At 34.6% G+C, this 144,179-nt stretch overlaps 3 protein-coding genes and 2 long non-coding RNA genes across 5 annotated transcripts; 1 reads left to right on the top strand and 4 right to left on the bottom strand.

Annotated features, from left to right (window-relative positions):
• Positions 1–11,114: 11,114 nt before the first annotated feature.
• On the bottom strand, positions 11,115–35,239 carry LOC131166158 (uncharacterized). The gene is made up of 3 exons (XM_058124472.1): positions 34,884–35,239; positions 33,555–33,651; positions 11,115–11,787 (listed from the first exon to the last, which is right to left on the bottom strand). The coding sequence occupies exons 1-3, from the start codon at positions 34,965–34,967 to the stop codon at positions 11,447–11,449; spliced, it is 522 nt and encodes a 173-aa protein (XP_057980455.1). The 5' UTR covers positions 34,968–35,239; the 3' UTR covers positions 11,115–11,446.
• A 12,082-nt stretch (positions 35,240–47,321) lies between these two features.
• Positions 47,322–50,107, bottom strand: LOC131166157 (uncharacterized). Its single transcript, XR_009139745.1, has 3 exons — positions 49,921–50,107; positions 49,187–49,818; positions 47,322–47,386 (listed from the first exon to the last, which is right to left on the bottom strand). It is a non-coding gene; the product is annotated as an uncharacterized LOC131166157 (long non-coding RNA).
• A 14,592-nt stretch (positions 50,108–64,699) lies between these two features.
• Positions 64,700–80,797, bottom strand: LOC131165232 (uncharacterized). The gene is made up of 3 exons (XM_058122818.1): positions 80,498–80,797; positions 65,985–66,081; positions 64,700–65,285 (listed from the first exon to the last, which is right to left on the bottom strand). Exons 1-3 carry the CDS (start codon positions 80,576–80,578, stop codon positions 64,915–64,917), a joined length of 549 nt encoding a protein of 182 aa, XP_057978801.1. The 5' UTR covers positions 80,579–80,797; the 3' UTR covers positions 64,700–64,914.
• A 4,666-nt stretch (positions 80,798–85,463) lies between these two features.
• On the bottom strand, positions 85,464–108,182 carry LOC131166050 (uncharacterized). Its single transcript, XR_009139722.1, has 3 exons — positions 107,421–108,182; positions 105,338–105,429; positions 85,464–86,006 (listed from the first exon to the last, which is right to left on the bottom strand). It is a non-coding gene; the product is annotated as an uncharacterized LOC131166050 (long non-coding RNA).
• A 9,152-nt stretch (positions 108,183–117,334) lies between these two features.
• On the top strand, positions 117,335–118,744 carry LOC131166193 (type III polyketide synthase A-like). Its single transcript, XM_058124529.1, has 2 exons — positions 117,335–117,542; positions 117,777–118,744. Exons 1-2 carry the CDS (start codon positions 117,335–117,337, stop codon positions 118,742–118,744), a joined length of 1,176 nt encoding a protein of 391 aa, XP_057980512.1.
• Positions 118,745–144,179: the final 25,435 nt, after the last annotated feature.

Genomic DNA, 144,179 nt, shown 5'->3' with positions numbered 1-144,179 from the left:
TAGTCATCATGTCTGATGCATTGTTGTCAGTATGGATCTTCTTTATACTTAATAGCTTTGACTCCAACACTTCACAAATCCAGTGGTATCGAACATCAATATGTTTCGACTTTGAATGAAAACTTGGATTCTTACTGAAATGAATAACGCTTTGACTATCACAGTAGAGAACATACTTCTCTTACTTGAGGCCCAGTTCCTCCAGGAACTTCTTCATCCATAGAAGCTCTTTGCTTGCTTCAGTAATGGTGATGTACTTTGCCTTAGTAGTGGACAATGCAACACATTTTTGTAACTTTAATTGTCATGACACTGCTCCCCCTGAAATTGTCATCAGGTATCTCAAAGTAGACTTCCTGGAATCAACATCACCGGCCATATCTGCATGTGTATAACCTTCCAACATAGGTTTTTCATGACCAAAATATAAACATAAATGAGAAGTTCCTTTGAGATACCTGAGAATCCACTTGACTGCTTCCCAATGTTCTTTGCCAAGATTAGAAAGGAATAAACTGACTTTTCCAATTGCATGAGCAATATCAGGTCTTGTGCATGCCATGGTGTACATCAAGCCACCCACGAATAAAGAGTAAGGCACTTTCTTAATTTCTTCTTTGTCATTTTCACTTGTAGGATATTTCTTGGAAGCAAGCTTGAAGTGTCCTACAAGTGGACAACTGATTGGTTTTACTTTCCTCATGTTAAATCTTTCTAACACCTTCTCAATATACCTTTCTTGAGATAACCACAACTTTTTTATTTTTTTTATCTCAAAAAATTTTCATTCCAAGAATCTGTTTTGTTGGTTCCAAATCCTTCATTGTAAAGGGTTTGCTTAGTTTTTTCTTCAACTTTCCTATCTTCTTAGTATCATAACTAACAATAAGCATATCATCCACATAAAACATGAGAATAATAAAATCATTACTAGAAAATCTCTTAATAGAAACACAATTGTCAGATGTGAACTTGTTATACCCGTGTTCCATCATGAAGGAATCAAACTTCTTGTACCATTGTCTTGGTGCCTGCTTGAGGCCATACAAACTCTTTCTTAGTTTGCAAACCAACTGTTCTTTTCCTTTGACCTCGAATCCTTCAGGTTGTTTCACGTAGATTTCTTCTTTCAAATCACCATGGAGAAATGCAATTTTTACATCAAGTTGCTCAATCTCCAACTTCAGGCTAGCAGCCAATTCGAAAACAACTCGAATAGATGACATCTTCACCACGGGTGAGAAAATCTCTTCAAAGTTAATGCCTTTTCTTTGACCAAAGCCTTTCACAATTAGTCGCGCATTGTACTTTGGTTATGAGTTTCCTTCTTCATTTTTTCAATTTAAACACCCATTTATTATTGAGTGCTCGCATTCCCTTTGGTAATTCTACCAAATCATAAGTGTGGTTTTCATGCAAGGATTTCATCTCTTCTTGCATGGCCTTCAACCGCTCATTATTGTGCTGATGATACATGACATCCTCATAGCATTTTGGTTCTCCCCCGTCAATTAGCAAAATATACTCATCCGGTGAGTATTTGCTAGAAGGTTGATGCTCCCTGGTGGATCATCTTATTTGGGGTTCTACTGCTAGAGGGCCTTCAGCTATTGGTTCATCATTCTCATCAACTTCCTTTTTGTCGTCATGCTCTTCTTGTGGCTATGGCGGTTAATCTGGAATCAATTTGATTGGATTCTTGAGGACATGCTTTGGATTATAGGCCTTCTCACAATTGTCAATAGTTTGATCTTCGAAGAACACCACATCTCTGCTCCGGATGACTTTCTTGTTCTTTGGATACCATAATATGTGGCCGAACTCATCAATACCATAACCGACGAAGACACACTCTTTTGTCTTTACATCAAGTTTGGTCCTTTAATCCCAAGGAATATGGATAAAAGCTTTACAACCAAACACCTTTAAGTGTTTATATGATACATCTTTCCCAATTTAGATCCTTTCAGGAATGTCACCTCCTAAAAAAGCTGAAGGAGAAAGGTTGATGAGGTTAATTGCTGTTATTAACGCCTCACCCCAGAAGGATTTTGGCAGCGTTGAATGAGAGAGCATGCAGATAATCTTGTTGCAGATGTTTCTGTTCATTCTTTCTGCAACGCTGCCGTGTTAAGGAGTATTGAGAACTGACTTCTCAAGCCTGATACCATGGACTTTACAATGCTCTTCAAATGGCCCAATGTATTCACCACCATTGTCTAAACAAACACATTTGAGATTTCTTCCACTTTGTCTTTCAACATTGGCCTGAAACTTCTTGAACATATCTACCACATGGTCTTTACTTTTCAAAGGATAAGCCCACACTTTTCTAGAGTGGTTATCAATGAATGTTACAAAATATAATGATCCACCAACACTTTTATCATTTATAAAACACATATAAGTATGAACCAGATCTAGAATATGCTTTCTCCTAAATCGGGGTTTTTTTTTCGAAATACAACTCTATGTTGTTTACCAGTTAAACAATGAGTACAATTCTTTAAAGAATTACCTAAGAAATTTGGAAGGAGCTTTTTTCCTACAAGAATCTGGAGTCCCTTCTCGCTTATGTGGCCAAGTCTGTTGTGTCATAGCTTAGTGGTGACTTTATATTCTGTAGCATTCACATCTCCTAGATAGAGTTGCTTAGCTTGAGTGTAGCATAAGCTAGCATCTTTCTTTCCTTTGGCCATCACCAAATTCCCTTTCTTGAGCTTCCAGACTCCATTACCAAAATAGCTTTCATAACCCAGGTCATTAAGTTGACCTATGGAGATCAGGTTAAGACTAATGTTTGGACATCTGAACATCCTTCAGTAGTAGTGTAGTGATTTCAAAAAAATAAAAAAAAATAAATAATAATTTTAATTAATTAATTAATTAATTATTAATAATTAATTAAATAATATAATATAATATTATATTATATATATATATATATATATATATGTTCCTTTAGGAAGTATCTTGAAGGAAATTTCATTTCCTTTCCATAGAGAACCCCCCTAGCGCAGCCCTCTCTCTCTCTCTCCTCAACCTTTTTCTCTTTTAAATTTCTTCGGCGATATGTGCGTCGATTGAAGAACATAAAATATCCCTGGGTTTTATTTCCAGTCACCAAAGTTTTAACTGGGGTGATTTCGTCGTTATGAAGTCGTAGGCACCACTCTTGGAATAAGGAAAGGGGAATAAATTATGTCAATTTATTTCGAAAATATTCCTCATTAAATTGTAGTATCTGGTTTCAAGAATAGTATACATGATTTTCTAAGTATTTAGGCTTATGAGAATGGTAATTTTGAATTATTATACGTATGTTTTGGGGAATAAATTTTAATTAAATTAAACTGCAGGGTTTTGATTAAATCAAGATTTTTGGAAATATATTCTAATTAAGTTAAACTCCATGGATTTGATCAAATCATATTTTTTTGGGAATATTTTGGAGTTAAATTAAATTGCGGGGATTTGATCATATTCAGGTTTTTAATATCTATTGGGGATTAAATTTAAAAATGGGGAATTGAACACACTTGCGTTATAATTAAATTTACCAATTATATATTTTAAAAATTCTACAGGAAATTGGTCAAATCATAATTATTGAATAAATCATGTGGTATGAAATTTAATTATATTTTATTGCATAATTGGATCTGAGTATTTTTGGGGTATTATCATGGAAATATGATTTGGACTATTTGATGGAAATACTGGAAATGTGGTCGAGTTTGCGAAATGAGATATGACGGCTGAGAGCCGGGTTTGATATGATGGCTGAGTGCCAAGTTTGATATGACAGTTATACTAAATTACGAAAATGAGAATTTTATTACAGTTTTATTACTTAAATCATATTATATGATTTAAGAAACTTGATGACCAATTATGATGAGAGCACGGTACCGTAGCTAGTGATTGAGATAGTGCAACTACACTATTTTGGATAACAGTGTTGGTATTAACAAGTCAATTTGGCCACGGAAGGGTTGTGTACCCCCCTAGAGTCTAGACTAGGTTGTGTAGAGACTCGAATAGTTATAGTATTTAAATAATAAAGAAGGAAAAAAGGAAATTTTAAAGGGGGTCACACGCGTTCGTTGACGAAGCGGCTTATTGGGATCGACGACAGGGACACGTGTCTCATCGACGAGAAACTGTCGAGAGGGCTATTTTGCAGGGCCTGAAGTTCGTCGACGATGAATAAGCATTTGTTGACGAACACTCTACTTGACCTCATCGACGAAAGAAGGTGTATAAATAGTTATAACTCGATTTTTCAAAGAGAAAATAGCATGCAAATCTCTTTTCTCCCTCTCACTTCGGTCTCCACACCTTCTCTCTAGGATTTTAGGCTGGTTCTTCGTTGGTTCGACGATCCGAAGCTGCCACGTCACTCCTGGGAAGATTCTCTTCACATCTGATGAAGTGATTTGTAGGTCAGGCTAACTTGGGACCATCCCAAAATTTGGGTAAGTTGATTATTTTAATATTTATTAAGGTATTTGATGTTTTTGGGTTGAGGAAGGTATTAAATGGGTTTATACTGAAGTTTTGTTGGGGCAAATGCAAATTTCAGGGTGTTGAGGTCGGGAACACCTTCTCTCCACCTTCTCTTTAAGATTCTGGCTCGTTTTTCCCCAGTTCGATGATCAGAAGTTACCACGATGATCTCGAGGAGATTCTCTACAACTTAACTGGAGCAGAATTTTGATTTGAGAAGTTTAGGCACCTTCCTAAAATCAGAGTAAGTAGGTTATTGTAGGGTTTTTATAGTTATCAGACTTTCCTAAACCCAAATTTTGTATAAGATGGAAATATACTGGTGTTTGAGTTGATTAAACTAGGGTGTTGTGATTTCAGGGTTTGGATTTCCAAACACTTTCAGGCATGGGTTGAGGATCCCAACGAGTGTTCCCTCAGGAACTCAGGTAATGTTGATAAATAATTAGTATTTTAGAATTTTATGGATAAAGAGATATGTGAGTTTGGGGAAGGCGAGTATAGTGGTCATTTTGAGTGAAGTTGATTGATTTGGGGAAAAATATAATTTTAGGGATTTGAACTCCGAACGCTGTGGGGGTGTAGATTTAGAATTTAGTAGGCTTCACAGGAGTCAGGTAAAGGAAATATGTTATGGCAGTTAAATTAGAAATTTTATCAGTAAAGCATAGTATTTGATTATGAGTTACAAAGTATGATTTTTGATACAGAATTATGACATACAGATTGCACAGTACCATGAAATCCAGATTACAGGATCATGGAATACAGTATTTTATAGAACTATGATTATACAAAGTTTTATAGAACCATGATTATACAGAGTTTTACAGAACCATGATATTCAAAGCATAGAACCATGACATACGAAATTACAGATGATATAGATATACAGTTATTATAGCGTCATGGTTAATGCAGTTGATACAGAATCATGGTAAAACAGAGATATTATATGGAAATAGTATTATATAGTATCAAACCCTGATGGAACAGAGCAGTTTACAGAGCATGGTACCATAGCTATACAATATAGATAGTGCAACCATACGTCTCAAATAGAGTATGGTGTTGAATGCCAATTGTGCCACAAGTAGAGTAGAGGGCTCTCTGGCGTCTAGACCAAGTCGAGCAGGCTATTCATGCTACAGATATATACATAAATATAGTTAGGCTAGCACTGGTAGGCAAACTAGTGTTTAGTCCCACCTACAGGCCGCACAACCCTGTAAAGAGGGGTTAAATCATGACATACAACCATCCAGGGAAGTTTTCAGAATTATATACATATACAGTGTACACAGAAAATAGAGATTATATATTATAGATAGAAGTATGTTTAAATAGTTAACTCAGAATTACTGTATTTTAAATGACATAGATATGTGTTATAGTACAAATACTTTTACATGATATCTCATTCATAGTTTTAATAAAAGATTATGTTTTGCGTATAAACTTGTATGCCACACACTCGTATAACATGTTTCTACTTATTGAGAGGTGTCTCACCCTGATATTATAAACATTTTAAGTAACCCAGAGAGACGTGCAGGGCCGACTTAGAGATAGAGGAGATGGTTGAGTCGACATAGTTCTGGGGTAAGTTTTGGACTAAGTTGTAGATCCCTCAGCATTTTGGGATTTTTAGGAAATGTGTACTTATATGTATATGATGGATCTGTAGTGCTCTGGTATTGTGTATTTTGGGTTATGGTTTGGATGTTTATGTTTTTCTGCTGCATAGGTATTACACACGGAATGCATAGTTTACCACGACATCCGCTTTGGGCCGTGATGATGATATGTATATGTATATAAGGTATTAGAGTTTTGAAATATAGCTGGACAGTGTAAGTATATATATATATGGTACGAATTTTGGGTCGTTACAGCTGCAGAATCAATTGTCCATGTTGTGTCTTGGCAAGTGAGGTTAACGCGTCCTTCCTCACATACCACGTAAGTTTCACCTTCATTAGAAGTCACAACTACACTACTTTTGTCCTCCTCTTTCTTATCTTTGCTGGTTTGTTTTGCCTTCCATTTCCAACGGTCCTTCATTATATGTCCAGGCTTATTATAATAAAAACAGGTGAAGTTACCTCTTGATTTTGATCTGCCTCTACACTTGCCCATGTTCTTCTTGTCACCTTAAGAATATCTACTTCTGCCCCTCTTAGTGACCGTCGCTGGTCCTTGAGAGTGAGTGGGCAAGTCTTACTCAGCTCTTCTCTTGCCTTCTCTAGTGATGCTATCCTTCCCCATACTCAAGGTTACCTTTCCATCTGGTGTAAAATTACTGAGAGCTACTACCAATGTCTCCCAGGTATCTGGCAATGAACTCAACATGATCAATGCTTGTATTTCATCTGCAATAGTCTCTGGCAATGAACTCAGCAGGATCAATGCTTGTATTTCATCTGCAATAGTCAACTTCATGCTTGTCAGATTAGTAATAATTTCATTGAATTTATTCAAGTGATATGAGACATTTTGTCCATGACATAATTTTAAATTCACAAGCCTTGTTATCATGAAGGTTTTGTTTTAGACATTCTTTGGCTCAGACATCTCTCCCAGATGTTGCCAAAGTTTGTATGCATCCGTTTCTTTGGCTGTGTCACGGATTGCCCTTGACTCAACCCACTTTCTTATAACACTGACAACTTTTCTATTGAACTTATTCCAATCAGACTCATATTTTCCACTTGGTATGGTCCCTTTGCATTCAATAGGATTGAACAGATCTTTACAGTACAACAGATCTTCCATCATTATCTTCCAGATGGAATAATTTGTTTCTGTAAGTCTAATCATATAGCTGCTATCAAGGCTTCTACTTTACTCTATGATACTGTACGTGGACAACTGCAGTGAACAATGTTGTTACAGATCTAGCCATAAAGGCAGTATTAATACACATCAACAAAACTTGCCATCTAGGCGGCATTAATACATAGCAATAAAACCTGCCATTAAGGCGGTACTAATACACATAAATAAAACTTGTCATTAAGGCAGTAAACCAGTAACTCTGATACCAATTGTTGGGATATAAATTTCTCCCAAGATCAAATAACACATACACAAATAATACACAAAATTTACGTGGTTCAACCAATTTAGGCTACGTTCACGGAAGAGGAGTAACTTCACTATATATATATATATATATATATATGGTTATACAATGAAGGAGGAGGAAGATTACAACACACTCAACTCACTCATCCTAATGCACACTCACAGTACACACACACTTATTGTGTCTTCACTCACTCTTAAACTTTATTTGTGTGTATATCAATTTTACAACAGACTTTTATGTGTATATATTCACCATCGGAGTGCCAAAAACATGAAGGAGTACTCCCTTTTATAGGCGGAGAGGAGTAGATACCGCAGCAAGTCTCCTGCAATTATCAACGCTTCCTCCTTGGAGTGTGCGCCACAACACAACAACCAAAGCCTTTGCGAGTTTTTACCCGTTTTATCCCTCCTTTTTTTAAATATATTAAATAATACCTTTTCTGAGAAAATATTTCTCGGCATAACCCTGACATAATCTCGCTACTTGAAGTAGCGAGATTTGTTACGTGTCATTTTCATAAAAAAAAAATTATTTAATATATTTAAAAAAAAAATGATAAATCGGGAAATAAATTATTCTGTGGAATAATTTATTTCCCAATTTATTACCCAAAAGAATTTTTTTTTAAAATATATATTTTTATATTAAATATAAAGATAAATATATATATTTTTGAACAAATCTCAAAATTTTAATATATATATATTTTTATATTTTTCACTAAATCTCAAAAATACTATCTTTTGTTTAAAATTTTAAATTAAAGCGATTCACATATTATTTTGATACCACAATTTAATTTTTAAAAGTTGCTAGCAAATGATCCTAGTTTAAAAGTCTTGTTGATAATTAGGCATAATTATATTTAATAAATAATAAATTAACAAAACGTAAAAAGAATTATTTAGAGTTTGAAATGGTTTTTATTTACCATCCCGCGACAAATCCCCAAAACCGTCACCGGTTTTCTCTCTTCTCCAGAAAATCGTAACCGATTTTTCTCCTTTCTCAGCCAAAAATCTATTTTTTCCAATTTCTTTTATTTATTATATTTTCTGGGTATTTACACCCAATTTTATACCTTTTTTATATGTATATTCAAAAATATTTTTTTAAAAAAGCTAAATTTTATAGCTTTTTAAAATTTTAAATATTAGAAAATAAAAAATATCTTCCACAACTAAACGAGTCTTTAACGTTTTTTTTTCTCATCTCTTATAATAAAGATAATCCATCTTTACTTTGAATAATAAATGTATACATAATTATCATATCTTAATATTCTCTCATTTATTTTTATTAATTGAACAAAACAATTAGTGGAAACACCTAAGTAGTCTTGGAAAGTGTATCCCACATAATTAGAATTTACAAATAAATACATTAATTACACAAATCTTTGACTTAAGAATATTTAACCCCAAAAAAGCCAACACACTTTTTTTTTTTTTGTCTCTTAAAAGAATCAACTTTTTACTTTAATTTTTTCTATTCATCGATCATAAAAAATCAGTTAATAATTAAAATAAAAAATTATATTTGGGAATTTGAATTCGAGAGTCTAATTTAAATTTGGGTAAAATTATAAAAAAAATATTTATTTTTTGTACAAATACATAAAAATCATATTCATAATTTAAATTTCAAACTCTAAATATATATTAATATTTTTAAACATTTTTTAAAAATAAATAATATTTTTGAATGTTATAATTTCTGTCCTTTTAACAAACTGTCAGTGCATATATATAGATATGTTGTGTCAATATATATATATATATATATATATATATATATTAATTTTAGGTACAATTAAAATTGATAATTTAAAATAAAGTTCAAATTTTCAATTTATTATACAATAAATTTTTTAATATATTTTTTTTAAAAATGATAAATTGGGAAATAAATTATTCTGCGTATTAAATTATTTCCCGATTTATTACGCAGAATAATTTATTTTCCGATTTATTATTTTTAAAAAATATATATTAAATAAATTTTTTTTGGAAATCACACGTGGCAAATCTCGCTACTTCAAATAGCGAAATTTTCTTAAATCTCGCTATTTCAAGTAGCAAGATTACGTCAGGGTTATTTCGGAAAATATTTTTACAAAAAAGGTATTATTTAAAATATTTTAAAAAAAGAGGGATAAAACGGGAAAAAACTCAAAGTCTTTGCCTTTTGTTTTTTTTTTTTAATTTACTATTTCAGTGGCTGCATCATGTGCAGCCTCACTTTTATTATATGAGCCGGACCCCAACAAATGTCACCATCCCATAATGCTAATGGTTTTAAAATTTAAATTTAAGGTTGAAACCTAAAATTTGAACTTTCAAAAATATAATTTAAATCCTATGAAACTGTTTAATAGAATTGAATTATAAATTGGATCATACTTATAGTTGATGTAAGATTTTTTCTAGAATCATGGTTTGGATGAAATTTTCATAATTTTATAAGTGAGTTATCGGTTCTTTATGTATGATTGGGAACTTACCAACCACACCCTTATAAGTTTTTCTCTAATAAAAAATGCTCTCATCATACGTGTTGGCTGAAGGCACGACTCATACAGACGTGAAATTAGTCCGACGCGAGAGCTCAGAAAATACGACGTATCAAAGAAAAAAAAAAAAAAAGCTCTCACCAATTGGTCTCCAATATTTCTGTAGTTATTGTATAGGCTGGCCGATTCCGTGAAGCTATTTTGAAAAAATTCATTTTAAATTCAGACCCATACAAACTTTTTGGATTTCTCGGGAATATCAATTCAAAGGTTTAAGTTTAGAATTGTGTTAATTTAAATAAATTTATTAAATTATATTAAATTAATAAATTTGGTTTAGATTCACATACTTAGCATGATTGAATTTCAATCTTAAGGTTGCATGTGGAAACATCAATCGTGCTTTGAATTTAAATTTACAAAAATTAGTCTCTTCAGTTCAACAGGCTTCCCACTTCCTATCTTCTTTGTCATTTCTTTTCCCAAGGTATAGAGGATCCCATAGGCTTAGGAAGTTAATCTTCAGAAATATGTCTCTGCATACATCTTCATATTGCATTTCACTTTGTTCCCTGGTCTCCTAGCCACATCGCTATCTCACTGTGTGAGTTGCAGTCTGATGTAGGGATTGGTGAATTAAATTTTTCCACAATAGAGAGCATGAATTTTGAATCGATGAATTTAAATAGTCCGTATTTCTTAACATGACCTTTAATTTCCTGTGTAAAGAAGTTTACTTGGACTCGTAACTTTACCACATGACATAACTCTCCAAGATTGCCAAATTAAGTAATTATAAAAGAATATACTTCATCCTTGGAGGCTTGGGGTCTATTTTTCAGAGAACAATGGCCATCATTTCTTAGGCTTGCAGTCCCACTCCACAGAGTTATCATGTTTTTATTTTAAGTTTCCAACAAATGATGCAATGATAATGCAAATTTTGACCTTAGGGACTTCAGAGAAACCTAATTCAAAACATTCAAACAAAGCTAAAAGGAGAGTTCAAAAGAAAAAGTCTATAAGCTAAAAGGAGAGTTAAAACATTCAACCCAACAAAAACATAATGTTTGGGAGGGGGCAGAAGAAAAAGTCTATAAGCGAGCAGTCTTCAGAAAATTGAAAAGTGCACGCACACAGGATCACAGATATGGGCATCCTCTCTGTTTATACACGGAGATGGCCCTCAGATGACAAAGTGTCCCAAAGTTTAGAGCATCTTTAAAAGAGATGGTTCAATTTCCTTATTTGGTGTCCTTACCAGAGAGTTTTGCACATAAGACAAACTCTACAAAGCAGGAGTAAGGACTCTCCTTCAGATGAGGTTCTCCTTATTCTTTAGAAGATCCTCGTCCATCCACAGACATAGCTTGGGGCTCCCCAGGTTCACCATCCACAACTTGATTGGCTTCATTGGCTTTTCGCAAGTTAACTGCCTCTTGCACAAGTGCTTGGAAAGTTACAACACCCTCAATCCACGAAAAGCAATGCAAGGGATTTGGGGATGGATTGGGGGACTTGGATCTCCTTGTGTAACATATCGTCCCCTCCCTCACCCTTCTCACCTCCAGCTCATCATCACTATCAGTAGCTGAAGCTTTTTCCTCAGAAACCCTTCTATTTGAGCTTTCTGGCAAATCTTGGCTGCATTGGCCGCTGCTTTTCTCACCCACTGCACACAACAAACAGCATATAAGAAGCAAACGGGCATAATATTATGAATGAGGCTATTTTATTACCCTAATGAATCAGCTTAAAAAATTACTGATTTAACCATTGCAGTGCCAATGTATAGAGAGATTTTCATCAACGTGATAGTCTTCAACCATGAACCTCAACTAGTTGAGTTTTCAGTGTTTAAGAGGTGTCTCATCAAGTATTCCGGACAGTCATTACAGTAGAATGTGCAGCCCCGAAAGGAATGCATGGGTGTGTGTCACACATATAAAACATTGTATGAAGAAATGAAGCTACGAAGTGAACTAATGGCAAATTAAAAACTTGAAAGAAAATCAATGGATAAAAGGAAAAGCTTCAAACGTGCACACACATGCCCAACACTTTTTATTCAAAGGTATTTATTGATAAAGTGTTGAGTAGGTTTGTTATTCATTGACCAAATTTCAACTAATTTAGATGTGCATTAAACAAAACAATAGGATCCATGAGAAAATACAAAAGATGGAAAAAATAAAAACCCACACATATTCTCATATTACACTTACCTCAGGACTTGCATTGGTTGCAAAGATGGAATTTATTTACATTAGCTATTCAATTACTTAAGAGCAAACTTAACTGGACCCAAACCAAGGATAATCAATGTATATAATCTTTAGAAAAACATTGAAAGAATACCACTTCATCTAAAAGCTTAAGCTATTAAGTTGTAGGCCAACAATGTATATCAAGCTTTAAGCCTTTAAACACTCCCTTGCATAGTTGCATGTGCACCACAGTAGCACGTGGAGAGATCAAAAAACGATAAGTAACTCCATTACATGGAATATAATAACACCAACAATAAACACAGGCAACAAGACTAGAACCCAGGACCTCCTAGCAACTTGGCTCTAATACCATGCTAGAATGCCAATTACCTAAAAGCTTAAGCTATTAGATTGTGGGCCAACAGTATATATCAAGCTTTAACAATCACATTAGTAATTTCTCTCAAAACTTAATTTTCTCCAATTCCAGTTCCTAGAGTCACATCCCCAAAGTTGAAAGAAAAAATAAATTGCCCCAGGATTTCCTCCAATATTATGCATCCTCTAATTTGAAATGAATCCAAAAAATTTACTTCTGGGCTGCTAATGGACACGCACACACAAATCCATGACTTGAGAAACTTGGGTCAGTAAGATATAATAATATATTTTTTAGTACGCACTTTTTAAGGGAGTGGGGTTTTGCATTTTTCTAAAATATAAAATTCAAAAAACCAAATAAAAAGAGGCCAACCTCCTCCATGTGCCTCTAATTTACATCCAATCCATCAATGCAACACTCAACTATTATATTGGAGAAGTCCTAAATTAAATGTTAGAAACACCTCAGATTATTGGGATACCTTTAATACATTGGATAATCAATAAAGTATTATTTTCAAATCCCAACTTACCAATGCCTTTCTTCTTGGCAAGTCATTTCTGAAACTTTATGTTGGCATTTTAAAAACTGAAAATATTATTGACCCTCATATTGGAAAGTCAACAAAACAGGCCCATCTCATCATCCCAAGGATGGAATCTGCAGCAGTTGGTTTATGTATTCTAAGTCGACCATTAAAATTGAGCTAAGTACTTCAAGAGGAGGTTTCTATTTGATAATTTACTTTCTTTTCTTATGCAATCATTATGCAGATTACATGGAAGTTGGAACCAATTCCTCTCTCGAGTAAACTCAAAACTTCAAATAGCTTTATTCATGAAACTATATGCATGGTCTTAAATTTCCACGAAATTGTCAAAATTTTTGTCGAAATTTACGATTTCCGTCACCCTCAAAATTGAAATGGCAGTCGATTTCCGTCTTGCATAATTTCAATCGAAATCCCAACAAATCATCCGAAATTTATTGAAACCTCGAAATTTTAGCAAAACTTGTCGAAATTTTAACTATACAATGAAATTTTGTCGAAATTTAAATGGGAGATTTAGGAGTGAAGTGAAATTTCTCTTTTAATTTATTTTATTGAAACAAAAGATTATTACAAGTGCTTTTGAAATTATATGAAAAAATAAACTTACAGTAATATTTTATTTAACCATTCATGTCTAAATTATCAATATTTGTATAATGAATAATATTTAAATGATTTACGAATTTCATTTGCATTAACTGAATATGTTTAATGTACATTATCTTACAAATATGTTTGATACACATACTATTTTACAACTTTTCCACCTCATACAAAACATAGTAGAATTTAATTTGTAATATATTAGTCTTAAAACTTATATTATTATGTTTGTTAACCATTTCTATAGTTTTACAAATAACTCCATGCTTTACTACTAGTTTCCGTTATCTTTTCAAATCGAAATCGAAACTTTCATACTTTTGGGGCTTCAAAATTTGAGTCGAAATTGAAATTTAAGACCTTGACTGTATGGGTAAAAATGAGTATTTCTAAAAATTGCGTTAATCTTTTGACATCCAATCTGCCACAATGCATGAAGATATTTTCCAGCATACCCGTATTGCTCTTTTATACAAATTCTTTTGAATATGGTAAAATATAGTTAATAAAAATTTGTGTTTTGAGCAAATGCTAAAGCCATACCAAGCTCATCCAGTGCCTGCTTGATAGATGGTCATTGTTATATTTGTGTGTGACTCTTATACTTAGTGGAATCACAAATAAGGAAGGAAAACATGCGAGATAAGTCTTCTTATGTTGGTAGCAGAAGACTCATCGATGAGTGTTTTGTGCTCCTCGACAAGTAGATACCGAGAGCTTGAAACTCTCACAGTTAAAGACTCGTCAACGAGAGGATAGACTCGTCGACGAGTGGGCTTCTTTGTCTCGTCGATGAATCCCTTGTTCTCGTCGACGAGTTCACTTGGGCTGCGAGAAGAAATTCAAATTTTGAATTTGAACGTTGGGGTGGTTGGGGTAATTGGAGGGAAACTTCCGAAGGAAGTCTACTTATCCCTATCTGATGGTTTTGTGAGATATGAGAGAGATCTTTGTGAAGTGTATTGTGTATTCTCAAATTTCTTAGTGAATTTTTTGTGCCGATTGCTTCCGTGGATGTAGGCTTTGCCGAACCACGTACATCTTTTGTGGATATAGACTTTCCATCGTGTTCATTCAAATCTGCTCCTATGAATATTTTCTCAATCTCTAATATGCCTTGTATAATGCTATTCATATCTTCCCAAACTAGTCTTTGAAGGTTTTTAGCTAAGCTTACTTGAGGAGCATAATCACTAATGATTTTTATTATCTCTTGGCCTAAGACCATCTTGATTTTTATAATTCTATCTCCTACTCTTTACATTTACAACTCTATCTTTTAAGTTTTTGTCTACGATAATTCCTACTCCATTCTCATGTTTTTCTTTTCCCGTGTACCAAAGTTTAATCCTGATTTATCAATTTCTCTAGCTTTCTCCCTCACCCACTTAGTTTCTTGAAGGCAGATTATGTTAATTTTTCTTCTAATCATTGTGTCAACAATTTCCATGCTTTTACTTGTAAGTGTCCCTATATTCCAAGTTGCATAAAAATATGAAGTTGCACATAAATATTTTATGAAACTTTAGAAACTATTACTAGAAATAACAAGATGAGATTTAGGACTAAAATATAATCAATAGGACTGGTATGTGGAGTACTTGATGCAATAACTATAATATGATAATCATATTAAACATATTCATTTAATATAAATGAAATAAAAAATAAGACAAATACATTAATTTATTATTATTCAAAAGTATGACAACTAATCATATCCTTCTCGACTTTAGTTCAAAAAAAAAAAAAAATCAATAGAGAAATTTCAATTTCAACGAAATTTCATTCTATAGTTACAACCTCGAATAATTTGCCGAATTTTTTTTATAATACCTCAAACTCTCCTAATTCGTTCACTGTTGGGTTGAGAGACAACAATGGGTTCTTGTGAGCAACAACTAAACCCTTTTGCAAGCACAATAATGGGGGCCGGTGACGATGCCTGCACTAACAACCTTGGCCTCCCTTTCTTGGAATATGACTCCTAAACGCATTTCAGGCCTCTCCTCCTTAATGCGATCAATGCTCGCCCCACTCCGACCAAAGTCACTACCCCTCTCCGATCAAGCTCTCAAGCTATCTTTTTAGAAGTGGTCATAGAGAATTTCAGTTTCTTGATAAACAAACAAAAAAAAAAAAAATCACCATTGAGGAAAAGTGAGGGATCCTTGTCATCACCGAGAAAGCAATGCATGGCCTCTTGGTCCTCTTCTCCATTCCATTTTAGAATAGGAGAGATTATGGCTTTCGAGGGAGATTAGGACTTTCTTGAACCCAAAAAAGCAAGCCCATGGGTGAAAACTCTTAGTTCTCCAAACAAATTTATCATGATCCACCAAAGAGCAAGCACTTGTGGTTGTTTCATATATTTGAAGAAGATCCCAGCAAGTGGAGTGATTCAAATGGTGTGCGTACTAGATGGAAAGGAGGCTACAGGGTGTATGAAGTTTTGGGAGGTAGTTACAGGAGAACAACAAGCTCAGAAAATTTCAAACTCAAATTGGATTTTAAGATGTTAACATTTGTTATGCAAATGAGCAATAGGAACAACTTGCAAAGAAACCTATACCTTCAATATTCTCAAGATTTCAAGCCCCGTTTTTCTAGAAAGGGAAGAATTCTACATGAGGAAGATCTCCATGCTGGCAATGGATATACTAAGGAAGTGGGCCACAAGAAAGCCTGCAGCTTTAGGCCCAAAGTTGATTCATATAAGAGAGGGGTCTTTTGTCAGCCCCAGTCTAAGGAAGATTTGGTTGTAAATAGAAGTGAAGGAGGACCAAATGGGCTTGGGGGAAATCATTCCATTGTCCAGGAAAGTCAAGACTCAAGACAAAACATTACAAAGGCTATGCTTCCTTCCTCATGGGCAGGGCATTCCAGGGTACAAGTTCTCTCGAAGGACATGGGCAAAAAAAAAAAAAAAAGGAAACAAGACAGATAAACTAGGTGCTGTAAATGAAAAAGAAAACCAGCATCCAGCCTTGTGAAGGCTTACAGAGGTGTACTAGGAGATTAAAAACAAAGATGGGAGGGGAAAAGTTTGATTTGGGGAACAAAGGAAAGCAGATAGTGGAAGCTAGTGGCAGTGATTATGAGATCATGAATCCTGATGAAGATGAATTTGCTTCTCCTTCCTCTTATGGTTTTGAAAATGACTTGTTGATTTAGCATTGCAAAATACAAGGAGTTACTGATGACCCATCCCCATAAATTTCTCTAAGTGAAACCCATGAAAAGGAAGGGGAGAGATTGAAAAATGGGGCTCCTAGCCAAGACAATTAGAAAAAAAAAGTCGAGAAGGGTACACATGGTTAAGATGAAGCTTTTTGTCTTTGGGAGAACCTAGTCAAAACATCTCTCCCCACAATACCTCCTATTTCTGTACCAGATAGCCAATTTGCAACATTGAGACTGAACTTCTTGGGACTTCAATGACCAGTGCAGCTAACCCAATAGGAATTCTCCCCATCCCTAAACATTCTTTTTCTACATCTAATACACTATTCTACCAAAAGGGGTAATCTAAAAAGAGAGACTTTCAAATAGTGGACCTTCTAGGAGATGAGAGGGACAATTGTGATGCCCAAAACCTATTTGATGAATTAGGTCTTAGTCTTGTAAACCACAAAGGGCAAGTGGTTAGGATTAGTGGTGGGGAGAGGAGGGAGAAAAAAAGTCTCCAAAGTTGAATATAGAGTTGGGTAGGCTTGCCTCCTTAGTCAACTATTATAGAGGAGAAAGAAAAATGGGGGTGATAGAAGTTATTAGTGAGGATTCTTTCCTGTAATGTCTAAGGTTTAGGAAGTAGTAGGAAACAGAGGGTTGTGAAAGAGTTAATTAGTAGGGTTACTCCAAATGTTTTACTCAACCAAGAGTCTAAAGCTGTGTTTGTAGATGCCTTCTTGGTGAGAAAAAATTGGGATTCTAGCCTTAGAAATTGGGTGTTCTTTCCCTTTTCAAGTGCTTTAGGTGGGCATATTATTGTTTGGGATATTAAGGTGGCATCGTTTAAGGATTGTGTGGCTGGTAATTTCTCTCTCTCTTTGTCACTAGAGGTTAAAGGTTTTGGGGTCAATGTTTTACTTCAGTTTATGGTCCCACGCTATTTCATTTGTGGATTCTTTTTTTGAGGAGCTTGCTAGTCTTTTTTGGCCTTTGCAATCTGCATTAAGTGGTGGCAAGGATTTCAATACCATTTTGTTTACTAAGGAAAGGTTGGAGGTTCGAGGGTGACTAGTAGTATGAGAATTTTGATTCCATTATTTGGGAGGGTGAGATTAAGGATTTATCGCTAAACGATGGCCACTTTACCTAGGTAGCATCAGGAGATATAATTGCCTCCTCCTATTGACCCTTTTTTGTTCACCAATGAATGGAAGGATACCTTCTTGAATGTTGCCTAGGGGTTTCTCATTAGACTAGTTTCAAATCACTACCCAATCCTTTGTTTGGGCCCTACCCCTTTTCGCTTTGAAAATATGTGGTTGACTCACTCTTCTTTTAGGGAGTGCATCGAGTCTTGGTGGAAACAAACCAATGTTTAGGGGTGCCCGAGCTTAGATTATGAGAAAGTTGAAGGATGTGAAAATAGATTGAAACTTTGGGATAAAGAAGTTTCCAGTAATTTGAGAGAAAAAAAATTAATTCTAAATGAGATTGAATGTTTGGATAGGATTGAGGAGTGTATCTTGGCTAGCAATAGGATAGGGTTAGGAGCAGCCAACTTAGTAATGATTTATAGATTATCCTTTTTAGGAAGAGATAAGTTGGAAATAGAAATCTAGGATGAAATGGTTGAAAAAAAAGGGTTGTAATTCTAAACTATTTCATAAAGTGGCCAATCAAAGGAGGAAGAATTGATTGAGGAGTTGGAAACAAACGAAGGAAATATGGTGCGGGATTCAACTCAAATTGGGGAAAAGATAATGGAGTTTGATAGAGGTTGTATACTAAGGGATGCAAAAAAAGATTGATGATTGAAGGTTTAAACTGGAGTCCCACTAAGGAAAACCTTGCTTTGGCTGGAAAGGCCTTTTGACATTGTGGAGATCGGAGGGGGGGGGGGGGGAATTTTTATATGGACAAGTGTAAGGCTCCAAGCCCCAATGAGTTTACCATGGCTTTTTTCTAGGATAGTTGGGAGGTGATTAAGAAAGATTTAATGGATTTCTTCTGAGAGTTTCACTAACCAAGATGGTGAGGAAGAATGTGAGTGCTACGTTTATAGCTCTAGCCCCGTTGGTTTTACCATGGCTTTTTTCTAGGATAGTTGGGAGGCGATTTAGAAAGATTTAATGGATTTCTTCTGAGAGTTTCACATAACAATATGGTGAGGAAGAAATGTGACTATGTGAGTGCTACATTTATAGCTCTTGTTCCTAATAAGGAGCATTCAAAGAAAGTACGAGATATCTGGCCAATAAGCTTGGTAACTAGCCTCTATAAAATTCTCACCAAGGTTTTTTCTAAGAGGCTTTGGGAGGTGTTGGGGAGAATAATTACACTATGATAGTTTTCCTTTATTAAGGATAGATAGGTTTTAGTTGTTGCACTTGTGGCAAATTAGGTGGTGGAGGATGTGAGGAGAAAGGGAGGGAAGGGTGTTTTACTATTAGACTTTGAAAAAGCCTATGATATGATTAGTTGGAGTTTCTTGGATAATGTGTTAGCCTTAAAGGATTTCGATTGAATTTGTAGGAAATGGATAAAAGGGTGCCTATCCATAGTGACAATGTAAAGTAAATAGTCAGCCACGGGAGTGGTTTCAAGCCTCATGGGGTTTGAGGCAAAGGGATCCTCTTTCCTTGTTTCTCTTCACCTTTTTGTCGGTGTGCTGAGTAGGATGATCAATCATGCCCAAGGTCTTAATGTCATTTGGGGTCTTAAAATAGGCAAGGAGGATATCATGGTGTCCCATCTCCAATTTGCTGATGACACCCTCCTTTTTCTTGAAGATAGTAGGAATCAACTCAGGTTTGACAACGTTAGATGGTTAGGCTTAAATTAGTGCAATTTTGGAGTGGCCTCTGACTTATTTAGGTCTTCCCATTGTTAGAAATCCTAGCTATAATTCGTTTGGACCCAGTGATCGAGAGAGTGGGGAATAAATTTTTTTTTTTTTTTGTGGTGGGGGGGGGGGGGGGGTGGGTTGGTGGAATGGAAGAGGGCTTACTTGTCATTAGGAGGTCAGATTACCCTCATAAATGCTGCTCTTTCTAATATATCTACATATTTTATTTCCCTTTCCAAAATTCTAGTTGGGGGCAAAGACCTTGGAGAGGATTATGAGGGATTTTTTATGATCAATAGTTGGGGAGGATAAGAGAGATCGTCTAGTTAGCTAGGATATGCTTCGAAGACCTAAGTTTGAAGGGATTTTGGGCCTTGAGAACTTGTAGTCTAAAAACATTTCGCTAGTTGGAAAAATGTCTTTGGAGTTTTCCCTAGGACGTCGACTTCCTTCAGCAGATGCTAATTAGAAGTAAACATGGTCTGCATTGAAATAGGTGGAATACTAGAGGAAGTGGTTGTACTTCTCATGCAAGTCCTTGGAAATTCATTTCTCAAATAGCTCATTTATTCTACCCTCTTACTCATTTTCAAGTTGATAAAGGAAACGACATTCATTTTTGGGAAGATATGGCCATATGGGTGAGGTTGCATTGCACTCTTTAGTCCCCCATCTTTATATTGTTACACAACTCTCCGATTATTGATTTCTACAATTTGGAAGGGGGCTCTCCCTCTTGGGATTTTCACTTTTTTTAGGAACCTCAATGAGAGAGAGATTGATGATTTAACTATTTTATTGAGAATGCTGGAATATTTTTCTCCCATGGTGAGAGATAACTCAATGATTTGGGTGTGGAATTCTTTGGCTCTTTTGCACTAAATCTTTTTTTTTTTTCTCTCAGCTTTGGTTTATGTTGTTTTCAGTATTTGGTAAGGCTGTGATCTTTTGAAGGGCAGTTGAAGCTTTCTTAAAAGTACATTACAGAGGATTTAAGAGAAGTAACGAAGCGAGGATCCTTTAGAGATGTGCAATCTTTTCTCTCTTTAGGACTCTTTGGGCAGAAAGGATACAAGGATTTTAAATGGCAAACCAAATCCTCCTCGCTTCCTTTGGGAAAGAGTGGTTTTCCTTGCATCCTTTTGGACCCATTCTTTTGGGTTTTTTCAGGGTTTACTTTTGTCAGATCTTCAGAGGTACTTGAGGGGAATCATTATTGTAATCCTTTTGGCTTTTTTTTTTTTCAATTCTTTTTTATTTCTTTAGGAGGATCCCTTATTCTCCATCTTGATGTAAATTCCCCTCTTACTTGTTAATGAATTTCTTTTTCTATGAAAAGAATTACTGAAATTTCAGGATTTCAATAAATTTCGGGTGATTCAAGGAAATTTCAATGGAAATTTAGTAAACAGAAATTTACTACAATTTTTATTTCGAGGGTGGTGGAAAGTGAAATTCCCGACAATTTCATGGAAATTCAAGACCATGATCGAAAGCCTTTTCACAATCCAGCTTAAACACAGTCCCTTCTCTTTCCTCCTGCAAAAATCCACCACAACCTCATTAGTTAGCATCCACAATCTGCCTACACCCAGAAAACATCATTGAGCCCAAGAAATAGTATCACCTATAGCAAAACTCAGCATACCTGCAACAACCTTATCAATAATCTTATACACTATTAACTAGACTAATAAGCCAAAAGTCAGAAACCTTGATAGACCAACTCTTCTTAATCAACATAATAATGAAAGTAGACTCAATACTTTTGCCCACATCCCCATTAAAGTAGCACTCATTAGATATCTTCACTAAATTCACTCTAACCACAGCCCAACAATCTTGAAAGAAAGCCACATTAAACCATGTGAACTTGGATCTTGTCCCTCTCCATCCCAAACACAACTGCCCGCACTTCACTCTCCTCAAAATGCCTCTCCAACAAAGTCACCTGGTCTCTAGAAAAAGGATTCCACCACCAAACCCTCAACCATAGGTCTGACACATCCTCCTAAGTGAAAAGATCTGCAAAAAAATTAATCTTCCTACTAATTACAACCTATCTAAACAACCAGCCTGCCCTCTCCCTGATCCAGTGACAAAAGAGAACAAAGCTTTATCCAAAGGACAATCCTTCAAAATTCTGCATACTCAAAGTAAACCTAGTTAACCAACCTCCCCCTTTTTTCTCTTCATGAAATCTAACAACACTAAATCACCCCTTAATATCCACACAGAATAACTGAAGCCATAACTGCAAATAATTCATTGCAAAAGATAATACCTAATAGTGAGCCTGGTAGGACCATAGAGGCATAGACCAACATATATTGCTACTGACACTCTCTAACTTCCCAGAAAAAACTGACAATGAAGAAAAACCTACAAGATTGTCAGTCTATTGAGTATACTGCATATTTGACAGCAAGGTAGCCAACACTGGAGATGGGTTTGCAGTAATAAGGTTGATGAAAGAGGCCCTTGAATTAGGGAAAGAATGCAAAATGGGTTCCAAAAGTAATAAATGACTTGGGCAAGGGAGTCCCACCTGCCGAAAAGAACTCAACTCCATCAAGTTGAGAAAAAGTACCAAGGATTTCATCGCCTTGAATAGAATCATCTCGCTTCATAAGAAAGGAACCGGCAGTATGCTTCAATTTGGTGAGTGGAAGAGCTTGAGATGGCATAAATTTATACTTTGTCTTGTTGATCGAGATGGAAGAAGAATTTTCATATCCATCATGCTTAGCCCTCCTATCAAAAAAACATAGATGACCCAAAAGGATACGAAAAATCTTGAGAGCAAGGATATCACATTGCACTATCTCCACAATTGACCAATATTGAAGGTAAGCAAGCAACAATCATGGACCTTCAAGTTGGCATTGCTCAGCCAAGCAATTTTATATGGATTGACATGAGATTTGACTTCCAAATTCAATTTCTTCACTTCTTCTTCAAAAACTACATTTGTACAACTACTGAGATCAATAACTAACATATAAAGCTCCTTTTGACAAATCACCTGAGTCTAAAAAATGTTATTCCACCTCCACTCTTCTTTTTCTTCAACCTTGTGAGAAGAGAGCATATGTCGAAGCACTAAACAGATTTTCACGTTGCCGTCATCATCTAAGTCACTTGGGATTTATGTTTCAGCTTCAACTACTTGGATGCCATCATCATCATCTTCTTCTTTTTATGCAACAGTGATGACTTACTCAGGACATTGTGCAGCTCAAATGCCCAAAACCTTGACATTTGAAGCACTTGATTGATGGTTGGACCTTAGAAGTTGTTCTGCAATGATCAAAAGTCTTCTAAGGGTTATCAATAACTCCTTTATTTAATTGCTCAACTGTCTTATCTTGAACAACTTCACTTGTACTCTTCTCAAACTGAAGAATTGATGTAACTTTAGGAAGATTATGCTGCATATCGTCCTTGATCTAAGTGGCAACATGTACTGCATCCCCAATTGTAATGAGATGATATACAACTAGCTTGGAGGCAATAGCTGGCTTCAACCTTTTCTGTACAAAGCAATCATCACATCCTCTTCCATTCTATGTCAACCCTGGTCCCATTGGTTGTCCCGTTAATCCTATCGTTCTTTTGACAATATTTCAGAAATATTAATTATCCTGCTAAGTAATTAGAAAATGTGCAATTTGTAAGAATAATTACATGTGATAAATGATAGAACCTACTAATGTGCTCTATCACTGATAACCTACAGGCTGCTAATAATTGGGAGGTATAAATTGTTCTTGCATGGTTTGCTTCATCTCATCCCCTGTTGTAATCTCACCATATCTCCTCATTCTAAAGATATCCTAATGTTTAATACACCAAATTCAATCAGTCCCTTCAATTTTGATTCAGCCAAATAGAACTTTTTCTAGCCTCATTCATGTCATACCATCTGAGATAGTACTCCAAAGAATACATTCAATCATCAAATTCATCTAGAGAACCATCACCATTTAAAATCTGAAACTTCTAATTTAATTCCCTTACTCAAATGATCATTTTGGCCTTCATGCAATTCCAAAGTATGAGGGACACAAGCTATGCCACTTTCCTTTTTGGTATGAAATCAATGGGCCTTTTACCTAAGGATGCAACTTTGGTTGTTAGCCTATTCAAAGCATTGGCAATAGTCTCCAAGGCATTCTCCATGATTGTACCGTGACATATAATAATTCCACTTCTGTAGACAACTCAACTTTAGTCACCATGTTCCAATTATTGTTAGATTACCACCATACCTAAAAGCTTAAGCTGTTAGGTTGTGGGCCAACAGTGTCTATCAAGTTATTCAAGCTTTAATGAAAGCTTAAGCTGTTAGATTATGGGCCAACAGTGTCTATCAAGCTTTAATGGTCCCCTACACATGCAGCCCAGCAGCATGTGGAGAGATAAACAAACGATAAATACCATTCATAGGAAATACAATTATTTTCTAAACACCGCACAATAAATGTGGGCAACAAGACAGGGAACCCAAGACCTCCTAGCAACCAGCTTTGGTACCATGTTAGATTACCACTTTACCTAAAAATTTAAGCTATTAAGTTGGGCCAACAAAGTCTTAAATTTTGGTTTCAACACAAATTTCGAAGGTCCAAAAGTATGAAAATTTAAGCAGAAATTTAGATTTCAATGTCAATCTCAATTTTTGTTTTGAAGAAACAATGGAAATTAGTAGTAAAGCATGGATTCTTTCATGGAACTTTGGAAATGGTTAATAGACATAAGAAAAAAAGTTTTAGGACTAATATGTAATAAAATACATCTATTTTGTGTATGAAGTGCAATAGTTGTAATAATATGTATACTAAACATGTTGGATTTGAAGGTTTTTTGAGAAGAAGAATAACCATTCTTATAAAATTTCAAGAGACACGATTACAAGATAAATAGTAGAGGAAGACCACCAAATCCCAAATCAGAAGGCCACAAAATCAGCAAATCAAATCACCACAAAATCAGCAGATCTCTATCCTAGAAAACAAGAAACAGAAACTACTAGAATTTGAAATAGTAATTTCAGATTTTATTTGCAAAAAATAGAATTTCCTAATTTATTCCCTAGAAATCTAACACCCCCTCTCAAGTTGGAGCATAGATATCTATCATGCGCAACTTGCTTACAAAGAGCTCAAAACTAGGTATGAAAAGTCTTTTGGTGAAGCTATTTGTTGAGTAGTAGGAACAAAAGGCATGCGATCAGCTCCACTATCAATCTTCTCTTTTATGAAGTGTCTGTCAATATCTACATGCTTTGTGCGATCATGTAGTACTAGATTTTGAGCAATACTTATGGCAGATTTGTTGTCACAATACAACTTCATTGGCATGTTCACCGGCATCCAATCTCTTCAAGAATTCTCTTCAGCCATAGCATCTCACAAACTCGGTAAGCCGTAGCCCTATATTCTGCCTCAGCACTGCTCCTTGCAACCACATTCTGTTTCTTGCTTCTCCATGTGACCATATTTCCCCAGACATAAGTACAGTATCCGAACGTGGGTCTCCTGTCAATAACTGAGCCTGCCCAATCTGCATCAGTGTATGCCTCTAGGTTCTGTTGTGATCTTCTAAAAGAGTAAACCCTTGCCTAGTGTACTTTTCAAGTATCTGAGAATCTGATAAACTGCTTCAAGATGTTTCTCGTAGGATGAATGCATAAACTGGCTTACCAAACTCACAACAAAAGCAATAACGGGCCGTGTATGTGATAAGTAAATTAACTTTCCCACCAACTTTTGATACTGAGTTGTATTCACTGGATCACCTTCCTTGTCATCTCCAAGTTTCTATTCAGGTTCTATTGGAGTGTTTGCTGGGCTACAACCGCTAATTCGAGTCCGTAAGGAGGTTAAGGACATACTTCCATTGGGAGACAACAATCCCCTTCTTCGACCGAGCAACCATTCCAAGGAAATACCTCAGAGATCCTAAGTCCTTGATCTCAAATGTTGATGAGAGGGAAATCTTCAATCGGCTCATCTCAAGTACGTCATCTCTAGTGAGAATTATATTGTCTACATACACAATCAGTATTGCTATCTTCCCATCCTGTGAATGTCTTATAAACATCGTATGATCACCTTGCCCTTGAGTATACCCCTGACTTTCAACAAACTGAGTGAATTTCTCAAACTAGGTACTTGGTGACTGTTTTAACCCATATAACGACTTCTTCAATTTACACACCTTTGTGCCAAACTTTTCACCAAATCCTGGAGGTGCATCCATGTACACTTCTTCCTCCAGGTCTCCATTGAGAAATGCATTTTTTACGTCCAACTGTTGCAGAGGCCATTCACGATTAGCTGCAGCCTGCAAGTGACAAAAAAACTCTTACAGAGTTTAGCTTTGCGACTGGGGCGAATGTCTCCATTTGCACCCTACAGTTGTCTTTCCTCTTGGTAGATCAACTAACTCCCACGTGCCATTTTTTCCAAGAGCTTTCATCTCATCGAAGATAGCCTCCTACCACTCATGAACTTTCAAAGCATCCTGCACAGTATTAGGAATCTCCACACAAGACAATTGTGAGGTAAAAGCACGAAAAAAAAGTGAGAAATTTTCATATGACACATAATTGGACAATGGATGTTGGGTGCAAGACCTCACACTCTTCCGGACAGCAATAGGAAGTTTAGAATCATCGAACTTAGGATTGGAACCAGACTTGGGTTTAGAACTAGAGGGCTCAGAACTCGAAGATGAAATGGACTAAACATGAGGTAAAGGCTCGGTGAGGACATTACCTAGAGGGTTTATGAATTTTGGACAATGTAATGGATTGGAAGACCCTTTCTTTCGAGTTGTCCTCTGTTGGGAGTAAACAATGTCAAATGGTACCAACGTTGTGGTGTTTTTTTCTGTTTCTCCCTTGTTAGTCATTATAAGATCATGAACATCATGAGATGGCACTGTAGGAAGACTTGCCCTTTCAGTATCTAAAAAACTCGACTCCCTCTCTCCTAGTATAATAAAGCTTGGGTTTTCAGGTTGAATAATCAAAGTTGGAGAAGGATCATTTTGCAAGTCTTCAATTTGGAAAAATTCATGAAACATAGTCGAATCTTTGTTTTGGTTCCCCCCTGAAGATGAGGTGTAAAATAGGGATGTAATTCAAAGAATGTAACATCCATGGTAACAAACATTTTTTCTGGAAATGGGTTCAAAACATTTATATCCCTTTTAAGTGGGAGCATAACCAATAAACACACATTTTGTGGCTCGGGATTCAATTTTTCCTCGATTATGACTATGAATATGAACAAAAGCAGTACAACCAAATATCTTTAGTGGTAAAGAAGAAAGCTGATTTGTTGGATGAAACTTATGAGAAACATAAAAAGGTGTTTCAAAGCTTAAAACCTTATTAGGCGTTCTATTTATGAGGTATGTAAGCAGTAAGAACGGCTTCACCCTAAAGATATTTAGGTACCTGATTGGTAAAAAGCAATGCCCGAGCTACTTCCAATAAGTGTTTGTTTTTTCTTTCAGTCAAACCATTTTGTTGCAGAGTGTCGACACAAAAGCTTTGATGAACATTTCCTTTTTCAAGAAAAAATTGGCCCAAAATGTTTTTGAAATATTCTCGACCATTATCACTCTGCAATATTTGAATATTTTTTTGAAATTATGTTTGTACCATGTTGTAAAAATTTTTGAAAATTGTTTCCACTTCAAATTTTTCCTTCATCAAATAAACCCAACTTAATCTCGTGTGATCATCAATAAAGGTCACAAACCATTTTTTGCCTTAATACATAGATGTCCTACATGGGCGCCAGATATCACTATGAATCACAGTAAATGGTGTAGTTGGATTGTAGGGTTGGGTGGAAAAGGATGCACGATGATGTCTAGCAAACTGACAAACTTCACATTGAAAAGAAGATGGACTTTTATTCCGAAATAAATTGGGAAACAAGTATTTTAAATATTGAAAACTAGGATGGCCTAACCTATAATGACATAACATGATATCATTATCTTTGAAAACAAAAACAAAATTTAAGCAAGTACTTTGACATCGTCTACTCAAGTTAGGTCCATCGTCAAAATAATAGAGTCCATCTTTTTCCTTAGCATTGCCAATCATCCTCCCTGTGGTCAATTCCTAAAACTCACAATAAGAAGAGTAGAAATTAGATTGACATTGATGATCAGAGGTAATTTTACTGATGGACAACAAGTTGCAAGCCAAATTGAGAACGTGGAGCACATCATTGAGATGTAACAACGAAGTGAGTTTGATAGTTCCTATCTCGGCAATTACCGAGAGTGAACCATCTACAATTTTGACCTTTTTATTGCCTGCACACGGACTATAGGATGAGAACAATTTGGAGCAACCAGTCATATGATCAGTTGTGCCAGAATCAATTATCCAAGAATGAACAGAGTTAGGAATAACACATAAAAACGTAAAAGCAAGAGTTACCCTTCTGTACCAAAAACAAGACGGAGTTAAGGACAGTTTTGGATATTGAAACAATTTGAACAGGTACTCTAATTGCTCCTTGGTAAAAGGGACTACATCCGAGTTGGTAGAAGGCTCCTGAGTCTCTTTAGCATTGGCTTGGTATGCATGGCTGTAACGTTTGGATTTTGCCTTCTAATTTGCTGGTTTACCATGAAGCTTCCAACACGTCTCCTTCGTATGCCACGGTTTTTTGCAATGCTCGCACCACAGTTTCTTATGCCCATCGTTGTCAGAGTCAACACCTCTTGACACAAGAGCAGAGCTCTCAGGTTCCAAGTTGAAACCATGTTAGGTGTTGCACAGCGTGATTTTTCTCTTTGACTCCTCATGTCTAACTTAAAAAAAAAACTTCCCGAATAGAGGGCAATGGCTTCCTGCTGAGAATGTGGCCTCGTACCTCATCCAAACTCTGATTAAGGCCATCTAAAAACATGTAAACCCTATCACTTTCCTCTCTTCTTGTGGCGAGCGTGATCGTTCGATTTCTCCCAAATATCATCGTTGCACTGATCAAGTTCCTGCCATAAAGTTACCAATTCGTTGTAATAAGTAGTAAGATCGCGATCATTCTGCTTGGATCTCCAGAGTCGAGTTTTCAACTCAGATATTTGAGAAGAATTCTTCAAGTCTGAATAAAGATCTCGAATGGCCTCCTAGAAGTCTTTAGCAGTGGGAAGAAATAGGTGAGGTTTTCCAATGGTAGGTTCCATGGAATTGATGAGCCAAGCAATAATAAGAGAATTTTCGGACTGCCATTTTTTTAGATTAGGGTCACTAGCAATAGGTTTCGATATTTCGCCAGTCAAATGCCCTATTTTGCCTCTGCCATCGATTGCCAATTTTACGTACTGAGCCCACTCAAGCTAGTTGTGCCCATTGAGTTTCATAACTGTGAGATAAAGGGCTGAATTCTGAGAATAGTAATCGGAAGATACAGGCTTGGGAGGAATAGTGGGATTGGGCGGAATGGTTTCAGAAGTATTGGAAGAGTTGGTAGGATTTCTTTGGGTGCCGGTCATCGCTGACTAATACGACATCATCAGAAGAAAGAACAAAATAGAAAAAGAGCACGAGCCTCTGATACCATGAAGGTTTTTTGAGAAGAAGAATAAACAATCTTATTAAATTTCAAGAGACATGATTACAAGATAAATAGTAGAGGAAGACCACCAAATCAAGAAGGCCACAAAATCAGCAAAAAATCAGCAAATCAAATCATCATATCTCTATCCTAGAAAACAACAAACAGAAGTCAGAAACTACTAGAATTTGAAATAGTAATTTCAGATTTTATTTGCAAAAAATAGAATTTCCTAATTTATTCCCTAGAAATCCGACAAGATTAATATGAATAAAATTCATAAATCAATTAAATATTATTTGTATATAAATAAAGATAATTTAGACATGAATGTTTAAATAAAATGTTGTTGCTAATATCTAAGTTTATTTTTTCATGCAACTTCAAAAGACCTTGTAATGGTCCCTTGTTTCAATATAGTAAAAACAAAGATAAATTAAGAGAAATTTCACGTTGCATTGAAATCTTACACTTGAGTTCCAAGAAAATTTCATTCTATGATTAAAATTTTGAGACATTGCACTAAAATTTTGAGATTTTGATAAATTTCGAATGATTTGTTGAAATTTTGACGAAAATTTGGTAGGACGGAAATCAGTTGCCATTTCAATTTCAAGGGTGATGGAAAGCAGAAATTTCAACAATTTCGTAGAAATTTAAGACCATGGTGGTCAACAATGTACAGCAAGCTTTAACATATACCACTAGGGACCCTTAAACAATTTGCTAATAATCCTCAATCTATTCATGCAAACCACAAACTTCACTCTCAATTTTTTAAGAACAATTTCCAAGTGAAACAAATATCATAAACAACATATAAATGGAAGCAATTTGGTCTGATTTTGATGTTAGCAGCAATGCGAAATCCTTTAAAATGTGTACCAAACTCAAGTAATCAACCTTTCCACCAAATAGCTTCACAAAATTGCAGGGTTTTGTAGGAAAATGCAGAATACATTGGCTGGAAGCAATTCTTTTTTTGTGTGGAAGTTGCAGAACAAGGGGAGGAAAGTTTTGCACACAAGTCGCCGGTGCATGGGGCATTTGAGCCACCGATGGCGAGTCTCCATCGATGAAACTCCAGGCAAACGTGGATCAGAGGTTGGTGATTGCAATGGCAGTGGAGGTGTGATAAAAAAAGCACAAGAAGTTAGGGATTTAAGAGTGGCTTGACGGCTGGAAATTTTTGGACAGCATGTGGGGCCACATGGCTGCTCAGGAAGTGATGAAATTTTGGAGGAGTGCCTTTCAGAAGAGTCTGTTTTTTATGGTATGGGCGGTGTTGTAATATGATGGCTGGAGCAGTTTGAATTTGAGGACCATGAATAATTTTTTATAAAGTTGCAGAACACTGCAAGTACACTGGTTTTCAGTTTCTTCAGGATGGTGGCAGATGGAAAATAAAAGACTGGAGTGAACAGAAAAAAGAGGAAGAAGATTGAGTGAGAGGGTAAGAGAATTAAGGGAGAGAAATAGAGAATTACGAGAAGAAGAAGAAGAAGAAGAAAGATTAGAGAAGAGTAGATGCTGCAGCAGAGTAGGACAGAAACGAGAAGAGAACAGAACAGAGATCTGAAACAGAAAAAGATCAGAAGGAGAAGGGAAGAAGGAAAGGGAAGAAAGAGGGAGAAGGAAGAACAAAGAAATAAAAAGAAAGGAGTAGGAAGAGAAATCAGATGACCAGAACTAGGGAGAGAGAGAGAGAGATGGGGGGGGGGGGGGGAGAGTAAAGAAGAGAAGAAGAGGAGAAGAATAAGAGTGATGGAGGAATATGGGGGTATTGAATATGGAAGAATGGTGTAATCGTGGTTGGGCTCTGATACAAAATGATGTAGAACAATATCCAGGATCTGCCGCCAAGGGAAAAATTAGAAGAAATTGAAGAGAGGAAGTAAGGGGAAGAAGAAGAAGAAGAATACAGAAGATGAGAGGGGTAAGAGATACACTTGGGGCACACATACTCTGAAATCAGACTCAACAAATAACCAACTCCTACATAGCTCTCACGCACTATTTATAAGAAAGCCAATAACACAGGAAATTATGCACATAAGCTTACAACTACATGAAATTACAAACAAGCCCCTAAAAGTACACAAACATTACAAACAAGCCCCCAAAATACATAATCCTGCTACAAGCAAACTAAACACATAATAAACAACTAATTAACTATGCACATTTGGGTTTTAGGACCCAAAAATCCATTGATCATATTCTTTGACATGGGCCTCCAAATTGGGTCAAAATGATCCATCCAAATCCCCACTTCTCATCCTACATCAGTCACATTGCAAAAAATATTTTCAATTTGTTTACTTTGCTGATTCAAGTAAGGGTGGAAATTACACAACCTAAGGCAAAAATGTAACTGGGATTGAGAAATACAGAAAACAGGAGTACAGCGCACAATAAGACATACAATTTATAGTAGAACGCAGATCTGAAGCAAGACCACCAAGTCTGATGAAGAACAATGAGAAGAGAACACCTCAAACTCAAGAGAGTAATCAGGAAGATATCCCAGAAATAAATATAGAAACATACCATGCTTCTTCAAAAAAATTTTATTATGCAATATGTAATTATCACCATTTTTTCCAAACCTTGTGCATTCAAGGCATTGGATGAGTAACAATGAAAAAGCTGTCTACATTCAGAACCAAAGAGGCCAGGATTCATAAAAGAATTGCTCATTAACGTGTAAACAATGACAAGTCTTGCTTAATAAACCAACTAAAAGCATGGTTTAGAGAATTAGTGTCGTTATATTGATGCACGATTGCACGTGGATATGACTAGGAATTGGAAAAGTACAATAATAGAAAACAACTGCATCGAAAAAAATCAATAAACCATGAAAACCTTTAAATAACATAAAACATGCGCTCATTTGTAATATAAATTCAACATTAATTTACAGTTCAGAAAAACAGTACATAACATTTAGATATGAAATATGAAATCCCCCACATGCCAGCTAGTAAAAAAAATACAAAACAAGATTCCTCTTTTTTTGGTATCGAACAAGGAGAATAGTATTAAAAGAGAAATGATGCAAACGACTAGAGAATACGAAATTCTCCATCAAAGAACAAAAGAGCAAAAATTAAAAAATTAATACAGAACAGAAAACCAATCCACTGAACATCCTCAAAGACAGGCCCTTAAAACAACCAGCAACAACAGCCCATACTGAAGCCAAATATTTAATCTTATGATTCTTGTCCCAAACTAAATACCATGAAGTCTTCTTCCCCTCGAATAAATGAGTGTTCTTTTCCATCCAAACACCCCACAACACAGCATACAGTCACATATCCAAAGTACTGGTTTAACTTTGCTCCTTCTGAACCCTGAAAAAGAGATAGCCAGCATATCCTCCACTGACACAGGACAAACCAGATTTACCCACTAAAACAAGAATCTTCTTACCCAATGACAGTCATTATCCTCATTAGCAACACCGTTGGTCTCAGCCATCCTCATTTTCACCAATTTTCTCACCCCACCCTCAACCTCATCCTAATTGCACCCACTTTATCCAAAAGATATGTTCTACCTCTTCTCCATCAATATATTCAAGTTATCAACACAAAGTCAAAGACAGTTTTTCATTTCATTTTTTTATCTAAATCTCATACAATATAGAATTCAGATATCAGTTTCATGCTAAGAATCACCCAAGTTGCCACCTTAGTGAAGTAGGATAAACAAAAACTGAGAACTGTGCCATCCAAAATTGTGCTAATCAAAACATAAAACTACTTCTGAATATACCCAAAGCTACAATGAGACTATACTTGCAAAGCAACCAACATAATGAAAGACTGGAAACTAAGGGTTGCAAACACTAATGCATATTAAACCATAAGCAGGACACTTAAATACCAAGCATTTCAAGAATTTCCCTTTTCCTTTAAATGTATTAGAAATATTATATTGTGACTTAATTTCCAAAATTGACCACAGACAACCATGGTGAAAATTCCTTAAAAAGAGCTAAAAGCTTATATTTGGCGAAATAAATTGTCTGATAAAGGAACAATTAAAAAAGAATAAAAAATAAAAAAACTTACTGATGGGAAATGGGATTCTCATCCTTTCACTTTCCACAAAATCTAGAAGTTCTTTCTTTCGATAAATTATCCTTCCAGTCCTCACATTTTTGTAATACTACAACCAACAAACAATAGAAAAAGTAGTCATTGCAAATAGATGGAAATGTTATAGCAATAAAGTTCCATGATTCCAATAATTTTCCAGTTTCAATACATTATTTTTAGTTGGTAGAATATTTTCCCCACTTATCTTTGTCTAGTATAATAATATGTTGTGTTATATTACAATAAGTAAAACGAACTATAATTAATGATGTCAATGATATAAAAAACATGAAAATAATAGAAGGAAAGGAACTTTAAAGAACAAAATAGTATGACTAATAGGCAACATAGTTGTAAAACAAAGATTTATCATTCAACTGCTCAACAGCTGTCAAATTTATTGGGAAAAAAAAAAAGGATAAGTCATAACTCCAGGATTTTAAAAATCATATGCCCAAAAAGCTGACATGAATCTATGCCACATTACCAGAGGAAGGAACATTGAACAATCAATTTTTAAGTTCTAAGACAAAAATGGAAAGCAAATTTCAGCATTTTACATGTGGGCATTCTGTATGTGTCTTCGTGTGTGTGTGTTTGAGAGAGAGAGAGAGAGAGAGAGAGAGGGTAGAACTCTGGTTGAGAGTTCAGATGGTCCACAACTCAATAAAACATTAACAAATTCCTGAAAACAGAAAGTTGGACTGAAGAGAACTGGTAACACTTAATATTTCCAAAAGCATGCCATATTGTAAGTTGTAACATGGCCATGCCAAAATTTCACCCATATGGTATTAATTAATTAAATAAAATGTGAAGGTGAAATTCTTTATGCAAACAACCTTATTAATCTCAAGTTACCAACTGACACCACAATGCAGCAAATAACAAAATAAGGGCAGGCATTCAAACATGAAGCCTTTATAAACAATAAGATTTTATTCATTCATCTAACATGGAAAATCACCTCACATAACTAACATTTCCAACCAAAGCTTTGGAAAATAAAATCTAGTTTGATTTCTTACACATGTTACAAGAAATTGCGGCAAACATGAATTCACGAGAAAAAGAAAAAACTGCACCAATGTAAGCAGAAACGCATCAATTACTCTGCCACAAACAACTGATATTGATAGCAGCACTTTGCATTAACACAATTAAACACAAAGCCAATATCCTATGACTTCATTTGCAACGAAAAAATGAAAATGCTGAATTTTAGTTAATTTAACAATATAATGAATACCAGAAAACACATAAATCTCCAGATATTGTGGGAAAGACATCAGATTATATTACCTTGAACCTAGAACCATCCCTATGGACCTTATACTTCGAAATCCAGCCAGCAGGAAGTGAATCTGATGACTTTTCACCAGCCATTTTTCAGAAAATGATGTTTTCCTCTGAAAAAAGACCACTGAGACTCTCTCCCGAAGGAATGCCGTAGCCCTAGGTCTACGATAATAACGAGGGATTAAATAAGGAATGCCAAAGACAGAAAAGATGCCTCCAAAACCAAGTGTCAAATTTTCCTTATTTTCCAAAGATACCCCAAAACGTGTCCGAAACAAAGAATTGATTCCTTTTCTATCTTTCTTCTTCACTACTTCTCAATGGACTCTTGTGCAAAAATGAGATAAAAGGGGGAAATAAGTAGAGGCCCAAAATAAAAGACGGATAACATTTTAGAGAAGTAATGTTTGGGGGTGAGAACATATTCTTTGGCAGTGTAAAAGTAAATGCCTGAAACAATATTGACCTTTTATACCATGTATATGGTAAAATTTATTTTTGCGGGGAAATAAGTAGAGGCCCAAAATAAAAAATGGATAACATTTTAGAGAAGTAATGTTTGGGGGTGAGTACATATTCTTTGGCAGCGTAAAAGTAAATGCCTGAAACAATATTGACCTTTTATACTATGTATATGGTAAAATTTATTTTTACTTACCTATTTTAGAAATCACAACAAAATTGAGTTCAATAACTACTACATTACTATGGTAATTAATTCAAACAAACATGGTGAATTAACTTTGTCATGCCAAGCTTCTTTAAAACTTACTTCCTTGAGCAAGGTTCTAATCATGGTCTTAAATTTCCACGAAATTGTCGAAATTTTAGTCAAATTTCCGGTTTCTATGACCCTCAAAATCGAAATGGCAATCAATTTTCGTCTTGCATAATTTCCATTGAAATCTCAATGAATCATCCAAAATTGATCGAAATTTCAAAATTTTTGCGAAACACATAAAAGCTTCAATTAAATCAAATGACCAGAAAATGATATTTCAGGCACAACCATTTGTAAAAACAAACAAACAAACTATTAGCCTTAATTATAGGGGTAATTGTGGGGATTTGATTAGCATTAATTATAGGAGTGATTGTGGTGATTGATTAGATTGTACAGTGATTCTTTATTTCTTTGTATAGCCTCCTTATGTATAAATAACCCTTCTACAGTGATAATATACATCCAATTTTCTCCCATTCTTCTTGATATAACATGGTATTAGAGCCCTAGTATTTTTTTTCCCTTGCCTTGTCTCGCCACCGCACCTAAGGCTTGGGCACATCGAATTGTGAATTCCGATATGCTTGCTCCAATTGTACCTAGCCTCCTATTTATCGTTCTTCTATACAACTTGCCACCATGGAAAAAGCAGAGTTTTCTCAAACTATTCACACCATTCTTAATGGATCTAACTATAATCTCTAGGCTCAAAGCATGCGTAGTTTTCTCATTGGACGGAAACTTTGGAAAATCACTACCGATGAATTTGGTACACCAATACGAAAGGAAGGAGAGTCGAAGGATAACTTTTGTGAACGAATTGATGATTGGGAGAGTAAGAATCATCAAGTCATTACTTAGCTTCGGAACACTTCAGTCCCATCAATTCATATTCAATTTGAACATATTAATACAAGCAAGGCGATTTGGGATTTTCTTGTTCATCGATATACTACAACTGGTCTTGCTCATCAATATCAACTTTGGACTCTTCTGCACAATTTGAAGCAAGAATCCGGACAATCAATCAATGAATTCTTGGCACAGGTTCAGCCTCTTTGGAATCAGCTTGCTCAATCCTAGATAACTACTGAGCAAATGCATCTCATTCAATTTCTCATGGCCTTGCATCCTGAAAATGAACCAATTCGTGCTTCCTTGCTGCATCGGCATCCTCTTCCTACTTTGGATAGTGCCATATCTGAGATCATTTTTTAGGAAACCCGTTTTGGCATAACAAAGTCTCCTAGCTCTGGTGTTGTTTTGGCCACTGCTCCTCAACCTCAGTACAGTGGTCAATCTCCTATCGCATCCAGTCAAAAGTTTTGTAGGAACTGCTCTAAAAAGGCCATGTGCTTTCTAAATGTCGTACCATCGAATGTCGATATTGCCATTGTCTTGGTCATATTGTTGACAATTGTCCTACTCAACCTCCTAATCCTAAGGGAGATCAACCTCGACCACGGAATAACTTCAAGTCTTCAGCTTCATCTATTGCTGCTGCTGCTGAATCTTCAGAATCCTCAAACTCCCAGTCCTCTTTTTCTCTAAAAGATTTAGAAAGTGTCCTCAAACAGAATACGTTATCTAACAATTTTTCTACTTTGGCTACCGTCTCAAGTACATCTTGGTTCTTTGATTCTGCTTGTTGTAAGCACATGACCTTTGATTCCACTTTACTATCCTCCCCAATCTCTCCCACCTCTGCACCTATCATTCACACAACCAATGGTTCTTATATGACAATTACTCATATTGGTCATGTTTCCTCTTCCACACTTGCATTGCCTAATACATATTATGTGTCTGACCTAACCTTGAATCTTATTTCTGTTGGTCAAATTTGTGAACTTGGTCTCAAAATAATATTTTCTATTAATGGTTGTCATGTGCAGGATCTGTAGACGGGATAGATTCTTGGGACCGGCCATAAAGTTGGACGGTTGTTTGAGCTCAACTATCTTCATGTTCCAATTTCCCAATCTCTTCCATTTGCTTCATCTACAATTTCTTCTGAGTCTCTTTTTCATATTTGGCATCTTTGGTTAGGTCATGTGTTAACTAATAAACTTCGTTTTCTTGTTTCTTCTAGGTTATTAGGCTTAGTGAAAATTGAATCTTTGCATTGTTCCCATTGTAACTTAGCTAAACAATCAGCTTTGTCATTTAATAAAAAGTGATTCTATTTCTGCTAGTCCTTTTGATTTGGTGCATTTTGATATTTGGGGCCCGTCTCCTACTCCTACAATGGGAGGTTCTCGCTAATTGTTTTGTTCGTTGATGAATGTTCTCGATTTACCTCGATATATCTCCTGAAAAATATATATGAGTTGCCCCAAGTTTATATTACTTTTGCCACTATGATTCACACTCAATTTTCCCGACCCATTAAAGTCTTGCATATGGATAATGCCATGGAATATAAGGACTCTTCTTTTCTCAATTTTCTTCAAAAACAAGGCATTATTGTCCAACATTCTTGCCTGGGCATGCCTCAACAAAATGGACATGCAGAATGTAAACACAAGCATATTCTTGATTCTGTTAAGGCAATGCTTTTATCTGCATCTTGTCCTGAAAGTTTCTGTGCTGAAGCAGCTCTTACCGTTGTTTTTACCATAAACCATGTTCCTTCCTCCGTTCTTCACAATGAGTTACCATTTGAAAAATTGTATGGTTATCCACCAGATTATAAAACCTTGAAAGTGTTTGATTGTGTTTGCTTTGTTCTATTGCAACCTCATGAGTATATTGTATACCAAACTTGAACCCCGAGCACGTTTTGTTGCTTCCTTGGTTATGGTATTGAACATATGGGTTATCGTTGTTGGGATCCAATTTCGAATCAACTTCGAATATCTCGACATGTTATTTTTTGGGAGCATACAATATTTCTTCTCTCTCAAATTTCAGGATTGTGCCTCATCTTCTTCTCCATTCTTTACTAATTCGTCCATTGACTTGTTTCATGATAATTCTCCTACAAACTCTATTGTTGAGCTCAACACTTTTGTCCCATCTTCTACGACCTCATCCTCAGAATCTGCACCATCTGCTGAACCTGTAACCACTCAATCCGATTTTTCTTCCTCTTCATCTGTTCACCCTCACCTTCGTCGTTATGACAAAGTAAGTCATTTGCTTGTTAAATTTCGTGACTATCATTGTTATTCTACCAGTGCATCTCTAAATGAACATTGTTCTTACAAGGAAGCCAACTCTAATCCTATGTGGCAGCAAGCAATGACAGATGAAATTCAGGCCTTGGAAAAGACACATACTTGGGACTTGGTTGATCTTCCTCTTGGTAAAACTTCAGTGGGTTGTAATTGGGTCTACAAAATTAAGACTCGCTCAGATGGTTCTATTGAGCGTTACAAGGCTCGATTAGTTGCCAAAGGTTTCACACAAGAGTATGGGATTGATTACAAAGAGACCTTTGCAATTGTGGCTCGAATTACATCTATTAGAAGTCTCTTAGCTATTGCTAATGTTAAAAAATGGAAATTATATCAGATGGATGTAAAAAATGCCTTCCTTAATGGTTATCTTTAGGAAGAGGTTTATATATATGACCACCACCAGGCTATGCTCATGCTTCCCCAAAAGTTTGTTGTCTTCGTCGAGCCCTTTATGGTCTAAAACAAGCGCCTCGTGCTTGGTTTTAAAGTTTAGTTTGACCATTGATCAGTTTGGGTTCTCCTCCAGTTCTTATGACTCTGCTCTCTTTATTCGTAAAACTAACAGCGGCATGGTTCTTCTTTTATTATATGTCGATGACATGATTATTACAGGTGATGATATTGAAGACATATCTAGTCTTAAACGATATTTGCACCAACATTTTGAAATGAAGGATTTGAGAGTTTTGACATACTTTCTTGGGCTAGAAGTATCTTTGTCCTCTGATGGATTTTATCTTTCTCAGTCTAAATATGCTCCTGACCTTATTTCCCGTGCCAATTTGATTGATAACAAGACAATGTCTACTCCTCTTAAGCAAAATATTTAGTTCACTCCAATGGATGGAACGCCACTTGAAGATCCTACTATATATCGACAATTGGTTGGTAGTCTAGTATACCTCACTCTCACACACCCTGATATTTCATACGTTGTTCATTTGGTAAGCCAGTTTATGGCTACTCCCCGTACTACCCATTATGATGCTGTTCTTTGAATTATTCGCTATATTAAGAGTACTTTGTTCCATGGACTTCACTTTTCTTCTACTTCATCACTTGATCTTATGGGGTGTTCTAATGCTGATTAGGCTAGAGATCCTATTGATCATCAATCCCCTACTGGTTACTGTTTCTTCCTTGGTACCTCTCTAATTTCTTGGCGAAGTAAGAAACAAACGGTTGTCACTCAGTCTAGTACAAAAGCTGAGTATCGAGCTCTTGCGGATGCCACTTCTGAGCTTTTACGGCTTCAATGGTTATTCTAAGATATGGGTCTTGTTCACAATTCTGCCTCCCCTCTGTGATAATATGAGTGCCATTCAGATTGCTCACAATGATGTTATCCATGAGCGAACAAAACATACTGAGATTGACTGCCATTTTGTTCGTCAACATCTTGTTTGTGGTCTTTTGAAGCTTATCTCTATTTGTTCTATTGATCAGACAGCTGACATTTTGCCAAGTCTCACCTTGCTGGACGTTTTCATGACCTGCTATCCAAACTCAAGTTGGTTTCCTCATGACCATCTTGAGCTTGAGGGGGGATGTTAGTCTTAATTATAGGAGTAATTGTGGGGATTCGATTAGCCTTAATTATAGGAGTGATTGTGGGGATTTGATTAGATTGTGCAGTGATTCTTTCCTTCTATGTATAGCCTCCCTATGTATAAATACTCCTTCTACAATGATAATATACATCCAATTTTCTCCCATTCTTCTTGATCTAACACAAACAAAAGCAGAAAACACAGCTGCTGAAACAACTAGGCACATGAAGGGGAACGAATACAAACTTCATGCCACAATCAAAGAGATATGTGCATAACCCTCTCACCCAACGTTGTCAAAAAAATTATAAAACACTATCCCAGTGTGCTAGCCAACTCCACCTAGAGGGGCTTAAGAATATGGATGAGTCATTTCCATGGAAACTCAATTGCCGAAAGAACAAAGACACAAAGTACAACACAGAATATTATTGCTCACTCAAAGAAACTAAAATAGACTGTCTTTCTACTATTTTTCTTTGGTCTTTTTTTTTTTTTTTCCCCCAGTTCTATACCCACTGCAAGTGAGATGTGATGCAGTTGACATGGGGAATTAATTTCTTTTCTTTAAGGTATTTTCGTCAGGATTGTACATCTTAGATGTAAGGATACTTCAATTTAGGAAAACAGAATTTTAGTTTATCTAGGTTTCTAAAAGTAATTTTCTCATTTTCCAAGCATTGTAAGCCTATGCAAAGCCTCCCATGTACTAGTTTTATTTTGAGTTTAATTTCAATTATCCGACACAGATGTCAATGTCATTTGACAGGGTACGCAATTTTAACTAGAATCACCATGGCTGTTAGTGGTTGACAGGGTAATAAGCAATTCTTTACCTAAACTTGTAGGGTTCACAATTGATAGAAATCAGCCACTAAAAATCAGCAAAAGAAACAAAAAGAAGACAAAATAATCAACTACAAACACCAATTTGGTGGCAAGGTGGGGAAGGAGGCTTTTGTCTGGGAGTTAACTGAGTTTAGCAGTGTACATTTTGTAACACTGTTCACGAGTACTGTGCAGTTTTTCTTTTGATAGAAAAAGTTTAGTAATAGAAGAAAGAGAAAAGAAGTGGAGGATAAGTGATCCTCGTAAATACAAAAACTGTCAGATTACCAATTTATCTATAAGCTTAAGCTATTGGGTTGTGAACCAACAATGTATATCAAGCTTTAACACTCTCCCACACGTGCAGCTTGAAAGCATGCGGAGAGATACACAGACGATAGGTAATACCCATCACAGGGAATACAATAAATTTTTAAACACCACCACATAATAAACATGGGCTACAAAGGTAGAACCTAGGACCTCCTAGTAACCAGCTCTGATACCATGTTAGATTACCACTTTAGCCAAAGCTTAAGCTATTAGCTTGTGAGCCAACAATGTATATCAAGCTTTAACACTCTTCCACATGCATAGCCTGAAAGCATGTGGAGAGATACACAGATGATAGATAATACCCATCACAGGGAATACAATAATTTTTAAACACCAGCACATAATAAACACGGGCTATGAAGCTAGAACTCAGGACCTCCTAGTAACAACTCTGATACCCTGTTAGATTACCACTTTACCTGAAAGCCCCTTTCCAATTCCGCTGAAAATCTAATAATGAAATTCATTAAAAAACTCAAAGAATGAACCGAAAAAAAAAAAAAAAGCCAAAAGAATAACTCCATCCAATAGAACATGTAAGGGTTTGTTTTGTCCTTAAAAATCCTAGCATTCCTTTCAATCCACACGGTCCAAAACAGAGCAAAAACTGCCCATCTCTACAGGAACAGTCCTTCTTACTTCTCCCAAAACCCACGTACTGCACCAACAAAAAAATCATCAACAGCCCATGACATACTGGCATCCCCAAAGTCTCCTAAAAAACCAAGAATAGATAAGCCCAAAGCCTCTTGGTCACTTGACAATGAAGAAACAAGTGGTCACTAATCTCATTCCCCTTCAAACATATAATACAAATATTGAGATTGAAAGCCTCGTAAGGCCTCCTCACCTACAAAAAATCATTGGGGAATTAAGTCTATTAAGAGCCACAGTATCACATAAAAAAGGCCTGATTTTAAGACCCTTAGCCTTCCAAATAAAATGGCTCAAGAGAAACAGTATTTTTAACAAACGGGAGAGAGGATTCTATGGAAAAAGAACTAGAAGAATCCCCAAACCAAATCCTCAAATCACTCCCATTCAAGGAACAAAGGATTCCAACTCAATAAAATGGTCATCATCAACCTCTCTCTTATTGAGATCTCAAAAAAAAAATTGAAAATCCCAAAGAGAGAAAAAAACACCCCCCCACGGCTCGCAAAAGAATATAAAGCATTCATCGATGCAATATGCATGGGAGAGAGTCTGGAAGCATGAAGGAATAAAGAATCCAATGGAACCTCACCCGGCCAAACATCCTCCCATAACCAAATAAGATTCTGATTCTCAACTCATAGACAGGTAAGAGGAAAAAGAAGTGAGTAGCATCAGAAATAAACTTCCAAGGGCTTGCATGAGAAACATTGCCATATCTTCTAGTATCCTAATCACTCCGATGTAACCCATACTTTCTTTTACTCTTACTTTTTTCTTGAATTTTATTTTATCTAATTCATTTTGCATAGTGAAGATTAATTTATTTTAACAGCTGACATCCATTATTGTTAAGGACTAAAATTCTGATTTCAACTGAAATTTTGAGGGCCTCAATTTATGGAAATTTATCTAGAAATTTCAATTTCAATAGAGATTTTGATATTGATTTAAGGAAACACTGAAACTTATAAGTTAAGGAAATTATGAATGAAATTTTGGATTTTGGAAATTACTAAAAGAGATGATGATGAACAATTTAGAAACAAAATGAAAAATAATAAAATCTTCTCCTTCTTCAGTTTTTCTTTTAAATTTTCGAACTTTTGGCCTATTGTATGAAATTTTTGCCAAAATTCTAGAATTTTGCCTGAATTTTTAGAAATTCCCAAAATTTTGCAGAACTGAAATTGAAACCTGGTCCACTTTTGAACCCTCCCAAAAATCTGAAATTTCAGAAAAAATTTAGAGATTTGAGAGCATGATTATTTTTAGTGTTAAGCTACGTCAAGACACATAATCCCTGTACTGATTTTCTTTGGAGAATTAATGAAAAGTTGTCTATATTTCTTGCAAAACCTTAAACCCTAGAAAATGAGAGACTTTCCTCTCCTAGAAGTGATTATAATCTTGACATCTACAGCTCTTTCAAGCTGAAAGAACTCCGTATCCGAGGGTCCCATTACCACAGGAACCCGGCACTTGCTTCTTTACCCACTTTTAAGGCCTCCATCCCTTTGGTCCCCGCCCCTGAACCTATTAGTGTGATGTAATGGTTTTTTTTTTTTTTTTTTTCCTTTTTTTACAAAGAGAATCATCAGAAAAGAGAGATTATAAAATAAGGGGAATAAAAGATCCTCCTATAAAATAGCAAATAGATAATAACCAAGGAAAGGTTTTAAAATAAAAAATCAAAATAACATGCATGCCTATCCCAATCCATCATTCTTCCCTATTTGTCCTGTGTCAACAAATTTTAACTTAAATCACCTTGCACCACTATTTCCACAATCTCGACTTCACAAAACCATCACTACTTGTTTCTCCACTTGATTCATCACTCACAAGCTCAAAGCCACAAAACTCAAAAATAAAATAAAATAAAATAAAATAAAAATAAATATAAAAATAAATATAAAAAATAAAAAGGAAGAAGAAGAAGAAGAAGAAACACTTGTCTAGCCCAAATCTCACAAAACCTAACAAACCCCACATTGATGCGGCCCTAGTTACTACAGTACAGTTCACATGTTTGTTGAGAGTCTTCCTTCCAAATATATACAGCAAACAAAGCCTCATCCTTAGCCTTCCAAACCAAATCCAAGTTCAGCCCCAAAATTCCTTCAAATTTCCAAATCGAAGTGATAGAGAGCATTGTCGCCACAGCTTCCATCATCAACTAAGCCCTTGCCATCATTTGCAAGGCTAACCAGATCAAAGACCTTTGTCTTTCATTGTCAATTAACAAAGCCTTGCTCATGTCAACTTTATTCATGGACCCTTTTCATCACTTGAAAAATGAAAGGCTTTGAATGGAAGACCTTTTTCACCCTCCAATGTCACCAACATGCTTCAAGATCCCATACTTAGTAACAATAAAGAATGTGCCAAACCATCAGCAGGGGTACAAATTGTTCCAGTTATGAAATTTTGCAGCCTTCCAAATAGGCACTGGCCCATCCATGTGCGTCCCATGAAGTTACAAAGGATGTACCTGTGAACTAACCTCCTGAAGCAAAATAAGCAGTAGCTCACTCTCATCTCATTGGTTGTGGGCCCTTATCATCTTTTGTGAGACATGTCCAAACTGAGCACCAATCATCAACCTTCTTCCTCAACAATAGCAATAGGCTAAGCATAGGTTGATACCAAAACCCTATTTCATTTCCTACAAGGAAAAAATATACAGTAGAGTCTAAATGGAACAAAGAAGGAAAGTTTAAAAACCTGGATCAAACCAGTTCAATCTACTGGACCAAACCAGTCCGATTGAAATGGACAATGGGGATAAAGGACTAGTTTAATCTTGTAAATCACAAAGTAGCTCTAATGTACACAAAACCTGAGCAGACAATCAGTCCCACAATTGTCTGAGCTAGCTTCTCTCAACTCTCAGGCTGATACTTCTCAAAATATAATTGTGTCAAGTTTGATCAGAAGTTTGACGCTCAAGTCCAAGATTTCCACCCTCTTAAGGCAATTAATCCAAAAAGAAAACACAAGGGACATGTGAACACTGATGTTCCTTTTAACAACCCAAATATTGTTTGTATGCATAACAATGACCTACATCAGAGCAAATCACAAGCTTGCCAGCTTATGAAATCAGGGATCATTTTTCCAGAGTTCAAATGAGAGTGAGATCAGAGAGATGTTACTCTGATGAAAGCTTGAAGCATGCCAGATTATGAAGACTTGGCATGGGAGATAGGATCCAAAGATATTATTTAATTGGTTCAATCAAATCAAAAATATCTTTACCTATAAAAAAAAAAATTTCTAGCAAAAGAAGAGATTTCATTAATAAGAGAAGAGTTTACAAAGAGGAGAATTAAGACATCTTCCATCAAAGTTCTGGAAAAAGTCAGAAAAAAAGGAACTAAAAAAACAAATAGGGACTATAAAATATCAAAGCAAAAGATTCCTCCATTCTTCCTGAACTTCAGAAAAGCTAGCACCCTTAAAGCATCCAAAGCCAATGCACCATAAAGAGGCGAGTATTAAATCTTCTCCAAAACCAGTTGCCAATTCAATTTTTTTCCCTAAAAAAATATTGGAGGGTAAGAAAAGGTTTGAAATGGCAGGTATCTGTCTCAAAGGCCTCATATGTACCAAGTAACATAGTCTTGTACTCTTGTTCATCAGCATTAACTTCGAAGAAAAATTCATCTCTGATCAATTATGAATGAAATTATGTATTTCAAGTTGTGTGTACTGGCTCAACATAATGGAGATGTTGACACATAGACACTTAAGTTTCACAAATTGATTGCTCGTCTGTGTCAACATAGACGTATTATGTTGACACACAGCATAGAACAACAACATATTATACAGTACATTGGGAGACTTTGTTGTGGATTATGTATTGAGCTGTAATCCTACAACTTTACCCAATTCATCAATTTGCGGCATTCAGTAGGACTCCTTAAAAAAAATGCCAAATGTAGGAAGGACGTTGTAAGAAAATGTCAATTCCACATGAACTACCTTCTGCCCCACCAAGCCACCTGATTTAAAGCAGGCTGAACTCCTTTCTGTTAACTGCTACAATTATGGGCAAAAAAGATACTCTTCTAACAGTTGCCCTACAAAGATTTATATCATCATAGTAGACTACTATCCAAGTCAAAGAATAGTGAGGGCCCTACTGATGATTGAGTTGTGAATACACTTGAATATTCCAAGATGAAGATGAATAGGGTAATGCTAGCTAGCATGAGTGTCCGCTTTAACTTAAGGTCAAATTATTTTTTGAACCTGAGGAGATTGATGCAATGGGAACAGGAAATTAGTTTTATTTTTCATTTTTCATTTAAGGTATTTTCTTGGGATCATATCTTTTAAATCTTGGATATTCCTACTTAGGAAAGTAGTATTTTAGTTTATTTAGGTTTCTAAGAGTTGTTTTCTTATTTTCCAAGCACTGTAATCCTATAAAAGGCCTTCTACATACTATTTTTATTTAGAGTTGAATTACAATTATCTTGTCTCGGACATTGGTCCCTCGTCAAGATGCCTCATAGGACTTAGCACCCTAACAACAGGCACCTAAGGAGACTCAATGCCTGCAGTGCTCCAGGGACTTGGGAACCAACAATGAGTGTGGCCATTGAAGGAAGACTAGATGGAAAGATTTTTTTTTTTGAGGCTGATGAATCCATAAGAAATATGTACCATACTGGAAATAACAATGGTTGGATTTTACATGCAAATAGCTCAGCTCTATTTGTTTCCTTTAACTGAACAAACAACACTAATCTTACATAACTATCGTGTGGTGTTTGGGCAAATGACTGTACGCAATTGAGTGCCAGACCCTAAAAGAAGGTTTATGGCATCTGAAAGCTACAAAGAGAAGGTACAATAAATTCCGAGAACTTTCAATTAATGAAACACACCACCTCATTTGTTCATTAAAGAGAGGCAACCAGAAGATAGTAATGAAATTTTTACCATTTGTGGAAGAAAAGCCTTCTCATTAAAGTAAAAGGGAAAAGTAGCAGTACATTATTCAACATAGTAGCCTGTCAATATCTCTAGGAAAAATCTCATCAATATTGGATGCTAAAATAAAGAGTTAACCTAAGCATGTAGGTTTACTGCTATATCAAAAAATCAACAAGAAGTACTTTTGCAGCTCAAACCATTTAGAGTTATGGACTACCTCATCGCACTTTATGTAAGACCATGGTTGTTTGCATTCCTCCTGCAATTCGATTTTCTTCCCTCCTTAGTACGTGAACATGGATGCACCAAGCAAGGCAAAAGAACTTAGTTGAGATATTGGAAATGACCCATTCCATTTTTTTAAAAATGTGAGAGATGGGAAATAGATTAGCAACATTTCTGTATATAAAAGTGTGAGTTTCCGTTTCTTTTCTTCCCTTTTTGATCCTTAACCCTTTGTCAGAACCTAATAGCAATTTTATTTATTTGGTGCTTCATTTCATTTTTTTTTTTTTAATCCTTAGCATATGTGAGAACCCACCAACAGATTGCATATGTTGTATATTCATTTGCCCTTCAAAAGTTCTTTGCCTCAAGGATATTATATCACATTCCTTGAAATATGTCAGCAGAGTTGATAAGACATGTGCACATATTTACGGCAAATATTAAATATAGGGTTTAAAAGTATTCCAAAATAAACTAGAAATAAAAAGATTCAAGCACACACATGACATGTGCTCTCCACGATTAGTTAACAATAACAGGGATGTACTAATTTTTACTAGACTAAAGTTCTCATCCATTTGCTGGTGTCTTTTCCAGCATGTGTTTTCCAACTATACCCATCTCATGTTATGCTCGTGTTTCAATTAAAAAAAAATGGCATCATATTGGTTTCTTGATTAATATGAATTCTGATTTTCAGTAACTACTTAAAAGGCACAACACAATTAAAATGCACTTTTTCATTATTAAAATTATGATAAGATTATATATGCACATTATAAGCTACTGCCTACTGTAAACATTTACAATAGGATGCTTAATTCCTGTAATTTGTCACTACTTACACTCTCTTCAGTTTTTCATATGCCATTCCTATTTCTGATAGAAGTCCCTTACAGTATGCAGAAATAGAAACGCAAGAATTTAAAAGCACACTTTTGCAGAAAAGAAAGACTATTTCATGGATTCTTTTACAGGCCACCTGTGCATATTTAAGGGTTACTCATGGAAAAATATATTAATAAATAAATAATGAAAAAACCATATGAAGAGTCGTTTATAGTCCTTCTAATATCCTCTACTTTTTTCTTCACTGTCCACGGTTTAACCTCTAGGTAGCCATCTGAAAAAATCCACAATTTCCACTACAAGCAGACGGCTAAAAGAAATTTAAATAATTCTCAATGAACAAAAGTAAAACTATAAGAAATCAAAAATCACCAACATGGCAACAAGTGATTTGAAAGACTTGCCACTAGTACATAGGCTATGAGGTGAAAAAAAGGAGAAGAGTTGCATGAAATCTTTCCCCCTTCCTTTTTTCTCCTTATCTAGAATTCCCTTCTTTTTCTAACATTTTACTTAGCCTCGGATGTCTCACTAGAAGAATCCAAAATGATAGGGTCTGTTGAACAAAAGAACCTCTCCCAGCCAAAAATAAGGGTGTATTCCTCCTCTCCCAGTCATGAATAAGGGTGTTTTCCTTGTAAGCCATACTACACTACTGCTGGTGTGATGCTTCTTCCTCAATAGCAAGCTGCACCTCTTCCTAACAAGATTGAACTAGTGTATAGGAGCAGGGTGTGAGCGTGTGGAGAGTGGGTTGGGTGTAATAATGCCCAGCATATTCTGCATACATGCTTAAGGGGTATGTTATGTGTGTGTGTGTGAGTTGAGTGTACGTGGGGTTTTCTTTTGTGTGTGTTAGCATGCACAATATCCATGCGCAGGTGCAAGTGGTGAATTCCAGTGAATTGGTGTTTGTATTGCTGGACGCAATCTTCTTTTTTTCTTTTTTCTTTTTTTGTGAAGCATGTTTTTAAAGTGCGGTTCTACAAAAGAAATGTTCCTTACTTGGGAACAACTTTTATCTGACTTCCATATTTGAGTCACTGGAATAGTAATGAATTGAACAGGGATGATCCTTTTACTCCTGCAAATACAGAAAATGGGATAGAAGTCCTTGATTTCAAAACAGGAAAAAAAAAAATGCAAAGAAATGAACAGAAGCTTCAGCCTCCTAAATTTTCTTTTACCATTGCCACTTCAATTTCTATGTGCTTCTTCATGGGACTTTAATGCAAATAAAGCATATGGGTGCATTAAAAACATAAAATAAGAAAGAATAAGATTTCAAACAGTTGAACAAGAAATATTAACTCATAGTTGTTGAAAATAGTTTTATGAATCAATAACTTAGAAAAATATCTTCTCCAACAAAAAAGAATCAGCAACAAACAGTTTAGTAAGCTTCGCTAGCCAAAAGTCCATAACCCACAAAATAAAAATAAATCATGCAAGGCTGGTCTAACTTGATTGGAGTAAATTATTACTTGCCTCAATGATCCCATCACAGAAAACCAACGACCCTCCTCCTTTCAACGGTTATTTCCAAACCCAGTTCGCCGCTTCTTCCATCAAGACTCTGAGGACTAATCATCAAATGCATTTTTGTTCCCACTTCCCATAAACAGACTTCAACACAACTGCAATTTTACCCAGTTCATAATCGAGAGAGAGAGAGAGAGAGAGAGAGAGACTTAAGAGGACCAAAAAAGTCACCAATAAATTGAAAATCAGGTGTATACCTTATATACACAATCAAGTACTTTTCCGCTCTGTGTTCCACCATGGTAGCAGAGAGAGCGACAGAAAAAAAGCAGGAGACGTGAGGCTAATTCCAATTTCCAAACGCAAAATTCTTCCTATTTTACCACTGCAATGGCACTGCTAGCGGTGGGGTGGCAAACGGTTTGGGTTAGCTCGGTAGCGAGTGAGACTAATTTGGACAATCCATTTATAAATGGGTTTCAATCGTCAAAGAGTATTAATTAAAACTTTAAAAAACCTACCTAATTTTTTTATTTAGTATTTTAATATAAAATAAATTCAAAAAACTAACACCTACTTTGACTATTTATATATTTTTTAACATTTAAATAAATATAAATTAAAATTTAAAAATATTACTTCGAATATGGGGATAGCTTGTGGTTTAGTTATGGATCATATTTACTCATTGACATTTATGCATATCCAGTCAAATTTACTTCACAATTCAAAACTATGATCCACAGCTAAAAAAGGCTAAGTTACTTAAAGAAAGATGCCTTCTTTGTTTATCCAGCAAAAGAGGTCTTCTTTGCATGAGGTTGGGATATATAAATGAGAAAAGGCTAACATTACTTAACTAAAGAGGCCTCCGATCTTTGCAAACAAAGTACTATTAAGATGGAATTATGTGAACATTGTATATTTGGAAAGCCAAAAAGAGTCACTTTCAATACTAGCATCCACTATATATAACCAAAGGTATATACTTTGAAGTTTGAGTTATATACATTCTAACTTCTGGGACCGTCCTGCATTCTTTCGAAAGGTTGAACTTGATATATGCTAACCTTCATCGATGATCAATCAAGAAAGACTTGGATGTTCTTTTTTAAGCATAAGAACGAAATGTTCAGATATATCAAGTAGTGGAAAGCAATCATCAATAAACAAACTAAAAATAAGGTCAAGTTACTCAAAATTAATGATGGATTGGAACTTTGGCTGCTTGACTTTGAAGAATTTTATAAAAAATGAAGACATTTGTTAGGCATAAGACGGTCAAAAATACATCACAACAGAAATGGGGTAGCTGAGGGCATAAACAGAATCCTTTTGAAGAGAGCTCATTGTATGAATAGAAATAAATTATTTCTACTGCTTTCTACATAATAAATCATTCTCTACACTCAACTTGAAAGCTCAAGACACCAAAAAAAAAAATGGGTATGGTCTAGGAGATCTATTGATTGTTCTAACTTGAAAAAAAAAAAAAATTAGTGTTCTTCCTATATATATATACTTATGCTAGTAAAGGTTAATTAGAGCCAAGAGTCAAGAAATGTATTTTTCTTGGTTATGCAATTGGGGTGAAGGGTTACAAACTTTGGTCTCCTAATTTCAAGTCAGCCAAGTTTATTATCAGTAGAAATGTTATTTTTGATAAGATGGTGATGCTTAAGTGAAAGAGTCACTACAAAAAACAAGCCCTTTAGTGACAGTTTTAAACTATCAATAATACTTATTAGAGATGGTTTAGTGACAATTTCGGATTGATAACTAAAACGGCGATGACAACTAATTTTTTTATAACTGTCACTAAAAATGGTGTATTAGTGACAGTTTCATTCCCTCACTAAAAGCTTAAGCCCATCACTAAAACTGGTATATTTTCTCGATTGAAAATCATCACTAAAAGTCATAGTATTAGTGACGAATTTACAAAACCGTCACTAATAGTCACAATCTCCACTTTTAATGACAATTATATATAGAGTTGTCACTAAAAGTTAAAATAAATAATTTTTTTTAAATCACCCATTAATCCCTGTCAAAACTTGTAATTAAAATTCAGGACACACAATATTGAATTAGAATTAATTAATGAAAAATTCATAAATTTTTGACAAAACTTCACACACACACACACACACACACACACACACACACACACACACACACATATATATATATATATATATATATATATATATATATACGTAACAAATTGTTCATAAACATCATATATACATGACATGTTCAAATAACAAATAAAAAAGTTGCATGCGACTATAGTGCTCGGTATCATCCTCATCTTCTCCTAACAGGCCACATACCGTACCATGTAATAATTATACAAAAAATTAGTATACATTTTTTGAATATGTACATACTATAAGTAAAAATGATTTGATAGCAATAATTATCGGAAATTGTTAAACAAAAAATGATACAATTTTAAATAGTTAAGTTTGATCAGTCAATATTAACCCTGTTGGCCTAATAAGGCTTACGAATATTATTTTGATGATAACAAATCAAGGGAAATTAACATGTGTTTAGTTAAAGTGATGATGTTTCAGGAATCAAGCATATGAGTTCAAAATCAAGTGATCACAAGTTGACTTGAAAGTTTACATTTCAAAGACAAGTGGTCAAAATGAAAGCTTAAATGATCAATGATAGACAAATTTGATGCAAGCTTAAAGAGTATTGAAGCTCAAGGTTAAAATGGACTCAAAGAAAGACAAACATGAAGACTTTGCACTTAGAATGTTTTTAAGTCTTAAGAAAGTCTTATGTAAGTACTTCATTTAAATGTCAATATGGATACATTGAAGCTCATTGGGATTCATTATTGACTTAGAGACCAAATTTTGAAAACCTTGAAAAATGTCTTCAAAAGACTCAAAGTAATTTGGCAAGTAAAAACTTACAAAAGTTTTTGGAAACTAAATTAAAAGCATGATTTTTTGCCTATCCAGGCGACTGACCCATTCTGGTCAAGCGACTAACATTTATGCTGAATTAATTTGATAAGATAGAACAGGTCTAGTCGACTGACCCCTATGAGTCCAGGTAACTGACTCCACTCTGACTTTGATATTTCACTAAAATTCAAAGTTCAGGCGATTGACCCTGATAAGTCCAGTCGATTGAACTTCGTAATGGATATTTTTAAACAGCAGAGAAAAGTTTCCAAATTAGGTTTCTTGGACCCCAATCTTTGTAAAAACGTGAGAAACACTCAAAGAAACTTGAGGAACATGAAATAGAACCTTTGAAACTCTATAAATACATGGAAAATAAAAAGATTTTATACAACTACATACAATCAAGAATTACATTCAACAATCAAGTCTTATTGCCAATACTCTTCAAAAGATTCCTTCCTCGCACTCTTTGCTGAGATTTTACTAAGTCTTGCTGATCTATTCTCACCGATCTTTGCGCACATATACTGAGTTTTTCAATCAAAGAAAGAAGATCCCGGTGATAAATTTTCTGAGCTTCAATTCAATTCTTTATTGATATTTTAAATTGAAGTCTATTGGTTGTGCTTTAACCTGTATTAATCAGCTTTATTTTGAAAGTGATCTTTGTACACAAGAATTGTTCTTATTTTCATTTTTTTGACGGTTCAGGATTATTGAATTACTAAGTGTGTGGTATCACTTGGAGAGGAGGGCTCCATCCTACTTGAAGGAGTGTGTAAATGGTTTGCTCCGCCTAGTTAAAGGAGTGGTATAGTGAAATCCTTGGGTGGTGTACCTAAGGCGAAAACGTAGGTGGGTATAGCCGAACCTCATAAAAATCTTGGTGTCTCTCTCTTCCCTATTCTCTTTTAAATTTCAACACATATAAACTACGTGGATGCTTATTTAAATTTCTGGAAATTATTTTGTGATTGGGAATTGCGGAAACCTTGAATAAAGGGGAGTACGTTGACTGAATCTTGTGAAAACCTTCTAAGGGAGTACGGTCATTATACAAATCATTCATCAGCTACAACTCAATATCAAAAGATTGAATCTTGGAAGCTCGCTGGAATTGTTATAGTATTTCATATTGTGAAGCTTATCTTGATTGATTGAATTGACTTATTGAGTTTTGGTTTAATTTTCTGAAAGAAGCATTGAGAAACTTGCAAAGCATTCAAATTGATACACTCATCTTGTAACAACCTGCTTAATTTACTACATAATCAACTATATTAAATACCTTCATACCATTAACTTATAACATAACAAAGTCAACCCAAACCCGTGGGTAACGGGGATACACCTGTCATACACAGCAGACACCTAAGCAGCAGTAAATATATATTTCATTCATCCAACCATAGAATACAATACCCAAGTTACTTACATTCCACCATATTACTGTATATATATATATATACAATCCTAAAAAACACCAAAAGATAAAACTAGGATCTTACATCAAAAACCAACTGACCCTAGTTCAAAACTCACCCTTCTAGAAGGGTAGAACAACTGCCTCAACAGCGCGGAGCTCGGTCCGCCTGTCTATATGGGCTTCCTGAAATGGTTTAAGTTAGGGTGAGACACCTCTCAGTAAGGGAAATAAACTAAATACAGTTGTATGACAGCATGAATATTTGCGTGCTATAATAAATATACAATACATATTACATCCCTGAAAACACTAATAATATCATAGCTAAATAAACATACATTTCATAGTTATACTGAATCATACTGTATCTCAATGTTCATAAAATCATCTTCTATAAATAGTAGTAGTGAAATTTACCTAGGATGAATAGCTAGCTAATGTCATGTATTACCCCCCATGACAGGTTGTGCAGCCCGAAGGCAGGACCCGACAATGGCTAGTCGACCACTACCGAGTCAAAAATGTCTGTAAGTACGATGGACTCGCCACACCCTGGTCCGGACTGCTAGGTGGACATCCACAACTCTACACTGAAAGTCACATCGACTATCTATCTCCCACCCTCTCTACTGGCAAGGGTAGTTAGCACAAGTCTGAACTGAATTGAACTATATAGTTACGGTATCATGCTTCTAAAACTGATCTAAACTATCATCCGCGTTCTAATAACATATAGTACATGATAATATATTGTTTTAACATAAATAGATTGATAGCATTTTCTTAATTTTGTCATAACATAAAGAATCATGACCTTGCGCCGGATACATACATAACTACGGCCTTGCACCGAATAACATACATAACTGCACCCTTGCGCCGGCTATCAATCATGGCCTTGCACCGAACATATCATAAATACTGAACTGAGCATATGTACTGTTTATTATATATTCTGAACATAATTTCCTGTATTAATCATGTTATTCCAGAAAATAATTGTAAACATTTTTTTTCTATAAATCTGACTTAACATAATACAATATACATGAAATAATATTCATGCCACACAAACTGAAAAAAATCATGAATTCTGTTATGAAATTAAATTTTCTGAAATTTTACACTAAAAGCATATTTTTGTGTAATAGCAATATTTTCCCAAATATACTCATACATCATACATGCTTTCTGAAAATTAATCTGCTATTAAATAATAATAATTTTTCATGAAAACTTATTGTTTTTAATTTACTCCTTTGCCTGACTACTGGAAAGCTCCTAAAACTACTAGTCCTACACCCGCAGGGTTCCCCGTTCAACACCTTGAAAACAACATTGTCCCAAACAAAACTTCAGTATTTTTTCGAATGCTACCTTTTCTACAATTGCAGGAAAGCCAAATACTCAACATAAAGCCTTACCCTGAACTTGAGATGGAGTCCAAATTAGCCCCACCAACGATCTACTCTAACATACTTGAAGAGAACTTCTGCGGGAGTAGCATGGCGGCTTCGGATCGTCGATCCGGTGAAGAACGGACCCAAAATCTTAGAGAGAAGGAAGGGAAACTAAAGAGGAGAGAGAGAGAGAGAAGTTGTTCGCATGATTTCTATAGTAAAATCCGAGTTCGGGCTATTTATACAAATGCGCTCGTCGACGAGACACGTCACCTCATCGACGAAGCCACGAAGGAAGTTCGTCGACGAGCGCTTATTCCTTGTCGACGAAATTTAGAACTGAAAATAGCCCCTCGGTAACTACTCATCGACGAGACGCGTGTCCCTGTCGACGATCCCATCAAGTGAGTTCGTCGACGAGACCCATGTCTAATTCCAATTACAATTTCCTTTTCTCTCATCCTCATATTATTTAATTAATATAATTCACTAGGTCTCTACACATCCATAAAGAATTAAAATCAAATTGATGCTTGGATGAATTTGTGATTGAAAGTCAAACCATACATGTGCGAAGAGTTGAGAAAGAATTAATAAAAGAGTTCAAAGAAAGTTTTAAATCCCAATTCATCCCCCCCCCCCCTCTTGGAAGTACACCTTATTTTTCAATTGGTATCAGAGCAAGGTTGTAACGCCCCGAACCCACCAAGTGGGGCCCGAAGGTTACGTGTTTCATTCACCTGTTTCTGATACCATACACCACAATCATGCAGCGAAAATAAATATACAACCTCAATTTAAATACTAGAGTCTATTTATAAACCCTGTAAAACAATTGCATCCATCTGTTTATATTACATCCTAGTATTTAAAAATATAACTATACATAAACAGTTCTTACATTCTTCCCAAAATTTACCAAAATTACTACCCTGCCCGGAGCTCTAAGCTCAATCACCTGATGGACTTGAAAATATAATCATTTGCTAGGGTAAGACATATCTCAATAAGGAAGAATAAATCATAACAGTGTGTGGCAAAGGGTTTAAATAAATAGAAAATATATATTCATTTGCAATTCACTTTCAATAGTAGCCGAGAAAACGCATCATTAATAACAACACTAACATTTGATATCATACACACATACATAATTATTTTTTAGTGATAATTTTCGATAATAGGGAAGATTACCCGTCCATATAAGTAGCTTTCGTCTACTCTAATACTAATATCAAGGCATTCTCCTTACTTAGTAAGCCCTTGGGTTATGTATCCTGGAAAAGTCTCCGAAAATAAGGAAGATTACCCACTCATATAAGTAACTTCCTTCTGCTTTGGTACCAACTAAAAATTATTAGGGCACTCGCCTTCCTCGGCAAGCCCTCCGATGGAGAACTTTACTTTGCCATAAATACTTCTGTAATTAAATCTACATGCATCCAATGCTAATGTAGAGACCCGAAGAATTATAGTAATTAAATAATAAAAGAAAAGAGAGGAAAAGAATTTTAAAAAGGGGTTCAGCAGGGTCTCGTCGACGAGTGTAGAAGTGCTCATCGACGAGCAGGGCTCTCGGGCTCGTCAATGGGGACGCTCGTTAACGGGGACGGGTGTCTCGTCGATGAGAAATTACCGAGAGGACTGTTTCCAGAGCCTGAAACTTGTCGACGAGGAGAAGGTGTCCGTCAACGAACTCCCTTCATTGACTCATCAAAGAGGAGATGTGTCTCGTCGACGAGGCCATGTGGTCAGCCATTTATATATAGCCAAAAATTCACTTTTCAGCACATAATTTAATCCAAATTCTCTTTCGCTCTCTAAAATTCGGTGCTCCCTCCTTCTCTCTAGGTTTTCGGCTCCAATTCTCCCTAGTTTGACGATCAGAAGTTACCACGGTAATCTTGGGGAGATTTTGATTTGAGCAGTTTGGGAACCATCCCAAAACCAGGGTAAGAAGATTATTTGGGTATTTTCAATATTACCAGGTTTATTTGAGCTTAGATTTTTTATTATATGAGAATATATTAGAGTATTGTGAAGTAAAATTAGGGTATTATATTTTCAGGGATAGGACATTTTGGGACCCTGCAGGCATGGGTTGAGGACCCCAATGGGTGATATTTTAAGAACCCAGGTAAAATGATAAATGGTTTATAGTCTAGAAATTGTGCATATGTGGATTTGGGGAGAATATGTATGTGATAATTATCTAGGTGAATTCATTTGTTTGATTGGGAAATTATACGTGTGTTATCTTAAGATGTTGAAATTATGAACGCCACATGCGTGAGATTGTAAAAAACATTTAGTGCTCAGATAGTCAGCTAAGGGAAATATGCTGTGTTAGTTAAATTAGTAATATTATTAGTAGGTTTATATGTGTTTCGAGAAAGTATAGATTTAAGTACAGGAGTTCTTTATTTAGTTGTGTGGCATGAGTTGGTATCAGAACAGTATAATATTTTTATAGCTTCCAGATATCATGATTTACAGTATATTAGCAAAAAATATTATTATAACGAATTTATACGAAGTTCAGAATATCATGATGTACAATATATATATACATATTCAAAAAGCAAATCTTAGGAATTAGAAAAATCTCCTAAATGAAAGAAGATTATAGGTTGCAAAAAGGTCTTCAAGAAAAAAGAATGTATAACAGGAGTCGAGGATGCAAGATAAAAAGCTCGATTAGTTGATAAACATTATAGTCAAATTACAAGAGTTGATTTTAATGATGTTTTGTCTCATTTTATTAAACATCCCTCTATACATGTATTATTATCTCTCGTTTGCTATGCATAATTTGGAATTGGAACAACTAGATGTTAAAGTATAGATTTTTTTCTTGGTATTGGATGAAAGATAACTAAAGAGTTGATCTCTTGGAGAGTTAATTTGCATCCTTGATTTGAGAAAGATTTAATTGATTTTAAAGGGAGTTATTCTTGACGAGGTGTATGTATTGGTGCCTTTATGGGTCTTTGGAAAGTGCATTAGAACATAACATCTTAATGCTCTTGTATTCTATCTTTTCCCAATAATGAAATTCTTTTACCATCTTCACCTATGAATATAGGTTATAAGTCGAACCAGGTAAATCTCTATATTCTTAGATTTCTCTTTTATTATTCACTTACTTTCTTAATTGTCATACTCACCAATCCTAACAAAAATTAAACAAAAATGCAAGTTGGTTCTCCCTTATATGCCCCAAATAAATCAATCCCAGAGTAAAAGGAAGTCAAGACCCAGCATTAATGAGGGTAGTCATTACCCAAGTCAAATGTTTTGACAGAGCAATCAACTCCAGTCCAATGATGACTAGAGAGATCCACGCTGGTGCTGTAATGGCTGGAGTGATCCATATCGGGCATCATAATGGTAGATCTCCTAAAGAGTCAAACCTCGCAACTATAAGAGGGGAAACACAGAGAAGCAAAGGTATCTCATTCAAGACCCAAATTTACTGTTGCTTACAACCTCTTAAGCCAATCCCTTACTTAGACATTGGAGAGATACCCCAGAGTACACCCAAGGTCCTCCAAGCCACTCTTGTTTTTGTCCTTTTTAGGTGATCATGTAGGATCGGAAAGCTTGCCAGATGTCGATTGACATTTTTGGTTGCAACAGTTGGCGCTGTCTGTGGGAACGCTTCTGAGAGGTGCTCATCCTACCTCTGATCTCGATTCTTGAATCATGGTAGCAACCACCAATTCCAGGTCCGACCCTGCTGCAGATGATCAGTCACCCCATTCCACAGAGAAGGTGGAGGATGCGAACAGCGTAGAAGCCAATGAACAACGATCAAATGAGCTAGAAGAGAGAATAAAAAAGATAGATCAAATAATTAAAAAAATGATGAAAGAGGGCTAAACTAACCCCTCTTATGGAGAGACCTCGTTAAAGTCGTCAGATCCACCATTCACGAAAGAAGTGATGGAGGTCCCGTTGCCCAGCAAGTTCAAAATGCCAACTTTTGAAAGGTATGAAGGCTCAACTAACCCTTTTGAAATGCCAATTATTTATCATCGGTTCGGATTAGCCGACCTCTTATGACATCAACTCGGTAAAGCTGAATTGGCGCCACATCGGCTCGTTGAAGTCGACCTCCTGTGACTTTGGCTTGACAAAGCCAAACTGGCACCCATACTGGCTTGGTGAAGCCGACCTACCATGGTTTCACCTCGGTAAAGCCAGTCTCCCTTGACTTCGGCTTGGCAAAGCTGAACTGACACCCACACTAGCTCAGCAAAGCCGAGTTTGGGCCTACATCGGCTCAGCAAAGCCAAACTGACCCCCATACCAACTCAAACTAGTCGACCTATGACATCAATTGGGGCAGCCATACAAAAAAAAAAAGAGGGAGATATAGGACAATTTTCGAAGTTTCAAGAACATGTTCTGAAAATTCGAAACTAGGGGGGCAACTGTTATGCTCCAAATAAATCAATCCCGAGTGAAAGGAAGTCAAGACCCAGTGTAACAACATGATATTTCATGCATTTTTTTTTTTTATATAACTATAAAATTCCTCTACTCTGTTACCTTCTAATAAACCAAACTATCATCACAGCCAGATAGGGACTGTGGACGTGGAAACTGGAATCCAATAAACTATCTAAGCAGCGGAAAGCAAAATATATACAACCATATCAATATATACAATACTAGAGTGTCCGAATATTTTCAAAAATATGTATACACAACTATTTCCAAAATACCCTCATCTGGACCTAGGGACTACTCAAAAATGACTTCCTAAAATACTCACCCTATAGACAGGGTAGTACTGTAGTCCCCTCTATCTGCGAGCTTGATCTGCTCGTCTAACTGGATCACCTGAAAAATGTTAAATCATTGAGATAAGACAACGCTCCATAAGACGAAATATGCTATTACTAGTGTGTGGCAGGTGAGTTTACATATTTGTAAAAACTGATTTAGAAATACCACAAATAGCCGAGTCTGAGAAAACACGTATAAAAATGTGCAGTATAGCCCCTACCTATGTTATTTAACATAGACTGTTTTTCTAAATTTTCTATTCATAATACTTCTAATATTCATAGGTATGTCTACGATTTCTGCAAATCTGAATATATATAATAATTGAGAAAATTTCCCTAGATGGATAACTGAAAGTTATGATTTAACCCCTTATGACATGGTTGTGCAGCCCGAAGGTGAGATTTATCCTGGCTGGCTAACTAAGATAGGTCAACTGAACTTCGAAAGTCAGATTGGCCTCCTCAACCCTAACTGATGGAGAGCCTGTCCATAACATAGGCACGATCGACTGCTGAATATCCACATACTATCTGAGTAATATGGTTGCACTCTGAACTGAAAATAGCTACGATACTATGCTCTGCTAACTGAATCTAGTCCATCAGGGTCTAATACTATATATAACGGATATTTCTACATCACTGTTTTACCATGATTTTGAAATAACCATAACACTGTAAAACTGATATGAATAAATCTGAAAATCTAAATATCTGACTGAATATTTAATATCTGTATAACTAAATATCTGTCTGAATATCTGAGTATCTGGGTGTTATGGTTCTAAAATTATGATATTCTAAAATTGCTGAAAATATATTTTTCTGTACATATACTGTAAATCATGTTTATGAATATATTTTATAATTTCTATCTATATATATATACTGAAAATTAAACATTCTATAAAACATATATATCTCGTGATATTTTTTGCTAATATAATGTAAAACATGGTATTTGTAACTATATAAATATTGTACTACTCTGTTACTAGCTCATGCCACACAATTAAATAATTGGATTCACAAGCTCGAAAATCTGTATTTTTCTATTATAGTATCATTTTATAATCTGAATAACAATCTGGTAAAACGTATATTTTATACTGAAAACCATATTAAATTCTCCTATCATAATATATTTCCCTTACCTGACTTTTTAAACACTAGCTGCTATTTACAGTTTCACACGTGCAACATTTATGACTTCAACATCCTGAGACAATACACATATAATTTTTCAATCAAACAAATGAATTCACCTAAATAATTAATGCATACATACTTCCTTAAATCCACATATGCTCAATTCCTAAACTATAATTCATATATCATTCTACCTATGTTCCTGAAATACCACCCACTAGGGTCCTCAACCCTTGCCTACAGGGTCCCAAAACACCCTATTCTTGAAAATATAATATCCTAACTTTACTTTAGAAAACTCCAGTATATTCGCATATAATACAGAATCTGGCCTCAAATGAACTAGGTAATACTGAAAATACTCAAATAATCTACTTACCCTGGTTTTGGGATGGTTCCCAAACTTCTCAAATCAACATTTCACTCCAGCTATGTTGTAGAGAATCTCCCCAGGATCACCTTGGTAGCTTCTGATTGTCGAACCGGGGAGAGATGAAGCTGAATTTTTAGAGAGAAGTTAGAGGAACCATGTAGAGAGAGAGAGAGAGAGAGAGAGAGAGAGAGAGAAACTGATAAAATGAATTTTTTCTTCAAAAATCCATTTTAGGGCTATATATAAAATATTGTCCACGTGGCCAAGTCGACGAGCCACGTCACCTCATCGACGAATTCAAGTTGTAGTCTCATCGACGAACGTATATTCCTCGTCGATGAGATTCAGGCCCTGCAAACGGCCCTCTCGGTAACTTCTCGTCGACGAGATGAATGTCCCTGTCGATGAACCCAAGAGGGATGCTCGTAGACAACCGCCCTGTGTTCGTTGATGAAACCCTGTAAATTCCCTTTAAAAATTTTCCTATTTCTCTCTTTTCTTTTATTATTTAACTACTATAATTCTTCGAGTCTCTACACCCAGCATTGATGAGGGCAATCATTACCCAAGTCAAATGTTCTGACAGAGCAATCAGCTCCAATCCAATGATGACTAGAGAGATCCACGCTGGTGCTGTAATGGTTGGAGTGATCCACGCTAGGCGTCATAATGGTAGATCTCCTCAAGAGTCAAACCTCGCCACTATATGAGGGGTAACACAGAGAAGCAAAGGTATCTCATTCAAAACGCAAATTTACAGTTGCTTACAACCTCTCAAGCTCATCCCTTACTTAGACATCGGAGAGATCCCTCGGAGTACATCCCGGGTCCTCCAAGCCACTTTTATTTTCATCATTATCAGGTGACCAGGATCGAAAAGCTCACCAGAGGTCGATCGACATTTTTGGCTGTAACACTCCCTTTGTTTCATTTTGTTTTAGGTTATTTAGGTACAAAAAAGGTCAAAGTCCCTTAGTCCACACAAGAAAAATTTTCTTTTGTAACTTAATTTATTACGTAAAAAATTCAAGATGCTCATTACAACAAACTACTATTCGAGTATTGATTTACTTTGGAATTGGCTAGTGTATTTGAAATTACATATTTCAAGATCTAAATTTGAATTAGTCTTAATTTAGATAAAAATTTTATTATATTTTATTAAAAACTTATAAAAATTCAAATTTAACACTTGAAATTCAAACTCCAAGCACAGAAACAAGATCTCAAATCCACTAACTCACACTCCAATATTATATAATAGTAGGGATGCTAGCAAATTGCATGTTTCGTGATAGAGAATGGCAATGCATTAGACACATAGAGAACTAAAGATAACGTATTTAATAGTACAAATAATTATGAATGGTGTAAATTATTTTGTAAGTTAAAATGTCTATATCTAATAAAAGTAAGAAATTTTATTGTAATAGTATGACAAACAGCATTCATAAAATAATAATAATAATAATGTCAACATAAATTAGATAAAATTACATTTAAAAATCTAGTTTAGATAAGTTAAATGTTTGAACCTAAAGTAAGAAACTTCATTTTGATTAAAAATAATAATAATAAACTTGCAGTGTATATATAACATATCATATATAAAGGTACAAATAGTATAAATTAAACTATGGATAGAATTACTATTATGATCTTTCAAAAGTGAAATAGAGCATTTCTAGAAAATTGAATTCAATAAAAATTAGATAACATTACGTACATTTAGAAATTTTATTTTAAATAAGTAAGATTTAAACCTAACAATTTATTTATTTAAAAAATAAACTTTAATTTTTATCCATAATTCCATATAAATATTAAACTTTAATATTTTATATAAGTTCAATTAGAACATTGGGATCTATCATCTCTTGTGCCTTAAGAATTTTGTGTCCCTATACATACATGCTTTTTGAGTAACAAATCACAATTTAGAAATTACATTAATATTTTTATTGAAAGAAGTTGTATTGAGAATTTTTATAAAATAAAAAGGAATGAAAAATGCATACATATTTTTTAAAAAAATTTATGTATAATATTATATAAATATTAAAATTTAATATCTTGCACAATTTTAATTAGAGCATTCGAATCATATCATATCTAACACATTTATAATTTTTATATCCATATATATACGTGGTGTCATAATAGTATCCATGTATGTTTGCATTTTATAATCATAACTAAATATAAATTCTTACAATAACTTAGAATATTCATACTTAATATTTGGAAAATTTTAATTATGAAAATATACTATTAAAGTAAGAAATACATATGCATATATATATATATATATATATAAATTAAAAATTACAAAAAAAAAGTACTTTATCCAAAATTATTCAGATGCAATAACATACAACTGACCTAACATATTTACTACTAAAAATAAAGGTAAAATGGGAATGTAAGAATCCTCAAGGCCTGTTTGAAACTTGGAAAATATGAGAGAAAGGAAATAAACAGACAAAGGAATCCAACTTCTCATGTTTAGTTATCAGGAAAAGTGAAAAGGAAAATAAAATATATATCAAATCAATGAACAAAAATTTAGTTTTATACATCATTAATATTTAATTTTTCTTAATTTTTAACCCTATTAGAATACTCTTTTATTTTTAATAGTATTTGATATGAAGAGAAAAATATAATAGAAAATGAGTTGCCATCTCATTTTCCTTTCCTTTCCTTTTCCACCGGAATCTTTGATGGAAACAGAACCCAAATGTTCAATGAAATCGCCTCACTTATATCGGAGTAATAAGACCATGATGGATTTCCTTCCAAACCCATTATATATATTCTCCTGCCTACCACCTGCAAAATAAATGTGAGCGTGAAAGCTTTAAATCTTGCATATCCATGGCTAAATAGAAGAGATATAACCAGTGTGGGCATGTCTGTAAAGCCCCCTGGTTTACTAAAAAATTGTCGAGCAACGACATATTCAAAGTCGAGAAGTGCCCTTTATTACAAAGCGCCAATTATTTAAGAGCAGCATACCAAAGTTCAACCGGCATGCAGCTAGCTGAAACATCACAAACCCATATTATATAGAAAAAGTACTAGTTCATGCTAGAAAACACAACCATTATTTAGGATTGCTACTTCCCGATCGAACGCATACACGCGCTCGCCCCTTTAGTTAAAGCTGGCTCTTTAATTTTCACCTCTTCCATCGGCGTCCGCACGCCCATTTGATTCAGCAGCTCTTGCAGCACGCTCCGCCCGGGCCTCCTCCTTCAACCTGTCCAGAGTATTCCTTATCACAGTCCTCCTAATATTAAAGAGAGTGATCTCGGGAACATATTTTATTTTGGCTCTTTTTGGGCTAGGCTCGTGGTTCTCCGCTTCATTCTTCTGCAAGGCATTACTTACGGCAGATGAAGCAGAATCAGTATATGCAGTATCTGAAGCAGAATCACATACAACAGATGAAGCCAAACTGCTTTCGCCAAGATCAAATTTCTTTGACCCTTCTGAACCTGCAGGAAGGTATGGAGGAAGGCCCTGCACGGTGTTCCCTACTCCTGCAGCAGTTTATGAGAGTGCAAATTAGATATGGTGAGCGTTATCATCACTTTTTTTTTTGGGGGTCACCATTGATTAGCGATCTAGGATATTGATCATCAGTTTCCCAAACAAGTTTCACAAGAGTTGCTAATCCTTGTGGAAAGGCATTATGATATTATTGGAATTTCGAAGTGACTCTTTCTGCAAAAAGCTTGACGATCGTTCTGATACCGTGGATTTTTTAGTAAGAGGAGTCACTAACCCCCCCTTTTTTTCTAGAGCAAACAAAGGTCAAGACAAGACCAAGCTGTTGACCCCTGTTAAAGGTCACTAACTTGGTTCCACCCTTTGAGCCCACATGATCATAGAATTAATATATTCAAAACAAGAAATGCTATTTAAAAGAGGACAAAAAAGTCCGAAGAGAGTTAGAAAGAGGATTGGCGTCCATAAAATAAAAACAACACACAAAAAGAAAAAAGAAAGAAAGATTAAAACAATTTATTCTAGATGTCTTTCTTCAAACCCTTTTCATGATAGTCAATGAGTGTGTAAGAGAAATGCAAGAAAAGATACTTTTAATCTTTCTTTTCTTTTTTCTTTTTGTGTTTTGTTTTTCATAAAATGCATTAAAAGCCATATATATATATACATGCACTCAGTTATTTTAAATAAGCTATTAAGAAACCAAGAAAGTATATGTATTTTTATCTCACCTTCAACTAGCGGGCGCTTTTTAGTACTGTGATTCACCTCATTGAAAATATTTTCTTCAAGGTTCAACTTCTGCCTCGTCTCCAAATTGATGTAGAACTACAATAACAATGCATTAGATAGAGAGTAATAATTATAATTGAGTGATCCATAAGTTGAAGATTAGTTCAAATTTTAATTTTCACATTAGTTACTTCTACCCCTTCACAAATATATTAGATTAAGGAACTTTGACAAGTTGTCAATTGTCTAACTACATCTACCATATCAAACACTTTACCGAATTTAAAGGGAGCAGCTATTTGTAATTTAGAAGAATTTTTATTAAATATTAATAGACTTCTCTTTTTCATAGTAGACTCGCCAACACCAAAGAAGAAAACATATTCAATAGGCAAGTTTCCCTACTGTTTTTGTTGATATAATGTGAGAATACAGGATCATTCCCAATTTTCCTATTCAAAACTTGCATCATTTAACATGTAACTCCTTATTTTCTAATCCATCACAAAATATAAGGTTCACATTTATTGGAAATAGAATAAAACTCAATTTTTTGTAATTTGCAACAACTATATTGACCTAGTTTAAAAGAAATTATATTTCACTGAAAATCTATGACCACATATAGTGTCCAAGAAAACAACACAAATCTTATCAATAAAACTCAAATAATTCTTTTATAGGTAGCAATATTGATTTAAAGGTAGTTGTTCTCAATACAACTCACATAATTCTTTTACAAACAACAAATATTGATTTAAAAAGTAGTTGGTCTCAATGGGTCGGGGATGACCACATATCCAAAAACCAATAACCTTAATTAATCCCAACTGCCAACACATAATGGAATATCAAAAATTGTTTACTTTCTTTTTTTTTTTGGAAAGAGCTAGAAGCTACCCACATAGCGGTCCCATCTCAAGTTTATTAACAACCCTCACTTATGGCGGAAGAATACCGTGGAAACAAAAAGACACTTGGAGCTTACATAATAACCAATAAAATACCCCATGCACCAAACCAAACAAAAGAAGAAAACAAACTTAAACTAATACCAAAAGGAACCAACTAAACATACCTCATATAAGTCATACCCATCTTATCCAATCTATACAAACCTTTGATAGCTCTAGGAAGTTGACTACTATTTGTAAACAAATTATTCCTCTCCATGGCACCTTATCGAGCCAAAACATTTTCCACTTTATTCCCTTCTCTATATAAATGATTATAGAAAAATCTACTCCCTCCAATAAACGAATAAGCTACTCCTAAAAATCCCACAAATATCATAAAGAGCATTTACTAGATCTTATCTAATTTACTACAATATTCAAATCACATTCGCTGTTAATACTAGTATGACCCAATTATTTGCAAAACTTTATTCCTTCCATTACTGCTTTCAATTCAGTTTCATTATTAGAACAAGAACCAAAATATTTTGAAAAACCAAAAAAAAATTAAAGAACCTGTACAATCTCTAAGGATGCCACCACCACCCGCCAGCCTTAGGTTTCCCAAGTTGCTCCCATCCAAATTTATTTTCAACCTCCCTTACCTCAGTTTTAACCATCTCACACCTTGTATAACTTTATTCTTTTTATTCCTAATCTGCACTTCTAAATTCTGCAATCCAAACATCAGCATCATTTAAATGAGCCATAACTGTTATATTCTTACTCAAAACCCCCACCCAATTCTTGATGAACAGCCACACATCTGTACTACTCTCCAATTTCCCCTTCATTCTAGCCACACATCCCCTTCTCTATAACGTTCAAACTACTAAATAAAGAATCAAACCCATCAATGTTCCCAATTGAGAGTATCGGGAAGTCCTATTGAACCACATTTGGACTCTTTCTTTCCAACTTTGGTGCTCAAGGAAAGGTACACCTACCTCCACTGAAACCTTCCTCCATACATCAGTAGCAAGATCTCCCTTATTTAAAACATGCTCCACATCTTTTGATTGCCTCATCTTACAACAATTATATGTTGAAACAAGTGATACCCCCACCCTTCTCACATTTTCATCAACACTTAAGCACTCAAAAGCAGTCTTCCATATACAGATAGCATTTTTCTTCGGTAACCATTTGTTCCAAACCCACTTTACCCAATCAAACTTTGGAACTCTAACTCTGATACCATCTCATGCCAACTTTGTATTAAAGCGGTCATTCTTTTCCGGGAGCCATATCAGGATGTCCAAAGAGTTTCTAAATTTTCCAACTCTTTCCATCACTTCTTCCGCTTTATTAAAACCCAAAATCCTTTACAAATTTCTACATCCCACACATTATTAATAACCAAATCTTTTAATCTAATATGCGAATGTGCACCATCTGAAAATTCTGAAAACAAAGGTCCTGAATCCAAAAACTTATCATACCACAATTTTACATCTCCTTTTTAACAGCTCAGGCATACACATAAAATTTTCCTCTAAAAAGAAGAATCGGATCCATGTGGCCTGTAAAGAGCAATATGTCCTCCTTTAACATATTTAGCTTTAAAAAATCTAGCTCATAAAGAATTTTTTATTAATAACTGCCAACCAAATTTCATAAACAACGACCGTTGCACTTCCTAAATGTTCCTTACTCCTATGCCCCCCTCCTTCACAGGAACACACAATTTCTTCCAAGCCCTCCATTTCATTTTTTCTTTCCCATCCTTAAATTCCCTAAAAAAGGAGGCAAACATATCTTGTATCTTTTTTTATCACCGGTTTCGGGGCATTTAGAACAGCTAACAGATGTAATGACATACTCGAAAGCTCATGTCTTAACAAAACTAGACGACCTCCTTGAGACAATAGTCTACTTTTCCAGCCCTCGATTTTCTTACTGATTTTTTGAATTAAAGGATCAAAATGTCTGCCTTTCAATTTACCATCCACGATTGGCACTCTCAAATACGTAAAAGGAAACTTACCTTCAATAAAATCAATCTCTTATAGAATTTCTCCCTTCCTCTGAGCACCCAACTTCTTTGAGAAAAAAATAGTTAATTTATCTTTATTCACCCTTTGGTTAGTCTAGCTTTCATACTCCTTGATCACCTCCATTAACTGTCTAACAAATTTTTTACTAGCATTAGCAAATACAACATCATCCACGTATATTATATGCGATATAATAGGTGCACCACACGGATGCGCAAACGGTAAAATCCGCTTCTTAATCATCTTTTTTTTGAATTAATCCAAAAAGAACCTCTTCCATGATGATGAAAATATAAGGGGACAACAGATCCCCCTGCCTTAAACCCCCTTTTTTACTTGAAGAAACTCAAGTAAGTGTCATGCATCATAACGGAAAACTATAGAGTAAAAATATAATTCTGAATCAACTTACAAAAACAATCTGAAAAACCAAGAGCATGGAAAATCTAATCTACCACCTGCCACTCCATTCGATCATACACTTTGCTTATGTCAAGTTTTAGCATCATATTACCTCCTCTCACCCGCCTATGTAATAACTTTGTCATCTCAATCTTGAGCAAGCGTTATATTTTCAAAAATATTTCCCCCTTTTCACAAAAGCACCTTACTCAGGAGATATTAAATCACTCATCAACAATGATAGCTTGCCAACAAGAATTTTGGAGAAAATTTTATAAATTATGTTACAAAGGCTTATCGGGCGAAATTTATCAAAATACTAAGGATCCTTTACTTTTGGAATAAAAACTATATAAGAGTAACAAAAATACCGAGGCAACATATCACCTTTGAAAACACCCTTACCACTACCATCACATCATTTGTAATAATCTTCCAGTAGGTAAGAGAGAAAGAAGACCCAAAACCATCCGGTCTCGAGCTACTGTCCACAGAAATAGAAGAAATAGTTGCATATACCTCCTCCTCTGTCAGTTCTTCCTTTAGTCGTCTTCTAGAATCCTCAGAAACCATTGATTGGATAATACTGTCCAGATTTGGCCTTTGCACTGAATTATTCTGCCCCAAGAATTGCTCAAAATAATTCACAGCCTCATCATGAACCATCTGCATATTTTCGAGCACTAAACCATCAGGAAGCACTATTGAATTCACACAAGAGTTACGCCTTCTTTGCGCAATCACCACATGGAAAAACTTTGAATTTTGGTCACTATCAGTTAACCATTTCTTCTTTGCTTGCTGCACCAGCCTTGTCTCTTCCCTTCTATATCATACCTCCAATTTAGCCTTAGAAATAAGGAACTTTTCTTCAACTGATTCTAAGTACTCTATTTGCAATAAATTCTCATATTTTTCCACCCTTTCCTCCAACTCTTGTATGATACCACCAACATGGCCAAAAGTCTGTTTATTCCACACCCTAAACCTTTGTTTTAACCTTTTCAATTTACCCATCAATTTACAAAACCCTAAATCCGCCATTATATGTTCTCTCCAAGATGTTTCAACTATTTTGAAAAAACCCTCATGCAACGTCCACATGTTCTGAAATTTAAAAGGCGCCGACCCATACCTCTCTATACTTTCACCCGGATGTAATATGATAGGAGAATAATCTGAAGTATTTCTTTTCAACAAAGATTTCTTACCTTCACCGTATTTTACAAAAAAGGCATTATAAATCAGCACCCTGTCAAGTTTTGCCCACTATCAAGTTTTGCCCAAATTCTCGTCAATCCTTGATGGTCATTACACCATAAAAATTGACTTCCTTTGAATCTGAGATCCAATAATCCACATCTATTAATACAACCATTGAATTCAGTCATAGACGAACCCAAGCAAGGTCGACCTCCCACCCTTTCAATATCTGACCGAATTATATAAAATCTCCCATAACAACCCAAGCCACATATAAACTCGAAATCCTCTGAAGTTGTTCTCATAATTCTCTTCTCTCGATATGATAACATTTAGTATATACAAAGGTAAAATGCAGAGAGCATCTATCCTCTATTAACAAAACTGTCAAACATTGATTTGAAGCACCCACCTAATCAACCTGAACATCATCTTTCTAGAATAGCCAAATCTTCCCACCTTCCTCTACATTAGAACAAAAATTAGTAAATTGCAAATATACCGCCCATCTTCGTATCTTCTCCACATCTTGAAAAGGTTTTGAGACAGCCAAAATCGAAACTTTCTAATTTTTCACAATTTGTTTTAATCTTTTCTTCAACGTGTCCAACCCTCTTATATTCCAAAACATAACTTTGTCAATCAAAAGTTCAATTTTTGAGGCACTACCTTAACCCTTTTAGACTTTCTCATTTGCACATCTTATGTATTTCTTCCTTTCGATACACCCATTAGCACATTACCTGGATTAAAGCAATAATCTTTTTGGATATCAATGCAAACCTCCATATCTCCCTCAGATAACATATCGTAATTATCCCTACACACCACACCCTCCTATTACCCCTCTCCCCCCCCCCCCCCCCCACCCTTTTTTTCTTCAAAAATTTTGATTTCTTGGACAATCCTAAAACAACCACCTAGTTCTACCTGCACCCCTAACTTATGATTGTTTACTTAATTTGACCTAGAAATCATCCCCAAGGAATAGTACCGTAGAGGTATTATGTAGTCATCTAGCTCTTAGGAGCAAGCAAAAGGCCTGAAACCTGGTAGTGGCACAAAGCTATCAAAATTACGACATAAACTTTGAATCATGTTATATTACCAAGGAAGAGTAGAACCATCCTCAATCCTAACCTCTTTAGTAAGCTAAAGGGATGAGAACCACTCTAGAAATAGGCTATAGAGTTTACTTAAGAATGCTTTGCTCCACCTAACCAGATCCAAAAGTTAAAGACTATTGAACCTTCCCATTATCTAATGGCTTGTCTCTATATTCTAACTCCAATATGTTGATAGATGCTAAGCTAGGATAAAGACCATATTTATACATGGTGATGCCTTGTTCCAGTGGTATATCCCAATGATGGCTATTAAAATCTAAGTTCACTATCTTATTCCAAGTTATTCTAAGTCTATCCCTCCCCATGCTACTAATTTGTTCACTTCTCCTTAAGGGTCCATTTAGATCGATGATTTTAATTAGGAAAAGGAAAGGAAAATAAAAAGAAATTCATTTTCCACTACATTTTCCCTCAATATCAAGTACTACTAAAGATGAAAATTTGTTTTAATATGAATAAAAGTTAAGAAAAATCAAATATAATTAGTGTGTAAAATCATATTTTTATTGATTAATTTGGTATATTTTTTGTTTTCTTTCTTACTCTCCTTAATAACTAAACATAAAAAAGTGGATTCCTTCATATTTTTATTTTTTTTTTCTCAAAGATTTTCCAAGTTTCAAATAAGCACCAAAGTACATTTTTTGGTTATGACTTCAAGTGCCCAAAACATCTTAGCTACCGCCCTCCCTATTTCATCTTCGTGTTAGGCCTAAATTACCACGAATATGTTAATTCCTTAATTATCTATTAGAGTTGTACCACTCACCCACCTTACCATTTTGATTTTGGAAACTTTTAGTCCTCCAATATGTTTTTTCTTAGTTACTTAACATTATCATCCATAACGCATAGTTGATCTTAAAGTTGCCTAATAAAACTTCTCTTTTCTTAATTTTAAGGGTATTCTATAATCACACAATACACTTGTGGCACTTCTCTATTTTACCCAAATTGCTTTAACTTTTTATTACATTTTCTTCAATTTCTTCTTTAGTTTGCATAATATATCAAATATATCAAAATCTACTAGTGTTATTAATTAATTGATCATCAAGTTTATTTTTTGTTATCCAATACTACTCCTACCATAACTTGTTTTTATTTGTCTTAAAACCTCTAGATTCTAAAGTTTATCTCCATCATTCTAATTTAGATCCTATTCTACCTCTAATTACATCAATCAAGATAATATTGTCTTCAAACATCATACATCATGGAACCTTATTTTGGATACTCCTACTAAGTCATCCATCACTATTAATGCAAAATGATAGACTGCAACTTGATGTAAACCTATTGTGATTAGAAATTCCCTAGACTTTATCCCTAGTCTTAATAATTGTTATTACTCTAGTGTGCATGTCTATAGACATCTACCCTTCCATATGCCCTCCCTTTTTTTTTTTTTTCTAGAGCCCATCTAAGAACTTCCCTAATTAGTATTGGTTGTGTCTATGAAAACCATGTGTCTCCCTTTTTTTTTTTTCTTTTCCTAATCTTTTCCATTAATTTTCTTAATAGATATATAGCTTTTGTAGTTGATCTCCTTGGCACAAAACCAACTTTAATCTTTGCTCAATTACCTTTTCTCGAAGTTTGATTGTATAACTCACTAGTCAATTTCCACAATAGTCATTGCAATTTTGAATATATCCTTTATTTTTGTAGATAGATAGACATTTTCTTAGTTAGCATAATTGTTTAAAATAAATTAACGAATGAAAATAATTTTGCATGTATCACCTAAGCACTTCAAAACTTCAAATGGAATGTCATCCAGTCCGTTAAAGTTTCCATTTAATTTTTTTAATGCGAACTTTATGCCACTAACTCTAATTTTATGGATTAATCTTAAATTTTTAGCTTTTTCCTACTTTGTTAATTCTTAGTTCAAGCCTTTTACTTAGTTTTCATATAAATTAGTGAAGAAACTTTGTCATTTTTCTTTTATTATATCTTCTTCTTTGAATAAAATACTACCATTCTTATTTTTTATAATTCAATATTACTTAAGTCCTTACTTTTTCGTAGCTCTACCAACTTTAAATATATCCTTTTTTCCCTCCTTTGACATCTAGTTTATTCTATTATCTACATTATTATATGCTCTATATTCAACTTTAGTAATGACCTTTTTAAAATGTTTTCCAGTCTCATTATACTTTACTCAAGTAATTTTGATTCAACTAAAACTTCCTATCTTTTTAAATGAACTAGTTATATATTCTATCACAAAAACTCTCCATTTATACACTATCCTATCCCCATCTTTTTGTCATTTTATCTTTAGATTTTAACATATTTTCTCCCTTGAAGTTCCTTCACCAAGTTCTCTTACATAGATCTTAAGGCCCATATTTTGTGAGACATAGCAAGTGGTAATAAATTCAGTAATACATGCAAAATATAGTAGCCCAAACATGAAGAATTATCAAGTCAAGTATTTGAGAATTAAACGAGCGAATTGAATACGACCGCCCAAATGGCATATATAGACAACCAAAGGGTTTTCTATTCCAAAAGAATTTTAAGGCTTCAAGCATATGAAAAAATTTATGGAAATTTTGTTGACAAAGTTAATTTTGATTTTGATTTTAAAAAATGTTGAAAATTACTGATAAGTACTAAAGTTCTTTATGAAAGTTTTAAAACTATTTCTAGTCATGCATTTTTGTTTTTATGGAAGTTGAAAAACTATTAGTAGACATAATAATGCAAGATTTAGAACTAGAATATTGTAAATAAAATACATTAATGACAAATATGTGAGGTATGAGTACTATATTACAAATTAAACATATTCAATTAATATATATGAAATTCATAAATCATTTAAATATTCTTGTTATGTAAATACAATTATTTTTAATAAATAAGGTTGAATAAAATATTTTAGCTAATACCTAGGTCAAACTTTTGCATAAAATTTTAAAAGTTCGATATTATCATTTGTCCTTCTTGTAATAGTATTTATCTCCAATAAATAAAAGACATTAAGAGAGAAGTTTCAATTTTGGGTTTTGACTCTCAAATTTCAACTCCATGGAAATTTTGTTTCTTAGGAAATTTCAACAAGAATTCCAAGAAGGAAATCGCTAGTCATTTTTTATTTTTAGGGTGGAGGGAAGCAAAAATTTTATAAAAATTGGAAAAATCATGGAAATATAAGAGCACATTAAAAATCATAAACACTTAAAAAATGTCCAAAAAGTATGATAATCATCATTTATGACTACTCCACCATAATTTTATCCATTTGACATGTCACGATATACTAAAATCTAATGACCCGACACTAAATCTAACAACCCAACACGTGCAATTATTTAAATATAATGATAATTTTATTACTAAAGAATAAGTCGGACATTTTATGTAACAATAAAGATTCCTTTTTCCCCCGCAACCAACTTCTGGAAGGTCAATTTATCATATTGATTGAGGGTTTTTTTGGATTTAAAAGTATAAAATTTCCAAGCATTCCAAATTAAGAAGTACCATGGAACCCTCATTGCTTCCATTTTTCAAACATGAAATGAGAAAATGAAACATGCATGAATTGGTTGATTCAAAGCAACATGATCTATCAAATTAGGCAACAAAATCTATACATACATAAAGCAAGATATCAACAAATAACAAAAACTTATTAATATAAAAAATGTACTATATAAAATTCATTTCCATACCAAATCATAAATTCAATATTTCAGTTTCAATAGATAAACAATAACCCAAGGAACAATAAACTAAAGGGCATATCAATTTTTTTTTCTTTAATTTTTTTCCCTTTTTTGCCATGAGATGGAGCCAGTTCAAGTACAATAGCTCAACCACAATAAAAAACAAAAACAAAAAAAATCTAAAAGAAAACACGTATCAACCAAATCCTATTCTTTAAATCATAATTTCAAAAATTTTAAAGTATATCGAAAAACTGTAGATGTCAAAAATCAAGCTTGGGTTTATGAGTATTCCTAGAGTACTAGACTTTCTTAAGTGCACATATAAATATTATGTAGCACACAATTAACGCCAAAGCGGAAAACTTAATCAATATGCAAGTCTCGCTAATGTTTTGTTGATATAATGTGAGAATATAGGGATCATTCCTAATTTTCCTGCATAGTTCATCATCTAACATGTAACTACTTATTTTCTAATCCATCACATAATATAAGGTTCACATTTATTGGAAATAGAATGAAACTCAATTTTTTGTAACATGCGACAACTATTGACCTAATTTAAAAATATATATGTTTCACTAAAAATCTATGATCGCACATATATATATAGTGTGTGCAACAAAACAATACAAACCTTACCAATACAACTCAAAATAATTCTTTTATACGTTGCAATATTGATTTAAAGGGTAGTTATTCTCAATACAACTCACATAACTCTTTCACAGACAACAAATATTGATTTAAAAAGTAGTTGGTGTCAATAGGGATGACTACATATCCAAAAACCAATACCTTAATTCCAACTGCCAACGCGTAATGGAGTATCAATGATTGTTTACTTTTACTTAGAAATCATCCCTAAGGAATAGTACATTAGAGGTATTATGTAGCCATCTAGCTCTTAGGAGAGCAAGCAAAAGGCCTAAACCCTAGCAGTGGCATAAAGCTATCAAAATTACAAAATAAATTTTGAATCATGTTATATTGCCAAGGAAGAGCATAACTATCCTTAGTCCTAATCTCTTAGTTAAGTAAGCTAAAGGGATAAGAACCACCCTAGCAATAGGCCATGCATAGAGTTTACCTGAGAATGCTTTGCTCCAGCTAACCAAATCCAAAAGTTAAGACATCCGAGTCTTCCTATTATCTAACGGCTTGTCTTTGTATTCTAACTCCAATAATGTTGATAGATGCTTAGCTAGGATAACGACCAACTTTAAACATGGTAATGCCTAGTTCGAAGGGTATATCCTAACATATGGAGGGTTATTAAAATCTAAATTCACTATCTCATTTCAAGTTATTTTAAATCTATTTCTCCCCATGTCACTAGTTTTCACTTCTCCTTAAAGGTACATTTTTTGGTCAAGACTTCAAGTGTCCAAAACATCTTAGTTACCCCCCTCCCTATCTCATCTTTGTGCTAGGTCTAACTTACCACGAATATGTTTATTTCTTAATTATCAATTAGATCAAATTGTACCACTCATCCACCTTACTATTTTGATTTTGGAAACTTTTAGTTTTTAGATATGTTTTTTCTTAGTTACTTAACATTATCATCCATAAAGCGTAGTTGGTCTTGAAGTTACCTAATAAAACTTATCTTTTCTTAATTTTAAGGATATTCTACAATTACACAATGCACTTATAGCACTTCTCTATTTTACTCAAATTGCTTTATCTTTTTATTACATTTTCTTCAATTTCTTCATTAGCTTGCATAATATATCCAATATATCAAAATCTACTAGTGTTATAAAATTTATGGGCCGTCAATTTATTTTTATTTTTTTGCTATTCAATACTCCTCCTACCAAAACTTGTTTCAATTTATCCTAAAACCTCTAAATTCAAAAGTTGCTCTCCATAATTCTAATTTAGATCCTACTCTACCTCTAATTACATCAATCAAGAAAATATTGTCTTCAAACACCATACATCATGGAACCTCATTTTGGATACTCCTACTAGGTCATCCATCACTAATGCAAAAAGATAGACTCAAAGTTGATGTACGCCTATTGTGATTGGAAATTTCTTAAACTTTACCCATAGTCTTAACAGTTGTCATTACTCATGCATGCATATCTATTCTTCTTCTTCTTCTTCTTCTTCTTCTTCTTCTAACATCCCCATTTAGTATCAGTTGTGTCAATAAAAACCATGTGTCTATTGCTCTTTTTTTTTCCTAATTTTTTCCATTCATTATTTTAATAGATATATGGCTTTTGTAGTTGATCTCCTTAGCACATAAACAACCTTAGTCTTTGCTTGATTACCCTCTGTAAAAGTTTGATAAGTCAATTTCCATGATAATCATTGCAATTTTGAATATATCTTTTTTATTTTTTGCAGATAGGTGGAGTTAGCTTAAAATAAATTAACTAATGAAATAATTTTGTATCACCTAAGCATTTCAAAACTTCAAATGAAATGTCATCCAGTCCTATAAAGTTTCCATTTGAATCTTTTAAAATGCAAACTTTATGCAACTAACTCTAATTTTATGGATTAATCTCAAATTTTTAGCTTTTTTCTCCTTTGTCAATTCTTAGTTTAAGCCTGCGACTTGGTTTTCATTAAATAGATTATCAGTAATGCTACACTTACCTACCAAATATCACACTTTTTCTTACTTACTGCTTTAAATAATTGTACTATATACATAGTACAATACCCACAAAGCAATGGGTATATATATGTACAATTATTTAAAGTAGTTAGTAAGAAAAAGTGTGATGTTTGGTAGGTAAATGTAGCATTAGTGAATAGATTATTAAAGAAACTTCATCATCTTTCTTTTATTATATTTTTTTCTTTCAGTAAAATACCATCATCCTTATTTTTTATACATTTAATATAACTCAAATTCTTGCTCTTTCTGAACTCAACCAAGTTTAAATATATCTTTTCTCCCTTTTTCGCATCTAGTTTATTCTAATTTCTACATTATTATATGCTTTATGTTTGACTTTAGTAATGGCCATTTTTTTACATGTTTTCTAGCATCGTTATACTTTACAAAGTGTTTCATATTTTTATAACTTTACCATGTCTTAAACCACATTCTTTTTATCTTAATGGCTTCTTGGACATCTTGATCCAACAACAAACTCTCTTACTACTCAGGTAATTTAGATTCAAATAAAACTTCCTACTATACCTTTTTAAATGAACTAGTTATATATTCTATTACAAAGAAACTTCATTTCTACACCATGTGTCCAATCACCATATTCTATCATTTAATCTTTAGATTTTAACATATTTTCTCCCTTGAGGTCCCTTCACCAAGTTCTCTTACATAGATCTTAAGGCCCATATTTTGTGAGACATAGCAGGTGATAATAAATTCAACAATACATGCAAAATATAGTAACGTCCCAAGCATACAGAATTATCAAGTCAAGTTAAACGAACGAATTAAGTATGACAGCTCAAATGGCATATATAGACAACCAAGGGTTCAAATTTCTATTCCAAAAGAATTTTGAGGCTTCAAGCATGTGAAAAATATGGAAATTTTGTTGACAAAGTTAATTTTGACTTTGATTTTAGAAAATGTTGAAAATTACTAATAAGTACTGAAGTTCTTTATGAACGTTTTAAAACTATTTTTAGTCATGCAATTTTTTTATAGAAGTTGAAAAACTATTACTAGGCATAATAATGCAAGATTTAGAACAAGAATATTGTAAATAAAATACAGTAATGACAAATATGTGACGTATAAGTGTTATACAAAAAATTAAACATATTCAATTAATATATGTGAAAATCATAAATCATTTAAATATTCTTGTTATGTAAATACAATTATTTTTTAATAAATAAAGTTGAATAAAATGATTTAGCTAATACCTAGGTCCAACTTTTGCATAAAATTTTAAAAGTTTGATATTATCATTTATGTCCTTCTTGTAATAGTATTTATCTCCAATAAATAAATGACATTAAGAGAGAAGTTTCAATTTTGGGTTTGACTCTCAAATTTCAACTCCATGCAAATTTTGCTTCTTAATCAAATTTTTAAAATTGAAAATTTGGGATTTGATAACTTATGGAAGATTCATGGAAATTTCAACAAGAATTTCAAGATGGAAATCGCTAGTCATTTTTTATTTTTAGGGTCGAGGAAAGTTAAAATTTTATAAAAATCGAAAAATCATGGAAATATAAGACCACGTTAAAAACCATAAACACTTAAAAAATGTCCAAAAAGTACGATAGTTATCATTTATGACTACTCCACCACAATTTTATCCATTCGCATGTCACGACAAACTAAAATCTAGCGATCCGACACTAAATTTGATGACCCAACACATGCAATTATTTAAATATAATGATACTTTTATTACTAAAGTATAATTCTGACATTATATGTAGTGATCAAGGTTCCGTTGTCGTATTCGACAGCATCTAGAAGGTCAAGTTATCACCTTGATTCAGGTTTTTTGGATTTAAAAGTGCATAATTTTCAAGCATTCCTAATTTGGAAGTACCATGGAACCCTCATTGCTTCCATTTTTCAAATATGCAATGAGAAAATGAAGCATGCATGAATTGGTTGATTCAAAGCAAGATGATCTATCAAATTAGACAACAAAATCTATACATACATAAAGCAAGATATCCACAAATAACAAAAACTTAATAATTCAAAAAAAAATTATAGCATATAAAGTCCATATCCATATCAGATCATAAATTCAATATTTCAATTTCAATAGCTAAACAATAACCAAAGGAATGATAAACTAAAGGGCATATCAAATTTTTTTTCTTTACTTCCTTTCCTTTTTTTTGCCATAAGACGGTGCCAGTCTAAGTACAATAACTCAACCATGAGAAAAAACAAAAAACAAAAAAAACAAAAAAATCTAGAAGAGGACATGTATCAACCAAATCCCATTCTTTAAACCAAAATTTCAAAAATTTTAAAGTATATCAAATTAGTGTAGATGTCAAAAATCAAGCTTGGGTTTATTTGCATTCCTAGAATACTTTTCTAGCTTAGTAGCTGAAAGTTAGGAAATTGCTTCCAAACGTTTAATGAACAAAATTCATGAACTGTAACTAAGATGAATGTGTGTGTGTGAAATGATTGATTGAAGTTGTGGGATTACCCTTTCTTTGGAACCATCTTCTTTGATAGTGCTGTCCAAAACCCACTTGCAAAGGAGCTGCTTTGGAAATTTTTCTGCCATTTTTTTCCAACTAAAAGCTCCCCTTCTCTCTCTTGCCTCTCTTTGCGCAACTTTGGTTGTAACCCTAAGTTGATTTATAAGGAAGATGCATGACCGGGGAAGGCGCTAAGAGAACCAGGTTTTGCTTGTCTTTAAATGAATTAGTTGCATAAGTGACAAAAAAGGCGTCAAAGAGACTGAGAGAGAGAGAGAGAAAGAGAGATAGTGGGGTACAGCGACGCAAAGTTTAAAGTTTAAACATTTAAAAAAAAGTAAAGGTGAAGCGGCTAAAAAATACTTGCTTCTATTTCACTTGCAATAATTCAAGTTTGCCCATTCATTACACTCTTGCCAAGTTAATGCATAGGATTCCCAAACCAAATGAGCTAGAGTTAATTATCTTTTTTTGTTTACATGAGAGAATATTATAAGAGAATCAAAATTAAATGCAGTGCATTTAATGCAATTATAGCCCAATAAAATAAATAAATAAGTAAACAATGTGTATCAACCAATATAAGAAATACTAATTTCTGTAACAGAGAAGTCCCACAATAAATTAAATTATTGATTACCTCTAAGACAATTAGCACGATAATCTATGGTTGAATAATAATGACAATTGATTGTTTTCACAGATAATATTTGCAAGTTCTATATTTTCTAAATGATAAAATTGGAATTTGTTTTAATTTTATAAATATTATATAAAAAATTTAATGATGAGAAAATCGTGCTGTGGACACTTAAAAAGAAAAATAGTTTGGTGAGAGTGGCAAAGATATTAATGGTTAAAAATTATTTCACACTGTAGAGAGCAACATCAACATTTAATAAAAACTCATCTCTTTTGACTTTTTAAAAATGATGGTCCGGATATGTATCGAATAAGATATTCAAAATCCTCAAAGGAAAAATGGAAATGTTAATCATTAATTTCGAGTAAATGAAGTTAAAATCACTAGAAGTATGAAAATGATCTTCTTTTTTCTTGATTTTTGCATTCACTCTCGACTCTCTTGCTAATTATAGAAGGATTATAGTTTTTCACCTCTAATTCCCAAACGCTTAAAAGTTTTTTTTTTTTTTTTGTAAAGATTTGGTTGAAATTTATAATTTTAAATCACACTATTTAAATTCAAATAAAAATTCAAATTCATATTCTAGCCACGAAACTCTTAAAATGGATTAAAAGTGAAACAAAATAAAAAATTATGTGATGAATGAACAAAAATAAAATTACTAATATAATCATATTTTGTTATGTTCTTACATATTAAGTTCTTATCTTTATAAAGAAGAGAGAGAGAGAGAGAGAGAGAGAGAGAGAGAGAGAGAGGGGTGCAGCGACGCAGGGTTTAAAGTTTAAACATTAAAAACAAGTAAAAGTGAAGTGACTAAAAAAACTTGCTTCTATGTCTCTTTTCTTTATAAAGAAGAGAGAGAGAGAGAGAGAGAGAGAGAGAGAGAGAAAGGAGAAAAGTACTTGCTGGTCAAGGTAATACGAAATACTCAAGCATAGAGAAATCTTTTCATATGAATCATTCAATCCAATTCCATGTGACGAATTGTTCTACTTCAGTTGCCAAGAGCTAGTGATAGTTGAAAGGAGAAGCCTCAATGACTTCTTGGACACCTCTCGATATCGGTGTCTTGCTAGTGAACTTCTTCAGAATGTTTTGAGGATATTTGGTTTTGTCATAAACATAACATGGGTTTGTGATATGAGGTTTCTTGGTTTGGGGAACAATGTTATCTTCTGATACGTAATCTACTTCATACATATAATCATGACGATCATTTCCAACCATGATGATCCAACCGCATGCAAATTCATCACCACTTCCAATAGATCAAAAGATGATGATCAGATCGTTAGTTACCTCTATCAACCTGATCGATCATGCCTCTTTGGGATCTCCGGTCCCTATCCCATACTTCAAGGGAGACGAATTTCCCATCTACGAACCTATGACTAAATCCGATCATTAGTGGTTTGACATTAACTATATCTGTGATGAATGTTTTAATGATCCAGTGTACGTAAAAAAAATAGGCCATTGCAGATAAAGAAAACACACCTTGTTTAGTTTACAAAATAAAATGGGTGGAATGCTTTATTTTCATTCTATTTTTGTGTACTGAACTAATAGATACAGTCATCAATAAGTGCAAAATTTTTAAGAGGACCAATTATGTGATGAATAGCATTTCCAGTAAAAAGAAAAAATGATATTGATTTCCATCAAAATCCCTAAAATCATTTATTTTACTCACTGCCTGCTGCCCGCACCCGAGGGGGGGGTGGCACACACACACAGACGAAAATTAATAAAAAATGATATATATATATATATATATATATATATATATATATATATATATATATATATATATATATATAAATATATATATCCAATCCCTCTCTTACCCTAGAATCTATTGCCAATCAGGTATTAATGGCAGAGGTTGCTGAGAAATGGCCTATATTTATTTCAGGGAAATTCAGGGCAAGTAGTATCCATTGGCTGTAACCAAACAAGAGACGGAACTGAAATTGGGAAAACATACTACCTCTACGCTGGAAATTTATACAGGAGACATCCCCCTCCACATATCCATATGCCTGTATTTTAAATGTTAAAATATATGACAAATTGATCTTACGAGAACCCATTTTCAATAAGTATAATTTAAAAAACAGGTACACGGACACGTAAAGAGAAAAATTTCCTGTATAATTTCTCCGCTCAGGGCACATGCAGGCAAGCATGCATGCACACACAAACGTGAGCGAGATAGTTGATCATCCATCCCCCTGTTATTATTATTATTATTATTAACAACAAGAAGGCCCTTCGAAAGTAGTGTATGACTATAGACCAATCTCTTGTTGCAATGTGCTGTATAAGATAATTTCAAAGATCCTTGCAGCCAGAATTAAGCCTTGCCTGGATAAAATGATTAACCCTGCTCAGGCTGCCTTTGTGAGGAATAGAAGCATGGTTGAAAATATTTACTTAGTGCAGGAACTGGTGAGAGGTTACACAAGAAAAAGAATTTTCCCCAGATGTCTCCTGAAAATTGACTTGAGGAAGGCTTAAGACACAGTGGCCTGGTCCTTCTTGTCTGATATGCTGCATCTCCTGAAATTTCCTCAGGAAATGATAGGATGGATTATGGAATGTGTGACTTCAACATCATTCTCCATCTCAATTAATGGTAGATTATTTGGATTCTTTAAAGGGAGAAAGGGGCTTAGATAGGGGGATCCATTATCTCCTCTTCTATTTGTTATCTGTATGGATTGTTTGTCAAGGCAGTTGAAGTCCTTAGAGGGTAATCTCCACTTCAAGTTCCATCCGAAATGTGAAGTTCTGAGAATCAATCATCTAATTTTTGCAGATGACTTGATGTTATTTTCAAGGGGTGACTCAACATTAGTGGGCTACATGATGGACTGTCTAAAAAAATTTGCTAGCTACTCGGGGCTTCATGCTAACAATCTAAAATCAAATTTGTACCAAGCTGGTATTAAGCAACTAGAGCTGGATAAGATTCAGGGCTTAACTGGAATTGGTCTGGGTGAATTTCCCTTTAGATATCTGGGCATTCCTCTATTGGCAGCAAGGCTTAATGCTGCCCATTATGAGCCTCTGGTCTGCAGAATTTCAAATCAGTTCAGGGACTGGCCTGGGAAGACTCTTTCTTATGCTGGCAAATTGGAGGTCCTTAAATCTGTTATCCAAGGAATTGAATGTTTTTGACTCGCAATTTTCCCTATCCCCCTCAATGTTCTAAACCGAATTGGGAAACTTTGTAGGGGATTCTTGTAGGGTGGAAGAAGAAAGCCACCGATGGCTTGGCAGGAAGTTTGTGTACCAAAAGTTGAAGGTGGGTTAGGGATATTGGACTTGGGTTCTTGGAATAAAGCTCTGTTGACCAAGACACTATGGAATATACACTCAAAGAAGGACACTCTGTGGTCGCAATGGGTACACCAGATTTATCTGGACAAAACCTCCATCTAGGAAACTACAGCAAGGAAAGAGGATTCAAATCTATTCAAAAACCTGCTGCATATTAGAGATCAATTAGTGTCCAGTTGTGGAGGTATTGAAAGTGCAGAAGAAAATATGAAGCTGTGGAAAAACAACTCTCATCAGTGTTATGAATATTGGAGGATTAAAAAACACAGGGTGCCGTGGGTTAAAGTTGTTTGGTCTAGAGACATCCTCCCCAAACATGCTTTTTGTCTATGGCAGAGTGTGAAAGGAAAATTACCCACTTGTGAAAATGTGGTGGCAGATGACATGGATCCAATGTGTGTTTTTTGTAGGGTGGAACCTGAGAGCTTTAACCACCTGTTCTTTAAATGCAAGCATTCAGCTGAGGTATGGAAGGGAATAAAAAGATGGTTGGAATTGAAAAGGGAAATGTCAACAATCAAAGTTTCAGTGAAATGGCTGTGCAAAGAAGGTAAAGGGAAGAATTTCCATGCTGCAAGAAGGAGAATTGGTCTTGCTGCCTCGGTGTACTTTCTGTGGCACTTCAAAAATAGAGCTAGATTTGAGGGACACTTCATTTCCTCACCTGAAATGATTAATGTAATACAAAAATTCACATACATGGGAGTCTTTGAAAAATTTAATTTGTTTTCCATTGATTAAGTCTCGGAATTTTTATCACAGGTTTTCTAGATCATTGAAGTATTGATAAGTTTCTGATTGGCTATATATAGCCCTTGGGTATGCCTAGGTTCTGATTTATTTCTTTTGATTGTAATTGGATGAAGAACAAGGTTCCAAACAACCTAGGGATGCCAGAGTACTTGTAAATATGCATTTTGTTATGCATTTTGATCAATATACATTTACCTTTTGATCAAAAAAAAAAAAGTAGTCTCTAAAGTCAAAAGTACCCTTCATAGCGAAGGGCAAAGCAACAGAAATTTCCATAGTCAAAAGTTTGGAAAGAGGGTACACCCTCCTTGTCTTTAGGAAACAGCCATTAAGATTGCTCCCATTCTATAGGAAGCACAAGCCCTGTCTTCCACGCGAGAATTATTTTCCCTATTTTGTTCGAGAGCACTATATTATCTGGCGGGACAAAAACCTTAAGTGGGTCGTCTTCAAACCCAAGTAACGTGGATTGATAGGCACCAGCCACGAACTTTATCTGGGCCTGCCCCGAATACCTTTTTACGTAGTTGCTTTCAGAAAAGATTGGCTTGCACCTGCCTGAGTCTCAGTAAGCACCCTTTTCTCATTGGCATATCCTGAACCTGACGGGGAGCTTTCAGTTCCCTGTTTTCCAAACCCTATTTCCAGAGGTCAGTCCTTCGGCAGGACGTCCCTCGCAGTTCCTGAAATGGGATAGTTTCTAAAAGCTCCATCATTTAATCTGTCAGCTAGAAGATGCAGGATGTCTTGATCAGTGCTTTTTTCATCTGTAACAGATGACAAGAGTGCATTTCAGAACAAATAGAGCATAATAACACGGATAGAGAATTGACTGTTTATTAATCAAACCAACCCAAGTATAACAAATTAACGCATGTTAATGCTTTGTCTATACATCAAATCATGCCAGTGACGTAAAACCTCCACAAGAATTATAACTGCATGATCTCAAGCGAGTGGGTTGATCACATGATCCTCAACTCAGAATGTTCAAGGACGAATGCAAGGCATTCTGGTGAATTGCTCAAACTGCTTTCAGGCACTATGAATCTGGATGAATCTAAGCCTTGGGCCAAATCCAAATCCTTTCTTGACGTTAGTTTTTCAGAAAAATTCTCTTTGGGACATCTGATAATTTTCGGAAAATTGCTCAGGTAGGGAAAACAAATACATACAATCATGTGCATGCAAGGACTCAGTAAGGGAGTGGTATTACAATTCCAAATTGATGTTAAAATCAAGTGAAATCAACATTAAGTCTGAAACTTAGGATCCCACACCCATGAACTCAGAAGCTTTTGAAAATCACACGTAAGAATTCTGAACTTTAGATTCTCACACCACAGAGCTTGTGCTTCATTCATTAGAAACACAAAACAGAACATGTGATAAAAAGAGAATATGAACAATATCCAACACTTAAATTGCTCAAAAAAGTAAACTAACTTTATGTTTGGTTAATGGAAAGTCTATTCATAGGAATACAATCAAACACAAAGATAATGTAATAAAAATTGTGAAAGGATGTAATAATTTAGAAAAAAGCCACAAGCAAAAATTAGTATTACTTCATTCAACATGAAATGTGATAGTAATAGACATTCCCATAACAAAACTTAGGAGCAAGCATTCCTTGTTTATTCCATGATATTGTTCAATACAACTTTTTGCTTTGTCATCTGTTTTATGATGACAGAAAATTATAAACATAGTTTAGTGTTGAAACAGCTTGACAGAAATCAGGCATTAAAAGTCCATAGAAGAAACAAAAGGAGGCAAAATAATCAAATCACAAGCACTGATCTCGTGGGATGAAGGGGAAGCAAGCTTTAGCAGGGAGTTAAATTTGACTTTTTAAGTGTACTGTTCACAATACTGTAGCACAATCATTGACTTCGAGTAGTGTTTGCAGTTACTGTAGCAATACTGTTCACATGGATAAATACTATTCACATGGGTAGTCGGGTTATTTTTGTTTCATAATGGGTCCTGTGTTAAGGTTATGTTGGGGTTTTGTTCCCAATTAATTCTAATTTTGTATGGTCAAAATCATGTTAATTTCAGCAATAGACAGACAATTGTTAAGGTTAAGCAACCAACAAGCATATATATAATCTTTATGCTGCTTTTAAATGAAGAAGTGCCTCATTTTGTTGCAAACCCTTGAATGCAAGAACGTAGATTTTCTTCTACCAAAAGTGATTTCTAGAACCTATTGGTGTGATGCTAATAGTTCTATGCACATTATCTATGTCCTTGCTTAATAAGCTCCAAACCAAATTTGACTTCCTAATTTTCTAGCTTAATTTCATCTATTCCCTCAATTTCTTCTAGAGATCCCACCCTATTTCAATTTCCCTAATTTTTCCCTACTCGTCCCATGTCAATTTAGTACAAAGCTTTTTTGGTGAAAACAAGCCTACTCGCAGCAAGAAGTGATTTACTACAGTTATTTATTTATAGTACTATACAAGGCATACTAGGGACTGAGAAAATATTCATAAGAGACATTGGAAGAGATAATAAAGGTTATGAGAGGATATATAGCGGATATGGATATGGAGACAAAAATGAGTCTAGGGAGATGATCTTAGACTTCACTAATCATATAATTTTATTACAATGAATACTTGCTTTAAGAAGAGAGAAGAATACTTAATAACCTTTTAAAGCGGATAAAATATAATTCAAATAGATTTTTTATTTTAACTAGGAGGATAGATCGTTTATCATGCAAGGATTGTAAAATTATTTCAGGTAAAAGCCTAACCACACAACATAGTCTTAGTGTTAGATATATGTATTAAACAATGGAAGAAAAATGATAAAATAAACCAATGTAAGAGAACTAGATGGTGGAACCTAAAGGGAGACAATATAATAAAATTTAAAGATAAATGATCAAAGATGGGATAGAACTATAGAGGATGGGATAGATACAAATAATCTTTGGAGTAGATTAGCTAGCTCTATTAAAAAGATAGCAAAAATCAAGGGGAAGATTCTCAAATAGCAAAAAAAGTTTGTAGAGGGATAAAGATGTTCAAAAAAATCGTAAATACAAAAAGAATTTGGTATAAAACATAGCAAAAATGTAGAAACATGGATAACTTTGAAAAGTATAAAGAGGCTAGAAAAGATGCAAAAAATACCGTTAGTGAAGCTAAACACAGATCATTTAATAGTTAGTATGATAGATTAGATACCAAACAAGGAAAAAGAGATATATTTAAACTTGCTAAAGCTAAAAAAGGAAGAGTAAGAACTTAGGAAATATAAAATGTATAAAAAGTGAGGATGATATTATCTTGGTTAAGGATGAAGACATAAAAGACAGATGGCGAAGTTACTTTAGTAAGTTTTTTAATGAAAACCAAATAAAAGGATTAAACTTAGAATTGACAAATGAGGAAAAACTAAAAATATGAGATTTATTCGCAAAACTAGAGTTAATAAAGTTAAGTTTACACTAAAAAAGATGAAAAATGGAAAAGTTATAGGATTAAATAATATCCCAATTGAAGTTTGGAAATGCTTTGGCGATAATGGAATTATATGATTAACTAATTTATTTAACACAACTATAAAAACTAAGAAAATGTCAAATGAATGGAGGAAAAACACTTTAATACCTATACACAAAAATAAAGGAGATATTTAAAATTGGAATAACTATCATGGAATTAAACTTATGAGTCATACGATGAAACTGTGGGAAAGTGTAGTTGAACAAAAATTAAGGTTAGAAATGAAGGTCTTAGAAAAATCAATTTGGTTTTATGCCTGAAAAATCTACCACGGAAGTTATATAACTTTTAAGAAGATTAATGGAAAAGTTTATGAAAAAGAAGAGGGACTTGCATATGGTATTTATTGACTTAGATAAAGCATATGATAGGGTACCTAAGGAAGTTCTAGGATGGGTTTTAGAAAAAAAAAGATGTATGTAGTAGGTATAGTGGTATACTGATGTCATTAAGGATATGTATGACGGAGTAATGACTAGTGTAAGGACTATAGATGAAGAAACTAGAGAATTTCCAATCACCATAGGTGTACATCAAGGATCTGCTTTGAACTCTTATCTTTTTGCTTCAGTGATGGACCAACTGACTAAGAGCATTCAAAATGAGGTTTCATAATGTATGTTGTTTGCAGATGATATAGTATAGATTGATGATACTAGGGGCAGAGTACAGCCTAAGTTAGAATTATGGAGAGAAGCTTAGGAATCTAGAGGCTTTAGGATAAGTGGAAATAAGACAGAATATATAAAATGTAATTTCAATAATGGTAGGAGGAATATTGGAGACAGTTAAACTTGATAATGAAGAAATAAATTGCAATCGTAGATTTCGATACCTTGGATCTATTATGCAAGTTGAAGGAGAAATTGAAGATAATGTAATGCATAGAGTTAAAGCAGGTTTGGTGAAATGGAGAAGCGTTTCAAGTGTGCTTTGTGATCGTAGAATACCCTTAAAATTAAAAGGGAAGTTTTATAGGACAGCTATAAGACCAGTTATACTATACAGATCGGATTGTTGGGCGACGAAGAAATAGAATATCTAAAAAGAAAAAGTTTCTGAGATGAGAATGTTTAAATGGATGAGTGATATAAAACTGAAAGAAAAATTGTGAGATGAACATATTCGCGGTAAGTTAGGTGTAACTCCTATAGAAGATAAGATAAGGGAGGGATGACTCAGATGGTTTGGGCACTTGCAACGTAGGCCACACAATGCGCTAGTGAGGAAGAGTGAGTTAGTTGTTGTAGGGGGCAGTAGAAGAGGTAAAGGTAGACCTAAAATAACTTGAAACGAGATAGTAAGGATTCAATAGCCCTGAATTTGTCAAAATAAATGGCCATGATCACATAAATTGGTGGAAAAGGATTCATATAGCCAACCCCACCTAGTGGGACTTAAGGCTTGGTTTTGTTGTTGTTTATTTATTGTATACAGTAATGTATTGCTTGATAGAAAAGAATAGAATGGAATGAAATGGTATTGGTGTTTACTATTTCACAAATTTGCCACATACTTATTCATTCTATTCTTCTTTCAATCCATTTTATTCTAGTGTACCAAACATAGGGTTAGTACATACGAATAGGATGGGATCAAATTTAGCACTTGATTCTTATGTACTCTTTGTTCAATTTTCATATCATTCCACAAATCAAATGTGACATTAGGGCAAGATTTATGGACTACTGGATGATTTGCTTTTGAAAATAATTACAAGTTGGATAGTCTTAAAGCTCCCATGAATGATTAGGATATACATGAATGTGTGATATGCAACATTCAGCTAAACCAATGGATGTAGTTGAAGAACAAGATGCAAAAGGGTTAAATAGTAGTGCAGAAATAGCTGCCAACAATGAACTGAGGGTAATCCTAGACCTTTTAGATAAAGAAACCAGCCACAGGAGCCATTAGAAAATTATTGCACACAGGGTGACATATGTGAAAAGAATTCAGCATAAGGACCTGCTGGACAATAATACTAAAAAGGGGCATATGTTAATTCCTGATTTTGTGGGTAAAATTGATTCACAAGCTTCCGTTGGCATGCTAGCTTGCTAGTATGGATTATTATTTCAATTGGCATTACATAACTAAAGATCATAAAGCTCAATTTGTAAAAATGAAACTGACTTAGCATGCTAAAGTGTGGTGGATAAACATCGAGGATCACCACCCTCCACCAATGGTTGACTAGGTAGAGATAAAATTGAAGTTGAGGGACAGGTATCTGCCATTAGATTGCCATGATCATCTTCATGATTACAACAGGGAATAATGACAGTTATTGAATATACACATTCAATGACCTTTATGTTTAGTGTGCAATGACTGAGATGAAAGAAAGACTCTCCCTAGAAATAAGTATTGGTTAAGGTCTCAAATTCGCAGGGAGCTACTCACCAAGAAAATTACAGCCTTGAGGATGCTTTCCAGATGGCTTTGTAGGTTAGACAGTAATTACAGCAACCTGCTAGTAAAAGGTTTAGCACTCAAGGCAGGGAAACAAGTGCCAAAAGCGGGACCAGCTTAAGCCAAACAAGAACAGCTTTCCATTCTGAGCAGATCAACCATATAATTCTCACTCTTTAGGAGGAACTACCATGAAGGGAGACGTAAAAGGAAAACAAGCTGTAGATCCAAAGAGGGTGAGAGGAGAATGAAGATGAGCTAGATGATAATTTTGTTTCAAACTATAAGTGGTAAACACTGAAAATTTCTTGACAAGTGGAAAGGGAAGCCTAAGTCAGAATGTACCAGGATTACTGAGAGAGGATTAGCCATTAAGAGTCCATAGAAAAAACAAAAGAAAGTTGTAATATCCGTTTTTGGAAAGATCTTTGGTCTGGGAATGTTGCTTTCACCACTTTTTTCCTCGCCTCTTTCGTTTAAGCTCAAGGCAGAATGATTCCGCTTCTCTTAGTATTAATCCAGGTGTCCTTTGCCTTCTTAGGAGTTTCACTTTCTAAGGTCCTTGAATGCTAAGGAGACGGAAGAGTTATCCTCTTTATTTAGTCTTGCTGAATAACTGTTGAGTCTCTTTGGAAGCAGATAGTCGGTTTTGCTCTTTGGATTCCTCAAGGGTTTATTCCTGCAAATCTTTTTGTGATTTTTTTACTCGTACTGCTTCTATCTTTCCTCTTTACAAAACTATTTGGAAGGCCAAAGTCCCCTCTAAAATCAAAGCTTTTCTCAGGTTGGTTGAGCTTTATAGAGTCAATACCAATTGGAGACTTTTGAATGCTCTCTCTGCAGATGTTTGTGTCCTTTGCTTTAACAGCTCAGAATCTGCTCTGCCTTTTTTTGTACATTGTGATTTTGCCTGGAGGGTATGGAACAAGCTATTCAAATTACTTCAGAGAATTTTGGGTTTGTGTAGAGACAATTCAGGAGTTTTTGGCAGTTTCTTTTGCCTGTTTTGATAGGAAAAAGGAAATGACAGCATAATGGAAGTGTGCTTTCTTTGCAGTAGTATTTTAGGGGTTGTGGATGGAATGTAATGCATGTATTTTCTCTGGGAAGAAGTTGTTTCTTCTGATTTGGGTGAAGATTCACTATTTGGCTTCTCTTTGGTGTGCGGGTGATGGGAACTTGAAGGGGGTGTGCTTTTCAGATATTCAGTTCAATTGACATTTTCTGTTGAATTGTTAGGGCTCGTTGTTTTTTTTTTCTGTTTTGCTCTCTTAGCTTTTTGGTTTTCTTCTTCGTTTTTTTCTGGATTATACCAGATTTTGTTAAGGAGATATCTTATTCTCCTGTTTGTATTTTCTTAGACTATCAATGAATTTCTTCTTTTGCTCTTCAACTATGACCACAGATTTGGTGGGATGACGGGGTAGGAGGTTTGACCTAGGAGTTAAATTAAGTTCTGAAGTCTAGTACAAGTACTATAGCAGTTACAAGAAGTCTGGTATTCTTTTGTTGATGGTCCAATGGTAAGGGTATTTTGGGTCTTCATTCTCAGTTGTTTCTAGAGTTTTGTTTTATTTATCTAGTTCAATTTTTATGGTCAAGATTAGTTTAGTTTAGACATTTGAGATTGATTATGTTAGGGTTAAGCTACCAACAGGCATGTTGATTTTTGTCCCACATTGGTGGGAAATATTTTTTGAACTTTAGCTTGAAGCTATATAAAGAGCTTCCCTCACCATTTGTCATCACACCTCAAATTTGTAGAGTTACAAATAGTATTTGTACTCTAGGGTATTACTTTGAAATTTGCCCAAATTGTAATTTTTCTGAAAATAGTGGATTGATCATCGGCGCCCAAGGACGTAGGTAATTCTATACCGAACCTCGTAAATTCTTATATTGTTCTTTATTACTGTCTTTTATTATTAGTTTCTGCATTGCTTTAGTTTTGATTATATATTCAATAGCAATAGTTGTAATATTGATGTTTGACACAAGTGGGGTGCCCAGCACAATAATTGGTATCAGAGCCAAGTTGAATAGTGCCGATACAGAGGTGCTTCTCTGTTAGGATCCTTGATTCCATTTTTTATGTCTAATAAAGACCTTATCTAAGTGAGTGCTCAGAGACCAATGCGGCTCAGTCGCTCCTTAGAGGTCGGCCTGGTCAAAGTGGAATTTCATAGGATATATAGAGTAGACACAGTTGGGATAAGTGCGGTACTATTCATCCTAGGCCTTCTGTTCTGTTGGTCTGCTATTGGATATATAGTTTTGGAAGATGGCAGAAACTACAACCCTAATAGCTTCGTCATCATTTTCAAAGACAATAGCTAATGCTCGAATTGAGGTGGAGAATTTTGATGGTACCAATAATTTTAGTATGTGGCAATGTGAGGTGATGGACATCCTGTACCAATTGGAATGAGATATTACTCTAGAAGATAAACCAGAAGATATAGGCGACAAATATTGGGAAAAATCAATCGTCAGGCATGTAGTACAATTCGTTTGTGTCTAGCTAAAAATAAGAAATATTGTGTTATGAAAGAGACATCAGCAAAGAAATTGTTGAAGACATTGAAAGATACATTTATGACCAAGAGTCTGGAAAATCGGCTTTATTTGAAAAAGAAATTGTTTCGCTTCTAGTATCAACCAAGAATTTCTATAAATGATCACATAAATGCTTTCAACAAAATTTTGGCTGATTGGTTGAATTTGGATAAAAAATTCAAAGATGAGGACAAGACCTTATTGTTGCTGAATTCTCTCCCTAATGATTATGAGCATCCCACCACCACTTTATTATATGGGAAGGATAAAGTTACTTTTGACGTTGTTTGTATTGCATTGATTAATATTGAATACAGAAAAAAGGATCAGAGGGTCCATAATGAAACAGTAGTAGAAGCAATGACAATAAGGGGACGTTCTCAGAGTCGTAAACCCGAAAGAAGGAATAAATCTCAAGAGAGACCTACTAAAGATGAATGCGCCTTTTGTCGTGAGAAAGGACATTGAAAGAAAGATTGCCCTACATTGCAGCAAAAGAATAAGGGCAAAGCACATTCTAATGTCAATATAGCCAAGCGTGATGGGAGTGAGTCAGATTTTTCTCTTGTCGGAACATCTTCGACACATTACTGTGGTGAGTGGATTTTGGATTCTAGTTGTTCCTGTCACATGTGTCCCAATAGGGAATTGTTTTTTAATTTTGAAAATTATAGGTTCAATACAGTTGAAATGTCAAGATGGAACTGTTAAAACCTTGACTAATGTTAGATATGTCCAAGCCTAAAGAAAAATCTGATCTCATTGGGTGCCTTAAAATCTAAAGGGCTCACTATTACATTGAAAGATGCAACCTTAAAGATTAAATCAGGTGTGCTTGTGGTGATGAAAGGTTTATTGAAAGGTGCAAAGGTATATAAGCTTGAGTTTTGTGAACATTGTATTCTGGGAAAACAGGCAAGAGTGAAATTTGGCTCTGCAACCCACTGGACTGAAGGTATTTTAAACTACATCCACATAGATGTGTGGGGCCTACCAAAACTGCTTCATTGGGTGGTATGCATTATTTTGTTACTTTTTTTGATGATTTTTCTAGAAAATTTTGGGTGTATGCTATGAAGAATAAAAATGAAGTGTGTGATATTTTCCTCAAGTGGAAAAAATTGGTTGAAACTCAAATTGGCAGAACGATCAAACGACTTAGATCAGTTAATGGTGGTGAATACACGAGGGATCCGTTTGTGAAGGTATATCAAGATGAAGGTATTACTCGACACTTTACAGTTAGAAATATACCACAATAGAATAGGGTGGCAGAGTGCATGAATCGAACTTTGTTGGAGAAAGTTCGATGTATGTTGTCTAATGTTGGGTTGGACAAAAGGTTTTGGGTTGAGACTGTTAGGTATGCGTGTCATCTCATCAACCGCCTACCATCATATGTTATTGGGGGAAAAAGACCCTATGAGGTATGGTCTAGAGAACCTGCTAATGATTATGATTCTTTACATGTATTTGGTACTGTTGCTTATTATCATGTTAAAGAATCTAAGTTGGATCCTAGAACCAAGAAGCATTATTCTTGAGGATTAGTGCAGGAGTCAACAAATACCGTCTTTGGTGTCTAGAGACGAAAAAAATGATTGTAAGTAGGGATGTGACTTTTGATGAACTTGTAATGATAAAGAAAACAATACGCAAGGAGTCACCAGTTGAAGAAATGACCAATAGTACTCAACAATAGGTGGAGGTTAAGATAATTTTGGGAAACCCAATGAGAAATGAGGCTACACGATGTAACTCTCCAATTACACTGGGGAATAGTGTACAAGAAAAGGAGATTTCAATCCAAGAATCTTCATAGCAATAAGAATCAATTGTTTCTTAGAGGCCAAGAAGAAAAATTCGAAAACCTGCTCGATATACTAACACAGTGGCATATGCACTTCCAGTTGTAGATGATAATGTTCCTTACACTTTCAAAGAAGCAGTGAGGAACTCTAAATCAGACAAATAGGTAAAAGCAATGAATGAAAAAATGCAGTCTCTTCATAAGAATCAGACTTGGAAGCTAGCTCAGCCGCCCAAGGGTAAGAAAGCAATTGGTTGAAAATGAGTTTATGTAAAGAAAGAAGGATTTCTAGATGCAAATAATGTTCGCTTCATAGATAGATTGGTAGCTAAGGGCTACACACAGAAGGAAAGTATTGACTATAATGAGGTATTTTCTCCAATTGTTAAACATTATTTGATCTTGAACTAGTTCAGCTTGATGTAAAAATTGCATTTTTACATGGTGATTTGAAAGAGGAAATCTATATGACTCAGCCAGATGGATTTAAGGTTGCTAAAAAAGAAAATTGGATATGCAAACTGGGAAAATCGTCGCATGGTTTAAAAGAATCTCTAAGACAATGGTACAAACGATTTCATCAGCTTATGATTAGTCACAAGTACATTAGAAATAAACATGATCATTGTGTTTATTTTTGTAGACTACAGAATGGTTCTTTTATATATTTACTCTTGTATGTTGATGATATGTTGATAGCTTCAAAGAACAATGAAGAAATCCACAAACTGAAAAGTCAGTTAAATCAAGAGTTTGAGATGAAAGATCTTAGTGAAGCAAAAAAGATACATGGCATGGAGATATGCAGACACAGAATGAGAGCAAAAGTTAGTTTGACTCAGAAACATTATTTGAAGATGGTAGTAAAAAGTTTTGGCATGTCTGAGCAATCAAAACCAGTTAGCACTCCGCTTGCTCCTCACTTCAAACTTAGTACTTCTTTATTTCCTAATTCAGATGAGGAACGTAAGTATATGTCACAAGTTCCTTATGCAAGTGCAGTTGGCAATCTGATGCATGTAATGGTTTGTACAAGACCTGATATTTCACAAGCCGTTAGTATGGTGAGCAGGTATATGCCTGATCAAGGTAATGGACATTGGCAAGCTGTGAAATGGATTTTACGATACATTATGAATACTATTGATGTTGGTATAGTACTTGAGAAAAATAATACTATTGATCAACGTGTTGTTAAATATTTGGATTCTAATTTTGCAAGTGATCTAGATAAACATTGATCAACTACTGGATATGTATTTACATTTGCTAATGGTGCAATGAATTGGAGGTCTACCATACAGTCTACTATCGCTTTGTCTATGACAAAAGCAGAGTACATGGGAACTTCAGAGGCTGTTAAGGAAGCTATTTAGAGATCGATTATGTTAGTGTTAAGCTATCAACAGGCATGTTGGTTTTTGTCCCACATTGGTGGGTAATGTTTTTTGAACTTTAGGTTGAAGCTATATAAAGAGCTTCCCTCACCATTTGTAATCACACCTTAAATTTGTAGAGTTACAAATAGTATTTGTACCCTAGGGGATTTCTAATTACTATTGGAAATTTGAAATTTGCCCAAGTTGTAATTTTTCTGGAAATAGTGGATTGATCGCCAGCACCCAAGGACGCAGGTAATTTTGTATCGAACCTCATAAATTCTTGTGTTGTTATTTATTGCTGTCTTTTATTATTAGTTTCTGCATTGCTTTAGTTTTGATTATATATTCAATAGCAAAAGTTGTAGTATTGGTATTTGGCACAAGTGGGGTGCTCAACACAACAAGGCATACATATAATTTTTGTACTGATTACTGAAGAATGAATCAAGAATTGTTTGCTATTGTTGCAAATCCTTGAACCCAATAAGTGAGAGACTTTCTTCTCCAAGGAGTCAGTCCTAGTCTCCTAGAACTAATTACTGTGATGCTAATATTTTTATATAACCTTATATCTGCTCCTTGATTAATAACCTTCACCAGATTCGAAACACTAATTTTCTAGCCTAATTTCACTTATCCCACCAATTTTTCCAACCCTAAACTAATTCAATTTCCCTAGTTTTCCCCTACCTATCCTACATCACAATTCTATCCAAAATTTTCAAAGGAGTTGTTTTTTCACATTGGTTTCTAAAATATGAAATGTCTACATTTACAATGACTTGAAAGCTTTCAGAAACTAGCACACGCACTAGCTGAATTAGTCTTTTCCAAGCAAAGAGACCTCTACTTGAGTCCATAGTTGTTACTTTATTTTCTGCCTAACCTTTTATGTTCGTACTTTCCACTTCTGAAAGTTTTTCCAAAAAGGACCAAAATCAATGGCAGACCTTATTATATTATTCTCCAAAAAAAATCCATAGTCAGACCTTTTATATTAATCTCTAGAAAAATCCATGGAAACCAATCATAATAACTTTGCAAAGATGTGTAAGATAATTCTAAAAAAGGAAAAAACTCCGTACTGATTATAATTTCCATTAATTCATCATTAAACCTCACAGTGAAAACATGAAACATAGAACCCTAGGTTTACAACTGATTTTATATCATTAATCTTAATAATCAACTACTTATGCCCAATCTATTTGTTTCACAAGTAAATAAGTCAAGCATGAGAGCAAGGACATGAATTGCCCGACACTTGAAGCCTCCTACTTCTGCCATTTCTTGTAGGATGTCACTTCTCCATTTAGAACCAAAGCTTCTGATCTTGTGGTTTAGTCAATTGTGAGGAAATAATATCAACTACTATAAGGAAATAATCTCTAGGAAATAATATCAAATCCCTAAAAAATATATCAAAACATAAATTTGTAAAATAGTAATCATAAAAATCCTTGATAACCATAAAGACCCTTATGTCTAAAGATCTTGTGTAGTACAATACATCATAGAGAAGAGTTAAAGAACGGCAGATATTAAAAATAGATTTTCTTTTTTTGGGGATTATGAACACATTTATGAAGTAGTAGAAGCAACAAATAGTGCCGGTCTTATAGATACAATATGGACGGGAAACCCTTATAGAAGTTCCAATGCTACATGATTTTACAAAAACTAATATGATAATTACATGTTTAATATATAATGCTAAAACAAAAGGGTTTGAAGGATTAGACATGTATTAGCCTAAATTTGAATATATATATATCAATTCTTATTTTTAAAAATTGTAAAAAACAGTTGTCTAGCATTGTTCCATTTATGTTAAGCCAAAGGATAATACCTTGTTGTAATTATATTTATTTTGATTTGCTGTTTATTATATGTGTATATACATAGACAGATACATAGAACATACTAATATATCACATTGCTCTTAAAATAAATATTTTAAAAAGGGTAAGTTATAGATTATATAAGAAGATATAAAAAAAGTCCATATCGAGATTGAAAATCTAAATAAATTTAAGATAATATTGATCTATTATTTAAAAGCATGGTTTCAAAAACTAGACCGACCAACCAATCTGAACATGTTCGACCAGAACCAGTCACCAGGTCAGTCCAATTACAACCTAGATAACAGAAACAATCAGGGTTGACCCAGCCAACGTAGTCAAAACCAGCCTGTATTGGTGTGAACTGGGGTTGATTGCAATCAACAGCTGCATAAGAAGAAATGAGAATATTGTGTGGGCAAATTGCAAGCAGAAAACATTGATCCAAGGACCTCAACTGAGCTATAAATTTCAACTGGGGTTTGATGGCTTATTTGCTACGTATATAGTACAAATCCATAATATAATATCCATATGCTTCAACTTAAATGAATTTTTAATCAATCGAACTCTTCTCTATCTGCCTTTTGATATTGATCCAACTCTTAATATTATATAATAAATAAATTACAAAATTATTTTTAAAAAATAATAAAGTATAAATTTTATCTAAATTGTTGTTGGTAATTATTTTTTATTAGCCAAGTGTTACGACCACATATCTATAATATTATCCTTGATGAGGGTATTATATCAATGCAAATTGTGACTATGATCACATATTTGTAATATTACCTCCATAAGTGTAATATTATCATCATCATAGATATATATACACACACACACTAACATTACTACTTCAACCAATGGGCCTAATTGGTTTGGCCCGTTGATCTAAGCGACCAGTCTGAATTTTAAAACCATGTTTAGAAGTATGTATGCATGTAGGCTATTAGAATTTAGAATATGCATGTAGACAATATATTTAATAATACATATAAGAACATTAGAAGTTGCTATATAATCTGCATGTGTAAGGTATTTTTAAGAAGTCAATGTTCGTATTGTGTCGAAGGATATTTAGTCACACTTTGAGAAATCATATTAACTATGTTTTAAAATAGATTTGTGTTAGAGAGTCATACTTTCGAGATATGAAATATTGAAAACATGTTGAATTTGCATGTTAAAGGAGTACACGGTAATCCATGAGTACAATTGCTACACATTCCTACAAGTGTTAGTTAAACATTTATGAAGTACATATTTATGTAAATTGTGACTTGTTAACTAACATCTTGATAGATTTTTTTTTTTTTTGTCCACAAAATGAATTACAGGATTTGCAGATTCATATATAGTGTGCATAAACACACACACACAAGACAAACTTACTAAAGAAAAGGTATTTTAGTTAAAATATCATGTATATATGTAAAAATATACGTTCAATCATAATTTTATCTCTGCCAAAGTTCTAGCTAATAGGCTGAGTGCAGTGCTTGGCAAGACTAAATCTAGAGCTCATCAAAGTGCATTTGTGAGGAGTAGACAAATAGAAGATGCTATTTAGGTGACTAATAAGGTGGTGGAGGATAGGTAGGAGTGTACTCAATTTTATACGATTCAATTATGCCCTGAACTAATATATTTGGTTTTTAAAAATCATAAATTGAAACTGAACCAAAAACTGCTCGTTTATAAAAATTGAAAAGCACTGGTTTAAAATGGGTCGGTTCGGTTAGCTTCAGTTTTTAAAAATTTTAACCAAACATTCAACCATTTGCAAGTGCCAGGAGGCATGAAAGAAGCACCACATTACATGGGTATTTATAGGAAAGGGAAAAAGCTCCATTCTTTCACTCAAGCAATGTGGGACAAGGGAATGCAAGGAGAGGCAATGTGCTGCAGAGCTACAGCAACAAACTGAGGACTCCTCAGTCCCACATTGAATAGAAGGATAGTGAAAGATGTCCACAATTATAAAACCCTGTCTGGCCTTCCCTTCATTCTTTTACATGAACTATGCACTGTACCCACATAGAATTTATTTCATAATTAAAAGTATTGATTGAACTTTTGAATATGCAATGACTAATTAGAGGGTTTAGTAAATTAATAGAGTAAGAATATACTGCATATTATGTAAAAGATTAATATATTTTATAATAAATTCAGTTTTCGGTTTTTGCTTTGAAATTGAAACTGAAAGCGAAGATCGAAAAACCAAACAAAAACTTATTTCAGTTTGGTTTTCCATTTTTTGTTAATTTTTGTTCACCCCTATTTGCAGGACGAAGAACAGGGTTTTCATTTTTAAAGTTGACTTGAGAAATCCTATGATAGAGCCAGTTGGAGCTTTTTGGATAAGATATTTGTGAGAAAGGGGTTTGGTGAGTGTTGGAACCAGTGGTTAAGGGGTTGTTTGTTTAATGTGTGGTTCTCAGTAGTTGTGAATAAACCAAAGTCATGGTTCACAGCTTCGAGAGGTATTAGACAAGGCAATCCACTGCCCCCCTTTTTGTTTGTCCTAGTAGTTGATGTTTTGAGTAGAATGGTGAATAGGGCTGTGGATCAGGGGTCGGTGCGAGGGTTGGAAGAGGGTAGAGAAGGAGTGATGGTTTCTCATTTTTAGTTTGCAGATGCCACTATTTTCCTTTTGGATGATCACAATCCTTCATTCAAAAGTATTTTAGCTATCCTCCAAGTTCTTAAGAGGGTGTTAGGCTTAAAATAAATATGGGAGAAGTGGTTTAGCAAATATAAACGTGCTTGTTAAATGAGCTGGTGAGTGGTCTTCTGATGTAGGGTGTGGTCTTTTGGATTGGCCTTCAAATTATTTAGCAGTCCCTTTTTGGTGTAACCCTAGATATGTGAAGTTTCAGAATCCAGTCATGGAAAGGGCGGCCTAGCGGCTAGATGGTTGGAAAGGGGCTCCTTTTTCCCTTGGGGATAGAATCACTCTTATTCAGGCCTGTTTATCTAGTATCCCATTATATTATTTTTATATTTTTAAGATTTTAGTAGGTATTGCTAATAAGATAGATAAAACTATAAGAGATCTCTAGTCATCTGGGGTCAGGGGTCTTCGGGATCATTTTTTAGGGTGGGAAGAGGTTTGCAAGTCTAAATCGGAGGGAGGGGTGAGTCTTGGAAAATTGGTATCTAGAAACATCACACTCTTAGCTAAATGATTATGGCATTTTACCTAAAAGATCATTACCCTTGGCATAGAGTGATAAATAAGTTTGCATTGGGTGTAATGGGCGGATACCAAGGTTAGTTTGCTATGTTCTTCGAAGAGTCCATGGAGATCTAGCTCTCAGATTTATCCGTTTCACTCCTCACATTATGGGTGGGATACCAAGGTCAGTTTGCAATGTTCTTCGAAGAGTCCATGGAGATCTAGCCCTCAGATTTATCCGTTCGCTCCTCACATTAAATTTGTAGGTGGGAGGGGTCCTCAGATTCATTTTTCAAAAGACTCATGGTTGGGTAATGATGTTTTATCCACATATTTTCCTCATCTCTTCTGGTTGGGCTCAGGGCAGAATAATGTGATTTCCTTCTTTGCAGTTGATTCGGTTAGCCCTTTGGTTTCTTGAAATTTTCATTTCAAAAGGTCTCTAAATGATAGGGAGCTGATGGAACTTTCCTTTTGTTGTTGTTATTGAATAATTGTCATCGTTCTTCAGATAGAGATGCTCAGCCTTGGTCTTCAGATCATTGGGTGCTTATTCTTGTAAATCGTTTTTGAGTTTTTGTTCCCCTCCAACTCTTTATTTTTTCCCTCTATATTCATTTATTGGGGAGGCCAAAGATCCCCTCCAAAATTAAGGCTTTCATTTGGCTGATTGAGCTTAGTAAAAATCAATACTAATAACTTGTTGCGAATCAAGAGACCTTTGAAGGCTTTATATCTAGATGTTTCTGTGCTGCACTATTTGAACTCTGAAACAGCATCTCTTCTTTTTTTACACTAAGATTTTGCTTGGAGAATTTGGAGTAAGTCATTTGGTGTGTTGGGAGAAAATTGGGCTTGCCCTGCCTCGGTGGAGGAATTGATGACTATTTATTTTGAGGGTTTCGGAAGAAGGAAGGATAGGGCTTTACTTTGGAAATGCAGTATATTAGCAGTGTCGTGGGGACAATTATGGTTGGAGCATAATGCACAGATCTTTTTGGAGAAAACAAATTGAATTGGCGCTAGGTTTGGGAAAATATTCAATACTTGGCCTCTTTGTGGTGTGTTGGTTTTGGGTGCTACAACGGACTTAACTATACAGAAGTTCAGTGAGATTGGAGGAATCTTTTGATTTGATTTTTTCTAGTCTTTGTTTTTTTTAGTTTCTTTCTTCTGGTTTGTTCCAGAATTTTGACAGGGGGGTCTCTTACTCTCCTCTTGTAAATTCCTTATTAATGAAACCTCCTATTTTGATATCAAAATAATTTTATCTCTGCCATATTATATCTCAAGTTTTTAAGATTGGATGTGTCGATGTTCCCCAATTTCATATCTCATATCCCATATTTGTATCCATGCATCATAGGTAATTATATATATAATCAATACCAATTGGGCAAGGGGGATATCAAAATAATTTTTTCTCTGCCATATTATATCTCAAGTTTTTAAGATTGGATGTGTCGATGTTCCCCAATTTCATATCTCATATCCCATATTTGTATCCATGCATCATAGGTAATTATATATATAATCAATACCAATTGGGCAAGGGGGATAACATCCTTCCAAAAACAGATGATTTTCCTTACATAGAGTTGCAGCCCACAATCTCTTTTGCAAAATATTAATATTTTAAACAACAGTAACATAAATGCCGTCTAGTCTCAAAGCAATGCAATCAAAAGTGGTAAAAAAAATTGCTGTGACTGTGACAACACCCATCCCAGGTTCCAGCTCATAAAGTGACCACATGATTTCCCTAACTAATAGAGTAATAAATTCAAAATAACAAATATACCAGTTTCCTCAAAAGGTACAAGGAGAAAATTATCTATAATTATTAATTTATCTAGATAAGTAAAACTAGGTTAGGACTATAGATAGAAAAAATATGATAAGGATTGACCTGCATTAGGAAATTAAATGATGAGTGGGAATTTCCCATAGGCACAGATTAACAAAAGCCACAGCATTTTTTTTTTTTTTTCTCACAATATGATTGAAAACCAACTCTGCAGCAAGCATGCCATCACATTCATCATTATATTCCATCTTTTCATGGCACTAGTGCACTACCCTGCAAACATTGTCTTCTGCCATATAATTCCCTGGGATTTTATCACAATTTGCTCCACTTAGAAATAGCCAGGGAGATACTTCTCTTAAGAAACTAGAAACCTCATTCCATCCAAACAGCTATGTTGCTCTTTTTGCCTCTCTATCGCCTCCTTGTATGTGCATGCATGTGTGTCCGTAAAGAAAGGGAGGACAACAGGTTTGTGTGGATGCAAGTGTGCAAAGCACATGTTTGTGTGGTTTCCTGAGACACACAAGTGAATTAATGCCTTTTTCCATGCATTTCCAGAACGGGAATGTGTGCACACGTATGCATGCAGCATGCATGTACAAGCAGCACATGCTCAAGTTTGTATGTGAAGTATTATTTCATTTTAAAATGTTAAAAATGAGCACTTGCTTTTTTCTTTTTTTTTTCTCCAAAAAAATCATTTATGGAGATTTTGAGGAAAATGAAACCTACTTGATAAAATCTTTCATGACTCCTTCGTGTTCCAATAACCGCCATTCATGCTAAGGGAAAAACTATCCAAATGATAGTGCTTCTAAGGGTGATTTAGTGCTTTGCAAAGACAACTTAAATGAAATACTAGGAATGTGTCAGTGTAGCATGAAGTAAAGCAGAAAACACAAATGGCACAGTAATATTTTTCATCTCATGCTTTCAATTAAATCATTATTCTAACACTAATCAGAAAGGGTAGATGTTTCTTTGCTTTGAAACCAGATATAGTACCTGGCATCGCTATGGGATTTTGCAGTGGGATATTTTGTGGGGATGTCTTTTCCGGAAGAACTACAGGATTCGAGAGCTCTTTTAGCTTGATTATGCTTTCTTTTATTTCAGCTTTTTCTATATTGTTGATGGATTTTTATTCTTCTGATTGTATATTTTTTCTTAATATAATAGAATCTTTCTTTTTCGATCCAAAAATAAATAAATTCTAACGCTAATGAATTTATCACTTTTGTGACCTACTGGCGAAAAAATAAACAGAAGCAGAATACTCCACTATCCAAAATACTTAATGAAACTTAAACTGCCAGTATTGAACAATCCTAATTCTAACTAAAATTTTCTATAGTTACTAGAAATTAAAAGTAGTAGACACCAGCACAAATCCATCATATCTCTCCCTCTCTCTCTAGTTTCGAATTTCAATACAAAAGTAACCAGATTTGGAATAACACAATACATTATAAGAGATTAATGCATATTAACAAAATTTTAAAGGAAAATTTTAATAATTAATTTAACTAAATTTCAAAGAAAAATTTTCAGTACAGGAATTTAGACTCACCACCCAATACTCTAAACTGTCAGGTGATCCACGTGATGTTAAAGCTCTTCTTCAGGAGTTATTATCTCCTTAGCATTCAAGTCGATGAAGAACTATAATAAAATGCACAAACACAAGCAGTTACTATAATTCACTTTTAAGTACATAATATAACATGATTATAAAAATTTTTAAATTTAGAAATTTAATTTTCACAGATTTAATCCTTTCCCCCATTAAATAATTGTGTTATTTTAGATTTAGAAAAGTTGATCAAGTTGCCAACTATAAACTGGCATCAACAATCTCAAACACTAACATAATTATAAGTAAAAGATATTGAAGATAGTTTATTAGTAAGGAAAACCTCATACCTGAGAGCATCAATATTGTGAAAAAGGTAAAAAGTGGGAACAGTTAGAAGAAAATTTAATTGATAAGCAGGCCTCATAGGTATTTAATTGATAAGAAGTGGGAACAAGGCAAGCTTTCCATGTTTTCATCAAGTGCAATGCAAAAATGAATTGACTCAAAATTGAGAACCTTCCAAACAAGGAGATTGCCTTAGTCAACATGTAGCTCTATATCATAGCTATCCATTGCAAAATAAAAAGGTCATATTCATTGGAAACACAATGAAATACAATCCTATGGCATCCACAACCACTGAACTAATAAAAAATATATTCATTATTAGATATATCAAGAAGCCAAAAATCACTACAATACACATATTTTATCACTAACGGCTAGTCATGATTTAAATGTATTTATAGATTAAGAAACACACAACACTCAATTCCAACTTCCAAAACAAGATCAAGGTGGTAATCAATTACCTTGATCCTAAAAATCATTTCAGAGCTATCAAAAGGCATGGATCCTGGCAATGGCACAAAACATCCTGGGATTGCAACATGGATCAAGCATCATGCCACAACAGTCCAAAGGAAATCAGAAATCTCTTTAACATCCTGAATAAACTGAACAAACAAGCAACACATTCACTGTGCCAGGACACATAGTTTTGCCAATCCTTTGTTCTAGCTATGAAGGTCACGACTCACAACTTAAGGACTTTAAGCTAGTAGCTAGTCACTGTTTTCCATTGTCAGCAAAACTTGGGTAAAACATCCTATGATCTGTTTTAAACATAGAACACATTTAGTTCAGGTCGTGGTTTGCCCAATCCTTTGTTCTGGCTGTGAAGGTCAAGTTAAGATGTTCATCCAGTACTTCGTGGTGTTATATTGTTGGCAAGTGGGTAAAATATCCTCAGGCCTCATTTAAACATGGCACACATTCAGTTCCAACTTCCAGTGGTGTATTCTTCTACAGAATTACAAGGATCAGCGGCCCCAAATGCTGATGATATATCAAGTAACCTGTCTTGAATGGATTGCCATCTTGGAGGACCACAAAGCTTACACGTCATTTTGTGCGATGTACAACAGAGACATAACCTAAAGGATAAGGCTAAAGACAAAGATTTCTTTTTTCTTTTCTTTTTTTTTTAAAAAATTATTATCGAGCTAAGAGAAATGGGTAGTCAAATGCCAATAAGCTGCTGAAGCACACTTTTGAACCAAAAAGCAAGAAGTTATAAATTCAACAAAGCATGGAAATTAAATCAAGCAAGAAAGGTGCAAAGAATTGAGATTTTTTTTTCAAGAAATCAAGATCAACCAAGAAAATTCAACAAGACACATAAGATCACTTAAAGACAACACTGAACATGCAAGTACAAAAAAATATATTGGCAGTCATAATTAACAAATATCCACTCTGTTTATCTAACATTACTAATCTTAAGGCACACATCTGTGACTGGATCCATACACGTAATTTAGTAAAATTAGTCTGCTATTAGAATCACTTAAATTAATAATAGTTCAAGCATTCATCATAACTAGATTCTTTGTCACACACTACAATCATCTAAAAACTAAAAGTCTTGCAGGTTAAGCATGAATTCCCCAGCATTACAATGACTCAAGTCACATGGAATCCCATTTACTTCATTTTTCTAACATGCAGCAAAAAAATAGTATTCAAAATAATATGATCTAACAAATTAGGAAACAAGATATCCGTAGACACTCACCACTATTAAAATCTACGCCTCAGAGCTTTTTCTCTTCTTTTCTTTTCTTTTCTTTCGACAGGCATTGCTAATGGTGAAATTTGACTAGTCACTTAAAAATTAGCAAATCATTACAGATCAACTTACATCTTCTTACTTGCATTGGAAGCTTGGTGAATGGTAGTTTTTTTCAGCTTCTCTTTGGGATTTAGCTTCTGGTGTTTTTTTTAGGAGTGTTTCTCTGAACAATTAACAAAAGGGCCGGAAGCCAGCTATTTTCAATTTCAACAGCTAAAAGGTATGAGTAAAGCAATAAAAAGGTATATAAAATCAGCAATCTTTGCTTAAAAAAAAGAAAGATCAGGCATCGTATCTGGTCAGCAGTGGTACAATTGGGAAGTTTTTTTTTGTTTTTTTTTTTTTTTTTTTTTTTTTTGTCCTGCTTTTGAAGCGGCAATGGTATAACAAGCTCCTTACAAGGAAATAAAATTAACCAGAGAAAACCTAAAATTTGAAACGAGCTAGCAACGATGGGCGATTAAATTATCCAGTTCACTGTTCCATCATCTCTGATATTTCTATAAAATAAAATATATATAAAAAAAAACCCATTTAGCAGGCACGTATTCAAAGAGTTTCCCATATACGCGTTCCTGAGAGAAGCTCTTCGTAGCTTCGAGCTAACCCTAATAGGGTTTATACGGAGGTTGTACAAGCCAGTGAAGGTTCTAGACAAACCACGTGCAGCCATACTCTTGGTAATACAGCGGGAAGAAGGCAGAGAGAGTTTGAACGCTTCTTGGATTGACCCTTTGGCCGTCTCGTTGCGCCTTCAAATGAATCAATGCGAGAAGAGTGATGGGTCCCTCCATGCGGAGGGAACCCAAATTACGCAAGAAGAAAAAATTTTACTGTATGTATGCACACTGCCTCATATACATTAATAAATGCCTAAGAGAAATTCAGAAAAAATTAAGAGTATTCAATATATTATTAAAGATAAATAGAGAGATAACCAATTTATAAGGAAAGTTATTTATAAATTAAAGAATACAGATTTTTGTATTATGAGTGGTATCCACCCTAAGGTGAAGTTTTATAACCTCATTATCATTATAGTGGAAGTTTGAAGTGGACTACGGTCTCATGATTTTTCTCTTTACGGGTTTTTCATGTAAAAATTTTCAGTGTCATTTTCTCTACTCTGTTTATTTTACCCATTTAATTTTATCTATTTTAGACTTGAGAAATTTATCATTACCAATATTTTTCCCAACAAACTAGTATCAGAGTGAGGTTCCTTGTTTCTACAAATTAAATAAAAGAGAGCACCAGCAACATGATTAGATTAACTGCATTTAACTATGCAATCCGGAGGCTAAAGATGGAGGATCTTTGATATATTAAAGATCTATGGAAGCCCATTGTAACACTGATCCAAAAATCGATGACTGCAACGGATGATAAAGATGGTGACAAATCGACAACGCTGGTCGTCATCGATGTCAGTAGCAAACCTCCATCATCTACAGACAATGATTGGGCGGTGCTAAAACGGAAGTGTGCCGCTCAAATCCGCCAATGGATTGACAAAAGCATTTTCCAAAATTTTGCCAATGAACACGATGTAACGACTTGCTTATTTTACAATTTTTTTTTCCATGATAAATAAAACCCGATATAATCAATCTATCATATCATAATCAACCTGAACCCGTGGGTACCAAGGATACATCAGAAATTTAACACGGAAGTCTAAGTAGCAGGAAACATGACATCATATACATACCACTACACCAAATCAATACAATACTAGAGTTTACTACATACATCGTAAAAATACACATAACCCAAAAATGCCCAAAAGTGCATAGGGTCGCCGCCCACAAATCCGTCAAACCCTAGCAACAAACTTACCTTTCAGACAGGGTAAAACAGCTAATCCCTAATGCTGTGGAGTTTTATCCGCTCTTCTACCTGGGGCTTCTGAAATGTTGTATAATTTTGGAGTGAGACACCTCTTAGTAAGGAAAATAAACTAATATCGATGTGTGGCAACATGAGTATTTTCTTGTTATACATATAATCATACATAAACATATATAGTAAAACTGTCTGTATCATATCTGGGAAAAACATATATAATCATAGCATGGCAGAACATACTGGATTTCCATAAACATAATTCATCTCATATGATAATAGTACAAAAACAACCCTGAAATGTTAGTTGACTAGTGTCATGTCTTACCTCCACATGACTGGGTTGTGTGGCCCGAAGGCGGGACCTGACAATGGCTGGCCGACCACTGCCAAGTCAAGGTAAATGTCTGTAAGTACAATGGATCTGTCAAACCTAGTTCGTACACTAAAAGCGCCAACAATTCAATAAACCACATCGACTATCCATCCTCACGCTGCCCCGTACGACATCGATAACACAATATCATGATGATCATGAACACATAATTACGGTACCGTGCACGTGTAAGCCTAAACCAAGCCAGCCAGGTTCTAATAACATATAACATATTTCACACTGTGATACATGGCTATTTCATAATAATAATTGTCAAGTTAATATCATCATATCATTTTGCATATATAACGTGAAAATCATCGGCCCCTACCTTGGTAATTCATATTTTATCAATCACGGCCCGTTCGTCGTATCATATATCAAATAAGAGGCTCGCCTCGTACGCCGGCATATTATATAAATGGTTCTGCAAGTACGTCGGCATATTATGTAAATGGCTTGGCCTGTACGCCGGCATATCATATAAAACTCTCGGCCCGTACGCCGATATATCATATAAAAACTCTCAGTCCATATGCCGATATATCATTATAAAACTTTCTATCATTTAACATTTTCCCAGAAAACAGTAATTCATAATAAATTCTACTCATGCCACACAAAATGGGTATTACGCATATTTAAAACATATCATCATTTGCAGCAATGTTTTCCCAACATAATTCATATATATATATATATATATATATATATATATATATATATATATTATTTCCCTGAAATTAAATGCTATAAAGCTATAATTATATTTTCATAAAACAACTAACTTAGTTTATCCCTTTATATGATTCCTGAAAAGTCCCTATAACAACTAGTCCTGCACCCGCAGGGTTTCCCGTTCAACACCCTGAAAATGATATCCTCCAAAACAAAACTTTAGTATTTCTCTATGTACAACATTTCCTATAACTATGGTAAAGCCAAATTCCGAATAAAAAGTCTTACCTTGAATCTGGGATCAATTCCAAACTAGCCTCACCGACGATCCACTCCAGTAGACTTGCAGAAAACTTCCTCAAGAGTGTCGCGGTGGCTTCGGATCGTCGATCTGGCAAAGAACAGACCCATAAATTAAGAGAGAAGGATAGGGAACTGAAAAGGAGAGAGAAAGGAAAGTATGCGCATGAAATTTCAGCCAAAAATGAAGTTTGGGCATATTTATGTACTAGCTTTCGTCGACGAGACACGTCCTCGTCAACGAGCCCCTCATGTGTACTCGTCGATGAACTCCCTATGTTCATCGACGAGGCCCTGTTTAAGTAATAAAATTTCCTTTTCTCCTTCTTCCATTATTTAAATACCATAATTCCCCACGTCACTACATGTTCCCTCCTTAAAAAAATTTCGTCATCGAAATTTGCTATTCATACAATTCAGCATCTCTTAAAGGCAAAATGGTCTACTTATTTTATTACTTACCCTCACTTATGGCGGAGGAATACCGTGGTTACATTCCAAGTTCTAGGAGATTACATATACAAAATAAAATTCTCTCTAAACTAAAATACTACTCACTAACTAAACCACTACATGTACATGCAAAAGAAACATTACCTACTACTTACATTTTCCTGAATAATTGGGGATATCTTTACCTTATCTGTTCTTCGAGCTCCTATGAAGCTTCTTTCGTTACATGATTTCTCCACAAGACTTTCACTAGAGGAATCTTCTTATTACGTAATTCTTGTTCTTTCCTATCCAAAATCTGTACTGGCACCTCCTCATAAACTAGTGAATCACTGAACTTTAGTTCACCATAACTGATCATGTGAGAAGGGTCTGGGATGTATTTCCTTAACATGAAAACATGGAATACGTCATGGATCCTAGACAACACAGGTGGCAAAGATAGCATATAGGCAACAGACCCCACTTTCTCTAGAATCTCAAATGGACCGATAAACCTAGGGCTAAGTTTACCCTTCTTCCCAAATCGAATAACCACTTTTAACGGACCTATTTTTAAAAATACATGATTACCAACATCAAACTTCAATTCCCTACGACGGTTATTGGCATAACTCTTTTGTCGGCTCTAAGCTGCACTGATTCTATCTTTGATAAGCCAAACCTTATCACACGCTTGCTGAACAAGCTCTGGTCCCACAATTCGCCACTCACCCACTTCATCCCAAAATAAAGGAGAACGAAATCTCCTACTGTAAAGCACCTCAAACAGTGTCATGTCAATGCGGGCCTGATAACTATTATTGTACGCAAATTCTACCAGCGACATGAGCTGAGTCCAACTACCCCCAAAATCTAGCACGCATGCTCGAAGTATATCTTCTAATATCGAAATTGTCCTCTCAGTCTGCCCATCTGAATGAGGATGGAACGTCGTGCTAAAAGATAACTGAGACCCTAGAGCCTCCTACAAGCTCCTTCAAAATCGTGACGTGAAATGTGGGTCTCTGTCTGACACTATAGACACTGGCACACCGTGAGAACGGACTATCTCCTGAATATATATCTTTGCTAGTCTGTCCATGGAGTAGTTGATCTTGATAGGAAGGAAATGGGCATTCTTGGTCAAACGATCCACAATCACCCAAACTACATTCTGACCATGCAACGCCGACAGCAGCCCTGAAATAAAGTCCACAGATATGTGATCCCATTTCCACTTAAGGATAAAAAATGGCTGCAACTGGCCCGCCGGTCTTTGGTGCTCAACTTTTATTTGCTGGCACGTCAAACATTGTGCTACATAGTCGGTAATCTCCTTCTTCATACCACTCCACCAATACAACTCTCGCAGATCCCTACACATTTTCGCACTACCAGGATGAATTGTATACAAAGATCTATGAACCTCCTCTAAGATGGTCTTCTTAATGTTAGCATTGACAAGAACACATAATCTGGAACGGAACCGTAAACCTCCATCATCTGTAATACAAAATTCCTCCCCTTGACCACTCTATACTCTGACCATTACCTTTGCTAATTCTGGATCATCTTTTTGAGTAGCTTTAATCCTTTTCTGCAAAGTAGGTTGCACCACTAAATTAGCAATACGAGCATGAGAACCACTCTCGACCAACTCTATACCGAATCTTTCCAGATCCATCATGATCGAATACTGAATCACCGTAGCTATCAACGCTGGTCCCACCGTTTTCCTACTCAAAGCATCAGCTACCACTTCACCTTCCTTGGGTGGTAACTGATAGTGAAGTAAAAATCTTTAATGAGTTCTAACCACCTTCTTTGCCTCATATTCAGTTCCTTCTGGGTGAAAAAGTACTTTAAACTCTTGTGATAGGAGAAGATTTTGCACCGTTCACCATACAGGTAATGCCTCCAAAATTTCAATGCATGTACCACTGCAGCCAATTCAAGATCATGGGTACGGTAGTTCTTTTCATACTCTTTCAATTGCCTGAAAGCATACGCTACTACTCTACCATGCTGCATTAATACATAATCAAGTCCCACAGATACAAACGAGTGTGTAGCCCCAGAGTCAAATAGTGCAATAACTTTAAATAAAAACATATTAACCGTACCTGTCACCACGTCGCTGGCTGTCTCACTAGTCATGTATAGATTCTGGTATGGTACGTTGTGTAACGACTTGAATAATAATAGTATTTAAATAACAAAGAGGAAGGGAAATGGAAACAGTAACAAAAGGAGGAAATCAACTTTGTCGACGACATTGCACTTTGGAAGGAATAACCAAGGGGAATCATCAGGACTTCGTCGACGAATACAGGGGATTCATCGACGAGGTTTTAAGAGAATTCATCGACAAAGACTGAATTCGTCAAGAAGAAATACCGAGAGAGGTTTTGAGCCGACTGAATTTCGTCGACGAAGACTGAATTTCATCGACGAAATTATTAAAGGATTCATCGACGAATGACGTGGCTCGTCAATGAATTCCCTGTTCTATAAATATCAAAAATCCGAGTTTAACTTCACAATTAAGCTGACTCTCTCTCTCTCTCTCTCTCTCCCCTTCGGTTTTCTCTCTCTCTCTCTCTCTCTGATTTTGGTCTAGATTTACGCTGGATTGACAATCTGAAGTCACCACGACGCTCCTAGGGAAGTTCTCTCCAAATCTGCCGGAGCGGATCATTGGTGAAAGTAAGTTGGAAATCATTTATAAGTTGAGGTAAGACTTTTTAAGTCAAATTTGATATTACGACAGTTATAAGAAATTATGTACACGTAAGAATACTGAAGTTTAGTACTGCGAGTTTTCATTTTAAGGGTCTTGATCAGGAAATCCTACGGGTGTCAGGTTAGGATATTTTAGGGGAGCTTTCTCAGTAGCCAAGTAAGGGAATAAACTAAAGCAATTACTTTCTTGCAAATTATTGTTATTTATGAGAAAAGTTATTTTCAGGAAAAGCATGCATTATATCTATATAATGCGAAGGAAATGTACGTTTGAGAAAATACTATTACTATGTTGAAATGTATATATATGTATGAGATGCCAGAAACTGTGATTTTAGAATACAATGTATGGTTTTATACAAAAAATGTGTGACATGAATATTATTTTATATGGAAGAATATCATGATATGACAAATACACGAATGAAATACGTTTTGAGAAATTATTAAAGAGTACAATACGTTACAATGTTGAAATACATGATAAATGATTTATTTTCAGAATGATATGTATGATATGTTCGGCACAAGGCCGTAATTTATGATATGTTCGGCGCAAGGCCATAATTATGATATGATCGGCGCAAGACCGTAATTTATGAAATATTTGGCGCAAGGCCGTGATATATGAAAGATTTGGTGTAAGGCCATATTTATGCAATTATGAAAGATGTTATATGATTATGTATTATATGTTATCAGAACTCGGATGTTAGTTTAGTTCAGTTCAGGAGCTCGGTACCGTAACTATTTATAGATCAGATATCTATGTTCAGACTCGTGCTAACCACCTCACAAGGGGGTGGGAGATGGATAGTCGATGTGGCTTTCAGTGTAGAGTTGTAGACGTTCACCTGGCAGTCCGGACCAAAGTGTGGCAGGCCCATCGTACTTATAGACATATTTTTGACTAGGCAGTGGTCGGCTAGCCATTGTCGGGTCCCGCCTTCGGGCCGCACAACCCGTCATGGGAGGTAATGCATGACATTGATTAACTATTCATCCTGGGTATGTTTTCAGTATTATCATTTATAATAGATGTTTTATGTATGATATGACTTATTAGAAAATATGGAAGCATGTGATTATTCAGTATGATATGATGAATGTTACAAAAATATGAAATGTATTGTATATGTATAATTGCATTATATATATATATATATATATTCATGTTGCATACAACTGTATTTAGTTTATTTTCGTTTACTAAGATGTGTCTCACCCCCAATATTAATTAATTTTTCAGGAGACCCTGAGTGACCGCCATTGAGTTTACTAAGCTACCCCGTTAAGAGGGTAAGCAATGTACTAGGATCAGAATTGTTTTGGTTATGGGATCCTAGATGTATTTTGAAATATTTTGGAAGAATGTAAATAAATACAGTATTTTGGGAATGTAGATAACTCTGGTATTACGCTTTATGGATGGTTGATTTAGATTTTATGCTTGCTGCTGCTTAGATTTCCGCTGTGATTGACAGGTGTCCCCGTTACCCAGGAGTTCAGGTCGACCATTTTATTTATTATGTCACATTTTATATTAAGAAATTGAGGTCGTTACACGTTGTATGTATTAGAAAGAATATTTTCGCTGCGTATTTGATGTGTATGGATATGTACGTGAATGTGTATAGGGTGTACATGTACCCCATGGGGTCGGGCCTCATTCAATGTAGTATCGTGTATGTTTTAATTGATACAAAGACATGTTAAGTTACTAAATTCACACTTGGGGCCCATCCGCGGGTTTGGGGTGTGAAAATAAGGGAGTTGGTTGCGAGGAAGACTAAAGAGAAAGGGGCCAAGATGGAGAGTGTGAAGATGATGAGGGGATCAGGTTAGGCAAAGACCAAAGAGAGAGGGAGATCAGATGTGCCAATTTTCTAGGCCTCAAAGCATGTGTTTTATGTAGCTTGGCGACAGCCTGTTGGAGCAGTTCGTATTTTGGATGGCGTAAACTTCGTTCCAAAGATGCAAATAAATTTGATCTCACTTAGTCGGTTGGATTCTAAGGGTTTTCAAATCTCTGTCACAGGTGGGGCTATTGAGGTGACTCGACGTGACTCAATGATTTTTACTATGAAGGAGTCTCGTGGGCTGTATCAATTTATGGGAACGACAGTAGTTGGTGGTTTGATCTTGGATGATGACAGCTGCACGTCGTTAGGAACGAACAGACGAGTTTGGTTTGCCGATGAAGAAGGTGGTGCTCTTTGCATGGTTTAGACGTTTGAACCAAGCTATGAAGATTTGCCTCGATCGAGTACGTATCAAGGTGGAGCTGTGAACTTTGGAGTTGATACTCGCCAAAGTGGAGATCATTAGGGTGTGGTTCGTAATGGAGTAGGTTGGCGCACCAACCCAGCCACGCTCATTGATGTTGGAGATCGGTGACCACCAAGCCTGCCGACCATGCTAAAATTTCAGCCGCCTCTGCTTGACTTTTACCCCTTATCCATATATATTTGTTTGTGTGTGTGTGTGTGATTTGTGTGTGTAATCGATGTGACAAGATGTGAGTTGCATAGGATTGTGTGTGGACAAGAACAGAGTATACTTTGTTGAAAGAGATAGTGGCGAGGAGCAGAGTGTGTTGTGTGTGAGAAAGAGAGAGAGAGTTGAGTTGAGGGCAGTAGTCTCCTCCTCATATTATTCTCCCTGTTATAGTGATTTGGTGTGTGATCCGTGGACGTAGGTCGATTCGGCCGAACCACGTAAATCCAGTGTTCTATTTTTGTTATTTATTTTTGCTCATACGTGATTGTTGCTCCTAAATCCACCCCAACAGTTGTCCCATGTTGCACACACTCCAACACACATTTTTATTGTTGTTGTTTTGCACGACATGGGTGAGGAGATTGTCGGTTAGCAAGAAAGGCAGATGGGGGGGGGGAGTTGAGTTACTAACTTGTTGCCTTGTTCTAAATTGCATATCCCTTTTATTTTGTAAATTAACCTAAATTCAAATTTCAAAATCAGAAGGGACAGGCTTAGTGTTTTGCTAGTGTGGTAAAAACAAGCAGTGGTACAAATAAATGATACATATATAGATTATTGGAAAAATTGAAGACTGATTAAATTCTTTTTTTCGAGTCAACTGAAGATTGAGTTTATGAGAAGTTAGTTGGTCATGAGAATCCAAACTCCATGATGAGTTGCAAATAATTCTGCTAAAAATGTTGTTCACCACGACTCATAATTGTTTATATTTACGTATAATTCAAGAAAGGAAAAGATTGCTTCTCTCTATGAAACCTTCACACCTCCAACTCATGACCAAACAACTACCAAAGCCTAAAAAATAAAAGTAAGCATTTATGCCTGTTCATGCTAGTCTTTCTTGGCACCAACCCTTCTCCAAGATCAACCCCAACTCCCCATGCATTTATATATTCCTCCCTCCACACTGAATTTTTCATCAAGTAATCATCGCACCAAAGTTGTTCCATAGCAAATTAAGTCTTTTTGAGTCCTAAGTATGTCAAAGATTGAGAGCAATGGCAATGCTGCTAAGCACAATACGGTACCTTCGGTTCGGCGTTTTCCCACGCCAGGTAAGGCGACAGTCCTAGCCATGGGCAAGGCCTTTCCTAGTCAACTTATTCCTCAGGATTGTCTCGTCGAGGGCTATATTCGCGACACGAAATGCGATGACTTGGTGATCAAGGAGAAACTGGAGCGCCTATGTAAGCAAAACTAAATAATCTCTCCTTTGCCTGTGTTTGCATATAGTGCATTCCAGGTTAGTGGTAATTTTGGCATTTGTACTTCCTATCTTCCAAGTTCCAAGGACTTTTGGGGGCAGCTTTGAATAGAAACAACTTGTAGCCTGCAATGCAATTTATACTTTATAGTCATTCTTTGCCTTACAGCGCTACCTTAATTAATTCCAATATTCTCATGCATCCCCATACTTTCAGGTAAAACCACGACAGTGAAGACGCGGTACACCGTAATGTCCAAGGAGATTTTAGACAAGTACCCCGAACTAGCGACCGAGGGCTCGCCGACGATCAAACAAAGGCTTGAGATAGCGAACTCGGCCGTCCTGGAAATGGCAGTGGAAGCAAGCCTTGCATGCATCAAGGAATGGGGAAGGCCAGCAGGGGACATCACCCACGTCGTCTATGTTTCTTCGAGTGAGATACGATTGCCAGGAGGTGACCTTTACCTCGCGAGTGAGCTTGGCCTGAGGAGAGATGTCCGCCGCATAATGCTCTACTTTCTTGGCTGCTATGGTGGAGTCACAGGCCTTCGGGTTGCCAAGGACATAGCTGAAAACAACCCGGGCAGCCGTATCCTACTAACAACATCCGAAACCACCATACTCGGCTTCCGGCCGCCAAACAAGGCACGCCCTTACGACCTCGTGGGGGCAGCCCTTTTTGGCGATGGAGCTGCTGCAGTTATCATAGGCACTGAGCCGGTGCCGGGGAAAGAGGCTCCCTTCATGGAACTGAACTATGCAGTTCAACAATTCTTGCCCGGAACTCACAATGTGATAGAAGGTAAGCTTTCCGAAGAGGGCATAAACTTCAGACTTGGGAGAGATCTTCCGCAGAAGATCGAAGACAACATCGAGGAATTCTGCAAGAAGCTAATGGAGGAGGCAGGTTTGAAGGACTACAATGAGTTGTTTTGGGCGGTCCATCCGGGTGGACCGGCAATTCTGAACCGGTTGGAGAGCACCCTGAAGCTGAGAGGAGAGAAGCTGGAGTGCAGCAGGAAGGCATTGATGGATTATGGGAATGTTAGTAGCAACACTATCTTCTATGTCATGGAGTACATGAGGGAGGAGTTGAAGAAAGATGGAGGAGAGGAATGGGGGCTTGCCTTAGCATTTGGACCTGGCATCACCTTTGAAGGCATCCTCATCCGTAGCCTCTGATTTCGTATTATGTTAATTGCTACAGATACATATATAACAGAGTTTATCTGTTTTACTTAGTTTACCGTCTTTTGACACTGCAATGCTTGTAGTACTCATTAAAGGGAAAGGAAAAAAAAAAAAGAAGAAAAAAACCAGAGAGATTTGATGACTTATTGTGTTGTTCTGAAGATAATCATAAAGGTATGGGTGATATACCCAGTTCAATTTGTGATAGCATTACTGTTAGCTACTGCATGCTGCTTCAAGCATTTGGCTGCATAGAGAATTGGTGATACGGAAAGAAAGTTTTGCATTTTAGGAAAATTTCTTTTTTCTTCTTTGGCTCCGTCCAATTCTTAGAGCCAAAAATTTTGCATCTATAAAAAAAGGTTATCCACTTGAGAGCTTGAAGTTCAAACATTTAATTTAAATTTTCTTGTAAATTTTTTAAAAAAGTATCAAGTTTTGTTGAAATAAATACAAATCGAGATTAAATTACACACGGGAGTGGACCTTACATCGGGAGTTGGAGACACACGAGAAGTGAATTTTTCAAAAAACCTATCATTTTCGTATTAGTAGTTTAGGGCATCTTAACTCCACATTTATGTATCATTGTACAATGGCAAATAGGAGGACTAAGAACATGATTAACCCAAACAAGATAAATTATTTTTTGAAGAGGACAATTCCCAAGCACAACTCTCCTAATAGAAGAGTTAGGCTGTTCCAAGTGCAATGGTTGCATTTTGTATCTTGTCTACATTCTAATCCTAAGAGGTGCAAAAAGGAATACATAAAAAATAAACAAGAACAGAACTACTATATTTAACTCCAAAATATCAAATTTTGTTATGAATGAATGATGGTTGTCCCCTCATGTTCCCTTCTTCTTATCGGACACATCACTCACCTCTCTCTCTCTCAATCTTATCTCTTATCTCTCTCACCCACTCCCGTTATATAATTAAATGAAACCTCATCTGCTCCTCCCACATGCCTATATAAGGAGAAGCAGATTGTGAGAATTATACACACGTAGAAAGAATAAAAATGCGCATAGAAATTATGCACACGCAGAAGAGCAAAAGGAAAGAAGGGTAAGGATTATGAGAGATATAAATGAAAGGGAATGGTATTTGTACGAGTTGATCCAATATCATGTTGTAATTCCTCCTAAATAGTGAAGTTTTGATTTCATTCACCCCTAGAGTAGTAATATCCGAACCATGTAAAATTCGGTCTTGTCTTGCTCATCTTCATTTATTTTATTATTAATTTCTGCATTATTTTATAACACATTATTAGCACGAAACTAACCAACTGACATATTTTTTTAATTCTTATTTAATTTATGACACTCTAACCGAGTGATATATTTATGTATATTTATACCTTAATAGATTGTTTTATTTCTACACCGTCTATATATATATATTTAAAGTACCAATCTCCAGAAGAAATGGTAAAATAGTCCTCCTAAAGAGGCTATATATTTAAATCTTCTGTATATATATCTCCCGAAGAGATAATACTCCTGAAAAGACAATATATTTTAATTTTTCATCTATATATTTAATCTCCCGAAGACATAGACCTCCTAAGGAGGCTATGTATCTAATATTCAGAAGAGACATTAAATATTTATCTCTTGAAAAAGGTATATTTTTAACCTCTCAAAGAAATGTTAAAATTCGAGGTCCTAAAGAGGTGAAATGTTTATCCTCTAGATGAGGTAGTATATTTAACTTTCGGAAGATGTTGTAAACTATTACCAAATTTAATATTATAAATTGGGCATACTCCTGAAGTGTACAAATTGAGAAGAATAAATAATATTTCTAAAGAAACATATTTAAGTAACCCCAAAATGATGAAAATAATATTATATTATTATTGCTATTTTATTTCAGCTTTTACAAAATACCTTATTGTTAATTTATTTAAATGTTGAACATAAGTAAAATTAAATTTGTTTCACTTTGACATCAAAGACAATAATTATATATTGTATATATATTCAAAATCCATCTAAATACAATGAAATTAAGAAATATTATATTAGATGGAAATACTGCATCCTTACAAGATCGCGCAAAAATCATGATCTTCCTTACGCATGTATATATGATGATATTTGGAAGGTGCATGGAGTGAGCGGCTTATTAAGAAAATATTATATATTGTTATATATATAATCATGCATGGGCTCAAACGTATTTGCCTCTTTTATTTTATATTCAGCTCATCATCTAATTAATAATTATTTTCTTTCATAATTGTTATCTCTCTAATTAGAGGAAGAATTAAAGACTGAATACCTCACTGCTAAAGACTCATTTATCCTACGAAAAATTTTTAAAGGATATATTTGACCATCAGATTTTACCAAAAGCTCAATATGAACGGTTGAGCTCAAAACTAAAATTATGTAGTGAAAATATTACTGACGAAAACATGCTTGAAAAGATTTTTACTATTTTCCATCCCACTAATATGCTCCTGCATTGATTAAAATGCTCCGAAAGAGCTAATATAAAGTTACCCAATGGTACTTTATAACAAATCAATGAAGCTTTATATTTCAACAGATCCAGAAGAAATCTATTAAGTTTTAAAGATTTAAAACTCAATGGATATCACATTGAAACTACAAATGAAGGTAGTAAAGAATTTTTTTATATTACTTCTATTGTTTATGGGAAGAAACAGATTTTAGAAAATTGACAACTTTATATTTTGGACTGCATTATCCAAAGATTAAAGCAGCATTAAAATTATATAATGTCTTGCACCAGAAGTGCAATAACCCAAAGTTATTTACACTTTGACATGATTATCTTGTACATCCTGGAGATGTAATGATGCAAAAAATCATTAAAAAATTAACATGGTCATCCACTAAAAGAACAAGATTCTTTTATTAAATGATTTCATGTGTATTTCTTGCTCTTAAAGGATATTAATTGTCACTTTAACGAAACAGTATTCCCTACATTAGGGGGAGCAAAATCAATGCCTAAAGCAGAACATGAAATCACATGAAATGCTATGAGTTTATCTCATTTAGATTCTCACACAAATTTAAGTGAACTTAAAGTTTAAAAGATTATACATTTGCAAGAGATTGCAAATCAGTTATCAGATTCTTTTATAGATACCAAGGTCATATTAAAATCTCATATACATGTTGCAAATATTTCAACACGTATTGATGTCCCTGAAGACAACAACTGGCTAATAAACCTAAATCACAAGTTAAGCATGGAAGACCAGCTGATGCAAAAGATAAAACTCCCAAAAGGAGAAAGTTGAAATCTATAAACACTCTAGAAGAGGTTACAGAGGTGGATAATTCATTCGACATTCACAACCTCATTTCTCTTGAAAATGAAATCCCCTTTGTGGAACCTCCTGAAGAGGAATCTTCTGAAGAGAAAACTCTTGAAGAGACATCCCTTAAAAATGGATAGGTACCTGAAAATAATAATGAGATCTCAATTCATTACACAGGAGAAATATGAGATAGAAATAGAGTTGTTGTCAACAACACATTTGCATATGCAGTAGCTACTAACATTACATGAAGTAATGATGACATTACCATAAATAATGATGATCCTGAACTTAAATCTGTTAATGAATCTCGATATAGAAGTGATTGGCCAAAAAGGAAAGAGGCTATCTGTGACGCCCCAATTTTTCATACCATTTTTTTTACATCATATTTATCGGACACGTCAACACCCCAATACCATACATATCACCTTATCCGTATTGGGCACCGGTATACCGGTCACATTATATTTGAAATACTTATAAGCGGAAGACAATATATACATACGCCACAATGAATATACATACCAGAGTATAATCCATCCAAAAATACATACATCAACAAACACCCCAAAATAACAAAACTCTAGGGGAAACATCCATCCCTAGATCAAATACTCACCCTGTATATCAGGGTCCTTGCTCCACTCGATCTAGGAGCTCTATTACTAACTCGATCTTGGTTTCCTAAAATATTTAATACTTGGGTGAGACATATCTCAGTAAGGCGGAATAAGTTATTGACAATGTGTGACAATATGAGTGTGATTACATCAATATACATATATATATATATTCGGTCAAAACATTATTCGTCTGATATGATATATGATATGTGCAAATAGCTATATAAATATAAAACACAATTGTTATAAAGTTCATATCCCATTTCCCAGGTTCATTTATTTTTCTCATCTTTCTTTCATTTCAGTTTATTTCCATTATATCATTTTTTTTTTTTCATTTATTCGACCCATGAATATCCTCAGTAACCTTTCCATATTGTGTAACTTATTGCCATTTTCAATCTGCTATCCAGCCCATGGGTATCCTCTGTAACCATAACATGTCGTGTCTATAACCCATGGCTACTTTGAGGATTTTTTTCTTCACGTCATGCTTCCTCCCATGGTCAAGGTTAGGCGGCTTGAAGGTTGGATCTAATCGCAGTTGGCTGACCCGGTTAGATCAAATAGTACCACATACCTATCTGTAGTAATGAATGGCCTGCCACATACCCTGGTCCGAAATCCAGGGAGCAATAAACAACTCTACTATGGCCCATTCGCACTGCCACGCCACATGCTCCACGAGTCTGTGTGGTTGCCCTTTTCAACCGCTAGCATTGGTACCGTACTCAATATCATAACCCATCGCCGGGGTTTACATATCCATCATCAGGGTTTTCATTTCCACTATACTTTTCTCATATTAACGTTTCCAATATCAATACATATATTCATTGCAGTTGTTACGCTGCAATGTTCACAATTCTAGTATTCACATTTCATTTCCAATATTCACATTTCATTTCCAGTATTCACACTTCATCATTCATAAATCAATTTCCATATTTCTTTATTCATATTACAGAATTTCACGTTGCAATATTTTCATATTCATATATCAAAATTCACATATCCCGTATTTTCATTCAATATTCATAAAACAATATTCCCAGTAGATTTCTCATTTTCTACTATTTCATTTTCAGCATTTCAATTTCACAGTTCATCTCATAATAATACATAAGCAAATATGGGAATATATCACATTTAATATATTTCATCATTTCCAATATGCACATATCAGTATTTCATTTTTTTTCCCCATTTCATAGAAAATCATTTCCATATTTCCCATATTCTACATTTCTCAATATTCACATAGAACAGTCTTTCATATTTCCACTGTTCCCATAAAATCATTTTCGTATATACATTTATCCCTTTTCAATATTTTCCAGAAAATCGTATAACTTTTCTACATTTCATTTCATTTTCTCAGGGATATTCATCATCATATCATTTTCTAAATTTCCCATTTCAAATAACAATTTACACAATACATTTCATAATTTTCATAGAATCATATGCCACACAATTTCTCATCTATTATTCATATCATCATAATAATAATTTCAGAGAAAATATCATAATTTATTTCACATATATTTCAACCAGTATTTCATAAAAATATCTGCTATAACTTATTCCCTTTACTTGTCTTACTGAGATGTCCACACAGTTCAATACTGAGCATGTGGCATTTCTAGCACAAAAACCTACAATTTCTATTTCCCTAGAACATTCAATAGAATCCAACATAAATTTCATAAAACATTTCCTCGGCTCCCAATAATCTAAATAAATTATTAAACTAAAAAATAATCAACTTACATCGGTTTTCCTAAACGATGCCTGCAGGGTCCCAAAATTACATCCGCAGCACTTATCCGAGCCCTGAATTCAAGAACCTTAATTTAACCTCAGAATGCCCAATATTTAACATTTCCAAATCTACAATAATTAAATAATAATTAACCCTTTAATAACCCCCTTAGCCTAATTTTGGGGTTATGCCTACGACGACCCCACGAGAAATCCACTCCGTTAGACTTATAGAAAATCATCCCTAGATTCTCGTGGTGGTGTCTGATCATCAATTGGGCTTAAATCAATCTAAACATACCGAAAAGGTATTAAATAAATTTTACATGGACAAAGTTTATCCATTGGGATCTCCAATGATGGTGGGATCACTTGATGTCAAGAAATATCCATTTCGACCTCATGATGAGGGGGAGGAATTATTTGATCCTAAAGTATCATATTTAAGTGTTGTCAGCTTTTTGATGTATCTGGAAAATTGTACAAGACCCGACAGTACATTTGCTATAAATCTACTAGTAAGATATAGCTCTGCTCCTACTCGGCATCACTGGAATGAAATTAAGCACATTCTACGCTATTTGAGATGTACATTTGATTTGGGTCTATTCTACTCATTTGATTCCAAATTTCAACTATTAGGATATGCAGATGTTGGATATCTATCTGATCTTCACAATGCTAAATCTCAAACTAGATATGTATTTCTTTACGGAAAACTATTATATCTTGGAAATTAGTAAAGCTGACGATTACAATAACATCCTCCAATCATTCTGAAACACTAGCTATCTATGAAACTAGTAGAAAATGCGTGTGACTCATATCAATGATTTTTCATGTCCAAGCAAATTGTGGTCTTCAATCAATCAAGGATATTTCCACAGTTTTATATGAAGACAATGTTGCATGTATAACTCAACTAAGGGGAGGATACATAAAGGGTGATAAAACAAAACATAGTTCTCCAAAATTCTCCTATACACATGAACTCTAGAAGAATGATGATATAGATGTTCAGCAGATCTAATTAAGTGACAATCTAACAGATATGTTCACCAAAACTTCGCCGACTACAATAGTCAATAAATTGGTTCATCTCATCGAAATGAAACATCTTAAAGATTTTAGTAAAAGGAGTTAATATATGGGTAACAGCCAAGGGGAGTGTTATGAATGAATGATGGTTGTCCTCTCATGTTCCCTTCTTCTTATCCGACACATCACTCACCCGTCTCTCTCTCAACCTTGTCTCTTATCTCTCCCACCCACTCCCATTATATAATTAAATTAAACCTCATTTGCTCCTCCCACATACCTATATAAGGAGGAGCAAATTGTGAGAATTATACACACACAGAAAGAATAAGAACGCGCAGAAAAATTATGCACACGCAGAAGAGCAGAGAAAGATGCGTAGAAGGAAAGAAGGATAAAAAAGCATGAGAGATATAAATGAAAGTGGATGAGAAATACTTTGTACGAGTTGATCCAATATCAAGTTGTAATTCCTCCTAAATAGTGAAATTCTAATCTCATCCGCCCATGGAGTAGGTATATCTAAACCACGTAAAATTCGGTCTTGTCTTCATTTATTTTTCTACTCATCTTCATTTATTTTATTATTAGTTTTTGCATTATTTTATAACAAACTTCTATTTATTCATTACTTTATATACATTGTACTATAAGTGTGGCACAACTATTGAAAACGTAGATAACTAAAAGTGTGATATTTAGATAATAAGTGTAATGCTTCTCATAATTTTTTAAAAAATAAAAAATAATAGCCATAAAATATTTTAGAATATTTTATTGTACATGCAATGGTTAGTAATCACCATTTTTTGGAATGGGGCTATTTGTATCATGAGCTTGTAATTAATGTGAGGCTTGTGCATAAGTAGGCTTATATTACATGATTCCAGCCACCTACACTCGCCGCTTCTATTTCTCACTTTTTATTTTTTTATTAAAAGGTATTGATAATTAATGGGAAGGAAAATTATGTCAAGGAAAATTATGTGTGACATATATAATTTTTTGTGGTTATTATTTATTTGAATTTGTGTGATACATGGCCACGTTTGGTTATGGAACTCCTAAGTTAAAAAAAGTTATTATTTATGATTGAGTGAAATAATAAGATTGTTCTTATACTTTTAGTTACAATATACTTTAGTTCATATACTTTCAATTTCTATAATGAAGGACTTGTACTTATTATTTTATTCATTTAAAATTGTCAACTAATCTAATGGTTTTGAATTGAAAAATTTAAATTAAAGAGAGATTGTTTCGAGTTTCACCCTAGTTTTTCGGCTCATTTGAGGGCCCTATGTTATTAGTTAAAAAAATATTATGTTGTTTTCAAATTATTTTATACTAATTTTACAATTAAAGTCATAATTACTACACAGTGAATAAATAGGATTTTTTTTAAACAATAAACTTATTAATAATAGAATAACAGTGATACAACATGTAATATCAATTCAACATTTTATATACATAAGCAATTTTATAAAATTTATTGATAATTTTAGAATTAATTAAGATGATAAAAACAATTGCATGAAATTAATAAGTACAAGTCCTTAACTGCACTAATTAAAAGTATAGGGATTAAAATAGATTTTACTCAATAGTATAGGGACTAATTTATTATTTCACTTTTTATGATTCAATTGAATTTACATTTTCCTAAGAAGATACATGATAATTTCTCATTAAAAAAGTTATAAATAGGTTAAGCAAAATTGTTATTAGACAATAGACTAAATTTATAAAATGACTCCTATTGTTATAAGTTAATAGCCAACCTCCTTCCCATGCTCTTAAGCCCTAAACAAGAACATGTAATGTAACGACCCCAAAAATATTTATACGAGATTAGTATAATAATAATAATAATAATAATAATAATAATAATAATTAAATTAAATTAAATTTAAAAAATTATTTATTAATTAATTAAATAACATAATATAATAATATAATCTAATATATATATATATATAATAAGAAGGAAGGAGTTTCTTCCGGAGACTCCCCCCTTCTCAAATCTCAAATTCACTCTCACTCTCTCTCTCTCTCTCTCTCTCTGCTATTTCTCGGCTAAATTGAAGAACAAACATAATTTCCGAGTCCCAACTTCACTCTTCAAAGATTTGACCGGGAAGATTTCGTCTTTTGCACGTCGTAGGCACCACTCCATGGCTAGTGTAAGTGGACTAGATTATATCAAGGTTTATTTTAAATATATTTTTGATTTAAATTGATTATGTTAATTCAATTAGTTCTATATGCCTGGGTTTTTGGGAGTATTTTGAAATTAAATTAAACTGTGGGGATTTGATCATGTTTGGATATTTAAATATATTGGGGATTAAATTTAAAAACGAGGAGTTGATCATACCCGCGTTTTAATTAAATTTACTGAATATGTATTTTGAAAATTCTGCAAGCAATTTATGAAATTATAATTATTGAATAAATTGTGTGGCATGAGTTATTTAATTTTTTTGTCTAATTGAGCAAATTGGAATTTTACGGTGTTATATTTGAAATGTGTTTGATTTGAAATATTGATGAGATTTATGACAAATTGTACGCTAGAAAATGATGAGATTATTATTATATGGTGTGATAGTAATCACTTGGCTCATTGGATATATTGATGAGATATTGTTACAAATTACATGTTGAGAAAATGATGAGACCACTATATTGTGTTGTTGCATAAATTACAATTATATGTTTTAAGAGTCTTGATAGGCCGGATGCGTGGTGGATGCTCGGTACCATAGCTACAGATGAGTATTAGTACAACCACACTGTTGTGAAAATGTTGGCGGTGGATAGTGGATTTGGCCTGAGAAGGGTAGTACACATTTATTTTCGGATCAAGATATGAGGCAAATCGCACTTATAGACGGGCTACCTTTGATTTAGTTTTGGTCGGCCAACCAAGGCTAAGTCCAATTTTCGGACCAAACAACCTGGTCATGGGGGTTAAACATGACATGTATCGGTTGAAAGAAGTCTTTTGTACATATTGGGTATTTATGTGATGATGACCTTGATAGGCATAAATTGTGTTTTGAAGGAAAGTACGAGTATTTGATAGATTTCCAATGATATTTTTATTAAAATAAAATTGTAAATAAATTATTTTTTACACTGAAACTCATTTTAGCGGCACACTAATAATAGTATAATCCTTACTTACTGAGAGGTGTATCATCCAATTATTTTCATACATTTCAAATACCCTGAGGTGTCTAACCGAAATCAGAGTAGCGCAATGGAAGCGTGGGTGGGATTGAAGAGTTATTTAGAATAGATCTTAAAGTAGCTATATTTTTAATGTTTTAGAATTGTAAGGATGATAATATTTGACATTGAAGATATTGTTGTATAAAGGTTTTTAGTATTCTGGTAAATAAATTTGAGGTCTTCCATTGTATAAAATTCGGTTCACCACACGTAAGGTAATAGTATGCAACAATGTTGTTGTTATATAGGCGTGTGGGCACAAAATACGATTATGAGAGCATTTAATTAAGTTATAGTCATGAAATACAAATGCTCCCCCTGAGTTAAGCATTCAACCGAATCATGCCTTTTTCTTTTTCTTTTTTTAAATTCTTCAGCCAAGTACCCTAAGATTTTTCAGTGATTTAAACTTGGCGTTGTAAGCATAGGCTTATTGGACCAAAAAGTCACAATCAATATTTTTCAGAATCATAAGCCTATTTTTCCTCTTTTTTTTATGAATCTTAATTCGTGAAAGGCACAAGTTCAAATGGCTTTTCATTTTTAAAGTTCGTGCATAGGTTTTTCAATCATTTGCATTTCATATATGTTGAAACCTATAGCAATCATATTAGCCATTCAATTTCATTTAAAGGATATGAAGCTCTAAAGGATTTTATTAAAATTTAAGAGCTTATGAAAGAATTCGAATAAATACTCTTAAAGATTTAAGCTCTATTGAGTTTGGAAGAGTATTTTGGAGAAGCAGGACATTTTTAAGATGTTTTTGTGTTAGCGAATATGTCCCAACTATTTTTGCAGAGAGCATTTATGGGTATATGATAATTGTATAACAAAGCTCCTTGGAGATTGGAAAGTATCCTTTAAATATGATCACTATTTTGAGCAAGGATACAAACCAAGGAATAGGTTATTCTTTACTAAATGTGATTATGGTGTGGTAAAGAATTCCTATGGAGGAGATGAACTAAAATTAGAGGATTTTTATTTTTTAAGTTCAAAGGAAATATTTTGATTTACTTAGATGAGGAGCTTGATTCCCTTAGTGGATGTCTCTAATTTTGATTACGAGGATGATGTCTTTTAATTTGCACTTGTATAATAGGCATTTAAGATCATTAGTGCTTAAACTTGGAGTGATGACTGAATTTTGATCAAGGCTTTTATGACAAACAAGCAAGTTTAGGATTAAATGATATATATAGTGTAAGATGGATCCCCTAAACCGCAAACTTGTGTGATGGACAAAATGTGCTTAACTTAAGATATCCCTATTTAGACATTGGTTAAGCATTAAGAATTATTCACCTAACAAAGATGTCATATCCATTTGGAAGTGGATACGTATACTAAGTTTTCACATTTTAAGCCCGAACTACTTACTAAGCCTTTTAGTCACCACTAACCCTAGAACCAAGAACTAAAGAAAGAATTTAAAAACATTTATGTAATTCCTATAAAGATTCGATCTTTCTTTGGTCCTACGGGATTCGCCATCATGACAACTCACATCATCTTCCTATCCAAGCCTCTGGCACATCTAAGTAGACATTTAAACCAAACGTGCCTTTTTCTTATACAAGATAGCAAGCTTTATATGCATGTGAAGGAATTTGCTTATTTGTTCTATTTTCTCCATATGAGACATGAAAATTCTTATGACTGTGGGATTTGAAAGATGGACCCTTTCTGAAGAATTTCTTTCTTTTAACTTTTAAGGGTTTGATATGATTGTTCTTTTTATTTTTAGCTTTGAGTGTAACTTTAGAACAATCATCTATTTCTTCCATTAAGCAGATAATTTTCAATATCTTCTTAATCTTTCTTTTTTATAATGTGGCATGATAATCTTTTAGATTGTCTAATTGTGTTTCTACCCTTTTATTTTCTTTCTTCATGACTATTTTCTGCTTAGACATCCGAACTAGAAGCTTATGCATTTTAAGTAAAACATTTTCTAGTTTTTCGTAAAATGGCATGCTTTCATTTATCAAATTAGCACATGATTTAACACAGGAATTATTATAATCATTATCATATGAATCATTGCATGCATCATTCTTAGTATAATCACTAGGTTTAACAGAATTTCCACATGAGGCATCAGATGATTCATCACATGATATACTACAAAAATTAGCACAAGAATTATCAATATCTAAAGTTGGATTCATATACCTCAACTTTTGTTAATGCAATCACCCCATGATTTACCACTTCTAGTTCATTTGAGCTTGACATTTCCGAAGTGGTGGTCTCCTTTTCTTGGGTCTCTCCATACTTCTTTTCGAGCTCAGCCTAGTTCTCCCTCGCATTTGTACATGCCATAATCTCAAGTAAAATATTAGAATCCAAAGTACAATACAGTAGATCCGTGGCATGTGAATTTGCATGCATCAAATTAATATCATTTTCATTTATAGGAATACAAATTCTCTTATCAATCACCTTCCAAGCCCTCCAGTTCATAGATTTTATAAAATTGCTCATTCTAAATTTTCAGGCAGTGTGATCAACACCACAAAATAATGGAGGACTAGAAGGTGATCGTTCATCTTCGAATGGGGATACACTAATGTGAGTCATCCCGATCTTTAAAAAAAACGTTTAACTCAATGCTACGAGACTCTGATACCAATTGTTGGAATTTGTGTATTCCCAAGAGGGGGGATAAATTGGGTATTTAAAAATTTGTCTTCCTAGGTTCAATACAAATCCTCAATTAGTAAAGTTCAACCTAGGGTCTATCTAAGCATATACCAATTACCCAACTATGAAAAACTAAGTAGATAAATAAATAAGAAACAACAGACTCAGTATTTCCCAATCATTCACAATAATAAAAGATTAACATTCAAGTGCAGATATAAAATAGCAGAAATTAAAATCAGATACAAGAAATATTATTGGGGTTTAGCCAAACTTGCATACGTCTCTGCCTCAAGCTCACAAGTAAGAGGATTCCACTAATGCTCACTTGCGGGTGGAGCAACACCGATTACAACACCTTATCAGGATGGTGCACTTAGTTCTCTTAACCGGCTCTTAACCAGTCTAGTGCTCTCCTAACCGGGTCTGAGCAAGTTCGAGACTATTCATAGGGGTAGTCTCCCTCTTTCGAGAACGTCGGGAATACAACAAATATCAATATTTTTGTACAATATAATGCTTCTTACACAAGCAGAATGTACAACAATAAGCACAATATGCACTCACATATGTTATGAATATGAAGCTCAATGTGAGTTATGCTTAGTAGAGTAATTCAAATTTATCTCTCAAAAATATGTTTGTCAAGTGGTGTGAGAGATGGCAATAAAAGTGATCTTTGACTCAAACGTATAATAATTAGAAATTGCTTTTCAAAGATCCAAATGCCTTAAATGATAACTCAAATATATTTTTCAAATATAAAGCACTAGAGATATTTCAAATTAGTTTATCCAAAAATATTTTCAATGAACACAAGATAAGCTTGTGGATCTTAGCATATATAAGCTTTTGAATCTTGCAAAAAGTATGCTAAGATCCATAAGCTATAATCAATTCTCTCCAAAAATATTTATCAAGCGAAATATATGGGGAAACTTCTAGCTATACTCCTAAAATTGATTTTCAACAAATAAAACAAGAGAGAGTATTATGCCTTGGATGAAGAATGATTGCCCACAAGAAATTTGTTCTCCTTCAAAAAGAATTTTTAAAATGAGTGTGGGAAGGAGGATAAAAGATTTTGATATGAAAGATTAATGCCCAAAACAAATTTTCTCTTAAAAAGATTTTCAAACCAAAAGGAATAAGTGAGTATGGAATTTAAAATCAAAAATAATTTTAGGAGTGTTTTCAAATCAAATCTCATATTTAAAAATGAGTAATTGAGGGGTATATATAAAGTCTAAGGGAATTTTGACCGTTAGGGACATATTAGGGATTTTAGAATTTGTCTAATAAAAAAGTAACCCTAATTACCACGATAAAAATGCGCTAACCTGAGAGGTTTGATCACCCGATCTGTAGGGTCGGTCGCCCGAACAGACACAAAGAAAAAAAAAAGTGAATTTTTCGAGTTCGGTTGACCATGGACAACGACCGGTCAGCTAAGCCAAATAATTTTCCAAACCTTCATGGTTTCAGTCGCCCAGTGAATGGTTCGGTCTGTCGAATGTCACAATTCGGTCACCTGGGATGATTTTGAACTAAAAGTTCGGTCACTCGGGCATAGTGGAAAAGTAGCTTTTAAGCATTTGGTTGACCGGGTATAGTTAGTTCAATTTAAGTTCAGTCGCCCGAGCCTTAGTCAACATATTGACTCTTTGCACATTCGGTCGCCCAAACCATTTTTATCACTCTACGTTCGGTCGTCCAAAGCCCTTTTAAAATTCAAGTTATGTTCTGATTGGTCTCATAAGTTTTGTCCCTATAATTGTAAGTGTGATATTTAATCTTTTAGGGATTTTTCATTATGTGCATGGTGACCTATGGTCAGTCTACGATGTAGGCTTTTTAATTTAGCCTAAAAACCTGGCATCGGTCGACCATTTCTATGGTCATTGAGATCCGTACAGTCTGTCTACGGTCATCACTGAGATTTCATTCATACCATGCATGCCATGCATGCATTATTACAGACTAAAATACAAATACTAAATGCATTTACACTTAAAGTAAGTATCTTCTTCTTCTTGCTCCTCTGATCATGGAATATGCCAGATGGTATGATCATTATGTCCCTCAGGCTTCCATCAATCCTCTCTCATATGTGTGTTCTGAATTAAGGACATGTTCAAGTACTAGGCACATACATTAGTTCCAAATGCTTTGTCAGCATCACAATAGGGATTGGACTCAAAAAGTCAACAATTTTCACATATGTGTATAATCTATAATGCGAAAAACATAAAATATACATACTGGGATTGTTCATTATGTATACAAACCGATAAGAACCATTTCTCTCGCTTAACCCCGATCTCTTTCTATATATCACCAAACGTATGGGAGTAGCCTGATGAATATAGAACAAAGGTAGATAGAGGACAATTCTTATATTTCTTTCCTTTAGATCATTCCATAAACATACAAAAATGAATCTCTCCTTTACAACTACTCCTCATAACAATAGTTATATAGGAAAACCTTTTTATCTTCCAACCATTGATCTCACATTATAAGACATTTCATCATCCATAGATAAGCCATTTCATTTTCCTTATTATAAGTCATTTCACTTATCATATGGAGCACTTATCTTTCATGTGTTATTCATGTGGGACATATCCTTTGGGATATAATCTAACATTCTCCCACTTGTCCTATATGAATGACTTTAATTTGGATTGACAATATAACCAAAACATGTGCACAATTATTCTTATACATACTTTTAGTGAGATTACCATAATATCATAATTAAACAACTTACTCACACGAGTCATGGCTGTAAAAATCGTTAAAGCAACATTTTCCCTTCCATGTACTACAAATGCTAGCAAATCATTTAACTATAATCCACAACATGAAGTAACCATAATGTCCCTGTAATGTCTTTGTCAAAGACCATTCCTGTTAACAATAATCCGTCTCCTCTATTACATAATTGATGGTAACAAAAATAATGTTCAGAAACTCCATTATTGATACCAATATACATTTTATAGAACAAAACATAAAGATCCCCTATCATACATTAGAAATTACAACAAAGACCCATGTGATCAGCATGTTCCCTAAATGTCTTTGGTGTCAACCCCTTAGTTAAAGGATCTGCTATCAGGAATTTAGTCCTTATATGTACTATAAGTACTGTCTGTTTCCAAACTTCCTCCTTAACGGCCAAATATTTGAGTTCCATATGCTTAGCACCATTAGAATATTTGTCATTATTGGAGAAAAAGGCTACTGCAGAATTATCACAATAAATTCTCAGCGGCCTGGCTGTACTGCTAATAATTCCAAGTCTCGAGATAAAGTTTTACAACCATGAAGCATGAATTGTAGCCTCAAAGCATGCCACAAATTTAGCTTCCATAATAGATGCTGCTATGATAGTCTATTTGGCGCTTTTCCATGATATTGCTCCTCTGGCTAATAGGAACAAATAACCATAAGCTGACTTTCGACTATTAGCACATCCAGCAAAATCTAAGTCGGAGTAACCAATCACTTCTAACTGATATGATCTTTGATATGTGAGCATACAGTGTTTCGTTCCTTTCAAATACCTCAAAACCTTCTTTGCAACTTTCCAATGCTCCATTCCAGGATTACTTTGGTATCTCTCGAGCATTCCAACTGCAAAGCTAATATCCGATATCGTGCAAGTCTACACATACATCAAACTTCCAATAACAGACGCAAATGGAATATTTTCCATACTTTTCTTTTCTAATTCATTCTGTGGACAATTCTTTGCACTAAACTTGTCCCCTTTACTAATAGGAGCAGGAGTATGCTTACATTCAACCATTTGAAATATTTCTATAACTTTATTAATATATCCCTTCTGAGACAACCCTAACATTCCACGTGATGTATCATAGAATATTTTAATCCTTATCACATAAGTTGCCTCACCCATATTTTCATTTCAAAGTTCATAGAAAGAAATCTCTTATGTCACTCAGTAAACCAAGATCTTTATTGACAAGCAAAATATCATCAACATATAGAATCAGAAAGATAAACTTGCTTCCATTGACCTTTAGATATATACATCGATCAACGGTATTTTCTTTAGGTCGTGATGGTATCATGAAACTTAAAATACCATTGTCTGGAAGCTTGTTTAAGTCCATATATTAACTTCTTTAATTTAAAAACCATATGCTCCTTTCCTTCAATCATTAAACCTTCAGGAAGATCCATATACACCTCTTCGTCTAAATTCCCATTCAGAAAAGTTGTTTTCATATCCATTTGGTATAACTCTAAATCAAAATGAGCCACCAAAGCCATTATGATTATAAGAGAGTCCTTTTAGATACAAGAGAGAATGTCTCTTTGTAATCAACACCTTTCTTTTGAGTGAAACCCTTTGCTACTAGTCTAACTTTATAAAGTTCAATATTGCCATTAGAGTCATGTTTGGTCTTAAAGACCCATTTACACCCAACTATTTTATAAGCTTCAGGCAAATCAATGATGTCCTAGACTTTATTCTGTTCCATAGATTTCAACTCATCATTTATGACATTGATTTACTTTTCAAAATCATTACTTTCAATAGCTTGTGAAAACATAATCGAATCCTTACTTGTCCCTAAATCATAATTAGATTCTTGCAGATATACCAAATAATCATTTGAAATAGCTGATCTCCTAATTCTTTGAGATCTCCTTAATGTTATTTCTTGTGATTGTTCTGCAATTGGTTTAATGGTGACATTCTCATTATGAAGTGACATATCACCAGATTGTTGTTCAACGTTATCATACTATTAAATAACTGAAGGAACAACAATATTTGTTAAAGGTCTAGATATTGGGATAGAAACCCGAATTTCTTTAATGACCGCATTACGTGATACATCACTCCCACTAAATTCACCATTCCCAAGGAACTTGGCATTACCAATTTCAAAAATTCTCAAACTATGGTTAGGATAGTAAAACCTATACCCCTTAGACTTTTCTGGGTATCTAATAAAGTACCCGCTTAAAGTTCCAAAATCCAACTTCTTTTCGTGTGGATTATAAATTCTGGCCTATATTGGATAACCCCAAACATGAAAGTACCTTAAACTCGGTTTCCTTCCAGTCCATAATTCAAAAGGAGTTTTCTGAACTACCTTACTAGGAACTCGATTAAGCACATAAACTGTAGGAACCCAAACCCAGACAAAAAAGAAAATAAATAAAAGAAGAGAGAAATAAGGAAAAATAAAAGGAAAAAAAAGGAAATTGGTTTGGCAGGATCCCAAACCATCAACGGTTTCACTAAACTTAGGAAAAACAGTCGATGTTTACAGTCAACCGAGGGCAGTCAACTGCCAAACCATTGACGGTTTTGTACGCATAGGGAAAACTGCCGATTGTTTTTTTGTGGGCTAGCTTACTTAAGGGCTAAGCAACACATTTTATTTCATAACTTAAAATCCTCTCTCTCTTCAAAGTGACTTTTGGGACTCTCTCTCTCTCTCTCTACTCTCACTCTCTCGATGGCTCTCTCTTCCCCGTAGGCTCACCTAGAGCCTATGTGTAACGCCCCAAACCCTTAAACCCAATCCGGTGCATTATTTCTAAAAATATGGATAATCCATAAATAAATACCATGTATGCAGCGAAAAACATAACTATGATTCCCATTCATAACAATACCAGAGTTTACTATTTCTATCTTTAATCCAAAATAACTATTCATCACCTGTATTCTCATATTTACACATATCTCCAAAATCATTCAGTATTTACAAATACTAGTATGTTTCACAACCATCCATATTTCAGAAAATTTAAAACATAAAACATAAAACATAAAACATAGCTTATATACATCCCAAAACATCATCAAAATGTTTATACCCTTTTCCCTTTCTATAACCCCAAAAATGCTATCAACCTCGAGCTCTCTAACATGAGATTCATAAATAACAAATTAATATCATTTGCAAACCATTAACATAATTATGAAATCATTTTTTGAACCTAATCATACACATGCAAAGTATTAACCCACGAGACTACTCAAGGATAGGGGTGATTACCCGCCCATACAAGTAGCACCCCTCTGCTTTGATACATTAGGCAACTTAAAGGTTACAACTGAAGCATACCAGGGCACTCACCTTACTCAGTAAGCCCGCAAGTGATAGATAAATCTCGTACTCACACCGTTCATGCAAAAGTTTATCAGCGAAGACCCCTGAGAATAGGAAAATCTACCCGCCCATACAAATAATTTTCCTCTGCCCTAGTGTGTTATGCAGCCTACTGCTACATCTGATACTACTAGCGCACTCGCCTTTCTCAGCAAGCCCTCAGGTAAAGAGTTTTCCCCGTCCTAACGTAACATGTTCTACTCTCATAAATACTGATAATATCTTAATACATTATTCTGTTTATCGTTATTCAACCATCCATATCTGTTTATGTTCATAACTTTAGCATTTCATAGAACTTCACTTTACGTAGCCTTTCACATTTTACATTGTTCACATTTCATATTTCATATCCATTTCATTCACATTTTCATTTCATTTCATTCATTCGTACTACAGCTCCTTTTAGCTGTACATCAGTTAATCCACATAGATATGCGCTAAATCTACTAACACAACTCCTTTTAACTGTCGTCAATTAGTCTACAGCTCCTTTTAGTTGTCATTGTATACATGGTTGCATTATCAAACACAAGCAGCATAATCCTTATAACATTTCATTATCAATGCATTTCTTACATAGCATACATCTCATACATATAACATATGTTTACACTGCATTACTATCCACTCATGCCACACAATTTTGCAGTAAAATTCATACATTGCCTATAAAATAAGTTAACCAACATTTAACATTTATATACTGAAAATATAACCTTATCTCTTACATAGTTATCCTGAAAATATTTTCCACTTTCATCAGTTCATTTTCACATATACATAGCTAAATAAGCAGCCCTAAGCTCAAAAAGCATAATTTACATGGTTGGCATTTTATACCCACATGAAAACATATATACATTATATAACATAGTCCATTTTTATTTAATTCATGAAAACATGATTTAATATATAAATTTCCTCTTACCTGAATCCTTGAACTACGTCAACATGAATCCCTAAAAAGATGCCTATGACGCTCATTCGGACCCTAATTCAAAAACCCTAGTTTAATTAAAAAAATCCCAAATAAACTACTATTTCTGCATTTTCTTAACTTATAAACCTTAAATAAACTTTTTAAAAACCCAAAACTGAGAATCCAAACCCTTACCTCAACTTAGGAGTGCTTCCCAAAAAGCCCAGTTTAGAAAATTGATCCACTAGATGTGTAGAAAATCTTCCCTAGAACACTGTAGCGACCTCCGATCGTCAATTCGGGCTGAATCCGGGCCAAAAAGCTAGAGAGAAGGCAGAGGTACTATCTAGAGAGAGAGACAAACGAAGGAAAGTAAGTTTCCTTAGAGTGGAAGCTTCCCCAATCCTTCTTATATTCGACTTTGTCACGTGGACTCGTCGATGAGAAGACATGACTCGTCGACGAACCATTTAAGAACACTCGTCAACAAGGCTGTGAGATCGTCGACAAGTTTTAGAACACCTTAAGCCCTCTCGGTTAATCCTCGTTGACAAGACATGCAGACTCAGCTATGAGGCTCAGAAGATCTCTCGTTGATGAGAAAATCTCGCTCATCGACGAGCACCTGCTTGATAACCTTTTACAATTTCTTTTCCCTTTCTTCTATTTCTCCTTTTCCTTTTATTATCTTTCTTATTGTTTTAAATAGTTAAAATTCTCCGGGTCGTTACACCATGTTTACTCTCCGATCATCTCTCCCTTCTCTCTCGACTTGCCGGTTCGTTTTTGGCAGCTAGTTGTATTGTGAGCACGGTATCATTGCTAGTGATTTGTTTGGCCAGATGCACCCACACTATAGTGGAAATGTAGGGGGGTTTTAGCCGATTGACCTATGTAGAGTTGTTGTACCTTCCTTGGGGTCTAGACCAAGATGTGATAAGACAATAGGACTTGCAACTGAGCTTTGCGAATGCCTGCAAATATACTTGTAGATGGTTACTTTGAGTTAGTTTGGGTTGATCACCCAGGCTAAGTCTAGCATTTAGGCCGCACAACCCATCATGGGGGTTAATCATGTTGTTAGTCCCATGGGGTGTCTTCTACACATATATGTGGATTTATGTAAATGGTATCTCTATTCGTTGAATTGGTTTATACTATGGAAGCAAATGCATATTTTCAACTGTATAGGTGTGAGTATAAATTACAAATGCTATCTATTGGTTAAAACGAGAAATGAATGTTTCTGTATTTTCTAAAACTCATGTTGGCCACACCCTGATATTAAATTAATCTACCTTACAGGGAGGTGTTTCACCTCAATACACAAATCATCTTTATTTTAGGACCATCTCAAGATCAAGGTTAGCGAGCTCCAGGGCAGGGTGATAGCTAGTTTTTTTTTTTTTTGTGAGTGTCTGTAAGAACTCTAATGTATGTAAATTATGTCTAAAGTTCCTATTTATGTAATATGGTTGTATGGACTGAGATAGTTCACTCTCATTTTTTGGTCATAATATGGATATTTGGAGATCTTTGTGTTATGATAGTAGTGTAAATCTCTGGTAATATATATATATATATATATATATTGAGGATGGTTTAATTTATTTCCGCTGCTTTGATATGATGTTATGGTATCAGGAATGCAGAGTTTGTTACAAAGTAGCACCTCGAGCCCCACGGGGCGAGTCGATCGAGGTGTTACATAAATAGTTGTTTTAAGGGCCTCCATCCATAATGAAATGGGTATTGAGGAGTTACTTAACATACTTCTAACCATTTCCATAAGAGTACGATTACGCCTTTCAGCCACACCATTCTGCTGAGGCGTATCAGACATTGTGTACTATGCACAAATACCATGCTCTTCTAGGAATTTAGCAAAATGGTCCTAGACATTGTCTAACACCATCATACCTACCATAATACTCACCACTTCTTTCAGATTGAGTGATCTTCACCTTTCTATCTAATTTTTGCTCAACTTCAGTAATATATGTTTTTAAGGCATCTATTGCTCGAGACATTTCATGTAACAAATAGATATAGCCATAACATAAAAAATCATCAATAAAGGTAATAAAATACTTTTCTCCACCAAAATACGATGAGTTAAAAGGTCCACATACATCAGTATGAACAATCTCCAGAAGACTTCCACTTCTTGTGGCTCATTTCTTTGTATGTTTGGTTTGCTTTACTTTAATGCAATCAATACATACATCGAGATCAGTAAAATCAAGATTTGATAAGATCTCATATTTTACTAATCTCTCCATTCTTTCTCTGGATGTATGACCCAGTCTTTTATGCCACAAGAAAGAGGAATTTTCATTAACTCTGCTACGTTTAGTTCCAACATTTTGATGCAGGGTGATAAGTGTTTCAACAAACTTTTTATTAAGATTAAATTTATACAACCCCTCAGATAAAATACCATAACCAACATACAAGCCACTTTTCATTAGATGAAAACCTTTATGTTCAAAGTACAAACCATAACCATCATTATCTAGTCTGGACATCGAAATTAAGTTTCTAGAAATAGTTGGAACATATAATGTATCATACAAGTCAAAACAATGACCTAACTCTAAGTAAAGCCGATGTAGAATTTATAGTGACGGTATTAAGGTTTTAGTGGCGATTATAATTTGTCACTAATACTATATTATTAGTAACGAATTTTATAATCTGTCACTAATACTATATTATTAGTGACGAATTTAAAATTCGTCACTAATAGTTAGTAGTAATCGTAGATATAACAACTAATTTAAAACCGTCACTAATACTTATAAATTTGTCACTAATACTATTAGTGACGAATTTATAAGTACTAGTGATGAATTTGATCATTCACTAATACCCTGATTTTTTGTAGTGAGACTATGAAGTGGTTATTATCCTTTATATTCTGCACTGTAAGGAATCCTTGCATCGAATTTGAAACATGAACAGTAGAACCAGAGACAATCCACCATGTGTTAGAAGGAACTTGTTTCATGTTAGATTCGAAACATACATAAGCTAAAAGCTTAACTTTCTTTTCGAACCAAGTTTTATGTTTCGAGCAACTTTTTTTTAAATGCCCAGAGCCATGAAAGAAATAACACTTTGGTCCATTATGTTCCTTCTTGCGAGTCTCATTACCATTAGACGTATCCGCTACCTTTAATGGATCTTTAAGTCTAGCAGCTAGATTAATCATATCAAGGACATGTTCGTTCATTCCTCAGCTACCATCAAACTTCATTGTGGTAAGTTCAGCCATTAACCTCCCTAAAAGGGACTCGTCAGCTAAATAGAACCGATCTTCCACAGCTTTAAGATATTCCTTTGCATTTTCTAGTTAAGGAAGTGTTGATCTAATATTATTTTCTAGTTGAAAAATGATCATAACAATAATCCTTTGAGTAAAATATTTCTATTAGTAAAATTGCGTTCAATTTTTGGATCAACTTATGCAATATACTAACATTTACATTTACTGGTGATTTTCACCTAACCATGCATAATTGATAACTTTTTTAAAGTTTGATTGGCCTGTCACTTTTGGGCATCCATTCCAATCTTACTACCATTCTTTCAATTATCCTAACTAATTAAATAATTACTTGAAAGTTGGTGCACATTTGGGTCAACCGTAATAATAAAAAAACCATTCTGTAATAATTTTCGCAAAATCATATTTCAATCAATGTTTATAATTTTTTTCCTAGCAATATCACTTTGGTGACAACATGCTAACCATAGATAAACATTAATTGATTCCTTACTCAGCAAAAATTTATCCAAGTTTAAAGCAAATAATTAATTTCTCACAATGAGAATTTTACTAGGATTATTTTTTTTTTTATGTAAAATCTGGCAGCTCATATATTCAAACATGCATAAATATATTTAATAATCCAATTAAATATGTAAGTGGCTCAAAGCCAAGAACCATGCATCTTTTTTTCCGAAATTCTTGCAATTAGACTTTGCTAAGCAATTGATCATACCTTTTTGTTCAATTTAGAACCAAATCAATTTACTCCTCAAAATACTAGTAGAATCCATCCGTAAGTATTGAAGTTACTACAAATTAAAAATTTAAATCTGTCAGAAAATAAACACCATCAATCACTTTACATCTTGGGTAGCGAGATTCACAATTTTAGAATCATGATATTAAAAACATAAAATCCCATAAATCTAGAAAATATCATATAAATATTTTTAGGAATCATATATTATATGAATTTTTTATTTCGATTCCAGAAAAATATCATGAATACAAATTTTTATACGAAACAATAACGAGATCGTAAGGGGTTAATGGAAATGATCTTTATTAGGTCTGGAAAAAAGGGTCATAACCCATCGGGTCACCTAGACCCACCCGTTTAAAACGGGTTCGGATTTAAAGAAGTCAACCCGTTTAATAATTAGGCAGGTCATGGGTCAACCCGTTTATAAACGGGTTCAGCCGGGTTTGTGCGGGTCACCCGCATTAATTTGGATCCTTAAGCTTATATGCTTCATCACACTTGACTTCACAGATTCATCAACATGTGGACGCTGGACAGGACCACACCAAAAAACCCTAAGAGTAAGTCCCTGACTCCCGACCCTAACCCTAACCTGTGTCGCGGCTCTCCTCGTCTGAGTCGTCTTTGTCTCTCTAACCTCTAAGCTCTCACTCTCTCAAATCTCAATCCTCATTCCTCTCCTCTCCAGTCCTAAGTCTCCTCTCCTCTCCTCTAGTGCGCTACTGTGTGCTAGACCTGCTGGTGCTGCGAGCCTGCGAATGATTCACTCCACACCTTGAGCAGCTCGAGTTGTTGTCTCCTCCAGGCTCCACGGACCACAGCCACAAACATCATTTAAATTTAGATTTACATATAAATATTGTGGTCTGTGTTTTTTTTTAATTATATAAATATTGTTGGACTCATTTAAATTTAGATTTATATATAAAAATTTTATGCATGTATTATGCATATTTAATATTTTTAGAGATGTGTGTTTTTTTTTAATTATACATTTAAAAAAAATGTATTCATTAAAGGGATGTATCATTTTTTACATTTTATGTTCTTTTTATTTAGAAATTAATAAATATAATGCAGTATTTTTTTTAAATGTCATTTTATATGGAATTTTTAAAAAATTTAAAATAAATAAATTCTATTTTTTTAAACGGGTGACTCATTACCCGCCCGTTTATTAAACAGGCGGGTTAGGGTTAACATGCGTGTGATCCATTTAACATCGATTTGTTTATGACTCGGCCTGTTGGTGACCCGCCCAAACTTGGCCTGCCCGCTCGTTTTGCCAGGCCTAATCTTTATCATTTAGGGAAGATCACAATAATTCCAACATGATTTTGATACCACATGTAAGAAATCTATATGCTGCTATTAGCTAAACATATGATCTTCATTATCATGATCTTCACATATATGTGTATAATTTATAATGCAAAAAACATAAAATATACATACCAAGATCGTTCATGATGTATACAAACCGATAAGAACTGTTTCTCTTGCTTAACTCCGATCTCTTTCTGTATATCACTAGATGTATGTGAGTAGTCTAATGAATAGAGAACAAAGGTAGAGAGAGGACAGTTCTTATATTTCTTTCCTTTAGGTCATTCTATAAACATACAAGAATGAATCTCTCATTTACAACTACTCCTCGTAACAATAGTTATATAG

The sequence above is a fragment of the Malania oleifera genome, chromosome 10 (genome assembly GCF_029873635.1).
Source record: "Malania oleifera isolate guangnan ecotype guangnan chromosome 10, ASM2987363v1, whole genome shotgun sequence".
NCBI classification, from domain to species: Eukaryota; Viridiplantae; Streptophyta; class Magnoliopsida; order Santalales; family Ximeniaceae; genus Malania; species Malania oleifera.
Note: the sequence above shows the minus strand (reverse complement) of the source record. Positions and strands in the feature narration are given on the sequence as shown.

Coding starts and splice junctions, on each gene's coding strand:
- LOC131165232 (XM_058122818.1), bottom strand. CDS start 80,578: ATGGCAGAAAAATTTCCAAAGCAGCTCCTTTGCAAGTGGGTTTTGGAC. Junction 66,082..80,497: donor AAGATGGTTCCAAAGAAAGG/GTAATCCCACAA, acceptor TTGTTATTGTAG/TTCTACATCAATTTGGAGAC. Junction 65,286..65,984: donor AAAGCGCCCGCTAGTTGAAG/GTGAGATAAAAA, acceptor AAACTGCTGCAG/GAGTAGGGAACACCGTGCAG.
- LOC131166193 (XM_058124529.1), top strand. CDS start 117,335: ATGTCAAAGATTGAGAGCAATGGCAATGCTGCTAAGCACAATACGGTA. Junction 117,543..117,776: donor GGAGAAACTGGAGCGCCTAT/GTAAGCAAAACT, acceptor CCATACTTTCAG/GTAAAACCACGACAGTGAAG.
- LOC131166158 (XM_058124472.1), bottom strand. CDS start 34,967: ATGGCTGGTGAAAAGTCATCAGATTCACTTCCTGCTGGCTGGATTTCG. Junction 33,652..34,883: donor GGGATGGTTCTAGGTTCAAG/GTAATATAATCT, acceptor TGTTGGTTGTAG/TATTACAAAAATGTGAGGAC. Junction 11,788..33,554: donor GAGAATCCCATTTCCCATCA/GTAAGTTTTTTT, acceptor TGTTGTGTGCAG/TGGGTGAGAAAAGCAGCGGC.